The sequence below is a fragment of the Eutrigla gurnardus genome (genome assembly GCF_963514095.1).
Source record: "Eutrigla gurnardus genome assembly, chromosome: 15".
Classification (NCBI taxonomy): Eukaryota; Metazoa; Chordata; class Actinopteri; order Perciformes; family Triglidae; genus Eutrigla; species Eutrigla gurnardus.
Genome location: NC_139938.1, coordinates 23,355,620 through 23,499,798, shown reverse-complemented (window position 1 = coordinate 23,499,798; position 144,179 = coordinate 23,355,620). Strand labels below are relative to the sequence as shown.

The 144,179-nt window shown below is 41.6% G+C and overlaps 5 protein-coding genes across 13 annotated transcripts in view; 2 read left to right on the top strand and 3 right to left on the bottom strand.

Moving 5' to 3' along the window:
- Positions 1 to 19,456, bottom strand: part of ephb4a (eph receptor B4a) — a 31,453-nt gene extending 11,997 nt beyond the window's left edge. Inside the window, exons 1-3 of the mRNA XM_084028406.1 lie at positions 18,644 to 19,456; positions 3,408 to 3,478; positions 1,196 to 1,477 (exon numbers count right to left, since the gene is read on the bottom strand). Of these exons, the coding sequence (XP_083884532.1) occupies positions 1,196 to 1,477; positions 3,408 to 3,478; positions 18,644 to 18,722 (432 nt within the window). The 5' untranslated portion in view covers positions 18,723 to 19,456. The remainder of the gene's footprint in view (positions 1 to 1,195; positions 1,478 to 3,407; positions 3,479 to 18,643) is intronic.
- Positions 19,457 to 26,019: 6,563 nt separating this feature from the next.
- Positions 26,020 to 85,135, bottom strand: dlg4a (discs, large homolog 4a). Of its 8 annotated transcripts, none has more exons than XM_084029178.1 (22): positions 84,822 to 85,135; positions 57,292 to 57,453; positions 50,720 to 50,776; positions 42,249 to 42,302; positions 41,310 to 41,360; positions 41,035 to 41,159; positions 38,518 to 38,687; positions 38,219 to 38,355; positions 36,517 to 36,661; positions 36,067 to 36,202; positions 35,782 to 35,938; positions 34,940 to 35,042; positions 34,729 to 34,843; positions 32,317 to 32,493; positions 32,126 to 32,168; positions 32,003 to 32,033; positions 31,416 to 31,463; positions 31,203 to 31,304; positions 30,835 to 31,007; positions 30,550 to 30,662; positions 30,337 to 30,428; positions 26,020 to 29,435 (listed from the first exon to the last, which is right to left on the bottom strand). In XM_084029178.1, the coding sequence occupies exons 1-22, from the start codon at positions 84,849 to 84,851 to the stop codon at positions 29,329 to 29,331; spliced, it is 2,328 nt and encodes a 775-aa protein (XP_083885304.1). In that variant the 5' UTR covers positions 84,852 to 85,135; the 3' UTR covers positions 26,020 to 29,328. The 8 variants fall into 8 exon arrangements, with proteins under 8 accessions (XP_083885304.1, XP_083885300.1, XP_083885299.1 ...); XM_084029174.1 differs by lacking the exon at positions 84,822 to 85,135 and adding an exon at positions 75,694 to 75,968; XM_084029173.1 differs by lacking the exon at positions 84,822 to 85,135 and adding an exon at positions 75,694 to 75,967 and having other exon boundaries at positions 32,302 to 32,493.
- Positions 85,136 to 100,354: 15,219 nt separating this feature from the next.
- Positions 100,355 to 132,840, top strand: zbtb20 (zinc finger and BTB domain containing 20). The gene is made up of 4 exons (XM_084028920.1): positions 100,355 to 100,597; positions 116,074 to 116,218; positions 117,466 to 118,992; positions 120,737 to 132,840. Exons 3-4 carry the CDS (start codon positions 117,486 to 117,488, stop codon positions 121,270 to 121,272), a joined length of 2,043 nt encoding a protein of 680 aa, XP_083885046.1. The 5' UTR covers positions 100,355 to 100,597; positions 116,074 to 116,218; positions 117,466 to 117,485; the 3' UTR covers positions 121,273 to 132,840.
- A 2,431-nt stretch (positions 132,841 to 135,271) lies between these two features.
- LOC311025804 (ADP/ATP translocase 2) lies at positions 135,272 to 137,544 on the bottom strand. The gene is made up of 4 exons (XM_084028921.1): positions 137,334 to 137,544; positions 136,049 to 136,535; positions 135,821 to 135,961; positions 135,272 to 135,707 (listed from the first exon to the last, which is right to left on the bottom strand). The coding sequence occupies exons 1-4, from the start codon at positions 137,448 to 137,450 to the stop codon at positions 135,550 to 135,552; spliced, it is 903 nt and encodes a 300-aa protein (XP_083885047.1). The 5' UTR covers positions 137,451 to 137,544; the 3' UTR covers positions 135,272 to 135,549.
- Positions 137,545 to 140,137: 2,593 nt separating this feature from the next.
- Positions 140,138 to 144,179, top strand: part of LOC311025575 (GDNF family receptor alpha-4-like) — a 16,235-nt gene continuing 12,193 nt past the window's right edge. Inside the window, exon 1 of one of the 2 annotated variants that reach the window (XM_084028547.1) lies at positions 140,138 to 140,576. In XM_084028547.1, coding sequence (XP_083884673.1) covers positions 140,522 to 140,576 — 55 coding nt within the window. In that variant the 5' untranslated portion in view covers positions 140,138 to 140,521. The remainder of the gene's footprint in view (positions 140,577 to 144,179) is intronic. The other variant, XM_084028546.1, reaches the window with a different exon arrangement.

The following is a 144,179-nucleotide window of genomic DNA, read 5'->3' as shown; positions in this document are numbered from 1 at the left end:
GCACTGATACTGTCAAAGGGAAGACAGGAACGTTGATGATTAATATTGTCATTTTTTGAATAGTCATTTGTCAACATTTTTCATTGATTTGCAAATCATGCCTTGCTCTTTTTTCTGAATTAATTATGCATAAGGTGGCTGTGGCTCGGGAGGAAGAGCAGGCCATCCTATAAACACAAGGTTAGAAGTCAATCCCCAGGCCTCGCATGGCAGATTGTAAAATGCTATAAGGTGCTATATAAATGCATTCCATTTCCCATTTTCTTGAATGCATTAGATGAGACTTTAACAAAACTAATAATGCGCTTCCATAAAGTTGGGAGGGAACGATTTCTTTAAAATGGTCAAATTTGAGGCCCAAATCCACACTTTTAGTCTAGTTTGGGTAAAACTGGGTTTACACTTCCCATAATGCAATTCAATGACTTATTTCCATTGTTCCCTCGTCGCCTGGTAAACACTCATGTTTTTTAAACTCCACATCCCTCGTTTGTAACAAAGACCGCGGTTCATCTTTCTGTCATCCCGTCACGCCGGGACGCATTAACTGTCAAGTCTGTACGCGCCGAGATCGGATCTTGCTCGTGCTGGGATCCCATCAGCCCGACCGCATGCTGAGGAGGCCCGGCTCGCATCGAGTTTGCATTTCAGTGATGTGTGGACAGCATGTGGGCACAATCCAGACGATTTATCAAACGCAAGTCTCGCATCATCTTTCCCACACACTGGAGTTCATCTCCCGAGGAGCACAAAAGGGAAAAGAGGAGGGAAGCCGGGGCTGGAGCTGAGAGCCGCTGTCTGAGTCGTGTTATGTTACTGCTGATGAAAACCAAACATTTACCCATTCCAGAACAAAATAACGGGGATTTTATTGTAACTAATTTAGAAGGAAAATGTGTTTATCCACCGAATTAGCAGAGCATTGTGAGTGGCTACTCTTCAATAAAACAAATCTACTAATACTGCAGGGAGGAAGAGTAAGCAGCAAAAATAACACATCATTTATAGGAAATGAAACGTGTTTAACCACCGTTTTACAGCCACTCCTTCCTACTCTTTCATCACTTTCACAACCACAGAGAGATAAAGGTTCCTCTCTAATAAGACTGATGGGGCATCGCGATGAGCATCGCTGACTATCTGACATACGTGGGCGTGGGCGTGGGCGTGGGCGTGGGCGTGGACGGGGACGTACCTTGGTGTACGGGTTCTCCATCCAGGGCGGTTCGGAGGCGGTGGCCTCGTTGGAGTCTGCTTGGTAGTAGTACAAGTTGAAGGTCTCCTTACAGCTGCGGTGGTGGGTGCTCCTGGATGAACACTCCATCATGGTGAACCGCAGCTCCACGTACACCTGAGACGCTCCTCTTCGCTGGATGAAGCCGCTGCGCAGCCAATGGCTGAATGTGCTGTCAGTCTGACAGATCTGGTAGATCCTCACGCTGTTGTTCTCCTCATCTAAACCGCTGACTTCCTCCCACTGAGGGGCAAAGAGGAGCACAAAGGGTTATCAGAAAGTTTGCCAGTCAAAATGACATTTGACCCCAAAAAAAAGCATTTTTAATTCTCCTGGAAAGACTTTCAGAAGGGTCTTTTTTTTCAAAAAAATGGCCATATTAATAGCCCTATTCATCTTAATAACGATGTGACTCTTTGTTGGCCCTCTGCTCTACTGCACCTGTCAGAGGCCCGTGGGACAGAGCTGGCCTGCTATGGATTTAGATCCAGCCCAAATTTGAATCTGGGTTGTTAAATCATTTCTGCTGCCGAGCTGCAGCCCAGCAAGTGGGAATACAAGTCTCACTTGTCAAACAGAGCACACAGCTGCACACAGCATCCAAGACAGACACACATTTTCACCCTTCAAATACACTTTTAGACTGAAATACCAGAATTCTGACGAGGACGTCACAAATGCATGTATGAAGCGGAGCTCATCCCCAGAAAACTACATTAGGGAGCCAAATGCAACGAGAGAGAAAAAAGGCTTTAATGTTTGACTTCTGAGTCAACAGCAAACATGTTCACCATCACTACGTTCCCAAGAGCAGGCAACAAGCAAGACATTAACATACTCAGGGCAGGATTGAGCAGATTCGCTGAACTTGAGGCTCAAAAATTCAGTTATGTAAATATGTAAATCTTTCAAATCCATTTGCAGATGATGTGTTGAGTGAGGCAGAATTCTGGTCGGAATGAATTACAGTGCAGCGGAGCACTGAGAGCCAGGTTTGAATGACTCGGAGGGCAGAATTTCCCTGTTAATTCCAAAAAATAAATACTATGGACTTTGGCAGCGCATGTTTCTGTGAACAAAATGAGGGTTTTCTTTGTGATGAAAAACATCCCACAGGCTCATCTGGATTTGACAGAAATCGTTAAAGAAATTGTTAAAGGTGGATTTTTTAAAGCATAACGGAGAGAGAGAGAGAGAGAGAGAGAGAGTATACAGCTGAATAACAGCTCTGATATAGACGTCACATTCCTCTCAGTACAAAGCATACTGTAGCCCTGAGTGAGGTCTTTGAGTGCAGCTGAATCCAATACACATCATCACCGCTGTCACAAAATGATAGTGATGATTTCATAATATAGTTTACATTGGAGGTTTAACATGAATACTTCTCATTAAAAGTAACATTTAACGATGTAATGTGTAAGTATTTTTGCTACTGAGGAGACCTCATTTATATCTGAAGTTCCCACAAATATCTACTATGAGAGTATAATATTATAAATAACCATTTATTAACCACATTTATATCTGCAATTTGGAGGCAGACAGCTCACTGCATCTCCCCACTGCCGCCTGTCATAACTGACTAAATCACTTCCATACTCTTTAGTGTTATGAAACACAAAACGCGATGGAGCCGTCTTTTTTCAACAATGTGAAGCTTTTGATACACGGAGTCGACTGAATAATAGCTGTGCAAACTATTTAGAGACTGTCTGTTTTGCTTTGCATCTCAATCACAAGCGCAGACACATTTGTTGAGCATTTCTGGTTCCAGAAAATCTCCGTGCCAGGATCGCAGTAACCGTTCTCCTTCTGAGAAATCAGCGAGTTGAGCAGTTTGGGCCGATGACGCTGTTGGCAAAAAATACCCTAACAACCACTCCTGAGTTGATCAAATTACAAATATGTCTTTTTCTGGCAGCGATTTTCAAAATTGTGGGCAGCCAGAAACTATAACTCCAAGGTTGATGGGATATATCAAAGCATCTGCTTTCAATGTACTTTGAATCCCACATTCGCTCTGGCGTTTCCTTTATCCTGTCAGTTACCTGCCATATAAGGAGCTCTTTTATAGCCAAAGAAACAAAGGAACAGCTGGAAGCTAAAAATCCCCAGTCACCAAGGTCTGTGTTAGTAATACAGATAACATGGCGAAGCTGGGGTTACATACCGCGGGTTTGCCTTGGGAGAAGATGGTCCATTTCAGATCAGAAGTCTCTGTCTTAGTGTTCATCAGGACCTCTGTGGGAAAAGAAGAAAATATACCATCACTCAGCGTAGGCGATATATAAACATGACACATACAGGACTTATTTACATTCAGAGAACCACGCCAGTGGATTTAAAATCGAAGAGTGAACATATTTCAAGTCCCGAGCTCCCTGCCAAGTATCAGCCATGGCTTACAGTGGGATTACGGTGAGAAGATGGAGTTTCACCAGTCAACTACATCCACAGAAAACAGCCCCGCTGCCCTTAAAATTGTGTTTCTTCTCATGTTTGTTTTCATTCCCCCCACGTCTCTTGTGTTCCCGGCGACACACCACGCCTGTGGTCACGCTAAAACCCGCTGCGAAGAGTCCGCCTTCGTCCGCGGAGAGCAGTTGAAACGAGAGAGCAGACCAGACTTGCACAGATACTCACAGGAGGTACGACTATAGAGATTTAAGCCCTTCCAGTCACGATCTGTGATTACAATAGGATTGATTTTTTTTTTGTAATCTTTTGAGAGGCGCGATGCCAGCTCACAAACAATCAGAGGAGTTCTGCTTTGATTCAGTATCACAATAAAAACCCAGGACCTGAACGGCATGCAAGTCGGTGCAGAGATAGGTTAGGACTTCTTTCATGTTAGGACATCTTTCTCCCCCAGCTGCCTCGGCAGATTGTCTCTGCTGAATTGTGACTAGTATTCATGCTGATGGGGTGAGGTTCCTGTCACAGACTGGTTTTTAGAGCCCTACGTGTTCCCCACAGAAGCTCATCTCAAGGGTGAGGCAGTTTGGTTTTACCAATAAACAGGATTTAATGCGGCTCTCCTGTGTGCCGTGATCAAGGCGAGCACTCGCATGAAAATGGATGCGGGTGGAAATGGGGGTTTCAGTGCGAGCTTATCATCGGGGTTATTAAGATGTTTGGTCGAATTAGGCTCCCAATATAAGGCTCAACCGTAAAGTCTGGCATCCAATACCTCCACTAATACACACACACACACACACACACACACACACACACACACACACACACACACACACACACACACACACACACTGCATCTGACACAGCATTTAAAAAAAAAAACTCTTTTTCCAGTTTTCTTTTATGGGTTTATTTTCCCCCAATTTGAGTTCTGGAATGTTTATATAATTATGAGTATTTATTTTCCACCAAATTATTGGTTTTAGTCAAATATGCCCACAATTCACTGAAGCCATATTTTAAAATCAAACTGGGAAAAAAACATTCATTCTGAGAACACTCATTGAAAAATGTTCCCCTCTAAAAGGCTTAAGTTCTGCTTTTCTTGACTAACTGTTACCACCTTGTTGTCCAAGTCTGCTCCGTGGCTCATATAAGTAGAGTGTCTATATCAGATGCACTGTGGTTAGTACATCTATTTCTTCCTTTGGTTTAATAATGGTTTTACATTTCGAGTTATCGTCTTTGAAATGTGTATCTATAACGTTTCCCATTGTTTGGCAGTTTGCAGTGAAATGATTAGTACATGAATTAATTGATTAATTAATTAATTAACACAAAGCAAATCAGCAGCGATCTGGATAATCAACACACTGTCTGGTTTCTGTTTCTGGCACACATAAAAACAATCAGTCAACACACACACATAAAATAAAATGAAATAATAAAACACAAATAAGAATAATAGATTAGTTGCAGCCTTATAGAAAATACACCTACATCTAATATATTTTGTCCCCACATCTTTGATGACCACCAGTGTGAGAAATGATGCTGCCAGACTCATGAAAATGCATCCTCATCCTAATATCAGGGTCCAAGTTACGATCATTGTCTGTTGGAAAGATTACAGATTACACAGGAAACGGCTGTTTGTAAAAACCCTTTTACGGAGAACACTGTGGCTACATGAAGCTCGACACTCAATGAATACACTTTAACACCAACACTTGTAGTATTTTACAGAAATAACAGCAACGCCTACGCTTACTAATCCCTGTGATCCCGTGTAAAGTGAGAGGCAATCACATTTACCATTTAGCAACCCACATCCCAAAGAACTGCACACCAAGGCACAACAAACACTGAGCTAAAGCAGAGTCTGAGAGCTGCTCTCTGCGGAGACAAGCGTTGCAGCTGATGACATTGTTTAACACCGATAAACGTTAAACTGTCTGATCAGATACTGCTTGGTTTACTCAGGATGGACTGTTTGAACTGGCTCTCTGGTCCCTCCACACTTTAAACTGAGCATTTCACATATTCTGAAAAGGGATATTTTTAAAGTGTATATCGTACATCCCACAGTTTGCAAGGGAGTCAAGTATAAAATATACAGCTCCACTGCTATTCCCCCTTTAGTTAAACAAAAAAGCATGCTAAACTGCAGCACATGAACATTTGAATACAAATTAACAGTAAAAAAAACAAGTGGAAACCATCAAGTGTAACCTAGAAATACCCGACTCCTGGCTTTTTCACAATGATTTCAACCATCACTCGATCACGCCCACTGCTGCTCAAATCTGAGCTCCTGCTAATTTAATACACTTCCTCGGTGAACAGCCCACACACAGCAGCATTCGTCCCCTCTCTCACTGCTACACAGCCAGATTATTTAAATCTCTCTCATAGCATTGACATTGCCTCTCGCTCCCATCACCTGGGTGACCCGTTTCACGCACAGCACACGACATCGCCCATTATTACAGCCGCGTACGCAGCAGCTTCGCCACACCGGGAAGTAAATGTGACTTAAATCGGTTACTTATAGCCCCGTTACCCTTTTACAATCTACTAATTTCACGCTTTCTCTGTTTAAACTCCTCGTAAAGAAAGGCGTACATTCACACCTCTCTCCCGCGTCCACTTTAAAACCGCAGGAGCCCACCAGTTTTATAACAACAACCTGAGACGAGAGGAAGAAAGGAAAGTCTGCAGAGGGGAAGGAGGAGAGAGAGAGGTGGGTGAGGAGGATAATTGGATGACAAAGTTCAGGCCGATGCTTTCCCTGCGTCAAGTCTACCTCCAGTTCACTCCAGCTTAATTAAAAAAAAACACCTTCAGAAAACTCGGGCTGCCCCGTCTCCTCCCATCGCATGCACACCTGCTTCGGTTTCATATGCTGATCTCTTCTTTTGAAAAGCATGATAATCACTGTTTATCACTGCTCTACCGTTAAGGCTTATGAAACAGGATGTGTGAGCTTGAGTGTTTTCGATGAGATGATGAGTGTTTCTATTATGTGCATGCACGGCCTTGCCTTTCACTGGAGTAGGTTCAGACTCCAGCCCCGTCAGGAAGCTGCCGTTTCCCCTACATTCTTACAGCAGCGGCGGCCACCCACCGCCGGAAAATTGCCCCGAGTGTTAGAAAAATGTAGGGACAATGAAAATCCGTCATCCGGCCGTATTTAACACCCAAAACAAACAATTGTACAGTAATTACAGTACAATGATCCACATTAGGAGACAGAAGGGAGGTCTACACTGATACTGGTGCTGGCAAGAAGACTTGAACTGAGTCTTGGAATTACGATTATGGACATTTAAATACATATATTATCAATAGATAATATATTGACACAGTGAGGCAGATCTGAAGTAGCTGTGTGGAGATATAAGAAATAGCATGCCATCATTTTTATATTAACAAATAAACCATGTCAGAAAATACAAGCCACGGGTGAAAGGTATTGTGTTTTCTGGACGGAAGGCAGACAACAATAGAGGGTGTTTTCCTTTGAAATGTAAAACCTGACCCTGTATTTCTTTCAAAGCAGGACTGTATGGCAAATATTACACCCTCGTTTTCTATAGCGGCGTCTTCGGGCTTCAGACGACCGAGGCTCAAATTCATTTGCATTGAATCCCGTCATTCACTTTTGTGCTCATTGCTCTCCCTGCGAGCCCTTTCCCTCCCTATTTTACACATTCTCCATGGCTCTGGAAATTATAGGCCTGTGAACATTTACCCTGCTTCATCTACAATTAGACCACATTTTAATTAAAGAAACAGAGTGCCAATTACCCTCATACACCTAGAGAAATGGAGACAGAGGGGAAGAACAGGGATAATGAAAAGGGGGGAACGTGAGAAGGGGATGATGAGATGGTAGAAGGATTTACAGATGACAAAACGCTAGATATGCTTGATATGGGTATGTATCTATGTATGTGTGCCAATACTGCAGCTATGTCCGTCGAGCTCTCAACGTCGTCCTTCATCACAATCTCATTCCGTATGTTAGCTAACATGAAGCCGTGACGGGCTGATAACATCTGGGTTTCATTATAATTCATTTCTGTATCACATCACCCAACACACAAGGAAAGTATTGATATGAACCACATCTTAAGATTCATTATTTCAACATCAAACACTGACATTAAAAAATGAAATAGATCATGAATTGCTAGGCAAAGGAATCTCATCTGGTCTCATTGGTCTGGTGGTTTGGGGCTTAATAGCTGCTCCCTTCCATGCACCATATGACATTTCTTAATAGGAGAGTTAACTGTCCTCCAGGTATAACTCACAACCCCGTGTGTTTCAGGGGAAACTGCTAACACATGTTTTAAAAATGTCCAAAGGCTGAAATCAGACCTGCTTATGGGATGTTCTGCTGCCTCGGGCAATTTAATACATGTTTCGCATTTAAATGAAAGGAATAGTTCAACATGTTGGGAAATACGCTCATTCTCTTACTTGCCAAGAGTTGGATGAGAATATCAATACATCTCTCGTGCCTACACTGTTAGCTTATAGCGCAAAAGATAGGAAACAAGTCGCCTGTGTTTGCTCCAGTCTTTCTGCTAAGCTAAGCTAAGCAGCTGCTTCGTGGCTTCACAGATTTCAGAGTGGTTGTCTAACTTGGCAAGAAGCCTTAAGCCCTCCCCCAAACGTTGAACAATTCCTCCATTTTTCTTGCCAAAGAAATAATAACAGATCCTTCCGAGGCCTACATCCATAAAGTATTAGCTATAGGTGAAAATCAATGAGGTTGTCTGTATTAAAACCACTTTGATGGATTATAGCCGCTCCTTGAAGAGCCAGTGAAGTTAGTTTTGTTTGTTGGGGTATTGAGATCATTTCTTTGCAGAAGATGATCACGTTCATTATGCGTCGGGAGTGATTGTCCTCCAGGTATTATTGAGGATGTTACAAAGACAATGGTTGGTTAATCTTTAAAACATGCTAATGTTAGACGTCCTTGGCACTCAGGTTATCTAACAGAGTGCACATTAAGCATTTCAATGAAACATGATTTCCCTTCACAAGCTTGGTGTTCACGTGAACAAAACAACTTATGTGTGTGTGTGTGTGTGTGTGTGTGTGTGTGTGTGTGTGTGAGCTCTGTTTGTCTTTGAAAAAGTTGTGTCTACTGAGATTAGACCTCAGCTTCCTGTAGTTCCTTTCCTGTCTCCTGGTCTGGTTTGGGGGGGGCAACAAGCGCCAACAAGCACATCACTCACAGCATTCACTGTTTAACCCCTCGTCTACTGTGGAACAAAAGCCTCCTGCAGCACGTGCTGATGAGCTCAGCTACTTTAAAGTGTGTGTGTCACAGAAGTGAGATGAAGGGGGGGAGGAAAGGCGTTAATGTTTGACACGTTTTTCTGCCTTGTCTTTAAGGACGCATATCAATACGTGTCCCAGGACAGGATGTGACCCAGTTAGGGAGGGTGCTTCATGGACAGAAACCAAAGATGTGTATGAAACCGACTGACCCAAAGCACTGAGGATTAGAAGCAGATCACCCGGGAGAATCAATCCTCTGATAATTAAGCAACAAATACACAACACTGAAACTCTTCATTTACAGTTGGCTTTTTCCAGCCAAACATCCGTTCTAGACACCGAGCAGACGCCTCTTCTGGATGTAGTGTTAAATACACAAATAGCTTCTCTCTGGCGTTGGAGCACAAAAACAAATGTAAAATGGAGACGAGAACTATTGCATTATTCAAGTCGCACAAGTTCAAAGTGAATATTTACTTTAATCACAGTGGAATAAAACGTTTTGACCCTCACATAAAATGAGAGGTTAAGAGGATATGAGACATCAACTTGGTTCTGTGCCTTTTTACATCGCTGCCTGCGAGTAATGAGTCTCGACCCACGGTGTCAGCCGCTGAACAGCACTTGTGCATCTTTTCTCTCCCTCTCTCTAACGAAATCCACTTGGCTGTGAGGCCAGAGAACCTCCCAAAGAGACCACACCAGATGAGAAATGAACATTATCTACAGGGAGGTGACATCTATGACTGTTTGACAATTAGAGGACGGCGTTATTATAGAAAGTGCCTGCTGTTGGACATGTGTGCAACAGGAGCTGCCTTTTGTCATAATAAAGTGAAGGCAATAGATTTTTAACATTGAGTTGAACAACAGGAGGGAGGAGGGGAGGGAAGCACTTCTTATGTCTGGTTAAATTGCTAATCATTGGTAAACTCACTTGAGACATTAAGGGACTCAGATTTAAACACATAATTCTCTGAAGCATCACTCGTACAGTGTGATTGATTAAACCATCTTTCTTTACAGCATATTTCAGCTACTTTGGAATATTGATCTGCCACTGAGTGAATTCACCTCCTGCTACTACCAATTATGGGCACCGCTCTCTGAACCCCTCTTCAAAAATAACTCGACTCTGTGAAAAGCTGGAAGCCTTCTTGAGAACATTGTTGCAGGCTACACCAACTCCCCGGTGGATTCCTGATACAGAATCCTACAAGAGAAGGAATGACTTACACAGGCAAAGTTAAAAAGACTTTTTGATCAACTCAAGGGTATTTCTGGGAGGGTACGCTGCACTTTTTAAGACCTCTGCTTTTCCACAAGCCCTAACCCTAACCCTTTAAAAAAAGAATACTATATCAGGTAAAAAGAGACTCGAGATGATGCAGACCAATCCAAAGCTTTTCCATTTACTACGATGCATGAAAAAAGAAAAGCACAAAATCCTCACATATGAGGGTCTGGGACTGGAAGATTTTTGGCGTTTGGCTCAGAAAATGATTGGAATGATTATTCTATAGTCAAGACCGTTTCCGAGTAATTGTTGCAGATCTATCCACGACAATCCGTCCCATCCGAACCATCTCCCATATTTTTCATTCTTCTCCTATTGTTTGCTCATTGTTTGTTTAATTTTCTCCCACGTCATCCAATATTTCTTCAACCTTAAATTCCCTCTTTCAGACGACAAGTCTAAACTATATCAACTGAATGCCTAAAAACGCAAAACTACAGACATCCCCACCAATATTCAACACGTTATTGTATTTCTGTATCCTGTTTAATTTCCTACACTGAATCCCACCTGCCGCAGTAGAAAGGAGGAGGAATGCTCCTCGAAATGTAGGTCACACATGTATTGATTCGTGTGGCAGACACATTTATATTCATCCTCAAGTAACTCTGCTGGAAAACGTGGAAAAAAAGACGAGGCTTGACTTGTTTTTGTGAGCCTGTCCCACCTTTTAATCTTTGCAACTCATGCTGTAACTTCCTCTGAGCTTGAAAGATGTGTGCTGTTTCTTTTCAGGGACCTTGATTCTACAAGATTGAAAGCCATGTGCCTCAGTAGACAGATGTTATGTGCACAACACATTTTAGCACTTAAGTCTTCTAAAAAGACGATTTCTGTGATGGCGGTCTTTCTAGGCATGCTTGTTTTGATAAAAGGCTTTACATTGTTAGATGTTGTCAAAGGCTAAAGTCTTTGGTACCGCAGAGTAGGAGAGAAAATTAGCTAAACCGAGACTCAAAGCCGCACTCATCCACTTAGAAAAAGATGTTGCACTCCTTCAGTAATATAATTTAAAGATCATCTGTCATCCTGAAAAGAAAAGAAAATAGTACTAAGATGGAAAGCTGCCAGTATGTTTTACCACAGCACCAAGACCCTCACGAACCAAATCCAGCCTTATTCTACTGCAATACAGGCTGTTTATAAGACGTGGATGTAGTCACTGTGACATCACTGGTTTGTGGACTGCCGTCGTTGAGCCCTGAGCTTGGTGTTTGGGGTTAAAGTAAAGGTTATATGCTGAGCTGTGGCATCGTACCTGTAGCGCCATTAGAAAAGATGCCTGTTTACAAAGACTTTCTCCATCCTTCAAGAGGATATTCATGGCCTTGTCTTCTCCCGTGGTGTTGGAGGCCCGAGGTCAGGCTCAGTCACAGACAGGCACCCCTGCAGGGCGGACCCCTTGGAGACGAGCAGCACTACCTTCTGGAATGATCTACCTCAGCAGCAGGAGATTCTGGCATCTCTGTGTTTGCTGTGTCTTCCAATAATTGGACCATATAAATGAATTATTAGCATGTGTCTTGTGTCAGTCATGAAGAGGAAAGGCTGGGATCCATTCCAAAATGTTGTGACGTGGTGTTCACATACGGAGCTGGAATTACACATTATCCTATAGAGTTGCAACAGCAAAATAAACTGAAATGTGTTAGTGAACAAAAGGATGGAATTGTGAACTTTTCTAAACTAATGCATGGCAGGTGGTGACGGTCTGGTTTCCTATCTGGCTTAATGAAAAACCCACATAGCTCTATCTACCGCTGTGATGCATCCGCCGAACAACGAGGTCCAAAAATGTCTACTGCTGTACTTACAGCAGAGTTGTGTTATCAAAGCCTTTACTAAAGCAGAATCTACAATTCATTTTGGGAGGAAAAAATAAATCTTGCAGAAGAAAGCACACACGCACACACACACACACACACACAGCTTTCAGTGACTAATCTGCAGTGGGAGGTGGACAGCTTGAAGCTAACATTGCAGACACCAGCTAAATAAACCATCTAAGGATTGACACATCTAAGTAGAGATACAAGAAAACAGACTCGCTGCGAGAATTTTCTCTTGTATTTCGACACATTACGCTTTTTCATATTCAAACATCAACAGACACACTGAGCTAATTTCTCCTCCTTCAGTCCATGCATTCCTCCTCAGCAAAGCCTGAGGACTGGCTGTTTGTGTGGCGGTGACCGATATATCTCAAATAAAGATGGATTCATCTCTTAGGCTGTGAAGCCATTTGTTATAGTACAAAGGGAATAATGTTCCTTCATCAGCCAACCACGCCGCGTTTTTCAGCAAGGGGTGATTTCAGTAGTTTGAATTTCAAATCCACTTTCGCCCAATCTCTGAAAAATGAACAGAGTTTAATATTACAATGACTTCTTCTTCAAACGATTGGATAGAGTTGAGCGGAGAAAGCAATCAGTTATCACTGAAGCAATGGGGATATGTAGGAACATGAGGGAAAGAACATTTTGTGTGCAGTGCTCCTTAAAACGAAGTACCAGGCCATCAAAAAAAGGTGTTTAACGCTTATTTATTTCAACTGACCCACTCCTGTTTGGAGCATGACTCCCTCTTAAAGCTCTTAGCTGTGTGCAGGCTGTAGGAGGGCAGCTAGCCCACAGTAATGGCTCTGTTATGCCGTGTGCGGTTCAGTGCGGTAAATGGAAGCAGGCCCTGGGAGACGTGCTGAAGCCCGTGTACATGCATGAAGGTGGAGGCAGAAAAAAAAATACACGTGGGTCTCTAGGTTGATGTCGAACCAAGTCAATTGCATTTTAACTTAAAGTGGATATATCAAACACGAGATGTAGGTCAACCTATGACGCAGGGAGAAAAATATCCCAGACTCAAATTGAATGAAGCCTACTGATGGTGCATTGGTACAAGCTGAGACATTCTCCCATCAAGGTTGCTTTTTTTAATCAATTCTTGCACATCCAGCCTCAGACATCTCACAAAAACACCACAAGGCACAGGACAACAACGGCACGTAGAAAACACTTCACAAAAGGTATTTTGCTACACAATGCTCGGCGTGCCTCAAACAGCTGTGATTAGTGTGCATGCTAAATGAGAAAGATGGACCTGAGATAAATAGCTCATTCTCAGTTGTTGTCTCCTAATTAAAAGCCCCTTTTAATCTCCTTGTCATAATCACATATTCATCCCCATCGCATACATCTCACATATCTGGCCCTAGGTGTGTGTTACGGAATGCAAATAGGCAACAGACATACGTTGCAAATTACGCAGTGTGACGAGGTGCAAATACTTGCATCCTCCTTGCCCTCTCTGCACTTGCTCTTTCTATTTCGTTGACTCACGCCGGTCTCTCCATCTCCCCTTGACTCACTTCAAAGAGGAGCCCCATCCCTCTAAAAGTGCCATTCTCCTTGGTGCTTATGGCTGATAGGCTGTGGCCTCATTCCCTCGCTGCTGCAGCCTGTCCCCATTGTGTCCCACTCTCAGAGAGTAGCATGTGGGTGGAGGACAGACCGGCTCTCCAAAGTGAATGCCTGACATGGATGTATGGGCTGGGGGATGTATCCTCTCACCGAGCTAAAATATCATCCACCTGCAATTGCAGGCTGCCATATGCATCCTTCACAGCGAGAGGGGAAAGGGTGAGGGAGAAAGACACGGACTGAGAGTACTTCTGGCACTCGGATGGCTGTTTAACTCTTGAGGAAGCTAATCATCGGATTGAGGTACTGAGGATGATGGGCTACAGGCTTTCAGGGGGGGGGGGGGGGGTGCTTTAAATGCAAATCCCTTTCTTATAAAAATCGGTTCCGTTTAAAAGGATTTCTGGAAAACCATCCACATTTCCACGGCAGGGGAGACAGTCAGCAAGAGAAAACAGCATAGCACCAGTCAAACATCAAGGAGACAGAGGACGTGGAAGGAGTAGCAAAAGAAAAGGCTACATGTCTGTGAAAGAAGGGATTGAGGCTCAAGTAATGCCTCTTTGATAAAAAAAACATTGGAGCTTCAGACTGAGCAGTATTATGCTATTAATCATGCAAGTTATATCACAGAGGAGTTAGAAGGGGAAAGCATAAACAGAAGACAGTCTGTGTCGAAAATATGAGACAATTTTAGATTTGAGAGGGTTGTTGTCAATCTTTCCTTCCACTGAAAAGCAGTCTATCAGCGGATTACATAAATGTGAGCACTGAATGATTTAAATGTAAAGACACCTGTTGTCTTACTGAATACAAGCAACTGGTGAGTGTTTGTTAAAGAACAGATACAGATTGGCTTCCAGTCAACAGCGCTGCACAAAATCCTCACCGTGCCTGTGCTTGTGGGGAAATTAGAGCGTCTTTGTCAACCCACTCCCATTAGAGCATGGCCATATATCTTCTTTTTACCTCATCAAATATGCATGGAGATATTATTTTTAATTCACACTATGTTTTAAATCATGCAACCCTAATGGAAATGTGAATTTATTACTCAGTTGTCTCATTACTCCCACTTGGCCCCTGGTGCATCTACTAGTAGCCGTGTGAGCTCAGCGTTCACAATGGAAGGCAGCACGTGTCTTTGCAAGTGGAGAACAAAAGATGTCGATGTCAACTCTCTAGTGGAGGCCGGGTTGCTTTGGTTTGGGAGAGTGTGATAAGGAACAAACCGCCGCCATGCGTCGTTTTGTTGTTGCAAGAGACAGCATGACACTTAACCCCTCTTTCCATCAGCGGAGGCTAAAAAGTGCTGTTGGTGTTTTGTTTTTTAACCCAAAAACAAGTCACACCGGCAGCTGCACTCTCGTGTTGCATTATGTGAAAAGATGATTTGAAAAGGGAAGAAGGTAACAGCTGCGGTAACGAGAAGAAAAACGGTAAAAGAAGGATGTACAGCACTATAAACAACTATAAGCACTTAGTACAAGCCTCCTAGTCAAAAATAATCAATTTTGCTAAAGAGTAAACCTTTACATGACAACAAATGTTCAGCAGCCAATCACACGTCAGCTTCAGAATCATGGATGTATCTCCACAGCAACTCATCTCCAGTCAGGTTGCATGAACACATGTAATAAGAGCCTTGTAATGGTGCATTTCACCTGAGGTTTTGCACATTTGAAATTTGGACATTTAAAACCTGAGTGGAAATGTGGGAATTCTTTCTTCTTAAAGTGTAAATATCGCAAAAAGGGTTATACACTTGAGTTGAATAAAATAAATGTAACAAAAAGTGCAATTCAAACAGACGAGCAGGCAAGCAGGAAAACATCAGCTGTGTGTGGAGCAATAGGGAGGCTGTATCCCTCCTCAAATTTAAGTATGAAAGCAACATTAAAATAACATTTCCATCACAATATCCACTCCCTTTTTGTTCGAGTTTGACTGGCTTTTTATTCCGTCATCTCGTTGCATCCTCCTCTTCTGAAATGATTTAAGGCACTCAACTTGAGGCGTGCACGTTTAAATGATCATATAGGTAATCCAACAGCACTGGCTCTCTCAAAAATGTCTATTCAAACATTTGGAATGGGTGGAAAGTGGTCTTTCTAAGTTTAGATGACTGCCGACAAGTTTGCACAACTTTCTAAAAATTATGTTAATATAATCTTGCTGTGGACCAGAGCAGGTGGGAAAGACTGCAGTGTTTCTGTCACTGGCTGCATCTCTACTGGTAAGAGAGAGAAACTGTATGTGCAAGGAATAACGAGGGGCAGGGAGAGAAACAAAATGGGTACTTTACAGGTTGAGCGTGCGTGTGGGAGGATAAGGAACAGTTATAGCTTACATCTATAATGTCAAATCATTTTGAAAATTGCATCTGGGCTTCATTAGTGAGAATTATTAATCCTGCATAACAGGCTTTTGCCTTTAAATGTAAGGCGTGTACTTTTTTGTACATGATACATTAATTCCCATGGGTAGGAAGAGAATCGTTTTATTTCTGTGTGTGTGTGTGTGTGTGTGTGTGTGTGTGTGTGTGTGTGTGTGTGTAAGTGTGTGCATCCTCATTACAAATTCTCACCAAAAGCCTGTTATTAATTTCCAGCCAAAACAATTATCGGATCAAGGGGTCTGTGTTTTAATCTTCGTGAAGAGAGGTCCATGCGCTGAACGAGCAAGTGGTGTGTGTAAGTGAGTCATTTATCCTTTGGTTGGAAAAGGAGGAGAGATTTGGCAGCGTGAGCTTCATCTACCCTCCCATCAGTTCATTACAGAATTCCCTACTAGATAGCGAACAAGGGGGAGGATGATCCAGAGTGTGCTGGCAGAGGAGTGGACCATTACCCAAGACATGGAAACCAGACATCTTGTTCACACTCGGTAAGACACAGATGTTCTGGAGTCAATCGGTAAAGGCACTACAACCCGCCCTCCACATCCAGCCTGCGCTGCACCTGTTTGGAACCCACATCAACGTCAGCGAGGGTGTAAAATATAGCCAAGTCTGCTGAGAATGTTCTTGATTTTCTAAAGAAGGCGACATGCTTGATAATTATGTCAAACCCACTTAGCATCCCTTCCCATGTTGTCAGAGGACCAAATACTGAAGAATTGAGTCATAGAGGTGGGGCTCCAGCTGTGGACCTTTGCAACCGCCGCTGAGGAAGAAGCTACTGTTCCTCTAATGACCCCGATCCCTCGCTCCCACGAACCGCTGAGTAAATGTTAAATGTCTGGGGAAATCCCAAACTTCTCTCCTGAAAGACAAAGTCAACAACTTGCTTTTCCCGCAAGAATTCCAGACTCTCAGTAGCTGCGGTACCTTTACATCTTCTTTTGATGTGTGTGTGTGTGTGCAAGCTTCCAAATACCAGAAGACCAAGAGTAAGCTGCATCCATGTGTTTGTACAGTCTGTAGTAGAAGCAATACTGTCTAAGTCTACCCCCTTTCATGAAAGGGCATTCAGTGCCAGCGGATACGCGACCTCCAGACTCAGACCAGAAGCCGTTGACAGATCTTGTTCCTGCCACAGAGTATGTGAAGTCATGCACGTCCACGATGTTCCTGTTTACAGCAACTACTGGTTGGAATGAACACACTTGGGGGGAAAAGTTTCATTGTTAAAGAGCCCATTGTTTTCATGGCAAATTAATTATTTTTTTTTGTCACAAAACACCCAGTAAAGGTTGGGAAGGTTTGGGACAGGTGTGTCCATATTTTGTATTAATTATAAGCTTTCTTCACATTGTGATGCTAACTCGTAAAAATGAGAAAAACATGCTAGTTATACCACAATGTCAACCTTAGCAGCTGTAAGCTTGACACGGTATCAAGCAGAAATAGCATGATGGAGAATAAGTAGTAGTCTTCACAGGAGCACAGCAGCATGCAGCCTACACAGCAGTAAGGTACTTTTAAAAACCCTGCGGCCCAGCAGCTCTTAAAGAAACCCAGTTTTGATCCTTTGATCCTCAGTGAAACACAGGCCTATTATTTCCAAACACCCGTTTCTATCAAAGGTTTACAAAGAAGTTGTCTCTGCAGCATTCTTAAACGACTTAAATCAGTTTTCACTTCACTCCACGGTGCTGAAATGTCCCCAATAACATCACAAAAAGAAAGAGACATGGCAGGAGATTAAAAATAAATGGACACCCAGGCCTCCTAGTGGATTCTGATTTGTCAATGCGGCTCACCGAGGCTCAGTCTTCCACCCCTGCATTAAGCCAATTATCCAGACACTGGCCCTGTTGTTATGTTGATGATGCCGAGCTATACTCGCCCGGACAAAACCAGAGAATGTGAAAGCATCATTTTCTCTCAAATGATGACAGTTGATGTCTTATTTGGGGGGGATCACAAAGCCCGTGTGGACCTGTTAATGTTGGTGCCAGAAACTAATGTAAGTGACAATCATACACATGTGATGCAAAGATGTATTTCCTCTCAAGCTAAATGATGTGTCACCTAGATCTACATCAACCCACAGAAAATCAGCCCTGCATTAGTCTCAGAGCACTGATTTAAAGTGAGCGGTTTTAAGGGTCCCTAGGGTGCAGCCTGGGGACCTTTTGATGACCCTAAAGAAAAACTCTAGTGACTGTGGACTCTTCCTGAAAATCCCAGGAGAGGGAACCAATAATTGTGTTATTTATTTGGCAATTGTGTAATAAACTATCAAAATAAGATGAATACCCCACTGCTATAAGTATTATATGAACACATTGTGATTATTGCCTGTAACATAGAGTACCTTTAATCAGTGAGGCTGCAGCCACATCCTGCCTTGATATGATTATTCCCCTGAGATGTAGCTAATGTTCTTGGCTATCTTTGCATAGAATGCTCTTAAGACGTCTCGTGGTTTCCCTGGTCCCCCCTCTGGGTGAGGAGCAGGATGTAATACTATAGACATAAGGACATCTCACTCAGCCATGCAACCACAAAATAACAGACTCCAGACTCACCTTCCTCCGCAGAAGCCAGAAGAGCCCAGTCCAGGAAGATGGAGCCCAGAAGCACAATGCTCCTGTATGTCAGCTCCATGGTGTTGAAGCTGAACGGTGCAGAGCAATGGACCTGCTGCTCTGGGTCGCTCTCTTTCGCCTTGAATTAAAGATCAAGTGGCACTGACGGCTCGGCTGTGCACTCGCTGACCGCAAACCAGTCCGCATTTAAAGTGGACTCTGGTTCAGAGACTCACACGGTGGTCAAAACACTGCAGCACAAAAATGAATAATAAAAAGGAAAAAGACACTTTGACTGAAGTGGATAAAGAGCACGTTGAAGTGGTCGGACACGGCTCCGGACGCTGGAAACTTCTCCGAATCGTCCAACTTTTTGTTTGGCGGTGAACGAACGTGTCGTAAACAGCTGGTCTCCCGGCTCGGTCCTCCGGCAGCACGGTCCGAGACTTGTTGTATCCTCGGGGCTTTAAAACAGCTCTTTGTGCTCCACACGACTTCTCCCCAAATTCTGCCCCCAGCTCGATGGCCGAGCAGGCTGGATCCGCAAACAGAGCAACCTCACTGCATGTGTTAGTTGCGCTGATAATCCTCATTATCGGCCGACTCGTACATCGTCATGTTTCAGCCAACAATCCACCAAAGTGTGTGTTGTCCCCCTTAAAGCACTATTTGTCTGCGGGTGGGGAGAAAAGCCCTCGGAAGGTGGTGGGGATGTCTAGTCTAGCCTGGCCTGGATTAACAGGCAACACAAACGGACTGAAGCTGGAGGACAATGTCTACTTTTTCTCCCCGGGAAGTCAGCAGAGCGGACGGACGGACGGACGGCGGCTAATAAAAGTTGTAGCTCGCAGGGATGACTACTGTACGCCGGTCACAGTGGACTTCAGCACCGCGTCAAACCCGGAGTCGAATGGCAGCAGCAAGCTCCGCCTACAGGCTGTCGTTTCCATAGCAGCAGAGTCAAGGGCACGTGATAAGATGCAAGGTTTCCGGAGGGATCTTTCAAAATAAAATCCGTATTGAGAAACATCTGGATGGTAATGAATATCCTAAATTAAGCATTACAGATTTGATTATGGTTATTTCGTTGGCGAACGTTTAGGCTATACACACAGGTCTGACAGGGGAACTACTAGTATAGTTGCCACAGTTTGCAAAAAACATCCAACTCCAACACATAGAAATAGAAGCACAGTACAGAAACATGTCTGTAGATTTATCAGATCCCTTAATAATGTCATACATTAGCCTATATGCATGACAAAAAGCAATACAACTCTTACTTAGAGTTATATACACCATCCATTCTGTAACTACACCTTACTTGACACCATACAAACATTTCCAATGCAACCACACTTATTGGAACAATATACTATCTTCCAACAATAGCCATCTTGGCCCATATGTCTCCGTGTGTGTAGACTGATGGAGTTGAGTTAGCATTATTCATTCATCCACATAAACCCATTCATATGACTTCAAGGTGGCCTTCCATGCAAGCTCCGCTGTGTCACACCTACTTCTGAAATTCTTCGTGCTATGTACTTCTGTATAGCACTGTAAGTCACGTATCCAGTAACCTGTTCTCTCATAGAATGAGCAAGGTGTCTCTACATTGAGGTCAGCTTATTCCCCCGTTTGGTACATTTTCACTTTATTGTGGCAGCCCTCTGTATTCCTCTCACTGTTTCAAATCCACATGGTGTCCCTCACAAATGGGAGTTTCTTGTTTCTAAGTTAGTTGTAAGCTTTTATTTTGACAACGGATTGGCACTACTTTCTGAGTATTTTTGAGTGTCTTGACTGCTCCAAAACAACAATTAAGCTCCTAGTATCCACAAGCAGCCTAGTGGTATGCTGTAAACTGTCCTCTAGATGAAATCTGAAGGTAGTGGTGGTACCTAGACAGTCCTTGAGTCCAATTAACCATATTGATTCTAGCCTGAACTTGGCCCGAGCGAAGCCCAGCTGGAGGGAAAGCAATCAGATTGAGAACTCATTCCTGGTGCCAAAAATCAAGGAGCATCTTTAGTGAAATGCGTTCGCTGCAACATGTTAGGACTCTCCATTTAGGGCAACTCGTAGCCACAGAGCAGCACCGGTGAAGAGTGTGATACAGGACTTCAAGGACACCTCTGCAGGCCTGATAACTTTTGACACTGGGGATTTGAACACGTTGCATGGTCTCCAGTCGGGGTCAAATAAGCTGAAGTCTGCGAAATGCAGATAGACCAACTTAGTAGGAAACCTGCCTGTTTTCTTGCAGTCTAATGAAAATAGGCCTAAACTTAAATTTAGCATAATCAGCTCCGTTAGAATTAGAAATGAGCTACCACGCAGCTATTTGTGCCACCTCACTGACCATCTTTTAAAAAGTGTATGTTTAATGACATCTCTCTTTTCAATGTGCATGTTTTCAGAACACAGCATATTTTAATGACAGCCATAACATTACAGATTTATTACTAGTGTTGCAGCATAGCCTATTTTCTTATTTAATTCATGGGAGTTTTCCTCAAGGGGAACTCAATGGAATCAGTTTTTTGAAGACGGTCTGGTTGAGACAGCGGCATAAATGAGAGAAAATGCTAATTTAACTGTAAATTACAAAATGTAAATAAGACATTTGCAATTCAAGCTCTCTAACAAGGCCAGACCGATGTTTAATTTTGGCAAGGCCAGTATGTTTTTGGAGTAGACTTGTTTTGATACGTTATTTTCTAAGGGTTGTATTGGATGAAACACGTTCATTTTATCCATCCCATTCACATCAAAAGCTTACCAATGGTGTAATGCTGCATCTCCCAAAAGCTTACAAAAGCTTCTATATGACACATGAGAATGATTCTTGCATAATCAGCTGTACAGCAAATTCTAAATTCTAAGGAATTAATTAAATAAAAAAAAAGAGGTCTGAGATTCATCCTGACTCTGTAACAAAGCCTGTTGCTCACTTCTGGGGAAAAAAACAACTGCCTTTTCCTTTCTGTCCCTTTGTTAATATGTTTGTTTTATATAAATGGATAGAACCTCAAAGCAGCAAGCATAAGGATGACGCTTAGGGGTATTCCAGTCACCAAAGCTGTCACATTTGCTGTATGCAGTGCATGAAATTCTTCCGCTTTCACTTCCACTGGCAAGCTGCGGTGGGAGCTTCAGTGGGAAATAATTGTGAAACAAACAAGGCAGAAATGTCCCTGGGTGGTTACATTTTTGTTCTTCACACTTAGTCTATGATTTATAGAACCTCTTGAGTGTGAGACAGAAAAGGTTTGCAATCTGATTGACCCAAGACGGAAGAAAACGAGGCTATTTGTCAGCTTTTGTGCACAAAATACTAATTTCTTTGTTGTTGCAGAGGCTGAATGTCACTTGACAGCTGACGTAAGTTTTCACTTATCCAGTTAAATATCTCACAGTCTAGAATGACTGATACCACAGTTCAATCTCGCTGGTTTTTGGTTCCCCCGACTTTTCCTCTAGCGCCACCATGTGGTTGACATCTACTTGTTGTATTGCACTACATGTTTTTCGTCATTCATGCACCCCAAACACAGCGCCACCATCAGGTCAAAATCTGGTTGGTTATGGTTTGTGACAAAAACAAAAATATTCCCACAAACCTAAGTTTTTCTTTATGGGTTGAGCTAATTAGCAAATGTTAGCATGCTAACACATGAAAATAAGCATACCAGCTAAACATTAGCATGTTATGAAATGTCATTGATGTTAGCGTTTAGCTCAAAGCAACTGTAGCATACACACGTTTTGACATGTGGATAGAATGAGCCAGGGATTGAACCTCCAATGATCCTGCAAAGAATGACCTGACCCCCTCTGGCTGAGCTAAAGCCATGCATGGTTGCATCCGTGTTTGTCTCTGTATTCTTTCCACATCACATAGAACGGTGGCTCTTTCAAAGTAGCAACACAATGAGATGTGAACTGAATGCTTTTATGTTGGCCCTCGACAACTTATATGTCATAACAGCACGATGCATGCATAAGCAGCTAAAAACTATTTGACAGTGCCGCTTTGCACGCCATGGAACAGCTTGTTATCACACATGTTAATGAAGGAGCTCCTACCTTGACTCCTAACAGAGTCAGATAGGCACTATACAGAGACAGAACTGCACCATTTAAAAATTAAAAAAGATGGCATATGCCTATACTCATTTTGCTTCTACAAAATGAAAGTTTGGATTTGGCCTATAGGTGACATTATAAGCCTTCATGGGCTAAACTCTGCCCTTGCAGATGCAGCTTATAAAATGAGACCGTGGGTTGTGTTTTAAAATCGCTGTCATTGGTGAAACATCACTGTGCAAAAAAAACTAAACAAATATCTGTCAATTTCCATTAATTTCAAGGTAGTTGAATATTAAATGCAGAAGGTAATATTCATTTGAAACAAACATGACATGTTTTAATTAGTGGAACGGGCAGTTCAACAGATGGGAATTTTTCAACAGATGTAAAAATGCCAAAACACTCCTCACAATCCATTCCATTCTCACATTATTTCAGCACAGAAATTATCTTCTGCAGGTTTGGACACAGTGTGGGATTTTCCTCTTTTTTGCCAAATTATCATAATATGCCTTTGAGAGTCAGGAAAAGGCAGAAGAACACATTAGGTTTAATCCAACATCTGTCTGAGAGCTGTGACACAAAACCCGCAGGAGTCAGTATTATCTTAAACTTGAGGGAGCTCTTTTCAAACAGCATGAAGCAGCGTGTTGATGGAGAACTCTGCACTACACCCTGAGCACACCGATCTGAGGAAAGAATCATCTGATCTCCACACCGTCGGTGTGATACGTGAATGAAAAGCGCTGGAGTGACATCATCTGGAGCACAAGACATAAACAAAAGAGTTGAGCTGGAGTTGTCCTAAACAAACACGTTTGACGGGTGCCAGCTGAGACCTCACGGGTGGAGGAGCAAAAGAGAAAAAAGACAAAGTAGAGTCGAAGACAAAGCAAGCTGAAATGAATAATAAAATATGAACATGGAAAAGGATCTGTGTTTGATCTCCTCCACGCTGTCGCTGTCATGTTGTAATGAAGGTAACAAATGCTGCTGACAACCTCACGTGTATAGCAAAGTGTTTGGAAGACAGATTGAAATGTTTCTTTGTGTGAAGTTTGTGACTAACGGTTCTTGAAACTCCTTTATAGGAACACGCCTGCTGTATAATCATCCTGGACCTAATAGGATTACCTGACCAAAGAATTCCATGAGAGCTGAAGACGACAAGCACTCCCATCTGGAACTTGAAACGGGGACATTTTTATAAATGTGATGAATTGACATAATGTGCACCTCTTTACTGAAAGCTTGCCTGTGCACTCACACACACACACACACACACACACACACACACACACACACACACACACACACACACACATATATATCTATCCAGAAGACCTCAGCACTTATTGTGATAAACTTGAGGGTGTGCACTGCAAGTCAGGAAGTAAAGGTTCAGGTTCAGTTGGTGTGCCTTCATGCTGATAATACTGGCTTTGAGTTATGCGATAGCTTGTGTTGTACTGAAATGCTTTACTGCATTTGAGCAGTGAGGTCGCTCTGAATGCGTGACATGGACCTAATTCTTCTTTCCAGCACTCCCAAGACACACATGTCAACTGTTCTTTCATCCAAATCCGGCCCTGTCACTGCGGCTCTGGATCCCAGCAGCAGGCACAAAGAGGTGCTCCTCCATTACCAGCCTATTGTGAAACAGGCTGTCAGTAATTGTCGATGATACAGTAATAGGACCGACTTGCAACGTGTAATGACTATCACCTTGATCCCGCTTAGAATTGTGAGATTTAACAGTTTGACAATTATCCTGCTAATTTCACTCCGGCAAGCTTCCTCATTTTTTGCCGTGTTTGGACTGAAATTTGAATCACCGGCTTGATTTAATTATTCCATTTGGAAGCATTCATTTCTCATCCCTCCCTAGTTTGAAATGACCGTCCGCCCTGGCAGTGAAACAGGGAGTTGGAAGCGGACCATGCGTACATCTGTGACATGCAGGTTTTTTTTCGAGGTTTCCCAAAACACGAATCAGTTTAATGATTAAAAAGAGAGTTTATCCAGTGAGTCAGTTACTTAATTGGGAGGAAATTTCAGAGTTGTAAATTTGAAGTAACCACATTACTTTGGCCCGTTTTTCAATAATCCATCTGTGAGGCATCTGTCTTGCTGTGGGATCCAACCGTGCATTCCCCCACCAGCTTGTGGGGAAGATGCATTACGTGCCCTGTATGGAGCAGACACCTGTTAATGGCTGGTAGGAGGATAACAGAAACATGTGGATGGGAGTAACCTGGTGGCTGTAAAGCCTCAGATACATACCAATTTGCAGGTTTAAGTCCCTTTTTTATGGCCTTTGATGGATGTTCTCCCTCCCTCTGTCAAATCCTTTCTATCACACACACAGGTGTAATACAGCAGAGACCAGGCTGTGGTCAACAAGGTGATTGATGGTTGGAATTTCACGAGTCAAACCTCAGCCTCCCTCAACCCTCAATAAGTGGTTGAGAAAATGAATAAACAGATGAGTATTTTTTCAAGTTTTAAGTTTCAAGGTGAGAAAATAATCGTATTCCACACTGTCCGAGTTTATTCACGCTCTTTATCAAAGCTGTACACTGCGTGAGAAACTTGCTTATGCCTTCACCAGATATTCTGTGCATCATTTGATACACAAATGTGGGTTTTGACAATACTTTCCTGGGAAGAATGTGCTTCTAAAGACTGAAGTGGAATTGCACAGGTTTTTAACAGCTTGTGGTATTTCTTCTCATTTCTGGTTTTAAAATGGGAGCAATATGCAATTCTATGACTCCATTTAGCATTTGTCGCTTCCATAACCAATAACACTTCATTTGTTCGGTTTTCTTTACATTTGAATTACAGATTGGGCCTTTGAAACCTGTACAGGTGATAGAAATATGCTTTAAATCTGATGGCATAGGGATTATGATCATATAACACCCACAAACAGTGTGAATGTCTGCTTGTTGTCATGCAAACACACACACACACACACACACACACACACACACACACACACACACACACACACACACACACACATAGCATTACGTGCAGTCAAATGAAAGGATTTTCTTCCTCATGCTTTTCTAAAGAGAAAATGGTTCCCCTATGAGAGAAGGGGAGGTGGTGGAGCAAATGCAGCTGAGTAGAGCTCTCAGCAGCTGAAAATGGAGAATGAGTGCCCTCCCCTGGTCGTAATGTTGCTTTCATGTAGCCTTCACCTGTGGAACTGTGAGGACATCCAATCATCAACAGACAAATAAATAAAAATAAAAACAAGGCTGCAGAGTCCGTTTTCAGAAAGCATTTTTAAATTCATTTTATTATTTTATAGCTAATTTACAACAAGCGCTTCACTGAACTGGAACATTTTATTTTGCTTGATACTGTCATTGTTAAATATATTTTTCTGCATCAGTTGACTTTGTTGTAACTTTGTAATCAGTCTTTTCTGTAAAAATTCATATATTTTATAAGGAATATCACACTATGATACGGATGGCTGAGGAGATATTAAGAAATACATTGAACCCTCAAATAAAGAAATTGAAAAACATATTATTCCATTCATGGATGTGTTGTCATGTGTTGTTTCTGTGATTCTCTCAATGTGTCAATGTAAATGAATGTGCTGATATCTGTGTGTGTGTGTGTGTGTGTGTGTGTATGCAGATGTTGTTTCTGTGTTTGATCAGTTAAAGTGGGCTGTGGCTCTGATGGATCCTGAACGCAACGCATCAATTCAGTAGTGTGAACGGCTTAATCCAAAGCCACACAGCACTCCAACATCTCTATTATATTTACAGCATTTCTGGCCCTGAAGCTCTCTCGATGTGGAAAGAAAACAAAACAAAATACAAAAATATACAGACTTGAGAGGAACCTGTGACAGATCTAAATAAATAATGAATCATAAACAAAAAACGTAATACTTGTCATTCACAAGCTGTGAAGCAAGTGAACAAAAATAAACAAACAATAAATATGAATGGTCACTTCCATCAATACTTCCACCTTCACTCTTATAATTCAGAACAAATTATAAGTTAAATACAAACACATGCTCATAAAACCTCGGAGTCCATGTCGTTTTCTTTCCGGTACCTGTAGCATATAATGCCGTCAGTGCAAACTTTATAAATACTGTTTAAATCTTAAGACGCACACGTAAAACCATCTTCATTGCATAACATCATAGCAGTATTGCACTACATCTTCATGTGTGTGTCTCACTCTCTCGCTCTGGCACACACACACATACACACACCACCCATTAATGTATTATACATTATAACCACCAGTGGATGTTATAAAGGATAGATATTCTCATATAGCATCATCTATATTTTATTCACAACACATGTTTTCATGTCATCCCCACACACACACACACACACACAAGCAGCAAACACACATAGGCACACAGTCACACACATTCACACACACAAACACACGCACAGCTGCATTGTACATGTGTTTCAATAGAGTTTTCAACGTACACGAGAACATGTCAAAGATGTCAGTTCAAAGCTCGAGTGTGAGGTCTGCTTCATATTCAACGGTTCACTTCTTTCTGTGTCGCGTTTTTTCTGATGTTTTACAACAATAACATGGGAACTTGAGTAAATTCAACAACCAAACTGCAATATTACCAAAAGGAATCAATGGAATATTGTTTGGAGGTTTTTACAGACTTAGTCCCGTTAGAAATTGTCATAAAAAAGATATATATATATATATATATATATATATATATATATATATATAGGCCATTTATTTGTTAAACATGACTTATCTTTAATTTGTGTGGACACAAGAGGGAGAAAGAAGCAGAGAAAAAGTGGAAGAGAGAGAATAAAATAAGACCTATTCCTCCCACACAGAGGAATCTCCACACACGAATCACACACACACATATAGACCCACGCACACACGCACACACGCACACACACACACACACACACACACACACACACACACACACACACACACACACACACCATGGCTTTTACTGCGGCCACTGGAAACGGTGTGTGTACGTCTGCGGCTGAGGGATTGTTTTGGAAGAGTGATCAGTGAGTCGGCTGCGGTGTGATGAAGCTAACAGCTCTGCTGTTTGTGCCTAGAGAGATAACAATCATCCTGGATTCTGACCAGCAGGTCAGAACAGCCCGTTGCCCTATGGAGGAGTGTGCTAGGTTACAGCTGAGGTTACAACTCTACGTGTGTGTGTGTGTGTGTGTGTGTGTGTGTGTGTGTGTGTGGTTGTGAGAGTGTGTGTGTGCATTAGAGAGCAGAGGCTAAACATATGTCAGAGCATCTCCTGTACTCAGGTTTGGCCTCTCATGACCATTTGTCATGACCGTGTCTCTCTTCTTCCTTCAAGAGACATGCTAAAAAAAACTCCTCCACAATAAGGAGGTGGAGAAGGAGAACACACCCCACTTCCTTTCTTTCTTTTTTTAAAGCATTTTTTCTTCTTTTTTTTCTTTTTAAGTCTGATTTTTCCATTGTTTTTGTCTCCTGTCTCCATTGTCTTTGAGGATGCATGCACAAATTCAGCATATGAGTTTTTAATCATTATAATTATTTGAACTGCCTTTAAATAATGCCTCGCAATATTGAACATGGGTGATTGAGCAAATGTCAGTCTTGGTCACTGAGGTGTTATTCTGAGTTCGCCCCTCAGAGGAGATTCACAAGAAAAGGGACTCTTTGCCAAGAAAAGACTCCTCATCAAGAGGGACTCAGCAGGATCTCGGTGCCCCGTTCTCAGTCTCCCCCCTTTCCTGTGCTGAAACAAGGCAGAGCTGACAGGAGGAGGAGGAGGAGAGAAAGCCAGGAGGTGATATAAAAAGAGTCTTTTCGGGCACCTTCATCTCAAACATAGGTGCGTGGAGGTGTTCAACGGGGGACGTGAACTTGCTGGGTCACCCTCTACTCTATTTCAAGCCCTGTTCAAACTATGTCCAGATACATCCGGAGCGTATTGAGGTGCAGATGGACTGCAGTTCACACCTGGCATCAGAATGCATCTGCAATCTTTCAACTAATCACTAGTGATTGGATTTCGCTTCACATTTGCTTTTAATCTGTTGGGAAACCGCGACTGCATCTGAAAAAAGGGAGAACACACGTTACACACTAAATTGTCAACAGCGCTAAATCAACTGTGTTTAGGACGTTTGCGCCCCCCCAGTTTTCGGTGCAGTCACGGCTGTAATTAAAGTTGTCCACTTGTGGCCAAGATGCATTTTAATGCTGAGCATGAACAGGGCCTCCACACTCAGTTTTGCCTCATTAAGGTGGAATACTAGCTTAGTCGTTTTCTTTCAGTCTTCTTACACATCGCTGCGGTCACATCTGTCTCAGAGTCTCTTTTTTGGTTTCGTTCTTTACCTCGCTGTGTCACTTCCTGTGTTTGTCTCTGTCTCTGTGTTTGTCTTGGTATGCATTTGTCTCTCTGTATCATTCTCAGTGATTGCCTAAGCACTGACTTTTGCTGGAGGACAGACAGGCAGGCGAGGCTGGCTTGGCCGTGAGGGTGAAGGGTGGTGTCGGTTGGTGGTTGTGAGAAAGGGGTGGTTCGGACGGGTGCAGCATCACAGCCTCTCCCGAGTGGGGATCCAGATGTAAGGCCCCGATTGCTCCTCAATCACTGTCTTTACTTTGTGATAGACCTCTTCAAAGCTGTCCCCTTCCACGACAGCTGCAGCAGGACAAAGGATGTGTGAGGGAGGGAGGACAATGAGGGGTGAAGAAGACAAGAAACAAAGGCAAGCAATGAAAAAAGGGACAGTAGAAAGAAGGGAAATGGAGTCATTTGGGTGGAAAGAAAGAGGGAGACAAAAGGGGGAAAAACATGTTATCAGATTTGTTCACAAGACAATGAGAGGGATAACCAATTATAAATACAATTGCATGACAGTGTAAATATTGTGTGAAATCACAATGTTCATGTCCATTCTGCATGTCTCCCACATATTTATTCAGTCTCACGCACGTTCTAAAATGTCACGTATGACAGCTGTTCACGATTTGTTCTAAATTGTAGACAGGGGCGGATTTGTGAGGAAACCTCACATCCCCGTTCCAGCGTCCGCTGTGATTTGCCCTAAATGTGTCCCTTAAATGTTAAAATGCCCCGAGTCCTCCCAGGAGGCATTCCAAAGGCTCATTCAGCTCTGCCTTAAAATGGAAAAATGTCTTTAATCTTCGTGGTTTGTTTTATCATTGGCGTTTGTTGGCATTAAAAACAACTTTAAAAAAAGAGAAAAAAGTGATGCAGTGAAATGCACATAATTATCACCCTCTAAAGTGTGCACTTGAGTGGCAGCAATAAACTTAAAATATGGACAACCTATCGTTTCAAAAATCTGGTAATCATAAAATGGAGGATTTTTTTGGATCACCGCTCCACATCAAATAGATTAGCGTACAGCTGAGTGCCAACACGGGTGTCTTAGCTCACATTTACCATCTGATGCTGCTATAATCCAAACCAAAACCCTGTACATGATTCCAGATTGCTACTGAAATCCCATGCTCCGTGTGTGTACACATCATTCCTGTGTGCTCACGACAAATATACACAAACTTTCCACTCTTACCCGAGAAACACTCTAGAAAGTCTTGTTCCAGTTTTAGGGCTCGGTCCATTCCTTTCCTGGCCTGCTCCTCTGTCAGCCGAGTGTTGATCTCTCTGTGAAGTTCACACACAAAATCTTCATTCTAACGCATATTCTTCTGTGATGTGCAGCATATTCCATGTCTGCCAACCAAACATTTCAGAAAATGCATCGAGTGCTTTTTGAAGTACATACAGGACATTTTCCAGTGACTTGGGCCGGACAAAGATGGCGATGGGATGAAGCTGAGCTGCTTGTAGTCTACGCACAGCATTAGCAGATACATCCAAGATGCAGTGTTTCCCCTGCTGCTTGTGCACCATGCAGGCAAAGAAAGGATAAGGATTAATAAATACATTGTTACAGTGTTAATAATTTGTAAAAGTCTTTAAGCAAATTGTTTAAAATGATTGGAAATGTTTTTATTTTTCTATCATTGCCATTAATTCTTATTTCCTGGTAGCACAGGTTCCTGCGTACCTGCTCAGCCACCTCACGGACACTCTGGACACTAGTGCCATACAGGTGACTGTTGTACTGGCCCGCCTCGATGAACCGATGGCTCTGGATGTCCTTCTCCATCTGTTCCCGTGACGACACAAAGTGGTAGTCCCGCCCATCCACCTCATACTCCCTCTTGGGCCGTGTGGTGTCTGTCAGGGGAAGAAGGAAACAATAAAAGCAGCACGTACACTTTGAATCTCAAAATTAAAGCAATTACTTCGCTGGGGGGGATGAAGCCTTTTATGCAGACATCACCCTAAAATGGCTGCAGGTGGCAGCAGTGACATGAGAATAAAATACAGAATACCAGATCAGTCTCCGTGACTGACAGCATAATTACTTACGTGGGACACAAGATCCAAACTTATCAGGGAACTCAGACAACAGGTCATCATTTATCCTGTCTTTCACAGGACCCAGAATGATGATGGGCCTCGCATAATGAACTTAGCGTGAAGAGAAAGTAGAAAGAGAGTGGGAGCATTCAGAAAAGTGAAGTAAAACAAAAATGAAATGTGATATAAAGCCTGAATAGTGGGACTTCTGTATGGCCTTACCTTCCACTTGGGTGACAGTCTCATAACTTTGTGAGGTTTTATCTCTCCCTGGTGACAGGACACAACATTCAGCATTCAGGCAAATAACATTTCACCATTAGAAATTATATTTAGGTTTATGAGTCTGTGTTTATGTGTAGCGAATGGGTTTTTCTTTTCAGATGTCGCAGCTAGTATATCAGATGTTTGGTATTGACAAGAGTAGGAGGAATTAAGTTGTTCTTTGGACTACAGTCCAGAGGAAAATAATTTATATTTGTTTATATTTGGCAGCCTGGGAAATGTACACAAATTGGCGTTGATGCATTTGTAGATGACAGCAATGCCAAAGAGTAGGGCAAAGGAAGGGCCTGCTCTGTAATTGCAGTTATTGGCAGATGGCAGTCACCTCCAGTTGAGCTATCAATGTGGTCATGGATAGTACAGTGTGTGGCTGTATTCTTTGACTATTTACACATCAATGTGCTTGTAAATAAAAAAGAAATATACTGCTGTTGCTGTTGCTGCCCAGTGATCAGCTAGTATACATGTATAAATGGTAGCTTGCAGTTTCACTACACAGTACATTTGTGCTTCATGCTAATCACCTTGAGTGCTCAAGCTGTCTCGACCATGGTCCTGCAACAGAAACCACAGCAGCATAGATTTACCCACTGGGAGGCAGTTTGACAGACACAACTCATTCAAACAGCTCCGGTGTATGAACTTACCCTCTCTTTGGTGTTAACACGAGACCACTCTTTCCTCTCCACCCTGTAGAGATGAGGAGGAAGAACAAAGATATTTAACTTCGGAGACAGAGCAAGGAAGTGTAATATGAGTTTAACCCAGTTAGAAATTGTTGACGCACAATGAAAGAAAAATCAGACCTCGCACGCTCACTCACAGGGAAAAGTCTGACCTGTGCTTGCTAGGGATGAAGCCGACCTCTTCAGCTTCATTCTGGGGGCTGACCTTACGGGCCTGCCACCACTCCTCATCCCCACAGTCCAACACATGCAGCACATCCCCAAACCTGAAGCCCAGTGCCTGACTGAGGAAGCCACAGTCTGCAGTCTTGTCATAGTCAAAAAGAGCCCTAGGTGATGGAAGAATTCAAAATCAGTCACTAAATTTAAATTATTGAAATTATATACAACCACTTAAACACCAACATTCTGTGACCAAAACATAAGTTTAAGTTTTTCATAAAGACTAAAAAAACAAACAAACAAGCAATTAGATACTAGAAAAAGAAAGAAAAAGAGAGCACACGATTGCAATATTGTTTCCGGCCACTAGTGGCAGCACAAAGCGCTCGTGCTTGTATTCGTGACTCCGGTCGCTATGTAAAGAAGAAATCCTGCGCCATTTTGGATTCATACCGGTACTTGTCGTTTTTTAACGTGTGATTGATTGATTGCTCGTATCTGGCGCAAGTTCTACTGCCGAAGTGTTGATGAAAAGAGTCCTCTAACCTCTATTTTTTATTTATTTCTAGCCTCCATCTAAAAAGCTAAGCTACGTTTAGCACAGAAAGCCTTTGGTAGGTGCTTCTGTCATCTAGCCATTCAGTTCAATGATAGGTAAAGTAGTCTACGTCACGGTTAGATACTTTCCGCCTGTTAGTCCGAGAACAAACAAGAGCAAGACTTCTGGGCCCCGAAGAACAGCAGCAGGTACACTCACCTGGAGCCGAGCTAACGTTTCTCTTCAACGGGTTTAAGCTAGCTTCGCTAACAGGAGCCAGACAGGTGACGCTATTACGGATGCGTAGTAAGCCTATAATGAAGCATAAACTAGCTTTTATCGACAGAATACAAATGAGGCGGAACTCGGACCACGGGAGAAGCAGACTGCTGGAGGGTTTTTTGGAGGGAAACTACAATAAAATGGCAACGGGACAACGTGTCGATAACTCCACTCAAAAGAATAGTCTTGACATTCTGAGCTGTGGGTGGTTATCGGCGTCAATAGGTTGCTAAAACCCATATGATCATTGAGTTACACCTGGACCTGCTGAGGACTGAAGTAACAGTTTACACATCAAGTAAGACGTTCTCCTAAAGGTAAGACCCATATTCCTTTTACTTGTTGGTGAACTGTGACAGGGTTTTCGGTTTGTCGCCTGTTGCACAGCTTGTGATAATTATTAGGAACATAATTTATAGTTTGCATTAATCTGTTTATGTCATATCCGTGTGGCTGGTTGGTTGGTGTGCTGGTGACGCTGTTCATGGTGCTGAAACAGAGATGGGCATGGGATGATGACATTACAGTAAATATACAAGATACCTATAAAGCCAGTGTGAGTGGTACTGTGGTGTCTCCAGACTTTGTTGGACTGTGTTAGCAGCTTAGCTCAGACATATGCTTTGCATCTAAGTGTGTGTTATTTATTCCTGTACAGTTTGGAGCCTTTAATGTAGCCTGCACATTGTATGGATATTATGTTCACCCAGGACTGAACACTAACTTGAGTTTCTTAAAGATATGCCAATTGGGTCGGGTGGCCTTACAGCCTGTAATTGATCATTAATTGTTCCATTAATTTTGTCTGTGTACATTTCAGATAATCCTTTTTCTTAAAAGGTTTGAGCCATTAGTCAGACCTACATAAGCTATAAATCTTGGCCATTTAAAAAAAAACATGAAAAGGCCAAATTGTGTAAAATTGTTTTTTTTTAAAGGGGGAATGGACTCTGCTCATTAGACTTTTTGAATTAATTGAACTCCTATTCTACTCACACAGCCGACATTGGACAATATCCCAAATTACACACTGTACATTTCTCTTCCTGGTATGTAGTTTATTGGGATTTCTTGTACATAGTACCACTGCGTTGCCATTTTATCTCTCTGTTGTGGCTTACACTCACACAACTTCAGAGCCTCTCTGACTTGCCCCACTTAGTCTGCAGTGTCTACAGTTAATCATTTCTTTCTAATAATCACATTCCCTCCGGTGACTTATGACTCACATTCTCACTTTCAAAACGCAACATTTCAGCTATATAAAGGCTTTTGTAGTTACTCCATAATTTTTAAAACAACATTTGGCACCATAACAGCACTTTAGTGGATGACTCACTTTGCTCAAATTATGACTAAATATATGACGATGCCACAAAAGATTCTGTTTTGTAAATGCAGAGCAATCCATTCATTTCACACAAAAATGTCCTCTGTTCCTAAAAAGGCTGCGTTGATTGTAAGCTTATAAATGTCAGATTGCTGGTTACTTTAACAAAGCATATCATTTAAATTTGTTTTGGCTAAATGTGCTTAACACAGCGTTAGTGTGTGCAAATTTAGATGCATTTGTGTGTGAGACCTGATGTAGAAGCCTCTCTTTGGGTTACTCCTTAGCGTTGTGGTCCCAGAGCCCATACTGCTGTTCATCAGCTGTTCCCTCAAGTCATGGATCTTAGCCTCAAACCGGCTGTACTCTGAAACACAGAAATACAAACCCATAAAGACCTTTTAAAACTTGTGTTATAATAGAAAAGAGATGTCTTTGTTATGTATAACAGTTGTTGCTTTACCATCGGGTCTGTACTGAGCGATGATGGTTACTGTCTGCCCAGCGTTCTTCAATGCTGCAGCTGCCTGTTCGTGTGTGGCCATACGCAGGTCCACGCCGTTCACCTGATGTATTTACAATATGTTAACAACCACAGCTGAAAAATGACCTAGTGCTACTTACAATGCATTAAAGGTATAATATGTAGTCATTGTCGGTTGCTGTTTGTAATGAGAGCATTTAAAATGTGCCCCTCCTCTCCGGCGCAATAATATATATATATACAGTATATATATATATATATATATATATATAGAGAGAGAGAGAGAGAGAGAGAGAGAGAGAGAGAGAGAGAGAGAGAGAGAGAGAGAGAGGGGAACAGAGCACTGTGGTGTTCTCTCAAGCTATGAGTTATGTTCTAACACCTCCACACCTCCTCACAAACCTGTGGGAAGGTGCTGCATTTGGGATTTATGCAGCCCAAGCACGCTTCATCGTGCTGTGGCCTGTGAGGTCTTTGAGCCTCGGTAGGCCGAGGTGCAGAGGTAAAGCGGCAGTGTTTGACCTGGGAATTACAACGGGCTGCATGGCCTCCTTATTAGCTGGGGGTTTACCCACCCCCACCCCCCCAGAAGAGTCCCAAACACAGCAAAATAGGAAGAAAATGGAAAATACAGGCAGAGGGCAGGATCTCTGTGGATACAGACTCTGCCAAAGCACACTTCTAGTAGGTCATAAGGGATGATTGATAGGGATTATCGGTCTACACATTGTTTTTTTAAGAAGGTGTTGCATATTATACCTTCAATGTGTGTTTGTATGTGTGTGTGTGTGGGACAACTTTAGGAAGTTAAAAGTCTTTACACTGAGGATCTGATCGCCCTTGTGCAGCTCTCCGCTGAGGTCAGCGGGCCCCCCTGCTAGGATGAAAGAGATAAAGATTCCCTCCCCATCCTCTCCTCCAACAATGTTGAATCCCAGACCAGTGGAGCCTCGGTGGATCAAAACTCTGCGAGGCTCCCTGGAAGATGGAGGAGAGAGGAAAGTCATGTTATCAATGATATTATGCACATTGCAAACTGCTACTACTACTGCTAATAGTGCCAATAATAATACATTTACATGTTTAGCTGAAGGATCATTGCTCACCTGGGGATGTCATCGTCTCCCATCATGCCATGTAGAACAGGAGAAAACCGACTAGGTGAGGTTGGAGTGAGGGCTTGTGGGTAATCTGACCCAAGATAGTTGGGGTGGCTGAGTTCAGTGTCCATATGGGAATATGCTGGAAAAATACACACAACACCAAAAGAGACATAATAAATGGGATTTTCCACCAAATTCACTTGCGGAATGTGATATTTTCTTTATGTATGAAATCCTGTTGCACAAAGAGTGTTACCATGCTCAGATTATTTTACTACAAAGGCATAATTTAATTAAGTCACCCAAAATGTTTTTGTGTTTTTGTAAGGGGGGGAAATAAAAACCCTCAGCTTTTTCACATAACTCCCACAGCCATCTCTAGTGATTTTAGAAATAACAAGATATCCCATACTCTCATTTTGACTACTGTTTCAGGTCTGAAGAGTGGCTTACTGCTGGTGAGGTCCGGAGGGTTGTAGGAGTTTGTCAGGAACAGATTGTTGGGCTTGGCCACCCTGAGGTACACAACCTCGGCTGTGTTCTTTAGAGCGCCCACCGCATCCTCATGCATCACGTCCTCAAGACACACGTTGTTCACCTGATTGTTCACAACAAGCAGGGAAACAAATTCAGGACTGCACAGCACAAGGCTCAGTACGTTTTTAACGTATCGCCGCTCTGCAGAGAAAACACCAACGGATCAAATTGACATAGACTTGTAAAAGAAACCTCTCTATCTAAATTAATAATTCTAAATTGTATAATTTTAGTGATGAAAGTGAAAACAATAGGTGTAAACTGATTTGTTACAGCACGCTGACCTCAAATTAAATCTTACACAAGGTAGAATTAACTGCTCAATGTAAAATTAATGCTTTGCTCTGGAAATGATAAGAGACATTGCTAACTAAGCATTAATCAGATTAGATAGGTCAAGATCAGCTCAACCAAAAATAAAGCTTGGGGTCCCCTTTGGATTGGGAGCCTTTAAAGGAGTCATCACCTGGAAATCGCAATTTCTCTTGTTAAAACATGCATATCTGTGTTTGACCTCAGTTGAAACTTGCCTGAAAGGCTGGAGTTTGAAAGTGGCGCCGTTTTTTCGCTTCTGCTCTTTTTCCGAACAGGAATAGCACACAAGGGTGTGCATTCCTAAAGCACGAGATTTTGATTCTGCGCCTTCGGTGACGTCACCGTGGCGGCTACTTGCATAAGCCCACCCCTCTTTCACCACCCAACCCCGCCCCGTCCGCTACCTGAAATCGCCGAAGCGCCGCCATTATGTTTTGGAGTCTGCATGCAGGCAAGCCCCCCCGGCTCTGTCCTTCCTGCGGCGAATCAACGCGCGCCTCATTACATATTATACAATGCACATCCGGACCAGTCAAAACCTCGCGCGTAATCTCGCGTGATAAAATCGCGGTACGAAAAAGGGTCAGAACAAGCTCAATGTTTGATTAAATTTTTTTTTTTTTTTTCTAATAAGTTTTACGAATTGATCCAAAGCGATCCAAGGGGGGCTGGATACGTATAAAACCAGGTGATGACTCCTTTAAAGTAATAGTCTATGCTAATTTCCACTCTTAACTAGCTCTATGTGTTAATATTGCCAACATTATTACATATAATTTATAGTCACTGATGGTAAATGTAAATTTGACCACATTCATAATGAGCAGAAACATGTTGCCGTAGCACATTTAGGGGTGAAACACCAGCTCAGACACCATTCAATAGAGAAACAAAGCACCATTTTGAAGTTGCTGGTGTTGCCATCAGCTTGCTACCTTACAGTCTCTCTGCTCTCCAGCAGATGGCATGAATGCTGCTTGAGACACATTGTGGCAACACTCCAGTTAAACATTTAAATCCCATCCTACACAGCTAATAACATATTTTGAAAGTAATGAAAATTACAGCTGTAATTTACCTTGGCTCTTTATACATAAATGCTGCTCATACACACACACACACACACACACACACACACACACACACACACACACACACACACACACACACACACACACACACACGTGACTGTGCGTGTGTGTGTGTGCTTAAAAGGTGACACTGTGAGGCTATCACTGACATGTGTAATATGTGTTGGCATTTATCTCTCCATGCTGGTAGTTAGTCTATATGAATGACCCACCGCTAATATCTTGTCCCCGATCTGCAGGCGCCCATCTTTATGAGCTGCTCCGCCTTCAATGATCTTGGTGACATAGATACTGTTATCTCCTGGTATGTGCTGGTTACCCACCCCTCCAGCAATGCTGAAACCTAATCCTGGAAAAGGGGAGTGATGCGAAGAAGACAGAGAGTGAGTAAAGGACATATGGGTTAACACAGAGCAGACTAATTCCAGAGGGTACAGTTTAGCTTGCTGAAAGGAATCTTAATCCCACATAAAAGTGGTGGTGCTGTACACCAGTCCAGGCTTCAACATACCTTTAGGCCCTTTGATGAGTTTGATTTCCGTGACTTTCTCTGCTGCTGGTTTTCTGCGGAGAACATAGAGGCGGACGATAGCACCTGCCTCCTTTAGGGCCTCCACAGCTTGGCTGTGTGTCACCTCCCTCACATCAACATCATTCACGAATAGGATGCAGTCGTTCACACTGAGGGAGGGAGAGAGAAAGGAAATCTGGTGTAAGCCTCCACCAGATGAGGTCAGGAGCAGTCGATCTCCAACTGTCGCAGCATTGGGGATCCAGTTTCACCACAGACATCTGGCCCTTTCCCCAAATGTGCAGTGTCCGATATTAACAAGGGTATAAACTCCTCTGCTTGATCTAGCCCAAGGGTTAGCTGCGGTATAGCTGTCTATGCGTTAACCATTCCTGAAAATGAGGAGTTGATACTTGAAGTGCAAGTGACAGCCTGTGTGTAGAAGAGAAGCTGATTTTCAAGCAAAGAAGATTTTGATGAAATAGCTATTTTCAGATGCACACATTTCATCCTCCAAGGGCGTAAAACTCTACTTATCACTATTCCATTCAAGTGTTTAAAATTGATTTTCATGGCCATGAAAATTATAGGGTGTAAAATCTTGTAAGACTGAAATAATTCTTGAGGGCTGGAAAAGGTTTAACAAATGAAGCTTAGCAAAACTTCAATCAGGAAGACTATCTTCATGCTTGCTCAGTTAATTTACACTCTCTCTCTCTCTCTCTCTCTCTCTCTCTCTCTCTCCCTCACTCCCTCCTTCTCTGGGTTCAACTAAGTGATTCGCCAGTGAGATTTGCTGCGACCTCTGAGAGCCAATCATCTTGTTGTTGTCAAACTTTAAAACTCTTCCTTTCTCCGCTGCTGTCAGTTGTCATTTCAATGTCGAGTCGACGCAACCATCCTCCACACCATTCACTCACAGATTCCATCACAACCACCACGTCCACTGAGCTCATAAGAAGTCCTCCTCCACATCACATCCGCCCAGATTTTCAGCTACTCTTCTTCACCCCTTCATCAGTGTCTAGTCTCCATCAGGGGGAATGTTCGTGTACACTTCTCATGGCATCACCTCCCCCTTAAAATGATGATGCCAAGATGGAGTCTAATTGCCTACGACTCCTCACATAATTCTTCAACTTTTCCTAGTGTGCACACTGTATCAAATACATGAGTTTAATTACTCTTACGCCACACTTTCAATGACATCTCTCCTGATTGAAGTGTGACACATCACTAAAGCAACCTCCAAAGGGAACCAATGGCTACTGACATCTTTATACAAAGGAACTTACATGACAAAGTCTGAGCTGCATATTATTTATGAGGCTTTTTTTGTAATATATTTTTGCATATTTCTTTGGAGAGAAGAACACATTTTATCATACAGTCAACAAAAGTTAAGGCAATTGTAGTGCAACTCCACCATTGAGCATCCTTTAATGTTCCCTGTTGCTCTGTGCTCATAAGGACAACCTTTATGAAGCTATAAAGAACAATTTATGTACGTACTGCATAAAATATTCCAAATTAGCATTATTAAACCACACTTTCATTTTTGAATAAATCAAAGGATCCACTGAGTCACTGAATGTGAAAGTTGGAAAGAATCTTTTTGTGTTTGAATCATCAAGTCGAGACTAAAGAACATCTGCAACACAAATTATACACCTGTAAATTGTAGGTTTTGTAAGGTTTTCAAGGAATTCCATTTTTTAAAATGCTAGTAGTTGTAAGAATCAGTATTTACCTCGAGATAGTTAAGATATTGCTCATAGCAGAAAGAAAAGGCCAAGAAACCCCCCCCCCCCCCCCCACTGCCTTCAGGCAAATATAAGTATTCTCTCCAGGGCTGTTTTATACCCTGAAGTTGTTTCAGATGGACGTTTATAGGTCAACTGTACGCCAAGGACGAGAAGTATGCCTTATTCTTTGCAGTTTATTGCCGTGTCCTTACATATTCAATAGCATATCCTTAAAATAAGAAATATTTTACCATAAATGTTGTGTATCAGACTCGTTTAACCCTCACAGAAAAACCAAAAAGGTGATATTACAATAGCTACGTAGTTTACATTTTAGAACAAAATACAAACGGTGAAAGAAAAGAAACTAGTTGATAAACCTATAAAAGTAGTAGATTATTAGTTGGATATTGGGCTGAGGCATTAGATCTTGAATTTAACAAGCAGGTCTTCTCTGATGTAACTTTGATGCTGAAGGGCTGACAGTCAATAGGTTGCAGTGCTGTGGTACAATACTTCAGACTTCACATGAAGAGGTGAAGTTCTACTTTGGCTTTTTCTCTTAGTGTGTTTGCTGGTAGAAATAGTGACTGGCTGAATCAGTGAATTCAAAAGAGAAGGCAGGGTGAATGGAAGCAGCAGAGCAGCATTTCTTTTATCTGAAACCCGAGTCGGACTAATGGGCCCATGGGCTTTTTTGATGGTTGGATTTTATATTTGTTGAATGTGGGAAGATGAATGCCTGAAGGCTGGCTTTGTGTGGGGTTTTTACCTCAGCCTGCCATCCTGAGCCGCGGCTCCTCCAGGTATGATTTTAGTGATGAAGATGCTGGGGTCATCGCCCACATGAGGGTTGTCTGTTCCTCCTGCTATGCTGAAGCCAAGGCCTGAGTTACCCTGCAAATGCAAACAAAATCACATTATTATTATCCACACTAGGCATGTGGCATGTAAAGGTGACTTTAGAGATTGGAGACAGACATATTTCAAACTATAATTTTTCCTTGTCTGTTGCATACAGATGTTTAAAAGATTTCACAGACTCACTCTCTCCAGTGTGATCTCCTCGTATTCAATTTCCCCTTCTGTCCCGTTCACCTGTCAGAAAATGATGTTAGATTTATAGCGTAATTTGAAGACAAATAGATTTGACATTTATTTAAATAATTATACAAGCTTAACTGTTGGTTTATAAGCAAAAATAATGGTTTACATCCCATAGTCAGCTAATTCAACGTTTGCCCCCTGGTTTGATCATAATGTGTTGCTTCATCAAGTGACTCGGAAGTTCTGCTTGGGGGATTTCCCATCAGCTCCCGAACACAGCATTATCACACCAGTGTCTAATTATAGCATCTCTTAAACACAAGTTTCACACAAGTCTCTCCAGAATTGTTCTGCTCGTCTTTGCTGTATGTGTGGACCAATGCAGTACCTGGTTGAAAATAGCAGCAACGCTCTTTAGTTAGCCTTCCGGCTGAACAACTCCACTACACATCGGCTTTACCTCTGCAATTAAAGCAAGTCCCAGCGGAAGAGGGAATTTAAAGAACCTCAGACTTCACTGTTTTGGTGTCTGACCTAGAAAACAACTTTTCTTTGTGCTGTAGTGGTGCAGAAATACTGGTCTGTGGTGGGAGCATGGAGGCTTTTCTCTGAGAAGCCTTATTCTCTAATCCCTTACAATTCATGACAATATGTTCAAGACATTTCACCGCTTTCATTTGAGAAAAGGCATCATTAAAGAAATCAAATTCAAGCACTGTTTCTATTCAGTCTCATGTGTATCAAACAGAGAAACCTAGTTTTAATTAAAAAGTGGTACAATTAATTACTGCCGTTATTCAGATTAAAACAATGCACAAAGACCTACCTGGATGCTGGGAAAGGAATGGAATTACTGATAAAAACGGACTGAACACGAAGGCGGTTAAGTTGAGTCTAACGTAACAATACAATAAAGGGAAGATTAAACATAATCCTTACATATGGGGAGCCATCGAGTGTGTCGGTGTTCACCACCACTGGAGGAGTATTTCCCTGGAGGCAGAGAGAAGAGACACATTATTAAGGGCAGAACATCAGAGATGAAGATCCTGGATGAGCTCTCAGTATATCCCTGAACCTACAGTCACAGCCAGGACTGATGGCCATTTTACCTCTTAGCTGTGTTTTCACTATGGCTGTCACTCTAAAGGATAGACAGCACTGCTCGAATGCCATTTGTTATTATCCAACCATGATGGACACACACAAATAATTCATGCCCCACCTCTTGGTCTTTGGTTTAGCTTGGTTGAACTACAGTGTAGCTCAGGTAAGTGACACCAGTGAATACTATGTACACGGCCTTCTGCTTCCCACCCGCCAGTTGTTTTAAAATAGATCTCTCAAGACAACAAGCCAATGAGAGGAGAGTTTTTGGCCTTGATGTGGTTTGGGTTTACCTGCTGCCAGGGACTCTTCTCTGTCGGCTCATCTTAAGGTGACAGCTAACCTCTACACACTATTCTTATTCCTCTCCTTTTAATCTCTTTCTAATATATAAGCCCATCCTTTCATTGATTCACCATCATCATCAAGGTATCTGATGTTGAATGATGCTAATGCGCAGTACTCTTTGGGAGAACAAAGCTCCTGCGTTCATTTCTGTCATTGTTCTGTGCTACGCTGATTAGCATTGGAGAGGCGCTGTGCATCTGAAGTGCTTACAGAGTAGCAAACAGCAGCATAAAATCAGCATGCTGACCTTCACAGACATGACAGCTCAGACCCACACACACACACACACACACACACACACACACACACACACACACACACACACACACACACACACAAACAAACAACTGAACAGTCTCTGAGCTTTTAAGAAAAATCATGTACTCTCACCCAGCGTGGGTAATGGGTTATGTGATGTAATGAGAAGTTATTTCTTTCACTCAGTCTGTTGCTCTAGATTTAAGATGTCATGGGAACTCAAAGAATGAAAGCCAACTGTTTTTGCATGGATTATTACAGTGATATGTATTGCCACTTTATTAGGTACACCTAGATAAAACTAATGCAACAGTCCTGCAGTAATCCTTCATGAAGTGTATAATGAGTTTTTGTTGACACTCTTTTAGAGAGGGGGTGATTTAACTGCATGTTTGCAGTTTGTGGTGCTATTAAATTGTATTTCATCATTATACTGATCCGGATTTCTGTAATTCTGTCCTTTATTTTATATAAATGAGTGTATGGTGAATAACAACACCTTTCTTTTATTTTCCTGCAATATTTCATAATGTAGTGTAAAAACCCTGTTCTTTACCAAGACCACTCTCCTGTGCTCCAACCCCCTTTTCTCATTATTAATCAAGTTGAATGATGCTAAATATAGCTGCCATTATAAGGAAACACTCATCCACACGAGGAAAAGAAGAAAAATCATCGCCAGCCCTCCACAATACGCCACACTCGGCACACACTGTTCGATTATAACAGCGCCTGTGCTGAACTTCACCGTGTAGCTGTGGCCAACGGGCCGTGCTGCTGAACATTACGTCAAATTCATCCTTATCTAGAGACAGAAATAATGAGTATAGCCAGCAGAAATCTAAGCCCAGTGCAGGCAGTTTCCCTGCAGGGATTTTGACAGAGCCCTCTCTCCCTCGCCTTGCTCTGTCAAGTCGTTCAACGTCGCGGTTGTTAGGATTTACAGTGTTTGGCTGCTCTTGCCCACCTATATTTTAGCACCACCTATTCAGCTAACCCGTTCTCTGCCATGTTTGTACAGGCAGCTTCACCATCCATCCACACTCAGACCTTTACCTCTTGATGGATTTATACACAACGAGCAAGTGCCAGAATGTGCATATTCAAAGACAAATAAACCTGATTTATTTATTTCCAGATCATGCTATAGTGCTTTGTGATTTCATAATTTCATTTATAAAAGAATATATCTAATTATTTTCCCCCTAGCTAAGGCAAAAACAACAGAGCAGCAAAAAAGTGAATCAACGTGTTTACATGAATTTCCTTTTCTATTTAGAGTTAGACTCAGTAATGGTTATTTAGCGCTGCAAACCATGAGCTTCAGCCTCTGTTAAATATGTAACTACACACTGTACACGCTCCCTTCAGAATATGTGAATCACAAGACTTTCAGATAATCTGATCAATCTTTACTGCTCAGTGCATATGTGCCTGCATACATGCAGGATTCTCCGAGGCTCATTAAACATTCTGTGCACGCTCACACCTCTAGTCGCTTTCAGTCGAACACGACGTTTTCGTCAAATTAGGCAAAATAACGCAGATAAAAAATAACGCCGATAATAACAACATTCACCTGTTTAGTTAAGCCTAAGGGTATTTAAAACATCTAGTGCTGTCTTTGCCTTTCCTGTTGAGATTAACGTGCGAAGAATACTTCATTATCCTCAGAGGGGATGATGTCACGTGTGAGCTGGCACTGGATACAAACCAAAGGTTGCATTAGAGGGGCTTTAACGTTGCGTGTCCTGCACACCTTGCAGAAGCTGGAAAGCCTTTTACACGTAAAAGCCATCCGGTCAATAAGAAAGATAATGACCTCTATTGAAATACACGCAATGTCAAACTAGCAATTGGCAAGTGTTTGATATAGACAAGGTGATTTTGGGGTATTGCACTCTTTTAGTGTGTATCTAAAGTGCTCCTCTTCTGACAGATAACAGTACCAAATACTCCAGACTGAGTCTTACCGTAGGGCTGTGTAAGGTTGTTGAAGACATGTGAATAAGAAGACAAGGCTCAAGCATTTTTTAATGTGTCGCCATGTGACAGATTGGATGGCTGATGAATTAGCTGCCTCTGTGCTTGTGTGTGGGTTTTAGTGGACTGAGATTAATTTGGACATCACATGCACATTGCTCACTTATTGGCTTCTTATTGAACCCTACATATATCTATGGAGTGCAGGAAAAGTTCGGAATGTGTGCAGGTCATGGGATTGGTGGCTGTAGTTAGTGGGAGACTCACAGCACCTTGTCTGTTGGATTATTGAATAAAAGAAACTGCACCATCACATCATTAGAGGAGGACGCACAAACATCTGTTTACACACACACACACACACACACACACACACACACACACACACAGCCTGGGCAGTAGCAGGATTTGATTAGTATTACCAAATTTGATTACTCAGGCTCACTGTGATTTAAAATATCTATCATGCACCCTAAGTGCAGCCATAGCCTCTATAAACAAAACACATAACATAATCAAACATAAGCTTAAGCACCACCACCTCTGAGCCACAAAGCAAAATCGTATTTTCACTAAGCTTTCCCAAATATGTTGAGGTACAGCCATAGTGGAGAAAGAAAATTGAGTAAACATGTTAAAAACATGCCTACCATCTTATGATGTCGATGTTTCTTGGCCTTCCGTACATTGTTGAGGAACCGGCTGCCCATCTTTTTGGCGTACCACACGGACATGAACATTCTGCTTCAGTCCCAAAATGTAAATCGTGGTTGATATAGCCTACTGGGAGCAAACTCTGCTCACCTCCCAAAATGACATACACACCCACCAAGTGTGCGGCTAGAGTAGTTTGGATATGCTCTAGAAGTGTCTGCTTTCAACAATACCACAAAAGCATTATTGTAAAGCGAGCCATTAGGTCTAGGCCCTGCCATAACAGTTGATCAGAAACCACAGCGTCCAGATTGCAGATTGCTGTTATTAAATTATATCGATTTTAACCTAACCCGCCGTACTTTTAGCTTTTCTTTCCATTCAATCTAAATAAAACCAACGATAGCATGCCTCTCACACAGGATATGCCTTTTTTAAACAATTTCAAAATCCCAAATCACAGAAAAAGCACAGCCCAATTAGCCTCCTCCTCTTGCTGAGTCGATGCTGGAGACTTCATTTGAGGAAGCCCAATAACATCCTCCAACCCAATGCACGAGATATAAAAATTAATCTTCGCCGGTATGGCTTGTTATAGAGACACAACCGTCCTGTCTTCAGAAATCACCTTTCCAGAGTGAAAATGAGCATTTACAAACAGATCCTTCCCATTTTGTGATCCGTGGCAGTGGACTGCGATAGCGGTGCCTCCCTGCTTCTGGTCTGTGCTCCGCCAGAATGCAGTTCATATTTTCTGCTGCTACTGTACTGTACCCCTCCCATCCCCACTGCTCAGGGAAAGAGGAGCGAGCAGGAAAGTTTGATGGCAATTACTTAGCTGTCTCTCTGTATAATGTCGACGCTGGTGATGTGAGAGGGGGAGGAATTATTCTTTGGCTGAACTTAGAAGGACAAGCAGCTCAAACTGGCCTGTCCTAGGGAGCACTTGAAACTGAGAGGGGACTGGAGGCCTGTAAGCCCCGGTTCTACAGTCAGTCAGTCCAAACAGTGAAACCTAAGCACAGTGATGACAGCGAGGCTAGAAAAAATGTACTGTGACATCAGATCATTTTAGTTTGTATCCTGTCTTTTTCTCTTTCTCTTTCTGTTTTCAGTTTCAGTAAGGATCAGACATTTTTGGGAAATATTCTCCAGCAATGTGCCCCCCCCCCCCCCCCCCCCAAAAAAAAAATATTTTCTAAAATGCAAATGTATATAATAATTATAATAATAATAATAATAATAATAATAATAATAATAATATATTCCTATATTCTTCATCTCCTTTTCAAATTCCAAGGTTTTGAGGCAAAAATGAATCTAAGACCTTCATACGGACTGTCATTAGTCTCCTGCTCAAGCGTCGTAGCTTTTCTGCTGAGGGATGGCCACATACTGATACGGGGGCCGATACTAGCTCCAACAGCTGGATCGGATCTATTAAATTCTATTTATATACTATACACATTATAAAGTAGATTTTTAACAAATTTGTTTGTAAGATTTATTATTTTAATATGTAAAACTTGATTATATATTTATTACTACATTTTGCTTCACAGAGTTATAAAAGCAATGGTTGAGTCGAGCCTGATGTACAACTAACTAATTACACGCTGGTATCTGATTGGTTCTCAGTATTGAACGACACCCAAAGCTCAGGTATCTGGATTAGCTGGAGCACTGCATCCCGACTTCTCCTGCCAATGAATTCAGCACCATGGACAGCACACACTAGGACAGGATGTTCAAAAGAGAAACGACATGCATGCTTGTCATATTTTCATTCCTCAAATAAATGATTCAATAGGGGATGTAACCTTACAAAGGCACAAGACTTCTCACAATAAAAGTGTAAGATTCCCATTAAATCCACATCTTCTCTCTCTCTCACACACACACACACACACACACTGAACAGACTTATGTAAGGACATGCTGAAGGACAAGCTGTCAGCTGACGTTCTCATTTTGTTTAATAAAATTCCTCCGTCTACCTATCTAATTTTCTCACCCTTCCAATTGCAAGGACCTCTCTATCTGTCTTACTCTGCCATTCAGAATGAACAGCTCTCCCCTCCTCTTTTTGCATGCATATCCCCCCCTTTCTCTCTTCCCTCTCCTTCCCAAAGGACCTGAGCTGATGCTGCACTGTAATTACATCGAACCTGCAGGGACATATTTAAACATTTATTAAAGAAAGTAAGTAAGGAGGACGGAGAAATGAAGATAGAAACCAGATCCCAACCAGACAAGAGCACAGAGCAGAAAGGGAGGAGGGAGGGGGGGCAAACACTACAGAAAAACATAATCCTTTTTTAACAAAAAGTGTCAAACACGTTTGAGCGGTTAACTGTTTATCTGAAGAGGATCTGAGTGAAAATCATTGTGTAACGGAACAGTTCTATGTTTAGAGAAAGAAGAAATGTTGCCCATCCTTTTTCATTAGAAGACACAGTGAGTGTAACATAAACTGGGCGGTGGGTGTCTTCAGTAAGCACTTCATGCCTGCTGGTTGTCAGTCCCGGCTCGTCAGGTGAAGGATAAATGGCAAATGTCTTCAGCTCGAGTAAAAGCTTTTCCTTAAAGGGACAGTATGTAGGAAACCCGCGTTTAAGCCGCACTTATGTGAGTCAGACTGCGGCTGGTGTTACCATAGTTTTGCACCGTTACCACACTTAAACAAGGTCTCAGAACTATGGTGGCTCTCAGGTGATGTAAAAACAGGAATGGCTTGCTAAAACCAGTTTTTGGTTTGGGTCAACTTTATCTACTCGTACTATCTTTCTACTGTGTTCCATATTCATATCCATATTTCAGGTGATTACACACTAATGAAAACGTAGTTGTGAATAAAATATTACATTTTTGCTCATAGAGCCCCTGAAATACTACACACTGGGTCTTGAAGAATATTTTTGACACAGTTCTCTGTCAGTGAATGAAGCCAAAAGTAGAATGTTATGAAAAGAGACGGAAAGCAGCTAGAGAGTTGCCTCCAGGGTCGTTAATGTGTGAGTGAACCTCATCCAAAATATAGAGAATGAATGGAATCCTTCAGACTAAGATTGCTTTTGGGGCAATTGTGGTATTTTTCCCACTTCCTCAGAGTCCCACGCACTCAGAGATGCCTTCTTTTATGTCTATATAAGTGTGAGGGTATCTTGAATGCTGAATTCAGCAAGCTTAGTTCAATAACTAGATACCCCAGGGATTCACTGCAAAGGCAGGGAAATACCCTTTCTGCAACACTGAAGGTTGAAGACTGAGTGCTCATTAGCCTTAGTTAAAAAAAACCCTTTCTTAATATTTATTTAGGATAAGAGAGCAGTTAATGGATATTTTTATGCTTTATGTTGTCCACTATGTGGTGTATGAAATCATTTATTTGGGTCTTGTGTTGGATAGAACATAAACTTTCAATGTAATCACAGCAGCAAGAAAAACACCCATCACAACAAGTCATGTAGCCCCATAATAACGAGGGGACAGCAGACTTATAGAGTCATATAAAAGGTAGGAGGGACCATTAATATGAGCACAGATCGATATCAAAAGTTCTGTGCAATGTGAAAAAAAAAATCATTTCTAATTATATTATGCCCCAAGTTGGCGAAAAAAAAGGATGTCATTTGAAGCTAAAGCACCTCTTCGCTAAATCGTGTACATAACCCAAAGACCTCCTCTTACTTTGCCAAACCGTTGCAGTGCTTCCAGAGACAACCCTACCCATAAATCAATGGGGCCCGGAGTGGTACTGGCAAACCCCACACCATTAAAGCAATAAAGAGACAGACTGACGACACCAGCCACACATCAATGACAAGCGCACGGGCAGTACAGCAGCTGTACAGACATGCACACGCATAGGCATTACTGTAATGCATCCCATAACATATTTTACCTAACCGCCGTAAGAAATTGAATGCATGCATATGCAGGATGAAGTACATCTGTGTATGTGTGAGGGAATGTATGGACACGTTTTTCTTACTGATGACTTCATGTTGAAGGGTGTGCATATGCCCCATATGTTAATCAGTTTAACTACAAGCAGGCACCATTAGATGAGATGTGGTTGAGGTCAGGGCAAGCAGACAAAGACAAGATATGATGTATGGTTCCAAGAGTAACTACTTGTTCAACAGAGACTAAATGCCAGATTTTTATAGTCCTCTCCTTCCAACGATCCCGTCTTTTCCCTTATACAATTCATAATTCTATTTAAGTACACTTCCAACTAGCTTTTGCATTCAGATTTTCCATTTGACTCATGTTTATAAATGATCATGTGATTGTTGTTGTTAAGGGAGGCGAAAACAACTAATGGCACTTAAGTATGAATTCCTCTGACATTGTATAATCTTTTTTTTGCCTTGCAAGACAGACAAAGTCTTTTGAGCAATTCATGGTGCATGAGGCTAATGCAACCTGTCTGGTCATAAAACAGTTTTATTGAGAACGCAGCATAGGCATCTTTTCAAGGTTATGAAAGTCACTCTTCACAGTCTAACACTGACACCTACAGGTTTCAGTCTGTCCTGCAGACAAATTACATCTGTCTGTCTATCAAACCCTCACGCTGAATGACACTTTCCACATACCACTGAAGCTTTGAAACACGTTAAGGATTAGTTCAATCTACTCTATCTACTAGGAATTTACTAGGATATAGGTTTTGTGTCCTGAGATTCTGGAAAAATATGCTGTCAGAACCATTAAGACTTCCTTACACTGAAACAGGATCCACAATGAATAGGCTTTTTTTGATGTGTTCATAGGAGTAGTAATGTGATTGTAACAGGAGTTCAATATTATAATGTGATGGAAGCACATTTAAAAACTTCTGTCAGACAAAGGAGATTTGAATGACAATGAGTATGGATACACTGATATCAGAAAACTGGCAGTACAGATACAATGGCGTTTAACTAGGCAGCTGTTTGTTGAGTGATGTCAAATCCAGCAACGGCAGTAAACGCACAAATCAGACTGATGATGATGACCGATGATGATTCTGGTAACTTTCAGGGTGACGGAGAGGCTCGGGTCGCTCTTACCAGTGTGGATACAGCGGAGGTGTACATTGGAGTGTGTCCTGTAGACATCAACACAGGCTGCAAAACAAAAGAACGGAGAGGGTAATTGTGCAGGGCATGGGTACAGGGGAAGAACAGTGGGTACCGCCCACTACATAACTATATCATTAATAAAATCTATAATAAGCTTGTACTAGATGATTTGAGTATGATATCCACAAAGAAAAACAAGAACTTTCAGCAGTGATTCATATAGAAAACACACCGTAGTGTTGCATAAAATCTGTTTAAAAGGGCACACTGACTTAATGTATTAATCAGTGTTATAGATTTAGTACAGGAGTTGATATATTGGATCACTAAAACAATGATACACATGAGGCATTGCTTTTTTTAATTAGTCTGATATTATGCACTGATCGTAACATAGTAACCCAGAAATGTAAAAAAAGAGTCATTGATAGCATATTGATGGATGGTATATTATAGCGTATATATAGTGTATTCAGATCTGTTTGGGCCTGTTAAGGCAGAGTGGAGTTTAGAATAGAAGCTGCTACACAATGCACCCTGTGCCTTTTCCAACGGCAGCAGTGCAGCATTTTCACATGTCAGGAGACACTTTTCCTCCCACTGGAAAAGTTTTAAATTGCTGCAAAGCACGCCGTTAAAATATGAATGTTTGGACAGCTGTATTCGCTGATCCAAGTAGGGACTACCTGGGAGGTGGATTCATGCTGATCCTGATATTTGCACATACTATATGTGCTCCTCTCTTTCCCAATACGGACGTGGCTTTCTATTAACAGCTCCACTGGAGACATTTTGGACTTTAGTGCCTTGGCCAATGGCACATCAGCAATATATTTACACTAGCAAGGAGTATTTAACTAACAATCATTTATTCAGTCGCTTTAATCACTTTCCTTGCAGGTGAATAGCTTCTATCGGACAACCTTGTGCTTACAAGTGAGCTTTCTTAAACTTTGTACTGGCAGCAAACAGACAGAAGTAGGGAGAGGTGTGCAGGAGGGGCGTTGGGTAGTGTGGAAAAAGGGAAGGAGAATCATGCAACTCATAGCAGACGTGAAAGGAAACAGGGGAAATGAGATTGATTCTGGCCCGGGTATCCTTTGAAATGACTCATGATATCACAGAGTCACAAAACCAAAAAGTCAAGACTGAGCCACCATGAGGTCATCATGACACGGACTGTCAGGAAGTAATACAACGCGTAACACAAAGTGCAGAGAAACCAGCCTCTGCTTGTCATCATCACATTGTCAGCCTTGCTCGCAATCCTCATCGAACAACACAGCAAAAAAAAAACAACCCTAATATTTTATCCTCTGATATAATAACCTGTAACACCTTTGTCTTTATAACTCGTTAGTTGTAAAAGTCCATACTTTCACATCCCCTCATGACACATCAGAAGACACACTATGCACTGGCATGAGGCTCAGTGGGGGAAAAACAAAATGTCTCTAACTGTGTTTGTCCTAGGTCATCTTATCAGCCTGGGATTGAGTTACTGGTGTAAATCTATATTTTTATACCAGTTCAATGACGCAGGCCACAGGCACAAAATGATGTAAACAATTCACTTTGAACTAAGTGAGCCCAGACCTTTTATACTTCACTGTGCATTCACTTCTCCCTGAAGAGAAAAACAAGACTTCATAAATAATGACAGTGATCCAGAAATAGAAAGAGAGCCAATCCTGGTTCCCAAAACACTGTGAACAACATCAACATTCTGCCTTTCATGTGATTGGAAAAATATCCTCAAGATGGAATTTTCCTGCAGTGTAGGTGTCTTAATAACTGCTATCATTTTAGTTTCAGTTACTGTCCCCTACCTCTCCACATATTGTACGTTTGTGTTTAATAAAACAGATTGGTATCTCTCTCTAAAGTTTTGATTCACAATTATCTGCGGACATACTGAGCACCAGCATTACATGTTTGCAAATGGAGTAAATCTCCAAAGTATCTGTTAGGAGTGACTTTATGATGTATTCTTATAAAAAAACATTTTTACTCAAAAGTATTACCTCAAGTGGTTACATCAGGAGGGACAATAATACGAAGAAAACATTTTTTGCGGCCTAGTTTTAAACCACACATCCCTCCAAGTGGCTTTTTTTTTATGAAGACAACAAGGTAGCGCAGAAGCAACCCTGCTGGATTCTTATTGATCATATCTGTCACTGTCAAAGATGTTCAAGCCTAGTTTGCTCTTGGTGTTTCTCCTTGTCACATTAATCGTTTGTGCAGGAATGTCGTGCTTTGGACTCTAGCGCTCTACTTAAACAGTATGATTGCCAGGCGGCTCACATGACAGACGACAAAGGTCCCCAGCTGGGATCGAAATGGGGTCGTTTGTGAATAAAAGATAGAATAAAGAAGATGATGTAGTCAGTGTTATTGCTTGCAAAGCGCATGAACACTTCTGGTGCAAACATGTAAATTATATGTGTTGGAACAAAGGACTGACATTTTCTGGTGCATATTCAGGAAACCAGACAAGGACACATGAAACATTTTCAGCCCACACAACGCAGGAGCTTTAGTGATATGTAATTATTTCACATTAATTATTTAATTCATTGGTAATGTAAGCTTTTTCCTGATAGGTGGAAAACACAACACTTGAGAAAGCTCCTCCAAATGTAGAATACGGAGCTAATTATGGGCACAAAGTTAAGTTATACAAAACACCACTGACTGATGATGAGCAGTCAAAAGTCGCGTTGCAGCTTGGCTGCCTTTTAAGCGATGATTTGGCTCCTTCCTTTTATCACAGATGACTTATACAAAAGCACCCATCCAACAAAATTCACCTTGCCCCCTGATTTGAATGAAATGCAATATAGGAGTCAAGTTAGTGACGGTCAAGACTCTGAAGGACAACACCGACATGTTGTAGAGCCAGTGAAATGATTCGGCTGAGCAAAGATGTGACATTAACATCTTGGAGAACTTGCATCCAAAATCGTCTCTTTTTGACGAAGGTCCTTGACTAAAGTGTTTGCCTCCCACTAACAACTGTTCAACAACAACTGGTCAAACTTAATCTTACTGATTGCATTAAGAAACCATTTTACGATGATGTTGATATTCAATATTAAAATTACCCACCCTCTTTCTGCCTCTCGGCCACAAGCTCATGTTTTATTGTCTTTTGAAACAGGCCACAGATACATCATTTAATTAACAAAAAAAGTCTCAGTAATGTCTAAAAACAGCTGGGCACTGTAGATATTAGCCAGTGTTAATCAAACATGAGTACAATTGTTGGGGAGGGGACTTACTGCAGTTTAATACACATCATAGTTCTAATGAGTGCATATGGCAGCAGGACAGTTAATGTAGGCTTGATAGTAAATACAGAATATAACAAACCTTTTCTTTTAATGACCTTTATCTGGAGGTGTATTACACATAACCTTCTTACTTGCAATACAATATAGCTGCATGAAATGATATTTCCTGTATGTTAACTTATAGAAATCATAGTTTTTTGATAGCACAAGCCTCTAGGGAACAACTGAATGAGTTATGGATCTGAAACAGGGCACACATCATATTTAAAATGTCTGCTTTCTGATTTTAGGGTTAAGGAGTATGTCTCCCTCCCCGTCACTGTGATAAAAATGGTGCACCACATCAACCGTGAATAATTACTGATCCCTTGGCATGCACTGGATGGCAAACTCCACTGAGACAAAGGGAATTAATCAAACCAGCAAGAAGGGTCAGAGAAGGACAGCACGTGTCGTTTACCCTTTGCAAAAGCAAACAATTTGAGGTTTTTGCATTGTCTTAGTACTTAATACATTGTATGTAATACATACATACAATACATCACCCCTAAAATACCATGCAAAATCTGGTTGAACATAGACTGTGTCACCGTCCTGTTGTTGAGCACAACAGTGGCTGCTGGAATCGCATGTCGACAGTGTCAGACAGGCAGAGAATGGAAAACAAAAACAAATTATGGCGGGTTTTTTTTGTTACTTATCGTTCATTGTGCAATCCCCATTCAGTGAAACCCCCAGTAGTTAGGAGGTCATTCTATTTTCTTCAAATTACTGTTTTTTGGATGCAAACAAAAAGAGAGGAGTGGCTGAAGGGACACAGAATCAGAATGTGATACCCAAAACAAGTTTCGCTGATTGCGAATGTAGCGTTTCCCAAAGTTTCTACTGTAATTTTGTTTGACTGAGTGTGATAACTCGAAAGGACTCTCCAATGCCACCCATTTACAATATGACAGTATTCCTTCACTTAGCACCCTCTCAGCACAAGGAGAGGAAAAAAACAATCTCCATGGCTGAACAGGCTCTGTGCATTTTAGCTAGCAGTGGTAAAGCAGTACGTCAGCCTCCCCTCTACTGCTCATTAAAAAAGAGCATTTTAATGGACATATCTGCTCCTCTGGGTTTTCAGTGTACTCCCATGTGGGAAATGGAGAAACACTACCCCCCCCCCAGAGCAAATAAACACTGGAGCTCTTAAGCCTTAATAGCCAGTGAGGCTGTTAAATAACATGTGTGGGCATATGAGCTGGATCGTTATTAAGTGTGCATTACAGCTTACACGTGCTTGCGTTTGTAGCGACAGTATGTATTCATTAATGCACTCCAGGCAACATGACTCCGTTCATATTCCCACTGATGTCAGCTGTATCTTTTGACTGTGTGACCAGTAGTCCTGATGCTCTCAGAGATGTTACTTTCTCTGCATTAGATTTTTCATTTTACATGAACCTTAAATAAATCTGTAAGAGTAGTTCAGTGTCTTACTTGTACAAAGTGCTGGATTAGTCTCTCCTAGGGTTGTCACGATACCAGAATTTCAGTAGTCGATACCAATATCTGTGAATTTCCACGATTCTCGATACTAATTCGATACAACATTTAAAAAAAAACAACAACAGGACCCATGTACTTTTAAATTCACTAATTTATGGAAAACTGCTTCAAACTGTCAAGTATTTAACACCACTGTGCTTTAAGATCTTTTTGCACAGAATTTAAATTGCAGTACCAGCTGCCAACAGACCTATAGCCATCCAGTATAAAAACAAACAATACTGTGCTTATAAGGCACTTTTTGCATGTCGGCTTGTTTGAATCAAGAATTGCTCCGGATTCATCCGCCTCGAATGCAAAATATTTCCACACGCGACTCTTCGCACCTGTCTTGTCGACGAGCCGACGTGTTGTGCTTTCGCTCCCACCTGCTGAAGCCATTTTTTGCGAAGACGGCAAGTTTTCTTCTTCAGCGCCGCTTACTGCTCTGTGCTGCTCACACGCGTATACTGCCCCCGTCAGTTCCGCCAAGAATCGACACGGCTCGCCGAGTGAAAAGTTGTATATTCGGTTCTGACGTTACCAGAAAAAAGCAAGTATCGAATTATTTTTTTCGTGTCGGCATCAAATTGGTACCGAAGTATCGGTTCTTGTGACAACCCTAGTCTCTCCACTTCAAAATGTAAGTGTACCTTTCAGTCAGTGGACATTTATCAATCTTATTGGTTCCACAGACATTTCTTTTTAAAGAAATGTGTCAGTTCTTGTTTGTTTCTGTACCTTTATCTGCCAGTCAGGCTACTTTTGAGAGATTTTATTTAAATCTGAATCATTACAGCTGTTAAACGTTTATCTGTTCGATCAATCAGGGTAAATTGAGCTTTGACCACATCCGGAGATTGTTCAGGTGATCAGATTACTGAATGCATCTTGTGTCCACTTGCTCTTAGATTTCCATGCTCTTAAGCTCTGATATCAAATTGCCCAATATGCATGGTGTAATTGATCTTACACTTTAAGTCGCCAAGAGGCCGGCTTTCCTCTTTAATACATTATACATAATACTCATCAAAGTATTCAGTATGTTGCAGAATTAGAATTTCAAATCGGACAACACATCATTTTAAGTGCAGAGTCATAAAAGATAACCGCTTGTGTGTGAGCCAACTTAAACTCTTAATATACATTTAACAAGCTTGAGCATCCTATGTCTCTGAATGGAGCAAATTGGAATAAGGGAAACCACATTACCACGACTGTACATCTGTCTGGTGTTTGAAAATGGGATTTTGTGTGTATTAATAGCAAACTGGTAATGCAAAATAAGTCATTTGTGAATTATCATATTTTTGACACATTCTCATTTGAACCTTCATCAGCCTTTCTTATCAAATCAATACATTTGTGCACTTCTACCTTAGCTACATTTAATGACATTTTAGAAGTGTATTTAATCTGCAGTAAAAACGTGAAATACCTCTGGAATTAATCACATTGCAGAGTGGCTCACGTGAAATATGTCCCAATGTATTTCAATATGAGGTAAAAATGTCACAATTTCACAATAAATGTACAGAACTGTGGTAAAGACCTACTGGCCGAGTCATGAAAATCTGTGGTGCTTTCTGCAATATGTTACAATAGGTTCATCTTCAGAGGAAGCGTGTTTATTTTAATACAGTAACTGATCCGCTCCTAAGTGCTGAGTTTGTGTTGCGATAGAGCTACGTATTGATCGACAATGAGTGCCAGTGTGTTTGTGTGTCCTACCTTAACTGGAGAGATATGTGTGTGTGGTGTGTAGCCATGTATGGCCTCCATGGCAGCAAGGTTCTTGTCACTCATATGAAGCATCTCGGCACTTTTCCCTGGAGCCAGATGTGCTGGACTGTGCTCCAAGGGGGGCGTCTCCTCATCCTGGTACCTGTACTTCTGCAGACACAGAAACATATGAGGCCATTTAGTCCAAGCAGGTCTTGTGTAATTAGCAGCGTTAAAGGTTGATCATATTTAAATCATAAACAGAAACCACAGCCAGCATCATTGTTGCAACATTTCATGGATGTCCTTCTTTTAATTAATGGTGTAAATGTCAAAGTCCCAGAGCCGTATTTCCTTCACAAATGCCATCTCCAGTTAAATGTAGGCAACCTATATATATATATATGCAAATCTTGTATATCACATAACATGTGTGACGCCTACAAGTGATATCATCATAGAGGTCTCAAAATGTTTCCATTGTGCATTGAGCGACGCGATCATCCTCCACAACCACATGGAGTAAGATCCATGACTCACAGTGGCTCTACAGTAGCAGAGCATGCGGCTTCTTCCTCGTAGCCTTACTCTCCTACTGATAACCCACACCCGGGCAGCCTGCCAGCAGCCCACTGTTCGAGCCATACATGGTAGGTTTCATTCTAGGCGTGATCACACAAAATCTGCACACAGCGTTTTCCATCACAAACGCATCAGAAGGTGAGGAGCATCACAGTGGAGATCTGCCACACTATCCTGTGGGTTACCGCGTGAGTTTGTGCTACAAACCAGCCGCCTCCTGAAGGCCCCCAGGCCCACAATATGCTCTGCTGCACTGCAGATGTGAAGCAGCCCATTGTGAAAACAGAGAAATTTGGAGGGATCATCTGAATTGTGGCTGATGGCCTGATGGCCTGCTCTGGCACTCTCCCCTTTCTCTCTCTATCTCTCTTTTTTTTTTCTTTTTTGGAGGCAGACGGAGAGGGAGGTGCATCACCGAGTCCCGTCTCAGACAGGCTGCCTAGCAACCAGAGCAGAGCAGCGATTGCAGTGCCACAGCCGGGGCTGCCAGCATCGGCCCTGGATCACATTACACTGAGACAGCAAGAAAGGGAGGGAGTGAAACAGAGATGGAGATAAAGGAGAACGTGAGGGGGATGGGTAAAAGTGAAAAAAGTGAGACTGTCCATAAAGAGAAACAGGAAACACCAGCTTGGGGACAGGTCAGAGAAATGAATAGTTGTAGCACCATTGCATATTACAGGTTAATAAGCAGGAAATTATTGATTTTTCTTTATTAAGCACTGCAGAGGCAGGCATTACTTCATTAATGTAATCAGATAAAATATGTTACCAGATACCACCATCCACCTATACAATGTAATACAGAACTAAAAAACTGCTGGTTCATTAACTTATCTCCTTCCTCTCTATATCTCTAAACTCTACAAAGTAAGGTTTGCATTAAATAACAGAAAAAATTAACTTAAAACTCTAAAATATTCATAAATTACATGAAGCACAGTTCAAAGTAGCCCTGAGCCCTTTGGTCTCCGCTGCCTCCCCCTTTCCTGCATGACCAACGTTCGTGCTGCCATGTTGCCTTCTGTCCCACTGCTGGGGGAGGTGACGGTCGATGCTTATACATTACAAAGCGTCCTTCTGGAGAGGGCTTTAGGTGCATTTCCTCTCACCACTGAACTGTGATGATTGTTGCTCAGCGTAGCACAATAGCACAACAAGATAATTTTCTGAAATGCAAACAATTTCTCCAAGATTAATCTATTTGGAGGTTAATGAATGCCGCCTGATGAATCCTGTCTTGATAAAAAAAAAAAAAAATATGGATTCATGAGAAGTTACAGGAGTATTTTTCCAAACATGTATCACTAAGATTCTGGTTAGACAACGAAGGGAAGCTTAACTCCTGGATACTATCAAGGTTTGTGGTCGTTTCCAGCAAGTTAATTGTATTCATCACCTGGTGTTCCAGAAATCAATCGGCCCCTGATTAGATGGACAAAATGAAAATAGGCAACTCCTTTTCAACAAAGACAAAGACGGCGAACTTCACTTGTACACTTGTGCACACCTTACTATTTACCTTTCTGGTGAGTGTGTTCGCGGCTAGTAATTTTCTGGTCCATAAATCTTGAGACAGATCCATACCTGCAGCATTTCACATAAGCTACACTATTTCACACTAATGTACTCGCCATGAAATATCGTCTGATTGTTGTAGCTAATGGCCTTTGAAAGTGCAGCATTTCTTCAAAGTTAGACATTTAAATCTAGCACACATGCTAACATCAGCATTACTCTAAGTAATACAAAAGGCTTGGTTCCAAGGTAATATTGCACCGCAGGTAAAAAAAAAGTGAGGTCGTCGATACAGAATTCATGTGAATAAATGTTAAAAAAAATGAATACATATTAAACACTTGAAAGGATGAATTTTAAACAACTGTGAACCCTCATTTATATGAAATCTATTAGCGCTATGCACTTGATACGAGCATCGATACTCATCATCTTGGTCTACGTAAACGTTTTGTTTAATGATACTGTTTTATAATTGTTCTGTTAGTTCATAGAAATAATGTGCTGCTGTGCCTGCACACATTCTCTGTTTGTAGGATTCTAAGTTAACATCTTATATTGTCATAATTAAATCTATCCCACTTCGGTCCTATGAAACCCCAGACGTATTATATCATTGCAATTAAAGGCATTAAAAGTATTAATGTCTTACAAGTGGAAGAGTATTTCCTTGACTGTGTAATGAGAGCTGTGTATTTTATTAAAATACTGGTGAAAATATTAACAGGCAGTGATACTAACATATACTATTGTTTAATTAAATCTGTGCCTAGCTGTTATATGAAGATACGTTGTCCATGTATATAAATATAGGTATAGAATACATCTTTTACATGTTAAAATAAATATAATAAAATAAAATAAAAGAGCTGGATTAATACATACAAAACAAACAATATGATAGAATATCTTTTTTAATAAACATAATAGGACACTATGTCAATGGAATTTGTTTTTCTTAACAGCTTGGAGCAATTAAAATGCACTTCTACCTGTACAAACATCCTTCTAAATTACTGCTGGAACAAAATGTCTCTGGGTTTCCTCGGCTTATTGTATCAGTATATCATCATGAAAGGAAGCACAGTACATCCTGAAGGAATTTCTGTTTTAAAGGTTAATATGGGGAGAGTCTCCACAGTTTCCAGCTGCATTTGTTGGCCATCCTGTACTAAGAAATGCACACTAAGTGTCTGAATCAGATGTTCCTTTCATGGTTAAAGGAGTTTACTTGGTATAGAGCAAATGTCAGGTTCTATCTACCATCATCTCAATTTGTAACTCAAGGACCAAGCTCGAGCTTTTAAATTACTGTAATGGAATGAAGGCTAACCTCTCCTCTCACGCATATCATTTCCATGAACCTGCAAATGCATTTGACGTGCGAGGTGTTACAGGAACCGTGAGAAGCTCTCCGGGTGTAAATTAAAGGTGGCAACTCCCCACTGCGTCTTCACTGAATCTAAGCTTTTGTGAGTTAATCTATTTGCATTTTCTTAAATGAAGATTAATCCATCTTTTTCTATATTTAGATTAACTTTAACATTTACTGCTGCGATGAACCCGGAGGGATTTCATGGTGGGTGCTAAGTCTCTGTGACGCTTCACACCGCCGAACTATGCTGGAATTAAATTAATGCGGTACAATACGGACAGGTAAATGTGTTATATAAAGAGATGTTTCAATTCCACACATAAGCTTATTTGCATAATCATCCAGAATATACAAAAAGCAATGAATTATCCAAAATACACAATTGCAGTTTTCCATAAATACTAAATGTATCTGACTCTTCTTTTGGGGATTTTGACTGACTTGTATCTTACCTCCAATATTTAGTGTGAAACTATGCAGCCAGTTTTGTAACTTTTTGATTTAAACTTCAGTTTATACGTCATACATTCACATCTTTCAATAACACGCTCATCAGTCATTACTATGCTGCAGTCAGTAAACATTAAAAAAAGAACTAATTGAGACATATTTTAAATATATATCACCTGTTTACCACTGACTCAGGCTGTAGCTTTAGTTCATTCATCACTAGATATAGAAATTAATTTACCTCCCTATACACATATTTTATGTAGGCCAAACACCTGCTCGTTGTTAGGAGAGCAAACCCTCACACCCCACACTGGCACCTATAAAACAGCCACACTAACACTGAATACTTGAGCCTTTCCAGCATGTTTAAAAGCAGACTGCCGCTAAGAAAATGACACATTAGCTCCACCGACATCATGGCTCACTGTCACTTTGACAGAGCGGCGATAAGAGAACAATGTTGGTCTCTGATGGTCACCAATATCAGCCTTTTTTTGCCTTCTCAGTTGATTTTCACTCTCAAGTGTCTCATTAAGTGCCAAACCCCGAACACGGCTTTCATCTCATTTGCATTATCATACTTGCTGTTGCCAGCAAACACCTACCAGTACAACTGTTTTTTTTTCATGTACATGTTAGGCTCAGATGACAAAAATTCACTCATCTTCTGCCAATGCTAACTCCAGACTAGTCTCCAAGGTGCATCAGCAGCACAACACTGTGACAAGTGTTAGTATCCTGTAGCTGTGTATGCTGCAACAACAACCATAGAGGGGTAGAATGCTTACAGCGGCACTAGGAGGGATTTTAACGTAACACTCCCATCCGGCGTGAATCAAAAAGTGGGGCTGCAACAAAGAAGAACATTTTTATCCCCCCCATGGAGACGCTCTAGATTCACCCTAGTAAGTTTGCTATCTCTTTGTAATGCTGAGATTTACAGCAAAATACTTTAAACATGTCAACCACAGAATGATTCTTAGAATCCAGTTTGTAGAGTACATGCCAAAGGACACCAAGGCCAAGAAGGAAGACTGGATGTGTTTACTTATTCATTATTTAGAATGTATTGTAAATGTATTGTAATAAAGCGAGCCCAAAAACAGCAGCACAGGTACAATAACTTAGTGGAAGTGTTGAATGTAGAGCGGCACCTGAGCTTCAGAGTGAAGGTGTTTCATATTAAACATCACCTCCACTGCTCACAGTCCCCAAGCGAGATAACCCAGATTGCCCATCCTGCCCGATGGCACACTACTCAAATCATCCTTTGAACAAACATGTTAAAATAATTCCAGTGGTACATGTTTTTGAAGCATTACTGTCCTAACCAACTGAAGACTTTCTCTAAAAATAAAACAGAAAAGCCTAAAGTGCTGTTGGGCCTTCTTCACCATCAGAAGGCTTATGTTACTACAACGAAACAGGAAAAGTCATCAAAAATATATACAGAAATATGTTTTTTACTCCCTGGATGCTCAGCACTGCTTTTAGAAACTCACCATTCGGTCTTCCTTACATTTCAGTCTTTAATATATGCTTGTTAATTTATGCTCCTCTCACCCAAATTAATGAGATTCTAAATCGCATTTCAGTGGGATGACTCATAATTGATAAGTCCCACACTGATGTATCATCTTCAAATTTAATAATCAAATTAGAGTCATAGATACAGTGAATGGTGCCATAGTGGTTGCTTGGCTGCAGTGCTCCTGCTGAGGAAAGTGCGGGGGGAGAGGTTTCCATCTCGTCTGTCTGGAGCCTGTTTTCACAGGAACTTCATGTTTGTTTGTAAGATAAGAAATAAGCATTATTTTAATGACGTGTTGAATAAATTGCAGACCAGGTGAACTTAATCAAACTAAATGATATGGAGAATTCATTTCCCCAATCTTGCAAAATAATGTAGCTTAATTTAAATTCTGTAAAATTGATCCAAACTCAACATATTTGACAAAGTGTTTTGTGTGTTGAGATTTAAAAAATGGCCTCTGGGTTTTTTGAGGATACACTGCAGTGATAAATCAGGCAGAAACGGCAGTGCCAGAAACAACACAAATATTAGTCCAGTCTAACATGCAGCTACCTTGAATTATCTAAGAAGCATTAATTCAGATGCTGTGTCATTTTGCAGGTCAGGTGGAACCTATTCCCCACCATTCTCCTCACATCTCACAGCTCAGGAGTCTTGATAATTTCATCCCCTCCCCCGCTGCTCACAGAAGCATGCACACACCGTTTTTATGCTGAGTACATACATTTTAATGTATGTTGCACATGTAGCGGGGATTGTAGTGGTAGCCCTCCCCCAGCCCTCTGTTTTATACAGGCACACACACAAACAAGTGCAACTGGAGTCCATGTTGATGTACAGCACAGACTGGTTAATGGTAGAAAACTAGAAACAGACGCGCAGTCAAGGCAGCAGTAGGTATCACGTTCTATTATCGTCTGATTGTCGTATCTAAATTCAACATAGTAACTACACACACATAATCTACATTTCATGCCTTATTCTTGCTTCTTTTTAGCTGCTAGCTAACTAGCAACATATGCACTGATGTGTGTTTGGGGGAGTGTGTCTTTGTGATTTGCCAGAACTTTCTGTCACCTTCCCCCAAACTCTCTCCTTTATCCTCTCGTCTATGTTCGTTTATAAATCGTGTTATACATTACATTGTATTTGTTTAAGGTAGTCTGATTCTGTCTGCGTGCTACACAGATGCTGAATGGTGTTTCAAAGACTGATGATGATTATCTTTACCAGGCGAGTGAGTGAGGTGGGGCTTCATCATGTTCCTGTCAGATTCAATTCTGGTGTTTTGACACTTTTGTAAGGAATCATATTTTCAAGTTGGAATATTTAACCCATTCATCCTATTAGTTACTGGTACTGATACTGGTTTCTTTTATGAGGGATGTCTTGTTGGGTTGCTTATATGATTATTTGTTGCGTGGCGTTTACAGGTGGATGCAGTAAGGGCCATTTCTGTACAGTGTTAGTTTTTGTATACCACAAGTGCTACTTCCTACTACAACCTGCACATCCATTGCTCACTCAACAGCAGCTGCAGTACTTGATAACAGATAAGCTGGGAAGAGCAAGTTAGCAAAGCGGGGGCGACCCCGAATGCTTCGATCTGAGACCTTAACACAGCATTAGCAAATATCTGCTGCACATTGTTGTTGCCCACATGTCTGTGAGTGTACTGTCAGAGCTGGGGCTCGCGGCTCTTTTTAAGGATGACTCAAACAGCAGGATGAAATGGATTGAATCCATAGGAGGAAATGCGCGTTTTCAAAGCTTTAAAGTCAAGTACAGTACGGAGGTGAAATGTAAAACCAGCCACTTCACATACAGGAGCACAGTCCGCAGCGCAGCAAAGAGAACCATCTCTGCCTTGATATCACCTGCTGATATCTTCAACATCATTGCTCTTGGATCATTTGGTCGTGGGCTGGTAATGAGCGAGAGCAGATCGCTTTCCCGTCCATTTTCCAGTAAAGACGTCTGAGAATCGATTCTCAGGGTGAGGTGATCATCGATCTTGATAGCGAGATGAAGGCACACTGATCCCTGAGTCGTAAATCATTCATTACATTAATACTCCGTTTCCATTTAAATGCCGTCCTTTCGGCTGGTTCACATCGCGTGGCCTTCGATGTCAGCGCTGCACTGAATTGTAGCTCAAAGACAAACTTCAGCAAGGCTGTACTGTACGTCTTGATTAAATGTTGCGAGGCCATCAATGAGCACGAAGCATAAAAGAGGGCATTAAAGCACCGCTGAATGCTTCCAACCACATGAAGACCCTTTTTTAATTAAGATCCTGAATTATAGATGACGGAGAGGCTTTGTTTAAGAACAAAGGTTTTGCAAACAAATAACCTTGGAACATCACCTTGGGGAAAGACCAGCCATGTGATAGCTATTGTTTTCGTAGATGTTTAGCATTCCTCGAGAATGTTGGGGTATTAAAAAAGATGACGCTGGAAATGTGTAATAAAATAAACACATGATGGAGCAGTTAAAGCATATCCCTGCAATATACTGGCCATCCCAAAGGATCCGGCCAAATAAAATCCCACCGATAACAGCCCACCACGAGGCTGCAACAGACTGGATGCAAGCTGTTTGGCTACTGAACCTGCTGGAAATATGGACAAATAAGGTATTGGGGCATGTTTAAGGGGGATGCTGTGACACTGATACATTCTCTGTGTGTTGATATGCTGATAAAAGAACAAAGTAGGCTAATCTTGAATCCTGGGATGATTCGTTTTTACCGTAGTAAGACGCAGCATTAAAGAATAAAGTTTTGCATTCATTAATTTAACATAAAATGCTTTTAGCTTTTGTTTTAGATTAGCTGAACCCCCGTATTATAAGCCAGATCTGTTACAACCTGCAAACCAATCCATTTTTATTTAGTAGTTAATCCCATTTTTTGAGGGGTGGATGTAACAAAATCAAGTTCACATCTAATGCTATAATCAGATTCAACGAGACGGAACACAAACCAAAATGTCAGAACTGAATCAACAAACAAATGATCAGAGCTCTGTACACGGGTACACATCCCTTTGACAAGCTGAGGGACAACGCCTGGACAGAGCGGGACCAGTGGAGTCGGTTTTGGCTTCAAAATGCAAACAGGCTGGGCCATGTGGAGGGAGGCTGAGCTGGCTGCCTCACTGAAACACCTGAAGTTCTGTAGGAGGGGCATATGGGAGGGGATGGACAATCAGGCCATGAACAAATTAATTGTTTTTTTAGATAAAAAGACAGCATCTCCCACTCCAAATTAAGACAAAACCACACTGAACACACATTTGTCAGAATAAGCAGCCCGGCTTTGATTCATCAGTCGGTTATAGAAAACAGTAGGACCTCTGATACCGGATTTCACGTGTCTCTTGTGGTGTTATCTGATGATCAATGAGCAATAAAATGCGTTTCCCAAGGTCAAAAGCGTACCATGCAGTTTGCTTAGCTGGGATGCAAATCTCAGTGTGAAGCAATCAGCAGGTTAGCTGTAGGTTACAGCCCCCCATGTGACTCGCCCTGCAGATAGTGGACATCTGGTAACGAGTGCTCTTTCATTCATTAAATATCGGCAAAAAAAAGAAAATGTTGAAAACGAAGAAGAAACACCAAACACAACCATGAATGTCAAGAGATGCTGCTCTGTGTAAATTGGCCATCTATGAGAAAAGGCGAGCAGGCGGTGATGAGGTAAAGGTGCGGTGAATACGGTGCTACCTGAAAGCAGACGGACAAGAGGAACCGGAGGTGAGTTTGATCGCTGGACTAATTTATCTGCGATGAGAAGAGCGCGCTTCAAACTGGCACAAAACCAAACCCGCAATTCCTCACCAGGCCTTCCCCCGCTTTTTCTTCTTCTTTTTCTGACATATCTACATAAACTAACGGTCCGCTTGCAACCGTCGGCTTGCTCGCACCTCAGGCTTACCTTGCACCCGAACATGAGAGACAGGGTCCGGTTGCTGCAGATGACCTTACACTGGCACATGACCGGCGAGAGACACTTTAAATTCCTGACAGGCAGAGACATCAGTCCGAAGCCTCGCAGCAGACGGACAGCGCAGACCAGAGCTCGTCGGTCCGCCGCCACTCACTCGGAGCCACGATACAGTTAGACGAGCGCCGAGGAGGCAGAGCGGGGAGGAGGGAGGAGGGGAGGGGGGGTCGCCCGGATAACAGGCAGGCTTCCCGGTCGAAATGTGACTGTGGCGGCGGTTACTGGTTACGATGTTTTTATGTAACTTCATGATCGTACACGTTAGACACGTTTAAAGCGCCGGTCTGTCGCTTGATGCTGCCATGTTGTCTGTACAATGTCTACTAGTCTCTCTCCCTCTCTCTCTCTCTCTTTTTTTTTTTTTTTTTTTTTTGATTGACCGTAAAGTTTCTACCGAATGCGCAGCTGGAATCATAAGGAAAAGCATTGAAGGAACTGATTACAGCAACGCTATATCTGTTTTGCCCAGTGGCAGCATGTAAATAATATTAGTAGTACACACACACACACACACACACACACACACACACACACACACACACACACATCTCAAGGCAGTGGATGCTGGGAAATATTAAAATGCCACATCAAACAGCATGCTTCACCACCACATGCCACAGTGCAATTACTGCGCCCCCTGTTGGACCTTTGGAAAAGTGCTCGAAGAGCTGTCCAAGGTGCTGAAATGTTTCAAGTCATTGGACAGCACGCGATGGTTACAAAATGTATTTGCTCGCATTCATCAATACACTCACACAAGACTATTGCCAGTGTTTTGTCATCTTGCAGCAAGTTGGACCTTGGCCCCCATTCATCATAAATACGGTAAATTCTTCCACAACAAACAAATAGGCATGCTGTGTGATCTGCATGTAAACAAACACGCGCTCACAAACAATTAAATTAAGTGAAGTGAAATAAAGTAACCTTATTGTTTGTTGTACCGGTATTACCATTTTAATATTTTTATTTGTTCACCAGGCCAAAAAACTCCCCACATCATTGCATTGTTTTACCCCAACAGATCAAGCAGTTCAGATAAAAGCAGGACCACTTATCATGTAGGAGCTGATAACAGTTTATATTTAGACAGAAAGTTTAAAAGTAGACATGCACATGATGTGTTTTTCTGAAAGCACACAATTACATTTCCAATGACGCTTTTTTAATGATTCTACTGATTAAAGGTGTAGGAACGGTTATTTGGAATGGACAAGTGTTCTGTGGAAAGTTTCTTTTCACTCACAGAGCTGGAAGCCATTTAAGATAACCAACAACATCGATAGCAGGCAACTTCCTTTCATTCATTATGTCTTAATAGGCTTTATGCCCTTCACAAGATGAATTCTACATTTAGTTTTAGATTTAGTTTTGTTTTCTCTCCACTCCTGTGTGTGGTTGTGCTGGCTTTGTGAGCCCACAGGGTGGAGTGAGAGAACCAGGTAGGCTAGATTTAAATATTGTACATTCATCTCAGGACCGACTGCGGCGCAGGGCTCAACACTGCCGGGTGACGTCACCGTTAAATCGAACACACAGACCTTTCCAAATATAACAGAGAGGTGCTGATAGTTTAAAAAAAAACACTTTCCCAGAGAGTTGGGGATATCCTGGGAAATCAGCAATGCCTAACGCATCAGCAGGGTTATCACAGACCTACACAGGGAGGTCATGACTTGAGCACAATGTGAAGGAGAATAGTGTCACTTTCTCCCAAAAATATTATTTACAGTTAACTCAAAGACAGGAGAAAACGGTCTATAAAGCTTTGACTTGAAGTAAACGTAGGCAGAAAAAACATGAACAGAAACCTTTGCATTTCTCAGTCCACTGAGCTCTGACATGTATAAGAACAGCAGGAGGGAAATCCAGTCATGTTCGCTGCCTCTTCGTAATTTCACAGAAATATCATTTAAATAATTATTTTTGTCTTATTATTATCATTATTATTATTATTATTGTTATTATTATTAGTATAACCTATTAACTAGTACTGTATACATGTGTCTTTACACATTTCAGTGGATTTCTATTGATTCAATAGCATTTTCAGGGAGACTATGTATAACAGTGGATGTAATACTATCTTTAATCACCATAGATACAGCATCGTTTCCGTGGTGATCATATACTGTAAATGGCTTCCCCCTTCCACTACAGCATTATGTAACTGTGGGAGTCACATGGAAACCTGAACTGTGATGTTCCGGTGTTGAGTGTAGTAATAACATCCTAATGCTGCAGTGTGTGAGAGAGAGAGAGAGAGAGAGAGAGAGAGAGAGAGCGCGAAGCCCAAAAGAGCCAGAGTGTTTCCATGACAACATCTGCAGGGGGTGGCAGATCCCTAACAAATCGTCCACTTCCCAGCAGCGTTGTGGTCACCGTATCTATAAGATGACTGCTGCCGTCACAGCTGATTGTGTACATGAAGGCAGCAGCCTCATGCTACTACCACATGCGTCACATGCCATGACACATGCCAGTGTTTTCTCAAATTCACAAAGCATATAAAGAAGCACTGTGACAAGAACAGCGAGCTGCTAGTGCTGGCAGTATTCACCATGGCTGTTATAGCAGTGAGCCTGTGAGTTCCAGAAAATGGTTCGAAGCCTAATGCACTGTAGGTTGAGCCAGATGTGCCACACGTAACATTTTCTCCTCTTTTCTGCAAGCCTCGGTAGCCATCTTTGATTCTGAGCGGTTGAGGAAAAACACACTGTCAGTGATTTACCTTTACAAAAGAGAAAAAGAAATTCAAGCCTGACTGTATGCAATCTGAAGTATATGTCTATCAAAATCTTCACAATTACAAGAGAACTGGACCCACCTTTCCCCCCAAATATGCATATTCATGTTGATACATTGTGACTGATCAACAATGTGTATTACAACATAGTTTTGTCAGACTAGCATTATCCTTAATAGTTTGCGTCAAACTTTGTGCTACATTTCTAACGTTATAGACCACAAATGTAATATTTTTCCACATCCTCTAATGTCTCTTAAAAATGACCTACAAATTCATCTCAATTCTGACAGGGAAAATAAAGGAACAAGCAAAGCAGACTACGTCATTTGAGTGCTGTATTTTTAGCTGTCTGGACTCTCTGCGATGTAGAAATGATGTATTTCCGCCAAATAGTCAGTTTTCAGTGCAGCACATTCAAGCTTCCCTCATAATAGGCTTCTTTATTTCCAGTTTGCAAGTAATTTCGCTACATTCAGGTAAGCCGAAATTAGGGATGAATACATTTAAAAAGCTTATTTTTGCGATTGTATTTTTTAAATCCAGCTCTATTTTTTTTTTACTTCTCTACAATGATCTTTTTCAAGCCACTCTTGGCGTTATTACAATTATCCCCTATGGAAATTCACCACGATCGATTATTGTGATCGATCTTGTGTATCTAATATTTAAGGTGTGGGTTACCTACCTAAATTGGGTTGGGGAAAGATGTGGACCACTCTTATACAGCACAGCCAGACTTAATCCTTCTATAACCTCCAGCACTCAGCAGCTTTGACGCTGAAATAGTCTCACTAAAGTGCAAACACAACTGGGAATCTCCCAAGGCTCTGAGACGGCCTCAACTCTGCTGACGAGGAAAACACCCAAGGTGAGAATTATAGTATTCACACCTACACAAAACTGGCTGTATCTGATTTCTCTTGGCTAGAATATCTGATTTCACCTGTTCTTACTAGAAAACAGTTCATACAAGACGGCCAAAAGATTAGCAAGAAGTAAAACAGAGAGGACTGTTTTATTTCTTGATAAATGAAATCACTCTTTACAATGTCAGGGAAAGTTCGACTTCATGGTTAAAACACTTCCACATTCCCCGTAAATCGCACAGGGATTCATTCTTACAAGTGAAATAAACAAAACAAGGTTACGCCCACAATCTGGACACCCTGTGGCAGATTTCTGCACTCAGGTTGCTGAAGAGGCACACTGAGATGTTTCACATCTGATATTCCTGCTTCTGTCTGCTTCTGTCTCCCAGCTGTGTACAAGTAACATGTCAGAATGGAGTCGTCATCAACAGTGATGACTTGGAGCAATGTTTTATGCATGATGTATGGCGTGCATGTTACACATCAACATACTTCAAAAGCCCCCCAAAAATTGATAAGCCTGGGAACGGATTTGTTTTTCTTTTTGGGAGCTGTAGAGATGCTTCGAGTAAGTTATTAAATAGTTAGATTGAGCTCTCGGGGATAATTATCTGCACCACCCTCGACTGGGATGAGAACATCTACACTATAATCATGAAAGCCAAACAGATGATCTTCTTCCTGTGACAAGTGAAGTCTGTCTCAGATCAACTACTAATTTTATACAGCCATCACCTCACTTCCTCCATCACAGTCTGGTTCTGATGGGCCTCCTCCCACACTAAAGACAACAGCAGTGTGCTGTCCACAGCACTGAGACGTTCCTCTGCCAGCTGTCCTCCATCTGAGACGTATACATGTATGAAAATGTGGAAGAGCGAGCACTACGGACTGTCAGCTCAAATCTGTCTATTGAAAACCAGAACCACCCACAAACTTAAAAGCGTTCCCTCAGCTAACAACACCCCCATAGGCCTCTCCATCCTTCCTAACATTGGAACATGCTACCACAATGGTTGGCTTTATATGCAATAATATAATGTATAGTGACTGAATAACACAAGACTGGTCTTCAGAGTAACTCTTATCTCATTTGTATCGGGTTCAGCTATATTTTTGAAAAGCTATTTGTACGTTTACTCTTTTAAACAACTTGGAAAAGGTTAAGCCATAGCACTACCGTATTTAGTCATATTTTCTGTAGCAATTTCTATCACCCACTGTGCTATTTTGATAGCGGTAGATGGTGGTCAGACTATTAGTAACATTTTTTGGCTTGGAGCATCCCTACAGCTCGGCCTATAATTAGACTTGGAAATTAGCATTGTGGGATTGTGTAAGTTTTGTAGCGTGAACACAGCCAGGACTCAGGTCACTTAGTGGGCAGTAAATTGCCGATCATTACATAATATTTGCCTATGGGTGCTCGCCCCCAACTTTAGGTTTTAATATACAATCATGAGGTGCTTCCAATTCTTTCTGAACCAGGTAGCAAAAAGTGCCATTTTGATTTTGAACACTTAACCCAATAGATCAATGTAATACAATACAAAAAGGAGTGCCTTTTTGTTCATGTTGTTTCTCAAGTAATCTTAAATATGACTGCTCCCGTGCTCTAGTGTTATGTAAAGAACAACTTTAAAGAAATACTATGCATTTATCTGGTTTTCGTCATTAACAAAGGCAAGACGGCCAAAAATATTTCGCACTGTGCTGGAGAAGAGTTGTATGACCCATTTTAATTACGATAGACTTCCACTGAAGCTCCTACGGATCTGCAGATTGCCGTATGTGGCTTCTCAAATTTTAGAAACACCCTTTTAACAGAGTAAAGTATATTTCTTTGGAGCCAGCTCTGATGAAATGCAACAAAGAGATTCAGACCACCACTGATTTGGCTCAGCGTTTAGCGAGCGCAGCAGGGTGCCAGTTTGGTCAGCTACTGCTTCCAGCCAAGATAATAATAATAATAATATAAAAAAAAAACCAAGGCACCAGGGGCAAACAGGTAGAGCTGACTGCCAGTGACTATGCTGCATTTGTTCACCACTTCCATCTGAAAGGGAGTAATGTTACCATTAGTTTACACACATTGACTGTTGCTAGCAAAATTGACTCTTGGCTAAGCCCCACCTCCTGCTGCTATGCCATCACAAGCTGTCACAGCTAACAAGAAGCCCACACCGCACTCTCTTTTTGGAAAAACAAAAAAGTAGTTTCAGAGATAAATGGACAGAAGCATCTACAACATGCATTTGAAGGATGTATCCAGGATGCCAAACTCATTCAGCGGTGAAAACGGGTTGAAAAGTGTTCATGGTGATGTGAAAGTGAATCGCCACATCACTATAGGGATCAGGACAGATGGCAATAACATGAAGGAACAGAGCCGGTCTGTATCCATTGTTACAATCATCTAAAAAGCAAAGACAGGATGTTAATACATTCGGTATACCTTCATTAGCTGGCTTAGAATAGAAGCACTAATGTACTCGTTTTAGGATTGTACTGCATCTGTTTCCAACCTCTCCGGGTATCGAGCATCACTATTAGGCAATGCCCAAGGCATAATTTTAACCATGACTAACTCAAAATCTACAAAACCAGCCTAAAAGTGAAGAAAATCACAGCTGATCAGAACTGGCCGATGCTACCCTATGATTGGCTGCATTGGAGGGCTGGACTTTGCAAAGTGTAGAGTACTACTGTGTGTGACCTTAAAGGTTTTGAAATTGTAGGGAACCCCGCTGACAAAAGGAAGAAGAGAACTGCATGTACTGAGTTGACCCACCTCGCAGTTACTTCAGAGCGCATAGTAATTAACAACTTAGTATAATTACCCAGTGTGCTAACTAGTAAGGAAGGTTTGGTAGAATGTCGGCTCTTACCACAGAAAAGAGGATGAGAAACAAACAATAACAGACATTGCTTCTTTTTACACGGGTAACTAATTGTCTGCTTTTGAAATTCGCATCCAATAATTCAACACACCATTGACCCTACAACTCTATATATACTGTGCCATCGTTATGACTACACCGCAGACACCATCCTATTGGTAGACTTGATAGCACATGGCCTATCAAACTGACTCTGAAGCTTTTCATGGCAAAAGAATAGCAATATGTTGAAACATCACTTACAGTGATGAGAGAGAGGACCTACAGAAGACAATGGGTGCATACATTGTTTATCTAGTGTTGTGACACCATTCTGACTTGTCTAGCAAGAATATTGGAGGATCATGTTGTCTTGAAGTCAGTATGAGTTTAAACTGGCAACTCTCAGCTATGAAATCAGGTCATTTACAAACACATCAGATGAGCTGTGTAAGAAATTTAGTTACTGTCTTCCAAATATAGGTGATCAAATGAATTTGTCCCACTGCCGCCGACAGAAGAGAAATCATCAATGGACTTGAGTGATATGACTCCACTGGCACTCGGACCATGGTGTCACCTCCAATATGTTTGACAAATGAGGTGGCATGCCTTGGATTATGAGCTGTTTCGATGTTGTCCACCCCTTGATCTTTCTTTTTCTCTGGCACATGTCTAGTCTTATCTGTCCGTAACGCTTTGATCCAGAACTCTACGGGTTTTCCTGGTGCCCTTACTGCTGTAACTGTAACCCGGCCTCTCTTCACAGTTGATGTTACAGGGGAACTCTTGTCTTGATGGCTGTCACTGACACATCCTTGAGAGTCTTCTGTTTCACAGCTGTTAAGGTTTCTCATTCATCCACAATACGAGTCTTTCCTTATCCAGCAGGTTGTTCACAGTTGCTTTAGTCAAAGTGCATCCTGCTCCTTGAAGGTTCCCAGTGCAGTTTTAGACCTCCAGTTGCACTATAGGTGATAGAGCGGACCTCCATTGAACCAATGGTGTCACACTATTCCACTGATCTACAAGTGACATTAATGTGGCAACACATGCAGGATGTAAACAATGGAAGGTTTGAACAAACTTTAAAGATTGGCTTTGCAAATGTTATATGTGGAAGTAATTGCATTGGTACACACAACACATTTTTCAAGAGTTGCACTCAACATGAATATAACTTGTTGTTTACAGGAAAACTCCACAGGGCACTGTTTTTGACATCCAAATATTTCCTACAACACTGATTTATTCTGGGGGGTATTTCAGTCGCATGAAAAACCTGCCGTTGTTTCATTTTAAAATCCAACATGCTGGTGCACAGAGGGAAAAACAACACATTTGTGTCAATGTCCTGTAATTTATTGATCGCATTGTATACTCCAATCACCAAGTCAATAAGAAAAAAAATGATTCTCCTTCATCAGAGCCACTAACAATAGAAATCTGTTGAACAATGAACTGCGATTCATGCTGCTGAAACCTAAAGCTTCTATTTGTGTCACATTTGCAATAACAGCACTAACATAGATAACTGGTTCAAAGCTCTGTTAGTCCACACGCACACACGCACACGCACGCACACACACGCACACACACACAGTCACAGACACACACACACACACAGTCACACACACACACACACACACACACACACACACACACACACACACACACACACACACACACACAGTCACAGACACAGTGGTTTCTTGTTGTGAAAATGCATTAATCTCTGAGCCAAAATCAGCCCAGTACAAGCTCGCCATTCCTACTCTGCTAATTAAGGAGCTCTGGACTATATATTTATATAAATGTGTATGACGTCTGACGAAAAAGCCATTTTCTCACCTCCAACCCTAATCTCTGTTCCCAACCCTGATATTGAAAAATGACCTCTTTCTAAGTGACGTCAATTCTGTCAATTGGAGGATTGTCTTCATCTTAGATCACTGTGCTTGTGTCCTTGTGTCCTCACAAGCATAGAGGTGCAGAAAAATATAATTTTGCATTCAAATATACATGGACAAAATCTGTCCGAGAGAGAATGCTGGTGCATACATGAATATCTATAAGGCTTTAATCAACAAGTCTGCGAGAGTTTTACTCCTACTGCGTGTCTAAACATGCTCACACATACACACCCACATGCATCAGGCCACGTTCATACGTAATACCCAAAGTGTATGAATAGACCTACCCGGAGCACACGTACCAGGAACGCGGAAAAATAAAAGATCCTCAAACACACTCTTGGGATTAATCTATGACAGAGGAGGAGATTGCGAACATGTTCGAAGCAATATGCACAGATGTAGAAGCAGACCTCCCCAAACGCCTGCCAGAACGACTAGCAGACTTTCAAGCTAACATGCAAAACAGAGGCAGCAACAGAGAGATGGAAGGCGAAGAACGACACGAACGGAGAGGTGAATTTACCTACCACACACGGGCAGAGGGAAGGGAGCTTAGTGCGGCCCTTCATGAGCGAGAGACAGAGGAAAAACAGCCTCCCAGACACCCGCAGTAGAGGAGGAGAGGGATGGGGAGAAAGAGAGAGAGAGATGGGAGGCAGGGAAGGGGAAGGGGAAATAAAAAAGAGGGAGGGGAAGAGAGGGAAGGGGAAGGGGGGATGTCGTAGCAGACGAGGAGGGAGAGTTTTCCTGAAAGCCAGAGTTGTTGGTTTTGGATATATCTTGATGTTAAAGGCAAGGGTCTGAATAGAGAGGACTGGCAGCCTGCTCCAGCCGTGACTCATAAAATATGTTTGTCACTGCTAGTGAGTGAGGGAGGGGAGAGAAGGAGACGTAGAAATGGAGAGTAAACCTTTTTATATTCTGTTTTTTCTCTCTTTTTATGAAACAAACACGACAGAAGGCTTCCATTCACGCTCCCTTTAGCTCCCTCGTTGACACGCCACGTCACCAAACGTAAAAGCAGAGGCTGATTGTCATGATGATGATTTTAAAATGGGGACAATTTTGACACAGATATGTTATGCAACCGTTATATAATTACATATTAATCCCATAGACTGTACAAAAAGTGGACGTGGTCTCAGTAACGTCACCCCTGGGATTCTGAAGAGTCGGGGTGAAGCTCAAAGTGGGCGGCTCTGGCCGTTGCCATCTTGGTAGTGCTGACACTGTAATCCAGTTTCTGGATGGCTAATCCAAAAATAAGCAAAGAAGGTGGAGCAAGGATGGAGCCAAGGTAGTTCAAATGAAGCCTGATTGCTGAAACATGCCCACATAGTTCGAAGCTACCAAGCTAGCTAAGGCTAAGAAGCTCGGCGAGTCACGTTTCATTGACAGTTCAGTTCCTGATATAACGCTCGCACGTTGTCCAGCAGTTGCTTGGCGTGCAAATTGACTGCACACCTGTAAACATTTTCATTTCGAACATGGAGGTCTATGGGGATTGACTCAGTTGTGTAGCCAGCCTCAAGTGGCCATTTGAAGAACTGCAGTCTTTGGCACTTCTACATTTCCGTAATTTCTGAGCTTGATTTATCTCTTTGCGGCTAGTGTTTTAACTATAGCCTATTTGTTCATTTCTAGGGTGCAAATTCCTGTCATTGCTATTATGCCTGGCTTGATTTGCAAATTCTACTGCTCACACTTGAAGTCTGAATACAAATTATCAGCCATTGTTATGAAGGATGCTCCGTAATGACGATGTGGAGATTCCAAAAACTTCTGTATGCATCAAACATTAATTGGTTGATAAGCCAACAGCAATTTTGATGATGAATGTATCACTTGTCGTCTATTCAAGCAATTACATGTTGCAAGGTGTTGCTTCTTCTTTGGTTTTGTATTCTAAATTGAATGCTTTGGTTGGGCAAAACTGGTAATTTCATAGCTTCAGGGGCGGCTGAGGCTCAGAGACAGAGCTGCAGTCCACATGGACGGCTCCTCCATTCCACATGTCAAAGTGTCCTTGGGCAAGATACTGAACCCCAAATTGCTACAGAACCCATCGGCATGTGAATGTTGGTGAACGTGTTTAGATTAGATCCTGATGGGCAGGTGTCACCTCGCATGGCAGCCTCTGCTGTCATTGGATGGATTTGTGTGTGAATGGGTGAATGTTGACAGGCCCCCTATTTCATGACGTATAAATATACATCAGATGTAGGATACTAACATTTGTATACTAATATCTGTATTTAAGTAACATTTCACATTCTAATGGTTGACAAAGCAAAGCTTCTCTTAAAGTACACGTGTTGTTATGGTAGTACTTTTTCACTATTCGGCTAGTGGGCTAGTCAGCTTCAAGACACGATCTTTACATTAATAACATGTCATTTGTCCACGCCTCTAATTTAATCAATGTTGTCAGTATTTTGACACTATATATATATATATATATATATATATCTGCGTCCACTCTGACTCACACAGTATCTAAATTGGCATCATAATGGGTGTATATGTGTGTAGTTCCTGCTCTTGCCCTCTCAGAACTCGGTTCTTTCTGCTACATGGCTGTTTTAATGGTGAGGCAGCGCTGAGTGAGGGAATAAACAGAGTAAATGCACCATGACCCCATTGGGCTGTTTTACAGTGGACCGCTGTCGGGTGATGGATGGGTTATGACACCTGCGGACGTAAGGCCCCAAAGCCCTCTGGACCTCGGCGACACACTGAGCTGTGGCTTCTGCATCAGCTTCACTGTCTGTGACTAAAGACAACTGGAGCACATCGTGACATTTCCATCTGGGATGAAGCCTGTGCTGTTAGAACGGTGTCAAACACAGCGCAACCCGCGGATCCAGCCGCATAAGACCAAACATTAATTTTCTATTCGCCGCATTCATGAGCATTCTCTGCTGCCGCCTACACAGAGGTCATCCTCCTACCTGCACACTGTGGGCTTCACATTATCAGCACCCTTCAATGGCAGGGCTCTCTCTCTCTCTCTGTCTCTCTCTCTCTCTCTCTCTCTCTCTCCGTCTCTCTCTCTCTCTGTCTCTCTCTCTCTCTCTCTCTCTCTCTCTCCGTCTCTCTCTCTCTCTCCCTATCTCTTTTCCTCTCTCTCTCTCTCTCTCTCTCTCTCTCTCTCTCCCTATCTCTTTTCCTCTCTCTCTCTCTCTCTCTCTCTCTCTCTCTCTCCCTTCCTCCTTTCATCTCTATTCTCTCCATGATGATACCCCTGCCATGTTGTCATGGCAACAATCGGGCCCTGATTGCTTGGTTGCTAGGCAACTGACATCACCTATAAGAGGAACATGAAGATACAAAAAAGCAATAGACAAACAAATCACAGGAAATAATGTGCGCTTTGTACATTTCTGTGTGGAGTGTGAGCGCTTTGTGTGTTTAAACTCTCACGGTGTCGTTGGCTCAGGTTGTGGTTTTCATTCAAATGTTCACTTTTTTTTTTCCTTTTTTTTTTTCCAAGGCTGAAGCCGCATGTAGGTGGCAAGGTGTATCATTAGAGTAAGAAAGCATATAATTCAAATATGACTGGTACTCTGGGCACCTCTGAGTCCATGACCTTAATTTCACATGAGAACATTGCGGCGGTCTTTGACGACGGGACTGCTCATGAATAACTGATACAGGTTCTAGCAATTTCCTATTAATTATGAGGTAAAATTGCAAGGCCTTGACCTCAGCGAATGCAGACCAGGCATGTTCTCTTAAGGCTCGGGCTGATGTTGCATAATGTAGTGTCTGAGGATCCAGCTGCTTGCGTTAACACAAGCGAGCTCACATTTGACGGTATCTCTGAACCAGATTGTCATGGACTCCTGCGCTGTAGTTTAACAACGTGCCACCAGGTGTCATTGTGTGCTGTATTGAAAACTATGATCACAGCACTGTAAAAGAAAAAAAACAAAACTGATCCCATTTGCAAGGCTAATGCGAGAGCTATTCATATCGATGATATCATCACTATCATCCTTGTCATTCTTGTTTCCATAATTTTCCTTCTACCTTCCTCTTATCTGCATTCCCGCACATCACGGTCCCACCCCAGCAGGACAGATTGACAAACACACTGGAATTACATAACATGCGCTAGTAAGTTGACTCTTTTAACAAACATGCCTAGTGTGGTCATGCAGTTTTATTATAGAGTCCTCCGTGAAATTGACCCCCCTTGACCTTGGCTCCCCCCATCGTTAAAAATTCATTATCATCGCTATCGATTTTGTTATTTCAGAGTCATATTTAAAGAATTACCACAACAATTTGTTAGAGCAGAGTGGCAGAGTCGTCAGCCACACTCCTCCTCCTGGTCCTCCTCATGTTTCGCCATTAGCCTTCTCAGTCAATGTGAGACGACAAAGTCCCCAGCCCAAACAGGCCATGATGGATCTAATCTGTCACCTGTCATATGGTCAATTTCAGGACAGACAGCGATGCTGACAGCCAAAACACTGAAATTAAGTAGCAGAGCCTGTAAGCTGGGTCTCCGAGTGGACTGCGAGTGGACAGCGAGTGGGCTGTTATTTATATATATATATATATATATGAAAACGAGAGATTTGTGGATTTTTTTCCCTTGTATTTTTATTCGAAAGGCTGAAGGCCCTTTGATGTTAACAAGGTAGATGCATCACGTTACATTCCCTTAATGTTAAATCAACAAAATGATCATCGATCAGGAGGCACCAAAGATGTTGGGTGTTTAAGCGCCCACACGACAAGAAACATTTGCCGTTTCATTTCATAGATGGTAAGATAAAAGATTTCATGAAAACACTAAAAAGCAATAAAGGTACAGACTGAGCCTGTGGCCTCGCCACACTGTGGCATACTGAAACACCCATTAATAGTATCTAAGCATTCAAGGTGAGATTCAAAAGAAATGATTAAGCATTGCTCATCCTCTCACTGGATGAGACTGAGCCGGGGGAAGCAAAGAAACAGCACAGATTGTGTTGTGTGCATTTGACAAAAAGAAGCTCTTAACAGCCTCTTCTCTGGCTGAGGCCTTGGTGGGGCTGGTGGGCATTATAAGGTAACTGAGAGCTGTGAGGTTAGCATTGCATTGGCAACATATTTAGAAAGCGACTGATGAGCTCAAATATGAAGTCCTCTCTACAAGCTAAAGAAGCTGAAACAAGGTGATTAATGAGCATTTAGAACTAATGATTTGATGTTCCCAGTCAAGACCACTTATATAAAAGTTTTAAATGATCCTCTGTTTCTGCAACAACACCATTCCGAGGTGAAGCTGCTTGAAATCAGCAGCTGCAGTAAGAGCTAGCATCGTACAGCAAGCCTCTACCTCCTGTTTAATTAAACCTGACAAGTTTTTCGAAGATGTGCAGTTGCACCAAGCTCTTAGCTCGGGCAAGGCTGCAATTCACAGTGCAGAAGCCACTTGTGCTGGAGCAGGATGGGCTGCAGCTTGTGCGAGTTCTGTCTGATCATGTAGGTGTGTGGCTTTCTCAAATGTGTGGGTGAGCGGTGCAATGTGTGTACTTTGAAGACAAAAAAAAACTGTGGCTGACCACAGAGATTTGCGATATTTCCTTCATCTATCTCTGTATAAATACATCTCACTATCCCCTGATTTCTGCCGTGTTTTTTGGTCCGGACACTAGAGAAGCTCTGCGCTGTGCAGTCGTGGCATCAGACTTGCACTGGGGCAAGCCCTGCTCCGCTCACTGTGCCCTGGGAGCAACTTGGCAGGATCACTGTCTCTGTGGCTGCATACAAAGGGCCTCGTGGACGCCTGTGCCCTTGAGCAGAGATCATATGCGTTCTCCACTGGATCACTAATCCCAACCCACAGCATACTGTACTGCATGTCGCACACTCATGCAGAACGCACATCACACGGTACGGCGAATGGACACTTGTCAAGACGGGCAGAATCGTGGACGAGCTGAATGGATGCTGAGTGGAGGGTTTAGCTTAACTCCATTTTGGAGACTGTTAGGACTAGAGCAAAATGCAGCAGCCATAAGCTTCTCATCCTCGTATGCACGCACACATCCACGAGATATAAATATTCATATATATTGAACCATAAGAACAGCTGGCAGCACAAAATAACTACAAATGTGAGTGCTCAAACCCATTCAGGGAAGGAGATGTCCATGTAGGCCATACATGATGCCAATAATATGCACAAGAAGCTGCTGACTTTGACTACATCTTGTCAAATGTATAATTTATTTGAAGGAGCACTAACTAGGGAAGCCTTGAAATGCTGAAGAGGAGGGCAGGAGGTAAGCTAGAGAGTAGAGAGCAGGAAAGAGGAGAGTAAGCAGAAGGGGGGGAAGGAGGTAAAATGAGATAGAGGGAAGAGGAAGCTGGAAGAGAGGACTGAGTGAGGGATTACAGAAGTGAAGGAGGCAGAGAGGACAAAAAATGTGGAATTGGAAATGTGAGAGCAGAGAAGTGGAACAGGGATGACAACGGAGAGAGGAGTGATAATCAAAGGAGTGTAAGACAAGCAAAGCAGGAGGAAGGCAGTAAGAGTGAGCAGAAACATACTGTGTGTCCTCCTTTCCATGCAGGAGATATATTTTCTTTATTGCCATCATATTCTATCAGACATCATGACAGCTTTGAGGGAAGTTGCTTTTAGAGCTTAAATCTCTTTTAGCTCTACGCCATGTTTGTTTTCGCCTCTCAAACATCAAACCGTCCTTTTCTGACTCAGTGCCATACAGGGAGGGAGTCAAAGGTATCGTCAGACTCACAACCAAATATAAATCCTGTGACGTCTCCTCAAGCTCATGTGCCCTAATATTACAGCTCTTAATGTTATGTAATGAAACTTTTGCATGATGTATTGCCATCTTGCTATCTGATAGTTTCTTTTAGGCCTGCCACTTACTCTTATATTCATTGTAGATTAATCTGTTCATTGTTTGGTCTATAAAATGACAAAAAACGACAAATCAGTGTTCCCCAACGCCCAAGATGACATCCCTCAAATGTCTTGTTTGATCCATAACTGAATATATATCTAGTTTACTGTCACAGAGGAGTAAATACACCAGAAACTGTTCGTGTATATATTTAAGAAGCTGGAATCAGAGAATTTTGACTCAAACCAATTGAGCGATTCTAAAAATCGATTTTTGTAAAGGATGGGGTTGAAATGTACAAGTCCAATTCAAAACTCGAAGGAGGCAAACTAGGCATCTGTATTACCTGCTATGAAATTAAAGTTTGAGTTTGTGTCACTTTTATCAATGATGAAAATACAAGATGTTCAAGGCAATCTTACTACAAGTTGGAAATTGTCAGGGTAGACACGTGTTTAAGGACAGTACCAGTATAGCAGTGTGAAGGGCTTTGAGTAGCTACTAAGCTAGAAAAGTGCTACATAAATGCAGGTCCATTTAGCATTTACCATATAATAAATGGAAAGTAATTACTTTCTAATTCTACCTTAATCGCCTCAAGTACAAAACAATCTTATTCAAATGAACTTTCTCCACAGGACGGCCTGACCTTCATTAAGTTGTCTTTATTTTTCCTCACAGAACTGCACAAATCCGGCCTCTATTGCTATCAAAATAGGTCAATTTATTACTGCCTCATTGGAAACTCAATGTTGAGGTGAATCACAATACAGTGGCTCACTGGGGAAAGGATTCAAGTCTCTGGAGAAGCTTGTATGTCGTTGCATGGCATTGCTCAAGCTTAAAGCTGCATGGAGCCTAGTGGTGCTTTAACTCGGGGTGCTCCGTTCACTCTTATCAGATATTTGTCACTCACTGGCTTACTCCGGCTTCACCCACACAGCAAAACTTTGTTGCACAGGCATGCTCAGGGAGGCAACGTTGTTCACATAATCTGTTCTAGTATGTGGGTGTCATGAAACAGCTCACCCAGGGAGCCACTCACCCATCGTCTACTACATGATGGCAAGCCACGCTCCTCACCTGCAATGCAGCCAGCCTCCAGTAAAGTTTCATTTAAAGGAATACGCCGAGTTTTTTTGGCAAGTCCGACCCATGATCGGGTTGAATTTGCACACCGGTAAGGCGAGGCAGATCTCCAATTCTCTTGTGAAACGGCAACGCAGCCAAAAGTGACATTGGTCGATCGAAGACGCACATGACCAATCAGTCACTGTGTGCTAACTTTCTCTTTTATAAACTGACCAGCTGTCTCACAATCGCTTGGCACTAGTCAGGCTTTCTTTGCCAGCTTTACAGTAAGTCCTTTCTCACTTCGATAGCGATGCAGGATTCTGGAACTGGTTTGGTGAAATATCCACCGTTACCAACTTTTACTTGGTGTTTTCCCCCCCAGCTAACTCAATGAGTCATACTCAAGGTGAATAAGATGCACAAGGGACTGATGTTCCCGGCTCACAGAGAGATACCTTGACATTTTCACGTTTTTTTCTTCTTCTTCTCACAAAACATTTGTCACGCTGCATCCTGTTAGGTAACTAAAATAGGCTCGTTACAACAACGGTAGCTTGTCAGCTCGTAAGTTAGCTCAATAGATGAAGATGTGAGATTGAGTTTTAGCTTTCCTTCTATCAAATCAAGAGATACGTATTTAACGTTCTTTAATGTAAACCTCCAGTGTGGAATTCTGTCTCGCTGCTCATGTGACTGCGCCTACCTATGTTTAACTGACCAATAATCTCTGTTGCCAAGGAAACTGAGAGGTTGATAAGCAAATGAATGTAATGTGCCACCGTTAAGCACATATTTACGTAATACATCTGAAAGGGCCAGCTGCACTCACACACTTGGTCCAAGTTAAAATGTCCATTGATCCCACCCCCCTCACACAGCTGTAAGAGTGTGTGTTTATTTCCCTTTCCCACTTTTTGTCATCACTTCCTGTCAGGAGCTGCATTCAGGTGCAGCTGCTACAGTTTATTGTTCACCTGGTTTTCTGAATCGGTACGTCCAGCAGCGTTTTTGAAGGTCTAAAGCAGATTGCAGCCATCTGAACACTAGAAATACAACATTGAAGTCATTTTTCTTTACATGACCAGGACTGCCTCCATGGAGCGGCGTGCTGCCGCTGAGCACATGTGTGTGATAGAATGCATCGCTCATGTCTTGTGTGTGAGAGGTAGATGTGTGTAGATGCACAGTGGCTAGCTCCAACCTATACGGTCGAGGTTAAGACGAAGCGGCTGAAAAAAATGAGCATATTAGCATGCAGGATGCCCTCCCATGATCTCTCCCTGACATTTTCTGCAGCTCCGGCATGACACAAAGCCCCGCACAAGCAACCCGAGTGCCGGTTCTCTCCCGCTTTTTTTTACTACATCCAAGCAGGTCAGCCAGCCCCTGTTTGTACACTCGCCAAGCATGACACGGAGTCGGAGATGCAGAGAGAGTGGGAGAGAGTTATCCAGAGAGGAGAAAATCAAAGAGTATTCCGACTACACGACATTCAGGTAGCCCGGCTTGCCCTGACGTTTTTCCTGACAAATACAAAGCTCCCCAAAAATATCACAAAGACAGAAACATTTATACATCTTACAGAAGAAGAACACTTTTTATAATTGAGAGATGAAAGATGAGCTCCCTCTTACATGTTCACATACAGTTGTGGCTCCTTTCACTCTTTCTTACACACACTAGCTAAAGTGAGGAACAACAGATAGGCTTACCTTTGTAGTCACAATGCAGAGGCAGTCCATGGTACTTAGCACTAAATATTGGGGTGTATCTCAACCCCCCCAACCCCCCACGACAGAGGGCTGAGACCCCACACCCCTCTCCCCAGCCTGCCCCGCTCCTGCGCTCTCACTCTCGTCCTGCCTTTCCCCCCTTTTCTCTCCTTCCGTGAATCTGTTCTTTGACTAACTGAACCAGTGAGGGAAAGAGAGGATGGAGGGAGGGGGAAACATGAAAAGGGAGGGGGAGGGCCACAGGGAAATAGAGAGAGTGAGCAAAGAAAGAGTGGAAAGAAGAGAGGGTGGTCTCAGAATTTAGTATGAGAAAGGGAGAGCGAGAGAGAGGAGAAAAGGGAAGGTGAGAGTATGTCCGCTGGTTTTTTTTTCCAAGGCGAGAAAAGAAGCGGCTGAAAAGAAAGAGAAAAGATGGGGTGAATATGAAAAGAGATGGAGGAAGGGGAAGATGGAGATGGAAAGCAGAGGTGGCGGGGATTAAAAAAAGGGGGGGAGGGAGGTTCACACTGTGGAAAGCAAGGGAAAAGAGAAACAGAGAATAAGAGAGCGAAACAGCAGAGGATGGAGAGGAAGAACTGAGGGAGGGGACAGTGAAGGAGAGAGAAAAGGAGAGGGAGAGTGGGTGAGTGTGTGTGTGTGCGCGTGTGTGTGCGCGTGTGCGTGCATGCATGCGTGTGTGTGTGCGCGTGTGTGTGAAGACAGAAAGAATTAGACCGAAAGAAGATGTGTTGAGGAGGAGAGTGTGAATTACATGCATCACAGAAAAAGAAATCATGAAGCACAGTGAGAGTGCGAGTAAGACCGAATCAAAAAGTATTAACCGGAAGATATCAGATTGAAAATGCACAAAGGTTTTTCTGCTAGTTGTAGCTCTCTGCAGCTGTTGCCTTAGCAATGGTGCAGTTGTTGCCATGGCAATAGGGAGGCTTGTTGTCATGTGGTCACCGTTGTAGTGCCGGGGACTGAGTGAGGAAGTCTGCATTGGATTTACACACCTGAACACATCATGTATGCCTATGTGTTTAGGTGTGTGTCCACTAATTTTACATCATTAGTAATCTAGGGCAGAAAACCATGAAGGACAGCCTTATTTAGACGGATAATCTCCAGAAATGACATAGTAATCATTTGAACATAATTATTGACATAGAATTATTATGTGATATCTAGTATGCTTCATCACTGTGTTATCTATTGTCTTTGGCTTGAATTACATGGTGTAAAAATGTATGCCGTCTTCTCAGTTGTGCACTCTGCCTTTAAGACGGCGGACCATACCAATTCAGGGTTGTGTAAGGGGGGGTGAATGTGTGCTTTAGTGTCTTTGCATCATCAGTTCTATAATTGCACACCCCTCACCCCACCTCATCCCCACGTTCCAGCTCGCCACAATGCCGGAGCAATGGTGCAGCAATAAAGCAATTCTAAATGATGAACCGTCATTTATTCCCCGGGTGAAGAGAACAGGCTTTTTTTAACTTGTCTTTTTGGCCTTTTTTTTTATTGATTGGACAGCTTGAGCATGAAACAGGGAGAGAGATGGGGAGGACATGCAGAGATGGCCGGGGCGGATTCGAACCCGGAGCTGCTGCAGCGAGGACTATGGCCTCAGTACGTGGGACGCCCACTCTACCGACTGAGCTAACTGGCACCCTGAAGTGTACAGGCTTTGATCGAAATGTACAGCACAATACAACAAACACATCCTACAGATGGCATCGGTTAAAAATACACTCACATTGATGCTTTCAGTGTCGAGCTCTGTAATTAAAGGGAGGGCTACCTTAATTACTCCGCTTCCACTCAATTACATACCTGTTAATCTGCGCTCAAATTTGTTTTGTTTTTTTCTTCTATTTCTCTGGCATCATGTTTTAACTTTCAACCGCTTAACAAACTCATCTTGGTAGAAGCTAGACAGCAGCTTAATGTAACAGTAATTTAGTGTGCGATCCAGCAGAGATTAGAGCAGATTCATGCAATACTTCTCTATTGTCATGTAACTTTAAATACATCCAACTAGCCCTTAAAACCTTCTGAAAACTATTCATACTCCATTTAAAAACTAAAGGACTAGTGCGTTTTTTCCTGAGAGAATTGATCTTATAAAAGAGTGTCTGTCACTCAATTATGAATGGAGATAAAATAACACCAATGACACCATTTGACATGTCAATGTTTCATACATGAAAAGAACTATAGAAACTGTTTAAGAACTGCACTTGTGTCTTGAGTGAGTTTCTCTAGAACTTCTACAGTGAATTATATTTTAGTGGCAATCATGAGCCTTGGACTTGTTAGTTTAATGTTCCTTCAAGTGAGGGTGCCTCAATGTACTATACAACGGAAAACTAAATACGCCTTTTAGAGTGTGTTTAAATGGTAGATGGTAGATGGCCTCATTTATATAGCGCTTTTGTCCAAAGCGGTTTACAGCAATGACTGACATTCACCCATTCATTCACACATCCACACACCGACGGTGGAGTCAACCACGCAGGGCGACAGCCAGCTCAGCGGGAGCAATTAGGGTGAGGTATCTTGCTCAGGGACACCAGGCACTCAGGAGGAGCCGGGGATCGAACCGGCAATCTTGCAGTTGCCAGCCAACCCGCTGTACCTGCCATGCAGACTCTTTGAATTGAATCCAATAAATGTACACGGACCATGTGCCTTCAACCTCATTGACAGCTCTACTTCTTTGTCCTCACATGTTGGACTGAGGGCAAACTGGACGCTATGACTCACTATCGCCTCTAGAGTCACAATTGGTATTACAAGACAGGACAGGCTGGGCTAGCTGGTTAGCATTCTTATTTATGTAGATATCTCTGCAACACAATACATAATGTCAACACTATAACCTCTTCACATTCTGCTGATAATGTTAGTTCATGGTTTTGAATGTTGGCCGCATCTTTATACCCTGCACCTTTTGTGAATCTATGCTTTAAAACAGCTGTCAATCAATCAATTGACAAACACTTCAGAATGCTTATAAAATCAATTAACTCTACTGTAATCAGTGCTTCCCTCTTATTATTGTGTAGCAGGCTCCTGTCCTCGCTCGTCTCGACTAATTGCCATCACAAATGGGTTTACAAAATCACCTGGCCATGTCACAGATAATGAAGTATATCCACTTATCACATCTGATGGTGTGAGATTACCATCTCGTTCAGTTGTACAGCAGCAGTTGATGTGCCCTCAGCCTTCATAGCTGACTTATTTTGACAGTGTTGCCAGCCTCCTCTTCCACTACTAAACTCTTATCCACTAGAACGGAAATATCTCTCACATACACAAGCAAATCAATGTGTAAGACTAAAACAAAATCCTGTGAGAAAAAGAAAGAAATAGTAAATATTTTTAGTGAGAAACTGGAAGCAAATCATAATTATGTGAATGCTTTAGTATTTCATGTAAGTGTGCCAGCATGTGTGCGTGAGGTAATCGGGTTTCTATGACAGCTGTTTATGTACATTTTAGAGCATGTGAGTGGTAAATGTGACTTTTTAGGCATATGAAAGGGAATGGTTGGTTTTATTTATGGCCCCTGTACTGTTCATGGCATGTTTTCTCTTAGAAGAAGATTCTAACATGGCTGACCTGTATACAGGATTATATAATTCTGCTCTCAAGTGCACAACGAGCTCTGCGCTCACATTTCCTTTGCCAAAGCTTGAGTATTCTTCTCACTTTCTCAAAGTTGTGATCATTCAGGTGCACGCTATGAGCTGTGACTGTCAGAAAAATTAGTTGCAGGGAAACAGCATAGTATTGATGATGAAAATATCTGGGAAAACACAAACCTTCCATCGCTCCTACAACACCCACACACGGCCACGCACACATACACATGCTGATACAAATATATCTATGCCAGAAGTAACAGAGGAAAAACCTCTCCCCCCGTGGACGAGCTGCAACACTGAGAGCGTTTCCATTAATGTACGTTTACAAACCTCCATTATGATAATTCTTGCTACGATTTGAAGAGCACTCACCCATAAATATGCTGCCTCCATCCTCCTGTGCTGCTTTGCTTAAACACTATAGTGTTTTGGCTCTATGGTATGCCTCTGAAGAAAAAGTAGGCCAAGGACAGAGGCTGGTCATCTAAACAGGCTGAACCTAAGCAGAACAACCAGATCATCAGGCTGCTGACTGAAAAGTGGCCAGATTTATCTCTAGCCTTTCTTTTGCCTTATTGAAATCATCTTTTTCTGTTGTTGTTATTATTATTGTTATTATTGTTGTTATTTATGGCATAATAGCTTCTCAGTCATGAAATAATACATACTGAAAGAGGTGTCGACTCAAAATATCAAACGTTTTAATCAAGAATACTTGGACCTTCTATAAAAACGTTTGCCTTTAGTATTATTCATATAATCAAACTATAATTGGTCTTGTTGGCGTCTACTGAGCAGAATCTCCCTCTCCTTGGTCCAAAAATATATTCAGCTGGCATAAAAACTGAGAGACTGTTTCTGAGTTGTCGAGGCCAAGAGCCACCCACAGGTGTAAAGAAGTGTCACTTTTTGGGTGTGTTGTTTTAGGGGAGTCGCTGTGAGGAAGATTTCACTAGCCGGGTCTGCCTGCTTGTTGTGCAGCGTCGATGTCACTGCAGCTTCCCTGAAGTAAACTATTCTTAGTGCAGGTGATGAGTGAGATGTGTGAGCTCCTCAGGAAACAGGCTGCAGTGTGCATTCTGGGATTTTGTGTGTCTCGAGGCAGATGTACACTGATTCGTCTGATAGCTCACCAGATTGCTTTCGCATGCTGTACATATGTGGAAGCTGGCTTTTGGGTTTGCTGTACACCTGCTTTACCTCAACAAGAGGTGACTCAAGAGCATGGGTATATAACCATGACTCATGGGAACCATAGAGCTGTGGATCTTTATCTGATTATACTATCTTACTCGCACGTTTTTAAAAAACATGGTGCACCCTCATTTTTTTGTCTGCTGCTTTCAACATTTTGAAAAAGGCAAAATGATGTATGGAAGATGAATCACACCCCGACTCTGGAGCTTTGGTTAAAGCCCCTGAAAACATGGTTTCAAACCTTAAGTATTTCTGACAAACATGCATTAGTACATTTGCAAATAGGTTATAGTTGGTCATGTGTTTATTTTGGTAACTTTTCAAAAAGAAATCTTCATCATCAATCATTCATCAGGAATGTGTGGGTTAGGTGAGCAGATATTACTTGTGGCTTGGCAGCAGACAACACCCTCAACTGTCATCACATTTTGATTTAAATAGGCTAGAGCCTGATTGGTGCATAGAGATGCACCACATCACCGGTTCCCAACAGAGCCCCGCCCACTCAAATAATAGAGAAGACAAACAACAAAAATAAAGAAATGAAATTGAAAGGCATTTTGGTACTACTAGAGGAAAAAGACAGCTGAGTGACGTGTGTGTGCCCAATCATCACCCGGTCAGTCGTTGAGCTGGGATCGTGAGAAGCCATTCATCGTCATCTTGTTTGAATTGGTGAGACTTTAATTAAGGATTCGTGTTCGTCATTGTGGCTAGTCTAGCACTGCTTCTGCTGCCAGGTGGGCATGAGTGGCAGCCTCACCTCCTTCATCTGCATTTCCTCTGCTTTAACTCTGCTGGCAACATGTTCGACAATGGAAATGACCCACAGTGTCCTCGGACAAAATGAAGAGTATCTGACCATCACAACTGCTCGTCTGAAGTCAGACTGCCCTGTGATAGCACCAGGTGGAGAGAGAATCAGACTCCTCCTCTAGTCCTTGATACGTCAGCAGACAGTGAAAGCAAAGCAGGCTGCTACAGAGAACACTGTAAAAGTGTTGTGGGTGTTATACAAATGCCAGCACCATGACTAATACATGCTGGAAATCATTCAAAGGAGGATTTAAGTTTCAACCTCCTTGCTGATTACATCTAGGTGTCAAATCCATCAAATACAACCAGAAAATAAGACAAAAACAATAATGTACCATTTTCAACCAGATAGACAGCTCAGTAAACAGACATCAGTGTGTTTGCTCACTACTGCACACTGTATGATTAGCCACCTCAGTTCCACTTGTCAGCGCATGCTGAGAGCCTGGTGAAAAGGCGACGCTGGACTCTGGGTGGTCCCCGGCGAAGAGGCCCATCCAGGCCAGTTGTACATGAACGTGTATCTGTATGATAATGTATGACAGTCGCAGTGACATGTGCCTGGTTTCCAAGGACCTATAAATGTACAAGACGTCCTTCAAATTTGGCACTGGTGCCAGACTTTGGTGCCAGTTCTCTTGAAGTTAATGGGTTGGGCAAGAATACACTCATAACCAGAACAATTTATTAATGGCTGTGATTAGAACTGGCTGGACTTAATGACATGGTCCGTCACAGTTAGGTAAATATAGCTAAAACATTCTTGCTCATCCAGCCTGTATTATCAGCTAGCCCACGCATAAGTCATGACAGCGATTAACTAAGAACAGCTTTCACATTCTTCAACACTGCTCCCTGTCCTGTTTCTTTTACACCTTCGCTAAAATTATTTGGCACCAATTTAAAATTCTTATATATCGGTTCCTTGGTTTGCTTCTCCTACTCCTACCCTGCTGATTATTCCCACCAACCCAAAGCTTGCTAATTAATAAGCATCTGGGAATTCCAAGTCTAGTTAATCCATTCACTTGTCCACTGTGTAATGATAAAGCTCACATTCATCCTCCTGGCATTTAAATCAGAGTAACAGAGCTGGTGAAGGAGTTAGAGCTGTCAAAATGGGCCAAAAATGACATTTGAATATTGGTTCTTAAAAAAACACATGTTGAAACTCTTCGGATATCTGTGTTTGTTAAGCCTGGGATGGAAGAGAAACGGCTCTGCTTTCTGTTTAAAACGCTAAAACATCAGAAGATGGCAAGTACCACTTGCCCATCTTTTAAGTGGTAATGTCTCCAGTCTCATCTTGAACACATTACTGATAAGTACGTGCTTTGTTCACATGACGTAGCGTAGCGCTTGCTGTAGGGACACGGTGTCCCTTCAGCACAGCGTCTGTTTTCTGCCTTCATTACGGTTGTTGTTGGCCTATTCCATGTTCAGGTTGACCTACAGTTACATTTCACTTACAGTGAAAGTGACGTGACTCAGTGTGAGTCAGACAGCCGCAGTATTGGTGCCGTTTTCTTTCACAATCCTAATAATCATTTTCATATTCAAATTTAGTTTGTTTTTCAAATTGAGAATATTCATTGACAGCCTAATATGAGCATGTATATGTATATATATATTTTTTTTCTAATTCTTAAGCCATGATGTTTGCATGATAGTACATGAAAATACAGTACATCTGGCAACAGAAATCTTAATTGGATTATTTACCCTTGTATAAGAATGTTAGCATTTAAATTGGTGTGGAAATATGTGCTGGAAAGCTTTAATTGCACCCACATAGGTGGGATTAGGGTTGGAATAACAATTTAAAGTTGGTCAGAAATTGGATTATTACTATTAAACATACATTTATTCAGATTATGGCAATTCAGATTATGTTTCCTGAGGACATTTGCCAGGAAGTGGGGGGCTTTTACTCCCTGAGTGTTGACTGGAAGGCAGCCACCTCCTCCTTCAAGGCTGCCAACAGTAGGCTAACAAGATTCACCTAGCCAGCTGCACGCCACGTGGCAGTGTGCCTTTCTCATCTTCTCAGCCAAAGATAAAACATTACGCTCCAGACTTGGTTAATGAGTTGTAAATCCTATATTTAATATATAAGGAAAAAGGCTCAAATGTAAAATATAAGATTTTTAAATTGGATAGGATATTTACTCTTCAGTTTTATCCAGTTTGATTGAATGAAAACATTGAATTAGTGTTGTTAGTATATCCTTTCTTTGTCTGATCTGATCTCTATTGACTCTAGTTAAATCTGGGATTCATTCTTATCCTTTAACTAATATGATGATTGTAGTTCTAAACATATTCTTGATTACACTTTTAACTTCATTAAAATGTTCAACTGTGGTACTCAAAACAACAGTGAAAAAATAAAAGAAGAAAGACTTTAAGAGGTTCCCTATCATTGTGCTGTGGTAGATTTAAAAAGAAAGTCTGATGTTTTATTATATGGAGTTGATCACCATCTCCTGGTAAAAGACTGTACTGCAAGGAATCAGCCTGAATTTTACTATAGCACATATTGACAAGACAACCCGGCATGTATGGACATCATTACTGTAAGCATGAAGTGGCATTTCATCATGGTAAATTTGAATATCGTTTACCTTCACTTGAAGCCGTCTTTTCAGCTATATGGTATTTTGGGGGGGTATGTACACCACTTACATGCTGATGTATGTCAAATGATTCATTTTGAATCTTTTACCTTTCTTTAAAAAGGCGGCTGCTAACAGGTGGCTAAATGAGACAACAGAGGTTGTCGGGGACATTAAACGTGATCATGCCAACTAGTACACTGCCTTGACTTGTGCTCTTGAAACTATTCTACTTGTAGATTTAAGCAAGATGTCATGCTAAGAGAAAAGGCTTTTGTCAAAGAGCGAAGCATGCAAAATCAATTTGCAAATTGGCAGCTGGGAGTGAAAGTAACACGACGTTCGCTTTTATTACTTTTCACGAATGCATGCTTCAAACGTCATAAATGACACAATTATCATGCATTTGTACATCGTGATTGTGTTTCTGCAACAATCCAAAAGCCAATGGAAAAATCCCATTGTGTGTGTTTTTTTTGTTTTTTGGGCGGGGACCAGAGCAATGGTACATTCTGGGTTGGCCTACAAAAATTCATCCTCCCTGCATCACTCTATTAAAAGTAGGCTTGTGGCTGCAGTGTCTGGAACTCATAACAAAGATATTCAGTGAGAAAGAAAGAACAATGAAACTGAACATGCACTGCAGAGAAGACATGTTTTTTTTTTTTTAACCGCGTGTCTGTTTGTCATCTGTTTGTCGCAGATGCCAGTGTTACTCAGCTGCAGGCTATTGGTGCCTTTTCAAGGTATTCAACTCTTAAAATAACTGACAAGGATCAGGGTGTGAACTGTTATAACTGAAGTGGAGATGGGTGGGTCTAACAAAGCACTTAATGCCTTAAAGGAAAATCTTCATTTTCCGTTGAATACCATCAACACTAGAGCATGACACTGGGGTTAGCTAGTGTGTAAATAGTTAAAAACAGTGGTGAAAGATGTATTATATTTACACTCCATCATCCTAGAGGCATCTGCCTTGTACTCAATGAATAAGGCCATTGATTAAGATGCTAATGGAGAGTTTAACCTTCTATTTATGCCCATATAAAACACTTGCAGTCATGTTTTGTAGCAGGGGCTGTTATGTGCAGAAATGGGAAAAAAGGCAGTCCACTCAAATCCTCCAGCTGTTGACATCAGGACAAATGGGAGGATGTCAAAGTCCAGGTTTTAATTGCTCTGAGGTTCCTTCTCGAGCCCGCTGCCAACAGCCACGGTTCCGGCCGCCAACCGGTCACCTGTACAGTCATCCAAGGTCTTGGCCAAACTTCTGATACACAGTCATTGAAGGATGAATGTCAGGGCCTCCTAGGGAGAATCAAAATTCACCTGGACTTAACTCCCCTGTAGAACAGCCATGTCCAGCTGATGGGCTTCCCTGCAGCGCTGCACTGTGGCATTTATCATCATCAGTTCATCCATGAAAGCTCTATGGGGGCATGGGCAGGGATGCTTATGGCTTTCCACTTACTGCCAAGGAATAAATAACATTAAACATGACACAAGAGGAACATTCATTCATTTATTAGATTTAAACAAAATTGATTAGCCTCCTTTAAAGCCAAACATTAGGGCATATTGTTTCAGGTAAAAAGGACTGAAGGGGAAGTGTCCTCCAATTTTAAGAAAAACCCCTGATTCTAATCAGTTGTGAAAAATCCTTTTCAACATAAGGGTTAAAGTGTTCCCCAATCGAATCCCTATTCCTATGCAGTATTTTGGTGCTTGTGGCAAACGGGTGTGATAAATGATGAACCGCAAGAGTTGAGGGAGGATTTGTGACACGTTATATCTCAGCTACAAGGCTGACACAGAGGGGGGCCCCTGTGAGCTGAAAGACAAGTGGAGAAGCGTATTAATCATTTATACCTCTTGGACAGTATTGTGATAACCCATTTATGCTACCTTGGTTGTCTTTGGAAAAAAAAGAAAAGGGCAGGGCGGAGGTTTCGTTGGAACTCTGGTCTTCAGCGTCCTTTGTTTGAGATCACCGCAGGCTCAGTCTCAAGATTGCACTTGCAATTCATTTACGGCGTTCCCTCCATATGATTCAGATATATGCAAATATGACACACAATTTGATATATGTTGATAACATTGTCTTTTAGTGTAACTGCAGATACGTGAATCTGATTTGTTTGTTTCATGAGCGCCCTGCAAGGATTGCCTGTTTTGGATAACTATGATATTTTGGTTATTGAGGCTCTGTGCTACCTCACTTATTGCTTAATTTCTATCCAAATATATGCTAATTTTGTTGTCATACAGCATTGTGTAGTACAGCACCCTGTGTGTGTGTGTGTGTGTGTGTGTGTGTGTGTGTGTGTGTGTGTGTGTGTGCGCCTCACTTTACTTGTTTCTGTGACAGAAAATTGAAGTACAAGCAGCACTCGAATTTGAAGGAAAATCAAGCAAGCGATGAGTTAAACTTGTCAAACAACTTTACAGATTCTCCTTGTTCTTTGTTTATTCTTTCTTTCTTCCACTGAAATCCTTAACCTCAGATGGTGCATGACTCACGGAACAGTTGGTGCGATTCTGTAAAGTGCAAAAGCTACACTTATTCGTCTCATCTTGTGCATCTAACACGACCTGGAGGAAGCAAGTACAGTTTTTACGTTTTTTTGGCAGAAACACAGAGGAGTCCCGAAAAACAGGAACAAAAACACATTTGTCAGTACGTGAAGAGGCCTATTTTCTGTCACGCCTGGCTCATCTGTGATCATTTTTTGCGAGTTTCAATGAAACATGTAATACTAATGTTGTCACTGACATACCGCACAGCCACAAATAAAAGTTATTTTAGGCCCAATAATTGACAAATTAAGACCAAAGACCAAATACCCTAAAAAAAGAATGAGACGAATAGCTCACAAAGCCTGTACTTGTCAACTATCTGCCTGCAGCCGGTTTTGAAGATGAGACGGCGCTAGCTCTCCGCATTGCAAACTTACTGTGCATTACAAAATGTTGTAAAACTGTTAACAATTTCAATTATAATGGCCATTCATTTTAATCTCTCACAAGCATAAAACGTTACAAGGGACAAGACAACGATGTCGTGTTTGCCGCCGTTTGTTTATCACTGAAAATATGTGAAACGTGAGGTATGAGGAAGTGGAGCGATGGCACTACCAGACCACACGCAAGCAAACTTTATATACGCTCCCACACACAATGTATGTAAGTGCATATGGGAATGAAGATTACTTATCACATAGCAACAGTAACAAGGAACTATGAACATATAGTTACGTGCATGCACACATGTATGTTCAGCCTCGAGCCTCTGAGTCATCGTTCAAGCCATGGATGGGTGAGCAAGTATCAAGGTGTGTCTCGGTTGATTCATGCATGGAGGGTACACTGGAATTCACAGATGGGTTGTGCCTCTCTGGTGACATTGTGGGAAGATGGTGGTGGTGGAGTGTGGCAAGATCAGGCTGACCGGTTTAACAGGCATGGAGGCCCGTTTAGGTAAAGCATGTGTGACACTGAGGAGGATCAGCGTGACCATACCATGCTGCCACACGTGTATCTCAGAGCTTAACATGTGACCGACTAGAGAGTGCCACCTCGGTAAACTGGTGGACTGTGTGCACACCAAGTTTGATTTGGATTTGGTTTTATTATTCCACAACACCTCTGTGTTATTGCTAGCTGTATGTATCTACAGTAAACAGAAACGAAGCCTGCACCCAAACTGTCTTTTGGAGTGACAACGAGAAGGAATAAATTGAGCATTCTTGAGAAAAACCCTATTCCTTCGCACTCATTTACATGTTTTTAGGTTTTTAAAACAACGCGGGCTCAGAAAGATATGTTCTGGACGGAAATACAATTTTAATTGCGCTGCAAATTGAATGAAAACTAATTCCACTCACCCTAATCCAGTTTGCACGTTGTCGGTTGCCATCCAACCAGTAATGAGTTGTCTAGTAAAATGAATAGGCTGTGGGCCAGTCACTTATTGGAATATATTAAAAACAGAACAACATACGCAAGGACAAGACCTGCGAGTGGATTTATACAATAATATTTTAGCTAATACACAAGCCGTAATGATTTATTTCCAAGTAGGGGTTAATAAATTGTCTACTTTTAGCCCTAAATGGTAGCCTGCAAACTTCCTTCCGAGTAAAACCTTTGTGTGTGTGTGTGTGTGTGTGTGTGTGTGTGTGTGTGTACACGTGTGTTAATAGATTTTTAATGTTAACACTGACAATAACATCTAACTCCATATTACTATGAAATAACTAGATGCCCCCGAACCACCAGAGATTATTCACAAATGAGGGAAAATGTTAGTATTTGAATAGGGTGAGGACACCTTAGAGGCAGAATGAATGAATGGATAAATAAATAAATAAATAAATGCCCATAAAGATAAGTCATATTGCTGCCCTCTGTTGGTTACATTTGCAGCTGAGTGAGGCATGACCTGACCTGCCAATGTGAAATTACAGTCTGTTCCTGTTTTGCCACACAGAAGATTTTAGCTGTGGCAAGAATGCTGTTTTCATCTGGGTTGCAAAAGGTAGAGTTAGGTCTAATCAAATCCAAATAAAATAATAAAAAAATTAAAACAGCTATGCACCTTTGTTTCCCATCTGTTTTTACCTTTGTATTTATAATTGGGAAAAAATGCATCAGTATTGAATAAAGACCATTAATCTTAATAGGTGTATTTACCTCAGTCTTTGTCGGTCTGGAGTTTTAATCAAACCAAAGACACAAAGCTGCCATTGGATTTAAAATATATATATTATTTTCTACGGAGAAAGATTTTAAGCATCATATAATTTTATTTTCTTGACTTTTGATGTTGATGGGGAATTTTGTGATTTCAAAAACAGAAAGAAAACAGTATTTGGTTAAAGGATGAGTGCTGTCCAGGTTTATGGATTTGATTATCCTTTACAGGTGTTTCAAGCCAGAATCCACGTTTGATTCATACTTGCACTTGAGTAAGTCTTTCACTGCTATATATTTATATATATATATATATATATATATATATATAACATATATATATAACATATATATAATGTTTTTTTTATTGATCTTGTATGCTACATGAGAAACGTTTGGATTAATGAATAACTTTCATACATAAAATCTATTTTTGTGTTGTATATTTCAAAGGCATTGGTTTTTAATATGGTACAAGATGGAGAAACGATTTTAGTTGTAGTGTAATTCGTATTTTATTTTTTATTTTTTACTGCACATCTTTAAAAAAAATTAAAACAAGATTATACAAAAAAAAAAATATATATATATACCTTTGTCAGTAAATTCAGAGAAGGTTTTCTTGTATTTGTTCTATGAAAATAAAACAATATATTTCCTCATTGTGTAAACCACACGCTGTCTAAAAGGCCAAGTCCAGTCAAACGTGTAAATCCCTTAGCAGCACCACTAAAACAAAATGTTCTCTGCGTTGAATCCTCCCCGCACGTGCTGCCGGCTCAGCCATGTTAATCGAGCGGAATATCTAAAACAGTGTTCCGGGAGGGCGCGCGCCACGCGGATCCGGACGTACAATGCACGGTCCTTAAAAAAGGCCTAATCTGACGTTAAATGACTATTAAAAGCATTCTCTCGCATTGTGCCTGTTTGTCGGGTGGCAAAGCGGCGCATTAAGGCCGGCGGTGTTGTTCCTACGGTGTTCCTGGTTAATGTAGGTCAAAGCAGTGACGGAAGGGTGTCCTCCGTTGAACCCGCGGTGTTAATCCACATCGCAGTCCTGCAGATGGCGCGCACAGTCAACCGAGTGCCCCGGGTGCTCACCACGGCGTTCACACAACATTATCCGCGGAGCCTGCTCGGCTCTGAGAGATGGCGGTTGTCTGAAGCGACACCTCTGTCTGCCCCGTGAAGCCGGAGAGCTGCGAAAGTTCAAGAGTGCAGTTTTTCCTTTTTTGAAAAGAGAGAGAGAGAGAGAGGGACGGGGAAAAAAAGGGAGCTCTCCGCCGAGTTTACGCGCAGCGGCTCAGGAGGCAGCAGGGTTTACGAGACGGGCTGGTCCAACGTAACCTTAGTTGACCTCTTTGTCACTAAAAGCGTGTCTTTACGGACGCAGAGCCGCTAACACCGAACATCCTCCAGCCCGTATACACCAGAATCACACACATGAATAATATATTAAAGTATCTATGATACATTACCCCAAGCTCGGTTCATTATTCTGATCTGAACTACAGACAAGCGTGTGCGCACACACGCACACCTGTCACTGTCTAGACAGGGAGGGGGCATTAAGGCGGTGGGTGCGGGGGGTTGGGGGGGGGGGGATCCCTCATGACCCATTAGGCTACTGCTTTATTCTATGCCAACCAGAATATATCTCAAGGCGCTGGATAAGGACAAAAAAATCAACAACAATAAGAGAAAAAAGCAATCGCTGTACCTAATCTGATTGGCCGGCTGAACCGACACGAATTTTTTCCCCCGCTCGCAAACTCGAGGTCAGCTCGGGACGTTAAAAAATAAATAAATGAGAAAATAGAAATGCGTAGAAAGTAGAAGACACGGCAGACAATCTAGCTTGTTGGCGGCGGAAGTGATTGACTGCGCCGCCGTCCAATGGGAGGCCGCGGCGCAGCTGGCTCGCTGTACTGGCGGAGGCGGCGTCCAATGCAAAGTTCAGACGCATGACGGACACACAACTGACAGTTCCGCTGTCCTCCCGATCCACACTGGGGAGAGATGCGAGTTCATTCACAAGTGTGAACGCCGACGAACAGAAAGCGTTGAGAGGCTGCACAATAAAACAATTATAATGATAATAACAATCATAGACGCAGGCTGTAAATGCGATGTGAATAAATACTGGTGGGGTTGGTGGGTAATATGGGTGCAGCACCACTGCGAGCCGGTTTTAAACCTCATCCTTCACAGGATTCATTACGCGCCGTGACCTCCACTTATTAGACAACACATAAACAAATAGCTGCTTCCTGCTCGGGCACGAGCAAACTCAAAAGACCTCGAGTAGGAGGAACGTTACTACTACAACTACTATTACTATAACTCCCACCACTTCCAGAGAGCCATCATGGAGCCGCTTTCACCGTCCCACTTTGCTCCCTGCGATTGGGGCACAATAATGTTGACGGATTCCTGATCCAACCCAAGACAGTGCGCCGTTCTTCCAATAGCAGCTTTAAGTGAAAAGGCGTGCCTGCCTGTCTGCCCCCCTCCTCCTCTTCCTCCTCCTCCTCCTCCTCCTCCTCCACCACCCCTCAAAGTACTCGATGTATAGTTAAAAAATGGGAGGGCACACTTGAACCGAGCTGCTCTATGAAGGTAGGCTGCAGCGTGTGTTTATTGATGAGATGAAAAGAAGATGGAAGTGAGAAATGAAACAAAGTAAAGGAACATATTAAAAAAAACACAACAACAACTATACGCGCTTCGTCGGGGAAAAACGAGGGGAGCCGTGGAAACGCTGTCGCCACTTTTTTTTGGAAAGAGCTTCGAAGTGCAGGTAAGAAATTGAGAAAAGTCGGAAAAGGGATGGGTCTTTACAATATCTATAACGCGATTATTACACGGAGAGAAATGAGAGGAATCCCCCCGGTACAAGAGGGGGAAACATGCTCGTTGACTTTAGGCTGATGTGCATGAAATACCGCTGACTTCCATGTAGTTGTTGCTGGCTTTACCAACCAAATATCGAGCTCTACATAATCGGAAACTTCATTCTTTGGACATTGAATAAACGTGACGCCAGCTTGCTCCAAATGAAATTAAACGAGTCCCTCGTGTTAGGGGAGCTCAGTTTTTTTTTTTTTGGCTGCCAGTGGTTTTGTTGTCCGTTTCTGTTCGGCTACAAAAACGCGCTGCCCTGGCATGACGCAAGTTTCCCCATCTGTCATTATTCTCAACATGCCCCTTTACCTTTAGCCCTTTACTTTCGGATTTGCCCCGTGAGCCGGGCAAAAGGGGGGGGACACACTCGAGAACAATACTCGGGGAGGGGGGGCAAACTGTGCTCACAGGTCTGTTTCTCTCAATCAGCGATGCTTGTTCACATTTTACACACTGAGCCCGGAACAACTGTGGCAGCCGACGTGCGCATTGGGCTTTTAGGTCAGTTGAATCGGGAGGAAAGAAACGCGTTTCCTTGTTTCAGCGACACACCGAAAACGCACTCTCGCTACAGACATCGTCCTAAAAACGCATCTCAGTTTGTTGAACTTGCCGGAGAGGTGGTTTCGATGTGTGAAATGCATCGTTGTAGCAGCGGCTTGTACTCAGACAGATGTCTAGCCTATTTTTTTTATGAATTAATATCAATACGGCGTGGCATTTATGAGATGGGCTTACATTAAGATGTGCTCAGCAGGCGGTGGGGGAGGCTGGCTAATATTGTTGGTTGAAGGTAAAACAATACTGCAGGTTCCAGTTGAGATAAATCACATCTAGATCCGGTGGGACTCTTGTCTGGATTTTTTTTTTTGGGGCCATGTTTTATATTAAATGAATGGTGCCTTTAATTGTCGCAATCCGCTTTTATCCGGAGCCTACAGTTTGTGAAAATGTTTGCGATTTGAGGATGCTTTTTGGCAGAGGGTGGCCTAGATATTGGGGCCACGCTCTGGTGTGATTAAAGTTGCAAGAGACGCTTCCTGCGTGCCTTTTTGAGACATTTTGTTGCAAAATATTCATGGGCAACTCGTGATTCCTTCTTCGCGTTTGCTTAACAGACGGGAGCGTTAGAGGCACTTCACCTTTTTTTATAAAGTTACAGAAATACGTGCGTGTGTGTTCAGCGCTAGCGCGATAATAAATAAATAAACAAACGGGGCAATGACTGACCAAAATTCGCGGAAAGGACCATGGGGGAGTTGAGCCGGAGGAGCATGTCAGTCTTGTTCTTCTGGGCTCCATCTATCTGTGCGCGACCGCGCGCGTGCGTCCGCGAAACGAGCAGAGCGTGCGTGCGTGCGCGTGTGGCCAACAGATGTTGTCCCAAAGCGCTTGGCTTTGTCAGATAAAGAGAGTAATACAGCGTGTTCCTGTGTCTATTATAAGCGGCACTGATGCTGTCTACGACACAACGCGTTCCGTGTCCGATTCCCGGGCACCGGGCTCGCCTGGAGCCCCAGAAGTTGTGCGCAGGTATGGAGCTTTGCGTCAACGCATTAGTCATGTCAGAGGTTGATTCTGGTGTGGCCACCGCCGCCGTGTGCAGGGAGACAGCACGCACACGAAGGCCGGTCTCGGGTTTGACATATAGGGGGAGGCTGCGTGAGAGAGCAGCGCTGTGTCCAGCTCCGGTCTGTGCATGTGCACCTGTACGTGTCTGCGCGCGCGTGTGTAGGTTTTTCTTCTTTTTTTTTTAAACCACGTAACTGTGCGTTCACCCCATCTCACTTTTGTTGTGATCACTTTCTCTCCCCGCCTTCATTCAGAATACGTCTCCACAAGGTAAACGGGCTGCCTTCCTATAGGCTCGGTTACGTAATTCATGGCTGCACTGAGTCGTTTGTTTTCTGAATGGATACATTCGGAGAGCACAGAGCAGCGTGCAGCTACAACGTTTCACTCTGATGTAAGATATTGCAGCTGAGCGTGATTATAAATCTGGCCTATGAATTGGAGCATATTGATCGAAAGGTCTGCATGTTGGTGAGTGAAGTAGAAATGATGTTGTCACAAAGCCTATGTTAGATGGAATACCCTTCTTCTGAGAAGGAACCCCACATGAACTTAATACCTGTAATCTCTGGACATTTTATCGTTTTGAATGAATTGGAGGGTGCTTGTCTTGTGTATAAGTGCAGCTCTCACCACTGCTTGATGTCCAAAAAAACCCTCCTGTTTTATCAGCTCAGAGGTGTACAGTAGCGGCTGAAAGAGAGACAGCCATTATGTGCGTTGGGAGTGTTTGTAGTCTGGAGTATCAGGTGCAGTTTCATCTGAGTTAAGTCACTAATGAGTATATATATGTATATATTCCACATGTACATTAATATTCACAGTGTCTGAGCCCTCGCCATTTGCCAGCTTTCTGTGTCACGGCTAAAACCCACCCATGACTAATGAATATTTAAGAGCATGTCTGCAGACCAAGGAAACTCATTATTATATGAAGGAGACCCAGCAGATAAACTGTAGACCTCCTCAGATGAATGCAAAGGGGGGGAGGGGGGGTCAGTTAATCCACACTCAGCAATCAATCCCAATTTTCTTTTGGCTTCACCATCCTTCACTCGTCCTCTGCAGCTCTCTCTCTCTCTCCCCCTTTCTCTCTCTCTCTCTCTCTCTCCCCTCTCTCTCTCCCTCTTCACATTCAGCCATTTATTATTGACCAACAAACTCACACAATGTGGCCACAGCGTTCAATTTTGAAATCATCTCGGGCTGATTTGGTCACTCTCGCATTTCTCCCACCTGATCATCTGGGTTTACTCAAGTGAAAATGTGTAAGGAAACCATGCTGTACTAATAAAATGAGTCCATCTTGGACTGTACACGCACACGGATTGGCAGGTCAGCATCCCAAATAATTTGGAAGCGCAGCAGAGGCACTGATGCCCAAATAGGCAAGAAAAGAGACATCTCTCTGGGGCCTCCGCAATGCCACATTTCTGGTTATTCCTTCAGCGGGCTTTTACCAGATTATCCTGGTGGCCTGCTGCATACCTTCTGTGCATAATGGCATTTATAAATATATGTCCATTATGTTCTTTCAATGCAACTCTCTTGAAAAGATTTTTTGGCGCTGCTGGTTTTTTGGACAGTCGTGGGAAAGGATTGGAGGGGAGAGAGCATTGTAATATTGGACATGAGTGGAATTCACCCGAATCCACTGTTTATTTCGCCGCGGGTGTTGTCAAGGAATATTGTGGCTTATTTGAACAAATACGTGAAATTTAGAAAATATAAATTTAACTGCAAATTTAAGCATGCACCAGCAATAAGAATAATAATAAAATAATATAAAGTCTAGCATGCAGCAGGGGCGGACCTTTACAGATAAAGTAAAATGAATATTGTAATCCAGAATTCTAAATAGTGTATTTTACCACAGTAAAACAAAAGACATTAAACAAAAAAAAGAAAAAAAAGAAATATGCACTTGAGTCCATCTTGGCACTTTGTCTACCCCAGTTGAACATATTTGGCAGCCATTTTGGGAATGCAATAGAGATCCATCGATATAACGAGCCACTTTGTGGATTGCATCCAGAATGTCACAGTGCTTGTTAACTGCTTGGCCTTTTTGTCTCAGACGGTGTTTATCCGTTTTCCCCTCCTTTTCTGTTCCTGTATCATTCTCATTAGAAGAATATTCCCCCATGGAGCAAAACTAATCTTTGATGTGATTGCCAACTGAGACTGTTTTCAGGTGCACATCTTAAAATTATTGTTAAGTCTGGTAATGAACTACAGTATAGCCTTTAAGCCTTTAATGCGTTTAAAGGTTAAAGGTTTGGTTTTGTGTAAGAAGAATGTCTCATGTTTCTCACCTCCTGTTAATTGCAAAGACTGATGTTTTACAGCAACTGCAGCTTTAATGCTGCATTTGAGTCCCCAGTTACCCTGGCAACCCTAAAAAAACCCCTCTTAAGCTTCAGAGTCTTATTTTATATTAAATGTTATGCGTATTAATTTCCCTACTGTCTCTTGATCATAGTAATATATAATCAAATTAGTCAATACTAGCTAACTCCACCTTGTTAGCATACAGGATTTTTGCAAACTCGAAATTTGCATTGGCAGGCTAGCTGCCTCCTGGCTAACTGGCTTGGATCCATTTACCCACAAATCACCCTTTTCCCTCCTTTATATTTATACTAATATTTTTTTTACACAAAACAAGCTTATCCTCATATATATATATATATATATATATAATATATTTCCAAAATACTACTAACACATTTGCAAAACCCACGGAAAGTCCGTCCAAGTTGCCATTGTAATTAAGGAGAGAATTTCCCCTTCAGCTGCATTATGCAATGCAGAAATGCTGTTATGATGAGTTATGGTTACTTCCTTCCTGGAAAATAATATGCCTTGTTTAAGTGGAGGGAAAATGCATCTTGTTTATTGATGATCATTTTGCTTGGATAGAAATATCTTGGAATATATTACAGGTTCTTATTTTGGCAACCAGTCAGTTGTGCGTCTATAATGTTTAAAACAGCTATATGTAACATTGGTGTAGATTGACATTATTTGTCAATTCATTGAGCCAGGATTTTCAAAATACTCTCACTTAATTGGCACTTAGAATTACATTTAAGAAACTGGATTTCACTCAAAACCCAATGAGTTCCAGAGCATGCAGGATGCATAAAAACCAACAAACCAAAAAGTTTAAAATCATGTGTTTTTATTTCATTTTTTCCCCTGTTTTTCAAAGGACTTTTGTTTTGGAATCTCCCCTCCCTGCAAGTATCAAAGGGATGCGTAATGAAAGCGCACATTGAGACTAAATATGTATTTGCCAATGTGCCATGTCGTTGTCAGGAAGCTTTTGTTCAGTTCTAAAACTTTATAAAGTCTTTTGAAACGCACTCATTATCTTCCCTTTGACATTGTTTTAGGATTGACTGTTTCATATTTCCAAAATATCTATAAATATAAAGTGACATCCCACATGGAACAGTTCAGCACACACTTGCCCCAGGAAGCATGCCCCTGTTGTGTCTTTCTTTAATGTTAACACATACATTTAGTGCAGCACAAGAATTTATAGACTCTTATTCTATAATTCTTATAAAATTCTGTCCTGTAAATTACAGTACATACGGTTCAAACACAATCCAGTTGTGGGTGTGACCATGTCTTTCCATTACCTTTTCTAAAATTGCTAACAGACTCTTGATTCTTTATATTTTCAGTACTGGTTTAAAGCTTTTCATTAAACGTCATCTGTTTGAGGGAACTAAGACTAAACTCATCATGCAACAACTTGAACCAGAAGGCGTTTTACAAGAAGTACTGCTTTTTGTTGTTGTTGCTGTTGTTTTTAGAGCTAACAACTTGTTATATGTGAATCATATATCTATATCTATATCTATATAGATATATATATATATATCTATATATATATCCTGTATGTATATTTATACATACACAGCCTTTTTTGCATGACAGAAGCAAGTATTTAAACTTAATTCATACTCCTTCACGTTTAACACACACACACACACACACACACACACACACACACACACACACACACACACACACACACACACACACACACACACACACACACACGCAGGCCCAGGCATTCGACTGATGTGAAAAATGTATCCTGGATTCTAATAGCGAAGTTGTATGTTTGCCAAGGTGCATGTGTGTCCTCAGTTCACCCTGCTACCCATATGGTTTTCTACAAGTCATGGTGAGATCACTGCTCAGTTGAAAGGGAAAAGTATCTCAAGAGGGTTTAAGTTTTTTTTATGTGTGTGTGTGAAAGTAACAAAGTCTTCAGCAACTTTCTTTACTTATTTTACAGAGAATAAGTGATGGGTATTCTCTTCTTCTATCTTGGCTTCGGCAAGACTTTTTTCAAGCCTTGTGCCAGTAAACAGTACTCACCGCAGCCAGACGGTTAAGATTGTAGTCTCACTCAAGGTACATCGGTATGCACTGTGCACTGGGTAATTATTTACACAATAGTATTTGGGTTTGGGTTTTTTATCACAATATGAAGATTGTGGAAAGTATTTATGCAGAATCTAAAATTTTCTTTTTTCTTTTTTTATTGACAAAATCCTTTTTTTAATACAGCTGTGGGAAATTACTGTCAGACATTTTGTCATTTGGAAGAAACTCTTTAACAAAGAATTGTCTTTTTAAACATTTGTTTTTATCATAAAATCAAAGGAGGATCGGCTCTACGTTGTTAATTGCTCTGAAAATGACCTTGATAAATACATATTTAAAAAAGTCCTTCACAAAGCTGGAAATCATTTTTCATTTGAGATGGATTATTATGGAGACTGTTGTGGTTGGATTATGACACTTGGTTCACATGATGGAGCAACATAGACTATATAAATATGGATGTAGTCTTTGCGACGTCACCCGTAGCTTTCTGGTAGTAGGCGCCTCCAGCTGTCACCATCTTGGCAGCGATGACACAGCCTAACTCCCAGCTAATCCAAAAATGGGCAAAGAGGTGTTTTTGAGGTGGAGATGAAGCAGAGGCCACAGCTAGCAGCCTGAGACGGCACCCACCTGTTAGGCTTTTCAACATTATGGCGTCTATTGGCGATTGACTCGCTTTCCGATCCAGCCTCAAGTGGTCATTTGAAGTACTGAATTTTTCCACGTTGCCTTCATTTCTCATTGCCGACGTTTGAGCAGGAAGAGCGTGTGTAACCTGTTCAACAACAAACAAACAAAGTGGCAAAAACAAATTTACAGTTTTACCAAAGTTGCTGGGCTTGTTTCATAATAAGTTTGAGTTGAGAAATAATTCAGATCCTTCGGGTAACATCAGCTCTCGTTCATAACACCTGGGTTACATTTTCAGTTCAGATTCACTCCATGTGTCAGGCTTCATAAAATGTTGAAGTGGTTAGTAATGGCAATTAGAGTAAAACTTGAGATTGAATACCTTGTGCAGTTGCTATGTAAACTCAGCTTATTCCTCTTTCTCAATTTCCAATAGTCCTTAAATGTTCGTGAATGCATGTTAGATATTTTGTGTTGTAATGTTTGACTCCAGTAGGCTCCGCTTCTTGCTAATATCTCAAGGTCCAATCATTCACTCAAAATTATTTCATTTTCAGTCCCATTCATGGTCTTTTCAACATATCTCAACATGCATTGAGAAGAAGGATGGGCACCACCCTAGGCAGCTTACTGGGCTAACAAACAGGCTCACAGAAGCAACAGGATGTAGTCCTTAAAGGTGTACTGCTAAATTTGCTTCACATAAATCCTCTGTTGCACAAAGTAGAGCTGTCCTTGCCTGAATCAATTCTGAGTTGACTAACGCTGATGATTTTGTCCACTGATTGACTAATTGAATGAATCGAGAGATCTGAATTCTCTGCAAAGAATCACACAAAAGCACCACTTTAAATTTTACATTTAATAGAGATATGTTTCTAAATGTCCCCAAATAAGTAGTTCAATATGAAAAAAGTAAAAAAAAAAAACATACTAATCGATTAAAGAAATTACCCCAAAAAATCACCATTGGTCGACTAACTGATTGTCATTTGTGAAAAATGAAAATCCTCCTCCACCTCTGAGTCTAACAATGATACCATTAATTACTTAGAAGTCAACCAGACATTATTTTTTTTTTTATATAGTCATATTTCCGGAAACGATGATCTTAGTTTACACTCTGGGGCTTATGGGCTGTAGATTGTTACCACCAAAGAGAATCATTCTGCTAGATTCAGAGAGCCCACGCTGACCAGCAATTCATGTGCATTAGCGAGGCCAAAGGGCCAGATGATTATCATAAACGGAGGTGATGGGTGGTCATGGTATCACTCCACGTAGTGCTGCGAGTTGACTCTGTCTTAACCGTGCTTTCTGTTCAGGGAAGAAAACCTGAACTACACAAACGTTTAATCACAATAGGAAGTGTAGAGACTGAAAACAAGACAAACGCCGGAGCCATCACCAAACACAGTGTCTTTCCAGAGAAAGAGACGGTTATATCTGATCAGAGATAACTTGTGGTTATGTGTATTTGCTATAAAACTAGTATAACCTCAATCCAATGTATCTTCCTCTGCAGTCATTCCTGGGCTTGGTGAGGAATAAAAAGATGTTGTGTGCACGCATGAAAACCTGCCTGCAAAACAATTTTTACAACACAATTTAACATAACAAAGCACAGCCTTAAAATATTTTTTTAACCGCAGAATGTAGTTGAAAATATTGCTCAAAACCTTGACACATCATTTACAGTTTTCTTTTTTAATGCATAATGAACCCTGACTGATTTAGTAGTGATAAATGTGGCTCATATGAAGCTCATGAGCAGTGTTATATGTTTGCATGCATTATTAAGACTTAAATGTGTCACTTGCCATCGGTTTTCAGGGCTGGTGTTGGTGAGGTAGTAGTACTATAAAAATACAGTTGCTGAGTAACAGTGTGTCTTACTTACAGTATGATTTGGATGTTGTTCGTATGACTCTACCTGTTATAAATGCCCTACTTTTGAAACTCTTTGTTCCTGGGGGTGTACAGTGTGTAGCACTTTATATCAGCTCAAATGTCTAGATCATATCTAGTCTTCTTTGTAAGGGGTGAAATCTTGATATTTTTTTGGCCTTTCATTCGTTTCTTGTGAAATTCTGCAGTTGGTCTTGCTCAGTAAGTTTGTCTTGCGACACAGAATTGTATGGATAAAGTTTCCTCATGTGGTTAGATTGCACCCAACCCCCCCATTGGATTAACAGAAAACCTTACCTTTTGTGCCAACTTTTATGAATTTCAAACCACACTGCTGTATGTTTAAGTCAGTATATGTGACTTGTGTTGCTCGGCCAGCCTGCAGACTGGATCGGACCAGAGGTGCTAACACTTGGTGAAAGTGTGTATAGGGCACTTGTGCGGTCGACTGTGTTTCAGTGTGTCAGCATTACACTTTTAGAAATGTCAAATGACCTGATGAGACATATATAATCTGTATTTACAACACAACAGCTTGCCAAACTATAAATACACGATAAAGTGCTAAAGTCCATAAGGCTCAAAATAAGCACAGAATATTTTGTCATCTGGATTTTATATCTTGCCCACATAATGAGCAAAAGATGTAGTTAAAGATGTAAGTATGTTGCAGGTGTCATTAGTTTACCTGCATAATGACTCACTTTTATCTCAGCCTGATGGCATGTGTATTGTTGTTGCCGTAGCTACAGGCCGACAAAGTATGTTGCATCATTAAACCATAAAATCCATTCTCGCCCCTTTCCTTTGCCTGTGCGTCGTTCACAAGCAGCACGTTAACAGTTTTGCAGCACGTCATGTTGCTTCGTGGCCGGTGACCCTGTTTAAAAGGCAAGTAGTGAGCTTGCCAGATTCTGGGAGAGAGGCTAGCTTGCTGACCCTTGAAGCACGGACCGGCTAACAAATAGTCCGGGGTTGTGTTGAACTGCTTAAATCCCCCTTGTACATTTGTGAAAGTTTAGCGGAGTGCTGGACCACCTCGCTGGCTGCTGGTCATACTCTCGGTGCAGAAGTTCTGATTCACAAATGTGGAAATAACGAAGCAGTTGGCGGTTTATTCCGATCAATCACAAGCCATCTTATAAAAGTGTGTAAAAAAAATATATATATAATTTTGATTCCAATTAGCATCGCCTACATAAAACGTTACATCACAGTTAATGTCACAATCACCTTGACATAATTCATTTATTTTCTGACACATTGGAAAGACACACACGCACAACACTGAATAACCAGTTTGTTCCAAAAGCCTCCATGATTCTCCTTTGTTGTGTGTTTCTGTATATGTGAGAGGGTCTTCTAGGGACAACCCTTAACCTAAACATATCCAGAGGTCTTTGCTGTATACACTGCACTCTACACAGTATGAACTGCATGCTTGTTAGCAGAGATCCCAAATTATTCTCTCATAATTCAGCACAAAGCATCTTTGTCCTGATTTATCTCCCAAGGACATAAAGTCAGGAGAAACGTTGTATTCTCTTAGAGATATAAACGTGCTACAGCCCCCTCTGCACTACACGGATCTCACTCACTAATGTACCGTCCAGCCGTAAATAGAGACAGATGAACACATGCATATGAGTTGATATCTCTCGCCAAACAGATTTAATTAAGTGCCCTTTCTCATGATACACTACTAATAGACAGAGTAGTCCTGTATGAGCATCTTTTTAAGTTCATGAAGATCTCTCGACTGCCCCGTAAGGTCCTTTTTTTTTTTTTTGGAGAGGCAAAATGTGCTTGACGTGTGTAGTAGCTGTAGAGAGGCAGTTGCTGTGGACACTTGTGCCTAAATGATAACTCTTGAATTTAGCATTATCTGCTTCGGGGGTTAGAGGTGTTTTGGAGCGATCATATGAGTAGTCAGATGGTTCTTTTTGGTCAAATGCTCATAAACAAAAGCACAACCATTTTCCAGTTCTGAGAGATTTCTTAAAAGCGTCCTTTCCAAAAAAAACCGAAGTGATTATAATTTTAATGGCCGTGAGCCAACAGTAGCTGTTTGTTTTTTGCCCTCTGTGCTCTTTTTTGGAAACTTCCTAAAAAATCCAGTTTGGAACATTTACAGATAGCAATAATTCATGAATGTTTGTGTTCCCGAAAAAAGTATATTAGATGTAGATTATCCTCCCATCTGTAAATAGACAAAGGATCTGCTATGGATAACGGGTGGCGGTGGCGGGTGTGTTTTTGACAGAAAATGACGAAGTTGAACAAGCTGTCCTGTCAAAAAATATTTAAACTGTCCTTTACTTTGTGTAGTGGCATTGTGTGTTGTTTGTTTGTTGTTTGTTTGCCTGAGGAATTTATTTGAAAGCCGCACATCCTGTCACATTGAGATTCAGTTGGACTGAATGTGTTATCACATTGATCTGCTGTGCTATTTGAGATATTTTAGTGGCGGGTGAACTAAACACGAACAGTTAGATTAAATAAATTGGGGACTATAAAGACTTAACAGTCCCCGTTAGTGTATGATGCACAGAAATGTCTGAACATAATAAGGTTATTCATGCAGGCTCTATTGACCATTGGCCATAACATTACACTGGCACTATGTAATTACTTCACAATGCTTCGACAGAGTAAGAGAGCTTTCGCAAACCGAAAGAAAAAAATAGTGGTGAATTAATGGAATGCTATTTTACAGTGTTTGCATATTTTTAAACTGTCTCCCGGGGGTTGAGCTTGAAATTGAAACTGTATTTTGCAGGAAGAATCACTGGTCTGTGATGTAGGTGAGGAGCCAGTTCAAAGTACAGGAACAGGACGTTTCACGTCCAAATTGTTAGGACACCTGGTTCAAATGTAATTCATACATGTTATAATTATCGACAGACATTCAGACGCGTTTAAATAAAAATATTCAATTGGCGACTTTACACCATACAAATTCAGGGAGAAGGAAGGCAAAGCGAGAAAAGAAAATGTTGTGTAAAAAAATTCTTGGCTCAACTTGTCAAACAGCCTACGTGCTTGTTGAGGATTTTCAGTGACTGCCATAAAGGCAAATCAATTACATTGTGAGACTGTGAGGTGTTTTCTGCTGGATTTCCTGGTGTGTGTGTGTGTGTGTGTGTGTGTGTGTGGTGTGTGATTTAGGTGCATACCTTACCTGTTAATTGCTTCACGGCGTTATAGACAAACACCCGAATGTAATAAGAGATGTGGTGCTCTAAATTACCAGTTTCAATCAGCCAACACAACATCGTTGGGCGGAGATGAATATTCACTTACCTAAAATAATAATTTTGAATTATGTTGATCACGGGGAACTAAGACACAATAGCACTAGCTGGGGATTAATTTCCATGTTATTTTATTTTTTTCAGAAAAGTTTTGAGATGTTGACTGATTACAGTGAGATGTAGCTGTAAATTGTTTTGTCAGAGGAGTGAAATGAATGTTGAACACACCTTGAATTATCACTTGTCAGAACACTTCATCACGCGGATGCTGCTGAAAATCTTCCGCCGTGCTCGCTACACAATTTACATTGTGTACTAAATTACATCGGATCACATATCCAAACCATACTATTAAAGCATGATTTCTGGTAGTTTATATGCTAATGCACTTGGGCTAAATGGATCAGTGAAATTAATAATTACAATGTTGGAACAGCGATGGTTAAGCAGCAGAGATTTCAAACAAACTCATAAATTACTATTAATTAGATGTAACACAAAACACTCTTGATAAGTGCAAAGCTGCAGCACATTCATGGAGGTGCTGCATGCACATGTATGGACATGAGCTTTTCACAATGGCCCGTGGCCCTTTTGTCTCCAGATTTAAATGCATCAAGAGCCTTGAATCTATGCTTGTAGTGTGTGTTGTAAGCACTATTTGCATATTCAGGATGTATATTATTCACATGGCTGATACCGCTCCTTTCATAAGCATGCCGCTTATGTCTGTTCTGAACCCCATCCCCCATCTTCACCATTTTATCCCCCCCCCCCCCCCCTGATTAACTAATGTCCAATTCGATGTACCGTATTCCATGAGCTTGTCACCTAATACAGGCAGCTGATTAACCTGGAGTCTGGATGGTGAAGTTGCAACCCTCCTCTCCCTGTCTTGTTTTTTTTCCCTTTCCCCCCGCCCCCCTCCCTCTTCCCCCTCCCTCCCCCCCTCCCTCTTCCCCCTCCACCCCTCCTCAGTCTTTGTTGTGGCGGCAGCAGCAGAGCATGCATTGCATTGGCGGTCTGAAGCATTGTGTCTGATTTCCAGCAGACAAACTGACCTCTGGGGATTTATTGACAGCAAACTCCACAGAGGCAGACACAGAGCTGGGAGCATGGAGAGGCAGCCAGAGAGGGGTGGAGGGTGTTGGGGAAGGTTTGTAGGGAGGGAGGGAGGGGTGGGGGGCGGGGGGTGAGACACAGACGGAGACACAGACAGATGGAAGAAAAGACGGCGAGAGAGTTTCAACGTGATCAAACAGGAAACAGGTAGAGGCACACTGAGATAGAGATCAATACGAGGAGGGAAAATACACGCCCCGATTTTTAGTTTAATTCAAAAATTAGTTTTTTGGAGGAGCGTTAGGAAGTGAAAGAAAATGGCTGCCTCCTACAAGGATCTAATTAATTTTGAAGGATCATCAGCCCCTTTAGTCCAAGGCAGGGTACAGGAGGGAGGGAGGGAGACAGACCCCTGGGCTGATTAGAATTCACTGCAGGTAGGCGCTGGCTGCTGCTCACCCACTGTGTCACGGCTAAAATGGAATCACTGTTGTGAGTGGCAGTCTGGGCAACTGAAGCCTGCTTCCCTTGGCCTGCTCCTTTGTTGCCAGCATTCACCTCACTTTACCCCTCAGGCAGGTGGATTTACATGTCTGGATGGCGAGGATAGCCAAGAAGGGTACATACATGTTTGCATTGTCTAACAGTAGTCATGGTGAAAAAAAAGGGCCCGTGGCATCAGAATACAGTAACGTCTGAAACTAACCGTTGCTGAAAAAGAAAAAAGGTCAAATATTTGCCACTGTTATGGATTCAAGCATTTTGGCTCATGTTTGTGTGCAGCACTTTAAAGGCAAGGCTTTAACATGATATTTTTGTTGGCTTTCACTTCGACTAAGTCAATTTATTTCAGTGTCAGTGGTTAGGTAGGGCAAGGGTTACACCTACAGAAGGGGTTTATGGCTTGGGTTGGATCTAGTTTTTAAGTTAGGTGTTGGAACAAAGCTCATGCTTGGGGTTCAGGCTTGTATTGAGGTCCATAATGAAAGGGCTAGAGGAAATGGTTCCAATTTAATTTTAGATTTAGGAGTATCACTGTAAAATATATTTTCTGCCCTGACCGAAACGGAAGGACTAACCATTGTGCGTGTGTCTGTGTGTATTTTCGTAGTCGGCACGAGTGATCACCTCCCTGCTAAACACGCTATTACTTGTCAACGTCTAATCAGCACATTTGTTAGTTGACAAAGACATTTCAAGGAACCAAGCACACGTTTCGCTGCCCACAGTTGTTCTCAAAGTGGGGCCTGTGGACACAAAGCAGGCTGTGAATGCAGCTATTTCAGGTTTCTTACACCTTAAGCCTTCTTTCCCCCCAGATATCCTGCTTGTCCCTAAACTGTAGATACAATCATTTTATTTGACCATTTCGGAGGTACACTATCTGTTTACTTGTCACCTCTGTGTGGGACGGGGAAAATATCATATTTTCATGTACTTTTCATCTGTAGATTTCACCTCCGTTTTCTCAAAGCGGGAGGTGTGTCCTCGGGAAGTACTCTGGGTTTGTTAAAGAATAATACGTGTCAAGATTAACACACAGGTCTGGTCACAAAGAAGAAGCCTCGTTCTGTTCATCAGCAACGCGCTGCTGTTATTGGCATTCCACAGAGAGCACTTGATCTTCATGTTGTAGCCAGCGTGACAGCTAGGAAACATTTTTCACTTTGTTTAAAAAAATTAAATAATGTGTCGGATAACACTTGTAATTACTATCCAAACTCAGTGAATGATAAATATCCACATCCCAACACGCCGAGTAATTTCCACATACTTTTAAAGCTTTGAAATATTTGAAGGTGGTGTGGGACTACGGAGAGAGAGAGGAAATGTAAGGACATTTTTTTCTCCAGCGTGCTCGACCTTAAATGACACCATAATATGGTTGGGTTTGTTTCCACTTTTGAGGTCAATCCATTGCATAATAATGTGTGTGTATGATAAAACGGCAATTGTGTGAGGCTTTTTAATCATCACCAAAGCAGCTCATCACATGCTTAATGTTGTTGAATGCCTGTCTTGTGTTTCTCAATGAATGCCTCGTGTGTTTAACAATTTTTTTCTTCTATTATTACAACTTCTAATGTCTGCTCTGTGTCTGTAGTGGACATTGTCTCGTTTAATTTGTGGATATGAAAATCCATATATGTACACACACACACACACATGCACACACGAGTGTCAGCGAGTCCTTTTCTGAAATATTTCATCCGAGTAAATTCACATGGAATTTCTCTGTAAGGGTGTGGTTATTTTGCCCAGCGGCACAGATAACGACAGAGAGAAGAAGTGGCTCTAATACCAATATTATATTAGACCTTGATTTGTAATTCCCGATCATGTGCACACAGAGACGTCCACCCGTCTCGCTTTGAAAACTCTTCACACATCTGTTGCAGCGTGTCGGCAGAAGATATTTGTGTTACTGTGGCTCCCGGTTCATTAAGGGAGTGGCAATATCGACGAGGCAGTATGTGGCATTAAGATTTGTCTTTGTCTTTTGTCTCCCCCCCCCCTCCAAACACTGTGGCAGAGCAACACATGATTTGGACAGAGAGGACTGACAGCCTTGCCTAGCGCCCGGCCTCTGATCAGCCATCTCCACCAGCAAACTGAAGCTTGACCCGCACTTCATCACCAGCTACACAAGCATCTTCGGAACAAAACGTCATCTAACTGTGAGTACCCGTCTTCTTCAGTTGGATTTTTTGGTCTTTTTTCTTTGAAACGTGCAAGTTAGAAAAAACTTGAAACTGAAACGGTGCTGGAAACGAGCACTAATACTTTTAACACTATAGTGCTGCACATTTATGCTCAATTATATTTCATTTGGACACAGAAATCTGTTAACATGGTTTTATTGTTAGTACGGCTTCAAATTATTTCTGTACAGTTTATAACTGCACTCCAAATTATAAAGCATTTCTTCACATGTTCTAGGTTTTCCTCCCGTATGATAGTTCAGTTATATGTTGATTCTGACATTTCATCATCACGTTTATATATATATATATATATATATATATATATATATATATATATATATAAAATCGTATTCATTAACAGACACAGTGTAGATGAATTATTGACATTGGATGGACATGGTTTTGTAGTTTCCAAGATCAAAATGAAGACCTTTACCTTGTTTCAAGGAAAGATTCGCGTCAAACAACTGCTATTATTAAATTATACTCAGGCATGTTTATGTGCAAACAAAATACATTTTACAGCAATTATGAAAACCTAAAATCTGCATTTTTCTAACACTTACTTCCTCTGCAAATTCGATTTAGATTAACATTTCTTTTCACCGGTAACTGAGAAGGAAAGCATCTTAAGTTATCTTGCACACTTATCAGCCGGGTCACATCTAGTCTATTCCTAGGATAGTTAGGAAGCGCCATCACAGTGAACACATGGCTAACAAAAGAGGCCTGTTGTCGGGTAAGCCCAGTGCGCCACCTAATGGCGGTTGGAGGGATTTCAGGAATGCACGTAGAGAAGGAAACTTGTAACATTTAGACAGGAAACCATCTTAATTGTATTCACCTTGTCAATGTAGACTTTTTAAACCACCATTCAAGAGACACATTTACCTCATCCTGATATTATGAGAATGTATTGTATATTACATATTGTAGTTTTAACTCTTATGACTGAATCAAGTATTGATATTACTGATCACATATTTAATTGATTGTAGTCCTGTGACCTGGTCGTGTGTTCTAACATTCAGCCAAAATGTGTTTGCATGCAAGAGAGATCTATACCGTTTTTTTAAAACTCCTCATAGTACTCCTCATCAAGTATTTCTTTATAAAATCCTTCATTCCATGTGTATAGGTGTGTTCAGTCTACTCTGAATCAATGTGGTGCTTGAGTGGGTCAGAGTTTTTAAGTTAGGTGTGTTACTTCCTGCCTGCAGGTGACATCAGTTGCAAGGGGATGACCGAGCGCATTCATAACATCAATCTCCACAACTTCAGCAATTCTGTACTTGAGACCCTCAATGAGCAGCGCAACCGTGGGCACTTCTGTGACGTGACTGTTCGGATCCATGGAAGTATGCTGCGAGCTCACCGCTGCGTGCTGGCCGCTGGAAGCCCTTTCTTTCAGGACAAGCTGCTCTTGGGCTACAGCGACATTGAGATCCCTTCTGTGGTCTCAGTGCAATCCATCCAAAAGCTGATTGACTTTATGTACAGTGGGATTCTGCGGGTATCTCAGTCAGAGGCCCTGCAAATCCTTACTGCTGCCAGCATCCTACAGATCAAGACCGTCATCGATGAGTGTACCCGCATCGTGTCCCAGAATGTGGGCCTGGCTGGGCCGGGGGGGTTCCCTGTTATACCAGGAGACTCTGGTCAGGAAACCCCCCGTGGCACGCCAGAGTCTGGCACCTCTGGGCCCAGCAGCGACGCAGAGTCAGGCTATATGCAAGCAACATCACAAAGCATGGACCGTGCATACACATCACTGTACTCCTACACTGGCCTCACTCTGCAGAACGGCACCCGCGAGCGATCCCTGTACATTAACCCTATGTCGACAAATTACGATCCGACTCTAAGCACTCAGAAGGACCAGCAATCTCAAGATCCGCCCTGGATGAACCGCATCCAGGAGAGATCTCAGCAGGTCGACCGCTTCATCTCCACAGCAGAGTCCACCCACTGCCGCAAGCAACCCCGACCGGTACGCATACAAACAGGAGGGATGCACATAAAGCAGGAGGCCGAAGACGAGTATAGCTGCTACGATCATTTGGGGGACTGCCAAGATGACACTGACCATACTGAGGGTGTGGAGAGTGAATCCAAGGTTGAAAGTTTTGACTCAGGGGTGAGCTCCTCCATCAGTACTGAGCCAGATGCTATGGAGCAGCAGCCGTACCTGATGGGCTTTAGCCGAGAGGGGGGCGGCGACAGTCAGCAAGGTGAAGGAGGTCCAGTGCATATAGAGGTCAATGACTCGTCCCCAGAGCAAGTCCAAGACGAGGATGGGGACACATCCCACAGCACTAGTGACAGTAGCATGATGCAGCCCCTGCCAAACTCAGTCATGTCCCAGTCCCTGCAAAGTACCCCGCACTACATGCGCCATGCAGAATCACACACCAGCAATCTGAGGATGCCGCTCACCGTGACCAGCAATTCCCAAGTGATGGGCACTGCTGGAAACAACTTCCTGCCCACACTCTTTCCTACACAGCCGTCTAGAGACATCAAGCCTTTCCTTTACCTTCCTGGGCAGCAACCCCAGTTTGTGACCGGGCCGCCCCCTGCAATGCCATCATTCCCGAACCCCATGTCGGTACAGCCAGCGCCAGCTCAGCAGCAACAGGTCGTAGGAGGACTTGGTCCCGGGGAAAAGAAGCCCTATGAATGCACTCTCTGCAGTAAAACCTTTACTGCGAAACAGAACTACGTCAAACACATGTTTGTCCATACTGGTACGTCAAAACGTCTTATTTGTACTTGTTTTTATCTTAGTTAAATGGAGTTAAATACTTGTATTATCCACAGTTAATGCAGGTAGCAGTTGTAGTAGCAGAAATACTAAAATAAATATTTTTTGGTTAGTGGATGACTTCTTAACACCAGAGAGGCCTTAAGCATTAATGTAATGTGTATACTCACAACATAAAACATGTAGTGTGTTAAATTAGTGTATTAGCTGTGTGTTTATACTGCAAAAGTATAAAGCCTAAATAGATAGACATGCTTTTAGGTCACAGTTGACGAGTGTCTTTGTTATCATTCACATTGGACTCACAGTGCTTAGATTGCTCATGCAGCACATCATCACAGCGTGCTCTTCTTACCTCTAGCATCGGCAGCCTTATTAATCATAAACTGCAGAAATCAAAAATAGAAGAAATTAGATATAATATAATTAGAAGTTTGCCTCCTCAAATAGCCGTTATTATTTATTAGCATCCATTGCTTGTCCAGAACCACCTATGACGGCTATTTCCATGTGAATAACGACGCGGTGACATATTGAGAAGGAGAGTCACTGATTGATCAGTCCTGTGAGATGAGATCTGAATGTCTCGTGGCGATCAATGATGGATCATCTTTACTCAGTCTGGCAAAAAATTATTATTCAAACACAAACAGGATGTCAGTATGATTTAGCATAATATTGTATCGCTGTCCCTGTGAGATTACCATACATCTGTTATATACACAACATAAATTGTTTTTATTTCAGTAAAAAAAAAAATCAAGAGCTACTTTGGCAAATGTAATATCTTTCATCTTCACCTTCAATGCAAGATGAGAAAAACCTCAGTCATTACAAAAGAATAATTCTTAAAAATCTGGATTTGAACAATACACACCCGAAACAGCTAGTGGACACACCGATACGTAATATACACGTGCAGCAGAAGTAATGTGTCTGGCTGCAATAAACAAAAAAAATAGACAAAAGACAGCTTCTCAAATGTGTGAGTCATTGTATTGCAAATATAAAAGCATAAATAACAAAGAGCAGAAATATACACCTGTTATATATGTGCTAGGTCTGTGGAGCTCATGTGTAAATGATCCGTACGCTGTAAGCAAAAGAAGAAAAAAATAATAAAGCAAAAGTATAAATTATTGGCTTCTATAAATCAAAACCGGTAGCTGCACATTAATTCAGTCAGTGCAGCAGCAGACAGTAGATACACAGGACTTCATTAACTTGCATGATATAAATTGCCTATTCACAGTTTTGACAGTCTCTTCCTCTACCTTTTAGTTTTACGTTATTATTAATGTTAATATTTCAAAGCCAAGAATGTCACAATTATGTAAAATGAGCTTACATCTGAACGCACAAAATATAAGCATAAATGATTTGCTTAATAATCGTATGGCAATTAATATTATTTTGTGGTCTTTCTGTGTCTGCAAAGTCATTACAGCATTTTTTACTTTTCATAAAACATCTAAATGCAAGCATACATTTAGCAATAGCTGCATCTGAGCTACAGTATAGAAAATCTTTTCTCACAAAGCATACAGCACATAGTGGGCCCATAACAGAGTTAATACAGAGTTATATAAATAATACCTGTACTGTAACACGAGTGGATTAATGTGTCAAATATTGCTGCACAAGTTCCACCAGTTTGTGAACCCAATCCTCAAAATGTGTCTCTTCTCTTTTTCCCCTTAATGCTTTTGTCTTGCATGTACATCCAGGTGAGAAGCCTCATCAGTGCAGCATCTGCTGGCGCTCATTCTCCCTGAAGGATTACTTAATCAAACACATGGTGACACACACAGGGGTGCGGGCCTACCAGTGCAGCATCTGCAACAAGCGTTTCACCCAGAAGAGCTCTCTTAATGTCCACATGCGGCTGCACCGTGGAGAGAAGTCCTATGAGTGCTACATCTGCAAGAAGAAGTTCTCACACAAGACCCTGCTGGAGAGGCACATGGCCCTGCACAGCACAGGCAGCGCCATCATGGGGCTGTCGGGGAGCGCAGGTACCCCGGGCCCGGTCTCCATTCCCATGCCTATGGTTGTCCCTGAGCCTGGAGCCGGAGTGGTGGCCCTCGCCATGCCGGCGAGCGGCGGTGCTGGAGTAGGGGCTGGGGTTGGAACAGGAGTGGGTGTAGCCGCAGAAGCGAGCTGCCAAGAAGGGACCACCTACGTGTGCTCCGTCTGCCCTGCCAAGTTCGACCAAATGGAGCACTTCAATGACCACATGCGAATGCATGTCTCCGATGGATAAGTACTATTAGATAAACTTCTTTCAAAAAGAATGACAAAATAAAATGGCACTAGATTTTCCTTTTCTTATTTTGAGGTATGAAGAGTAATGAGTATAGACACTGGCACATTAAGTTTCCCAAAAAAAAATTATTATTTTTTTTTCTGTTATTCTAAAAGAAAAAAAAGATGGTGGCCTTAAGGCTTAGTAGTTTGATATTGATCTACTGGATGGATCCTAACTACAGGCCTCTAAATGTATGCTTTCCTAAAATATTGATTTATGTGTTGAACACTACCGAAAGGCCTACGAAAGAAACACATACACACAAACACACCTTAGGTGTAGACACGTCTGAATGAATATACTTGTGCAAATGTGTTTGAGCGTTTGTGTATTTGCATGTGTGTGTCTGTCTGTTCGTCCGTGTGTGTGTGTGTGTGTGTGTGTGTGTGTGTGTGTGTGTGTGTGTGTGTGTGTGTGTGTGTGTGTGTGTGTGTACATTGCCATGAAACATAAATCATGGTAGTTGTGAACCCATACTGACCAGTTTGGAAACTATAGATGTCCAAGCTTACTGTGGTATAATTTACAACAACAATAACAAAACAATCGTCTGGGGTTGGGCTACATATTCCCTCTAAAAAAAAAACTGATGGTCACAAGATTGCCTTCTTATGTAAAATAAAAAAGGAGAGTAATTTGACACTGGGTTTTATTTATTCCTATGGTATTAAGGGATTATAATGCAGCTGTTGTCAAGGTACCTATTTCAATCATTTTACTGAAATGTAACTTCCTGTCCGTGGTGACGGGGAGAAATATTTCTCATATGTTTTGTAATTGTTGTCCATGCATTTTGATGGTTAAGATTACGTTTACTAAATTGGGGTGTGTTGATGAGACAGTATTTGAGCAAAAATATGTTTCTTTTTTTCTGAAGTTCGGAGTTTAACTCATTTGCATACACTGCCACTAATATCCTAAAAGACTGTTAAGGCTAGTAGACCTCTTCCATTTCAAAACATGAGAAAAAAAGAAAGATTCTTTTGCTGATGGTGTCTTTAGCCTTTCACATTCACAGTTATGGCAGGCTGGCATATGTGACTAAACTCTCTCCTTCATGATTGCTGCTCCTCAACTTGCACCTGACTGTTATGTCAGATCTGATGATGTAGATCAAAATTGTCACTTTAACTATTGTTATTGATCAGCCTACATGGTTGAAATTTGATAATCTAATTATAATAGGGAGGGGGGGGGGGGGGGGAGGGGGGCTCGTTGTTGATTGGAACAGTGTTAAAGATCAATCGTAACTAAATGCCATCCTGATCCTAGAATTCCTGTACAACCTATTCATCACTATTGCAAAGCTATTTCAGCAAGTGAGAGCTAAATGCATTACTCTTTATGTGTTGGCTCTTCCTCGACAGCTCAAATGGCATGCAACGTTATGAAAGGAAATGCAGTCCCAAAGCAAAACAAGTAGCTCCATTGAAATCTCACAGTTTCGCGATATACCACAAGTTACAGATGGACTTTCTAGACAATAGTATACATTCCTGATTTTTCTAAAAACCAAGACACAGCATGTACAGAATAGATTTGGAAGCTAGTGTGCACAAGTTGTCATCCATGCATCACATTACGTAAGGCTCATTTCTGATATTTCAATTGTTTTTGTATTGCTTTTTAATGGAAATAGGACACACACACACACGCGCACACACACACACACACATACACACACACACGCGCGCACACACACGCAACTGCCTGCAACTACAATCTGAAGGATTTGTTCATTTATGTGAGCAAACACTTCGTAGTTGTATAGTTAAAAAGAATAACTAACAGCATGCAGCAGTCTTAAAAAGACACGCTGTAGATTAAAAAAACAAAAAAAAACAAAGTGCTACTTTGCACACTTTCTTAAAATGCCTGTGCTTAATATTTAATCATTTTCCTTAAATGAACTTCTATGATTTTCTTTTATTCAATTTCAAAGGAAAAAAAAACTTTTTTTTAAATCTTGATAAGTGGACTGCATTATTTTCTTGCATATATGTTGCACTGCTTAAACCAATAAGTGCACTACTGTTAACAGAGATATTATAGTTTTAGAAAAGAGGATTTTTTTTTTTAAATCTAACATTTGGTTGTAGAGTTCACATGTAATAGAATAGCTTTGTTTCAATTTATTCATTAAGTAATTCAGCGGTTCTTGGCTTTCGTTATCGCTTGCAGTTACCTACAGTATATTCTTGTGCCGTGTTAATGCAAGCATTTATTTTTTTTATTTAAATATGTACCATTACGTGTGCTCATCTATGTTTTAACCTTTTTGAATCCATTCTTTTACGGAGTCAGCTCCCTATAACAGTTCATCAATCAATTGCATTTCTTTAGAAACAGACAGAATTTCCCTATGAGAACATCCAAGCCAAACAACATTAACAGTGAAACAGTAATAACAAACACAACTCCCGTCCAACTCCGTTGGCGGAGGTAATGATAATAATAACTATCATTATATTATGAATAATAATAATAATAATACATTTATAATGTGTGTGTGTAACATAAATGAAATGTGTGTCCTAGAACAACTTTCTGTGGGTTTAAAGGTGTGGGGAGGTGATGGAATGCAGCTTCTTTGATATCTGTCTGTCAGTTGTACACAGTCGTGTCCCTTCCTTAGTGTTTGTATGTCTGTGAGTGTCTGTGTGGTATATAGCCTAATCAAACTGTTAATAAGTGGAATATCTGAACTGTAGGGCTTCCTTTGCAATATGCAGCGCAGGTACTGTGAGAAGCAGCTCTCCAAACCGTTTGGGCTAATAAGGCACCGGCAACATTTGATCTGAGATTTGAAAAAAAAAAAGCCGAGGTCAAGTACTGTTGTACTTCATCGTGCCCACTTGGAGAAGTTCTATCCAGGGGTTTTGGAAATTTTATATAATTGCTACTAGATTTCTGATCCCTGTGGAGTTAGCTGAAGTGAAGTCAAGTGATGAGACCTGGAATGATTCTGTATTCTGGTTTCGCCTCAGCTAAAAAAAAAGAAAAAGCGTGAGCTTGGTCCTCAGTGATAGTAGCACGTTGTTTAACATTTGATTGGGCCCCCGTCTCCGATGGTGTGCATATGCGCCTAAATCGTATGGTTCCTGTTTGTAGCTGTTGTTGCCAGGATGGCAATATTGCTGCATGCTAGTGCTATATTTGTCTCTACACAGCACGTGGAGGGTAATCTCATGCCTTAACAGACAATGCACTAAATAGAATATGTTAGCAACTGCCGAGATCTCTTTCCAACAGTACTGCCACATGTTTGGCACACAGCTCATGATGTTGGTGTCGTCGTCTGTTCAGTACCAAGTTAAACACTGCCAAACTAACATCGTCGTCACTTCTTTGAAAGCAGAGGCAGAGATATGAATTGAATTGTTTCCGTGTAATGTATGTATTCAGTAATCTAGCATTCCTTCATGGCACCTAAATTTTTTACATATTTTGTGTAAACACATATATCAAATGCACTATTGCCTGTAGCTAGATAAGTACAACCAGCTTTGTGGTATCATTGGTCTAAATAGTAGGTTAAGTAGCTCGATGTTGGTTTTTGAACTATTTGATTTCAGAAATACACTTTCGATTGTTTCTCTATCTTCTTCTTTTTTTTTCTTCTTCTTCTTCTTTTTTTTGGAATTGCAAAAGTAGCCAATCTCAACGTTATCCGGATGAGGGCTAATAACTCGTCCCTTCGTCAGTTGACTTCTTGTATCATAAGGTGTTTGATAGCAGACCAGGCGTGGAAGGGGAAGAACCTTCTCTCCAGTGTGTCATAACGTGCTATAGCATATCCAGGCTCCCCCTCCTCCCCTGTTGCATTAGCATCACACGCTCGTCACTGTCCATAGTTATATATTCCTTATACTGCTTCAGCTACTCGTGGTGGTGCTTAATTCTCTTTTCTCAGTGTTGCTAAAAAAAAAGTTGGTTGAAAGTTGTTGAGAAGCTGCAGCATTATCCAGAAAATAAGTCCTTATCTCTCAATCGTGCTTCTTCTAGTTGTTAGTTTGAAAAAAAGAAAAAAAAAGTCTAGACTTTTTTATGTTTGCAAAGTGTTCGCATATTTTCCAGAACAAAACATATTGAAAAGTAGATACTAGCCTTGAGCCTGCAGCTGTTTGTATTGTGTTTCAAATATATTACTGTTCATGTTTTGTTTATCTAGCGTAGAGACACAGGGTCTACAGTACATCGTTGTCCTTCTTGCAGTATGTTTAATTCATCGTTATACTTCTTAATTTCAGACTTCCTCCTGCCTCTCCTTTTTTATGGTGATCATAGTGGTGTTGTTTATATACATGCATAGCTTCACGCAACTGGATTTAAGGATAGTCAGTTAATGAGTCATATTTCACAGTGTACAATATATATACGCTTATAAGCTTTGCGTTGAGATGAAAACAAGGAAATGGAAGATAGTGATGGTGAGGGGTCGCGTTGAGTAAGGAACGGGTTAGTTTTATTCTGATAAGCATGCGTCTGTCTTCCTGTTCGTCTTTCAGTCCGTCTCCATGCATTTTTCAGTCGGAATGTTTTTTTTAAGGTTGAATAAAGTCACAAAGTGAAGAGTAGATTACAGAAAAACACACGAAAGCATCCAGATAATACATAACTGCATAACTTTTCTTTTGGGCCTTCTACAATACACATAAGAGTGAAATAGATAACTTCTTACAAATATACTATATATATTTAAGTATCACCATCTCCACACAGATGAAGAGTACATTTTCAGATAGTTTGATAAAGACATACTTGCAGCTAGAGTATACAGTACCTTGTGGGATATAGGAGATATGCCTATCAAGTGCCTATCAGTACATACAGCAACTATACAGAATATTCATAGTTTTTCTCTCCTACATTGCACAGATACAGTATATACACAATGGTCTATAAAAAATACTATTTATACTATTACTGCTAAGACCTGGTGGTTGTGAGTACATCCTAAGAGAACCCTTTAAAATACCTGAAATGCTCTATTCATATACAGTAAAAAGCTACATCTGCAAGTTTTATTTTTTATCATACATTTATACAGTTTGGAGGATTCAAAGATATAAAAATGCAATCACGTTTTCGTGTTTTAAATGAAATATACAAGTAGGTTTAGTGCGTTCAGATGGTACCCGACACATATATATGTAATTGTAGAATTGAATGACTTTTTTTTTTTTTTTTTTTCACGTTGCTCGCTCTCTAATTGCTGTTTGGCATTTTACGCTGTTTTAGTTTCAGTTTTTGCCATTTGCAAACAAGCCATATACTGTACTGTATGTTTGTGGAGGGGGGGGAAGGGCAGTGGCACTTTGTGAACAGCAGAGGGAGCCACACAGACTGGGTGAGGTGAAGTTAACACTGCCTGCAACAGTGAACAAAAATCCAAGTGGAATGTTTGGATTTTTGTTTTATTCTTGCGATTTTTCAGATTATAATAGCATCCATAAGTATGGCAGTAGTTCCCTCCACTGGCACGTTGTGCCCTTTGACCCCAATAACAGGCTCTTCCGCATGCAAGCCGATGCCCGGTTTCTCCACAACGATTGTTAAAGTTTTATCTTATGTGACAGCCTTGTTGTTTACGTGCAGCTTGAAATCTGTAAAGGGCGAGCAACGAGCAGCGTGAAAAAAAAGGAAAAAAGAACCCGGTCGTTTAGATATTTATAACCACTACAGTACTTGGAGGCAAAATGAGATTACAAATTGAAAGTTTTGGCAACAGAGTACACACACGCGCGGTTGGTTTAACAACAATGGGAAAAACTAAAAGAAAATATCGTCGAATAAAAGGCCTAAATCAAGTTTCAGGACTGAGTGGCTGCGAGATAAAAGGTGTTGGGATGGCTTATTATTCGGTCCCCTGTGGACTAATTAGTTTTCTCTGTAACCTTCTCCAGCCTACTTACTGTGCCAAATTCAGGAGAGGGAAGGAAAACAATCATACCACTATTGTCAAATCTGATGTGAGAACAGACAAAAATGAAAAATTTCAATCTTGATCACTTTTTAACATAAATGTAATATATTCTAACAAAACACGCATCAAACCAAAAGCAAGTGATTGCCTTTATTTTGAATCTTTAAATCCTCCGCAATGCATAGTTTTCAAGGTAAAAGGAGAAAACAGCTATGAGTAACAAATGCAAACTTTGATGGCTTAGCATCGCAGACATGTAATGTCAAAACGAAGCATTAATAACGATGACAATATAGGTGATACAGCTAGTCCCTGACATCCAGCCGTCACACTATGACGCACACAGACAGCATCTGTTCACATTTTACCGTCAAATCATCCGGATTTGTTTTTTTGAGCTTTACACACAAACGGTGCAGCAGCTGTTCTGATTTTTAAAGTACGCCACAGCTGAGCTAAGCTATAACCACATCTACATTAAAATCGCTATGACGCTCTCTTCGAACATGCAGTTATTACACTACCCTGGTGAGGTCATCATCAGGTAACTACATCCGTCAGTCCAAATGAAGCATGCAGTCCTGTCTACACAGCTTCTTCTTTCTGTTTTTGGCCTGTAGGGAGTACATTGTTTTTGACGGAGCACAAGCTATATTTTGAGTGTCCCTCGTTAACAGGCTTTCTGTATCTTTTTTTTTTTTTTTTTTAATCAAAATGATGAGGAGACTTTGGGCATGATTTAGCCTCTGAAGTCTAAACATCGAGCCTCTTTGTGTTCTCACTTGCTGCAGTCTTTGTTGGCTTCGTCCTCCGGCTCGACGAGACGATTCGTGTTTTTTTAAGTGTTTTAACTAAAGAAAACATGCATTCCTATTCAAGTCCAGAACATTCCAACTCCTAGTCTGGCATTCATTTACCACACTAAACCCAACCTAACATTGAGGAGGATTTCCAGCACTTCATGTTTTTTTAGATCTGTCGGCTATTGGGTCAGGTAGTAGCAAACATTGCCCATTACATCAACGTTTAGTCAAATGTATATTTCCCTCAAGTAAAAAAAAAAAAAAAAAAATCTCTTCTCACTATTAATTCAAGTTTCTTAAGCTCATAAGCTCCGAGCACAGCTTATGCCTGTGTGGCCGGTTCTATAGACAACATGCACTATGCTATCGCTCTCTTCCTCTGTGTACGTCTCTCGTTCAAAGCGCAGAGACATAAAACACACAGAGATTTTTGTCACTGTCTCAGCCAGCAAGTAGTCTGCCGTAATGGACGTGCAGACTTGCATGAAAACATTTGAGCACTGTAATGTACCTAAAGGAGGCCGCTGGTGGTCATTTGTAAAGCGGGGCCATGCTAATCATTAAGTCAAATGAAAGAAGAAAAAAAAAACTGTACTAGACAATGTTTGTTTTCAAAAACCAAAGAAGGGTTAAGATAATTTAAGTTGTGTGGAGAAACTAACATTTCTTTCTGTGTGTGTGGGGTTCCTATACCATCGGGTTAGATCGTCTTTGTTCGTGTTTCTTCTCATCGCCGGGTGTGAAAACGCATCTGTGTGTGTTTTTGTCACTTGATTGGTTGTTTATAGTTTTGTGGTTGTGTTTATTTGCCTATTGTAGACCAAACTAGATTTGTTTTTCTTTTTTTATAAGTAATGCAACAAAACATAAAAATGAATCTGACACAGTAGCTGTGATGTAAAGTATCGCATGTTAAAACATGTATAAGATTGTAAGTGTTGCATCGTTCCTCAGACAAAACATAGTAATCATCGGTTCTGTCTTCTATACACACATTTAGCACATCAGCGTAGACCTGTTCACCTTCACATTGGACTTTATCAAAATAGTTTTGTGATAGCAGTTTTAATTCATGTCTAATATGTCATGGCTGTCCCGAAAATACTAATCTGACATCGTGACTTTGAGTACTTTTAGCCATTTATACTTGAGATGGACCAAGATGTTAAGTTTGCACATATTTGTAGGTTGTTTATTAAGCCAAATAAAGAAAAGGAAAGGAAAGAGAATAATGACGCCATCAGTTTCAGCAATTCAAGTAAAATCAAGCTGAGGTGTTCGTGATCTCTGAGCAATTATTACTTTTATGTTCACTGGAGGGAAAAAAGCATCAGAGCCAGCCATCAATACAGGATGAAAATAAATTAAACAAAAACAACAAACTAACACAAATTTAAATACACAACGTGGTCCAAATATTTATGAAAGTGATTACATATATTTTTGTAAGGACAACACATCATCTGTGAGCAGAATGTAAACCATTTGGCTAAATTTGAGGATATTTTATTACTGTAAGGTCTATTTCAAGGTGAATCTGCTGTACATTTTTCAGCCTGTGTGTTCAATATAGGAAATGTAATAACTGTAATTCGGGCGATGTTTTTTTTTTTTTTTTTTTAACACCTGGGGCAAAGACAGAATTTTTCAAACATTGGCATTACAAATCAGAAACAACAAAGCAGCTTAGGTTATTTAAATGTTTTTTTCATCTGGCTTTCAGGCTTTTTGCTGCCATATCTTGTATGTAGTTGCTTTTTGTAAACATGCACTTGAGTTGAACTATGAGATGTGCTTATAAATATGTGTATATTTTGTTAGGCTTTCTTTTGCCTAAGTTAGCTTGATATTTTATTATTTCCCTAAAAAAACAAAAAATACTTCTCCTTTATAGTTATGAACTTGGCAGAAGTGGAGCTGTTGTAGTAAAGGTAGTTAACATCACAACTAAGCAACCCTGAAATATATGCTGCAGTTATGTGTTTTCAGTTTGTTTGTTTTTTTGATAATTTATGCTCCAAGTTGGTTTGTATTTTATTATTATTGTTATGAAACAAGCTTGTTTGAAATGTATTGACTGCTGTTTTGAAAGAGGGGATAAAGTTTGTTTGTTTTTTAATGTATGTGCAAGGACGTTTTTATAATATGATTTGTCAAACACTGGACTGGAGTGAGTTTTCCAACATTTCCAAGTTGAGAGATGTATTTGACAGACATAACTGCACAGACAACACCCGTTAGCACAGACGTGAGCTGACAGACAAGCACATCCTCCCAGCTGTACAGGGGAGGGTGACTAATAATGGCCGCCATCCTCCCGTTCAAAATAGGAGTCGTTTAGATGTAAGAAGTTATGACATTTCCTTTGTGCTGGTTAATTGCATTCATTGGGTGATGGGTTATATATTATAGGAAATATTTATTAGGTTTTCCTTCCAAATTGCTGCATGGCATCTACTGGTGACAGATTTTTTTTTTCTTTCTGAAAAATAAAAGAGAGTGCTCTCTTCTATTACCTAATAATATTCATAAAAATCATAAAGGGATACCACTTGACAGCTTTGTAATTATCAGAATCACCTGGTATGTTCTTGCAGATATGAGTCTCATTAACCCGACCGCCACTTCTCAAACCAGAAAAGAGATTTGCACTAGACTTATTTTGGTCTTCTTCTATCAAAAGCAATATAATTCACTCAACACACATTGAACCATAGTTGTCGCCCATGCTGAGTAAATGCTAGTATTTGACTACGTTTTTGTTGTTTTGTTTTTATTCAGAGGTACAGAAATCAGTGTCTTTTTAAAATGCACTTCCACATATTGTTGTTCGTAGAAGTTTTTCTTCTTTTTTTTTTAAACCTGGCAGTACCCCCCCGAGTATTATTGTCCAGATTTGAGGGGCATTAAAACTTGTTGTTTCCTCCTGTGATTGTTTTGGACAAATCAAGCAGCTTTGAAAGTGAGAGACGGCGTGTGTGAGGGAAGGAATCATTTCCCGTGAGTCAAACTTCCATTGTTTCATTCACACAGATCCATTTGAAGCTAAACACGAAATACCAAAAGTTAAACCCAGCTGTAAACTCTCGTGCACACCATTCTCTTAAACGAAGAAAAAAACAAAACGCTCATCTTCTCCGCATATTTGGTCACTTTGAGTGTTTTCTTTTATACTGGGATGATACAAAAAATGCTTTAAAGTGAAATAATCATACTTATTAGAGGGGGGGGGGGGGATTCCAAATGCACCTTTTTTATCGTATAAACACAGCGTCATTGGCTACGTACCTAGAGAATCTGTGTCCACCAAAATGTACCATACGTCATCTTTGTTCTGACGAGGTCACTCGACGGCGGTAAATTATCGACCTTCACGTCATTTATTCCGTTGGTGGATAAGTGTAAGATTTTTTGAAATTATTCGCAAACAGCAAAACTTCACCATTTTTATCTGGATGTAGTAGCTTTTCCTGTTTTTCACCGCTTTGTGGCGTTGTTGAAAGATGTTGCGGTTTGTCTAAATATGTTGCGTGTTAGAGGAAGCATAAGTATGTGCCTTCTTGTAATCTCCTTGGTGAGCTTGTTATTATTGAGAAAGCTGAAGCCAGCCAATTGTGTTTGCACTAAAACCAAATTGCTTTTGTGATGTAGACTATTTAAGCAAGCTTGTTGCGTCACTTTAACCGTACAGTATGCATGAGGGTGAAATTGGTAAGTCTAGGGCTAGAGCTCTCATCTGTTGACCTGTAAACCAGTGCAGCTTAGAGGATCTTGTGAATATATCTTGGCTTAGTTTTGCATTCAGTTTTCAATTCCATCTCCTTACTCATCAAGTTTGTCACAGTTTCAATATTTAAAAAAAAAATGTTTCAAAAAAAAATTGCAAATAACACATACCATGAATACAATACAGCTTTTACTTTCACATGCCACAGTTAGAGAGTTACACAACTGCAGTAGAGATATGAATTTCTCTGAATCCATGGGAATGCATGAGTATACGAGGTCGCCTCAAGACTATTGGTCAAATTAATTTAGGTTGTTTTTGAAAACTTGTATTTATTACATATTTTGTCGACATCTAAGAAAGACCTACATGCTTTGAGTCTTACAAATGCACCTTATTCATGTCGGTCCATGTGGGGGGAAAAAAGAAAAAAAAGGCTGGCAATGTAATATCTCTGATTTAGCACCTTACTACACAGCATGTTTTCACGTTATGCCAGTTTAGCTATTCTTCCATATGTATGATTTGAAAAATAAATCTCATATTTTGTGAAATTGTTTCATGGGATGTGCCAAAGTTTGGAGGCGATCTCCCAAGTGTTTATGCTTATCATTTTATTTTCCTCCTCCTTCAGTTATAGCAATGGTATGTCAAAACTTTCCTATAACAGTGTGTGGAATCAATTTATCTCAGCAAACAGTATCATTACTTGCCATTTTACAATAAGCCCTGTATTTCACATATATTTACCAGTGATGTGTATTTGTTATTATAAAGAAAATAGCCGTAAAAGCTTCATTATGTTACATAATATTGTGACTTTTTTCGAAAAACTGTGAAGACTTATCTTGCATATACTTTATACAGAAGTATTAAGCCTTAATACAAAAGACTAAAAAAAGTGTGGAAGAATAAACTGATTGTTGCTAAGTAAGGATGATTTTTGTAAATGTTACCAGCACTTTTTTTGTAATTTTCACTCTCTGAGGTATTGTACAAGTTCAAGCTGTTTGTGAAGTTTGATTATGAAGGAATAAAAACTAGTACTTTCCTGTACTTCACAGAAAGTCTTGTTGCCGTTTTATTTTTCTGTCGTTTTTCCCGGCTGTTGTAAACAAAGGTTTCGTCTCTAACGGGGAAAAAGTTTCATTGATTGGCGGACGGATGGATGTTATTCTTGAAGTCAGTACAGTCAAATAAAAGAGCTCCATTAGCACATAAAAAAGGAGGCCCACAGATAATATTAGCCTGCTGGTGTGTTGATTCCAAATACAGTTGGAAGTGACAACAACAGGCTGGATCTTATCCCAGAATGCATTGGGCAGAAGGCGGGAAACACCCTGGACAAGCTGCCAGTCCCATTACAAACCTAACAATGACTAATAAACAATCACAGTCACACTTCACTTCACACCTACGGGTAATCCAATAGTGCGGTCCGCTTCCATCTCCAGTGTTTGGAGTGTGGGAGGAAACCGATGCGGTCGACTTGCAAACGCTGCACAGGAAAGATTGTGAGTGGCCTGCGTGACCCTCCGAGCTGCTGCAGCACACTCAGCAACAGCCCATTCATGGTTTTCACACTCTGCATGTGGACCGGCTCTTATCGCCCAGAAAGCAGTCAACATAGCGTTCACTGATATGCAGATTGGGAGTGTGCTGCGAGATTCAATCAACCACCGAGTGTTTTACTACTGTTCTGACCACCAATGTGACAAAAAAAGATAAAAGAGAATGCTCTTAAATTCATTATGTTTAAAGTGAATTTCTGATAATAACCACCTTAAACAGTGGTTTCTGATTAAGGATCATAAATATCCTTCAGTGTTGGTAAGACTGAATGCTCACTATAGTACATTTTTAACATTAAATTGTTTGATGTCACAAACAGCTCCTCATACTAAGTTATCTGGTAAAACCTTCAGAACAAAGAGCGGGGACAGGAAACGGATAAAGATGTATTGTATTCTAGTACGAGATTCCAATTGTGTTGAAATATTTATTTGGTGTAATAAATTATACATGTTTATGAATTCAGAATTGGCTTGTCTGAGGAAAAAATATGGATTTTTTATTTGTACTGCGTACTATTTTTCTTAGCTTCCTACTATGGTTAAAACCACGCTGTCAACATCAATGAAAAATAGAGCGGCAGCCTAATTAACAATGGTCTGTGAGTCAAATATAATAGCTATTAATAACACATATTTTGTTGTAAATTAAACTTAATCATAGTGTTTGTACCTGGTAATTAATTTGGGCCATACTGGTATAAAAAAAGGACTTGGACTATTGCCTGAAACATTAATCAGCAGGTTTAATGTTTGAGGTTATTAGCTGCTTTGTGCCTACATTAATAATCACTGTGTATAATATTAACTAACGCAATACACCAAAATCACCCTGAAATATGTCAAAATAGTACTTGCAGTATTACGTGTACTGTGTGTACTACTACGTCCACCCTCTTACATTTGAGACACGCTGCCGCCTAATACTTTCACAATGTGCTGATAATCGATTAATCAGCTGCAGGCACTCCTTGAGAAACACGAGGAGCTGCAGGAAGTACGGAAAGGCGGGAGGTTCAATTGTGGGCCACCAGCGCCCCCTGCCGTCGGTGTGGAATGTCTTCAGGCATGTGTTGCACCTCGACACTTCCGCCTGTGTGGCGTCGCCCTAAAAAGGTTTCAGCATCGGTGAGTCCCCTTCCCTTCGAAGGTGCAAGTTTGCTTTTATTTAGTAGTTTTCTGTCATTGGGTTATAAACGCAGCAGCAGGGAGTCGGCCTCGTTAAACAGTCACTGTAATCAGTGCTATCTCACCCACGCAGTGTAATCAGATTTGTACCGACACGTCTGAAGTCAGCTGAGGACACAGCTGAAGCTCATTCAAGCAAGATGTTTGCATAATGCAGCAATTTATTTCCATCAGTGGCTTCTGTCGGTAGAGATCATCACAGCATCTCGACGCATTGTAGATATTCTGCACTACAGGTGCATTTTAATAGTTTAGGCCCACCTTTAACCTACGCGTCGCTGGGCAATATTCAGTCACATTCAGATGTGTAATCAGTATGATGCACAAGCTTTTATAGGTTGTTCCTACATGCCATTAAAATATAAATCTAATAAGTCTCAAGGTGAGTCTACGCTGGAACTGCCCTCGTGAAAGTAATCAAGATGTTACGGGAAAGGCATCATCAAAACACCGAAATCTCATTAGGTCTGTAACTTTTATCACCACCAAATTAACGAGCATAAAATGCACTGTCTGGTGATGACTATCAAGAGCCCGTTGAGCCCTTTTCAAACAGAGGCAGTGCTTATGTGCTCCACGCTACAATCCCAGTAGTGACCACGGTCAGACCAGGAAGGCTCAGGAAGAGATAAGCGCGAGTAAATATAGCAGTTGGGTGTAATCCACTTCGTGCATTTCATTATCCAGTGAGTGCTCGTCTCATGCAGTAGACAGTGGAGGAGACAGTCGACATCAAAAGTTTAGTTTGTTCCCAAGAATACATTTATTCAAGTTGGGACCATACAAACCTAGTGAATGACGGGAGGAGGAGGTATCAGATTTCTTTAACAGGAATGACATTGGTAAAGAGGATGTGGAACGTTTAAAATCAAAGAGATGCACAACGTACAGCCATCGCCCACAGCTAAGGGTGAGACACTATAGTTTGTTCCCATAAATAAGGCAGAATGCAGAGTCCATAAAAATGGAGAGTTATTACATTTAGCCAAATTGGACAGTGATGTGACAATGACTAATTTACATGACTTTCTTCAGCTCATCGTACAACACCAGCACGAAGGCGCCGCCCATGCCTCTGAGCACGTTGGACCAGGCTCCCTTGAAGAAAGCCTTGCCACCCTCATCCCGGGCGATCTTACGCCAGCAGTCAATGGTCCCGGTGTACATGATGTCAGCTGAGGAAGGCAAGAAAAGAGCAGCAGTTAAAACAATGCAGGTAATAGTAAACATAAAGGCAAGGCATTAAAAAAAATGATGCAAGGGCATCAATTAATACAAATAAACTCACCTCCTTTGCGACCGGACTGCATCATCATACGTCTACGGACAGTGTCGAAGGGGTATGAAGTCAGCCCAGCAACAGCGGTCACACTCTGTGCAATCATCCAGCTCACCAATATACTGGCGTTCTTTGAGTCGGGAAGCATACCTGTAAACAAAGAGGGGTAAAGATTACAGCTCTAGAAGATTAACCACTAAGCAGGGCTGAAAAGATACCAATGTAATATCGACGTACCCTTAGCTGTGTCATAGATGCCGAAATATGCAGCCCTGTAGATGATGATGCCCTGCACAGACACATTGAAGCCCTGGTACAGACCCTTCAGGCCATCAGACTTAAAGATTTTAGCCAGGCAGTCGCCCAGACCACTGAACTCTCTTCCGGCTCCAGGCTTTCCCACATCAGCAGCCAGACGGGTACGGGCGAAGTCGAGGGGGTACACGAAGCAGAGGGACGTGGCTCCGGCAGCACCACCAGAGGCCAGGTTACCGGCGAAGTACCTCCAGAACTGGGTGCGCTTGTCAACGCCATCAAGGAAGATCTTCTTGTACTTGTCCTTGAAGGCGAAGTTGAGGGCCTGGGTGGGGAAATATCTGATGACATTGGCAAGGTTACCTCTCCAGAAGGAAAGGAATCCCTGCTCCTTGGGGATACGGGTTACGCAGTCCATGATGCCCTTGTACTGCATATCCGCGGTGATCTGCTTACTGGCATGCTGGACCTGCAATAATTAAAAAGAAACGACAGTTAGACTTACATGGGTCAATCACAAGGCCTCCTCATTGTGACCTTGGTGCATGTTAAACCTGTGAACAGGTGCTTCAAAGTCTGCAAAGTGACAGCAGTGCTGATTAGCAATCGAGTTACAGCTGTAATATAGTAGCACTACTATGCGCTTTTACTACTAAACCTAATTGTTTAATTAGATAGGATAAAAAAACACATATTTTTGGGAGGTAGAGGATCAGTAAAAGGGAGGTTTGGGAACAATGTCGCAGTGCAGGTTAGACAGAAAAGGATGTAATACTCGTTGACCCGGCTGTGAATGACTGCCGCCGGGGCCTTGGTGCAGCCGTGCCGCTAAACGCTAGCTAACGTCAGCGGTACGTTAGCCTCCGGAAACATCCCGTTGTCAATTAAAAGCTAAAATATAATCCACAAGCTGCCCAGTATTACATATTGGTGTTGTAATCAAATAAGAGGTGCTGGCGTGTGTTTGTACAAAATGTCCCGATATCAGTACAAGCGTTTGTCCTTTGTTAGCTAGCGTTGTGCCGGCTAAGGTTAACGGAAGAAGCTAACGCTAGCAGCCAGGCTCGTGTAGGTCATTTCCCCATCCAATGATGACCTTAAATCCTTTAACCCACCACTACCGGTAAAACTTTAATTAAGTCTGCGTTATTACATGCTAGTAAGCTATGCACGACTGCTAGCCTGCGGATACGTTATAACGGGAGTTACGTGCCTAACTTCTAGCAAGATCACACAAGCTAGCCGGCTAACGTTGGAAAACGGTTACCTGAAGGAGAAGCTTCACTCTCTCGATCGGGGCAACGGCTGTTTTAGAGATGGCTGCCGAGATGCCGCCGGCCAGGAAGTCCTTGGCGAACGACATCGCTGTCTCGTTCATAGACATGGTTGGATGTTCTTGAGTTGCCTTTCAGATAAACCAGTAAACTCGATATACCCCCACTGCCCTCTACTGCTGATGGCCTACACCGACGAAATGGCCGATTGTGTAGCGCCGTCGCGGATTTATATAACACGATGGGTCGCGAGATAACGCGAGATAACGCGAGAACTGTGATTTTTCAGGCTATTGGCCAAACGTTCGGCGTCACGCGCCTCCCCGCCAATTACACTGCGCGGAGACGGCGGTGACGTCACCCTGCGTATCTTTCTGTGCACCAGGCGAGTAAATCCCAATATCGCAAAATGCACGTGAAGTAACTAAATTTAGACGGAAACCGAACGAGTTACCGTGTGTACTCTTGGCATGAGTTCTTATTTGGCTTCTTGCGCAGCGTCACGCCCACAGACCAATGACGACAGCGGCTCGTGACATATTTGTGCTCCTAATGCGGAAGCAAAGTCACAGGGTCGCAGGCCCTAGGAGCTCTCAAGGACTTCCCAGAGGCGTTTATTCGCCACAGTTACTATAACAACCTCACTAATATCACACAACTCTCAGCTAATGTGACCCACGTTAGAAACTATGTAACACGGTTGCTTTTCAGCGAGGTGCATTAGTATTTATTACATAACCCAGCCTGTTACATATTAGAATAACATTAACGTGACCTGTAAACGTTGTTCGAGTGGGTTTAAATGGGAGGCGACGGTGTGCCGTTTGCAAAAACCCTGCATGTTATTCAGTGTCGTTTTATTTTCAGGAATGTTCTCGAGCAACTTACTGTCACGTGTCTCTGCGCCTATATTATACAATCTATGGCCTGCACCTGCTCTGCAACAAGAGCTCATCTGTTGACATGCTATATATATATATATATATATATATATATATATGCAATTTGTGTTAATGTGTTCTCAATGGTGGCGACAAGTGCTACATTAGATTGGAAATTCCAAAATAAAAGTCTCATTCATTCAATTCAAGATCAAGGCCTGTCTTGATCAACGTTGTCCACTAGGGGGCGGCATGAGACTTATTCACCCTCTGAGCTGAGCCATCTATTTATCTAGTCAGCTTGGATAGTTGTCTTTGGGGACTCATTTATAGCCGATTATACCAACCTATGATTAGTGTCAGATAGCACTGCTCTGATTAAACCCCTGGCTGTTCAGTTAACTTTGATCTCACTATAGTAAGCCAGTGCTCACATTACTGGCGTCCGTATAATTTACAAGAACCTGCACGTCTTAAACCATCTTATGCACAGGATTGACCACATGGAGGAGCTGCCGTGATGCCGTGCAGTCCAACCTCCTCTGAGGAAATCTTGCCATAAACCAACTTCTGAATCCAGCAGGAGACCAACATAACAACACACCGTGGAAACAAGTTGTTAAAGATAATTCACTCGCTCATTCTGAGATATTTTGTTTTTACTAATAGCAGGTTGTTTAGTTCGGATGCAGTGAAAGGTTTTTCTCGGCTGCCATGGTTACGGTTGAAAACAGCGCCTGTTAAACACCTTGCTTTGTTGGATGCATGTTTTAATGACAGCCACTGTTCACTTTTATTTATTACTGCCACTTAAGCATCCAGCTGATCAGGAGGGGTGAATTAATTCACTAATACCTGTCTTTTAATTACAGTGAGGACAGCAGGTGCATGGCATGCACTTTTTACACGTTGCTGTTGTTTTCCTTTAGAGAGAGGCACTAATTAAGTTTATTTAATCATATTTGGGTGGAGTGTGTTTCCCCCTGTAACTGTGGTTCTGCATTGACATGTTTCAAACAAAAATCTATGAATCCCGAAAGTGAAAAATCAGTGTTGACTGACATAGATCGAATCTGCAATCAATCTCGACTAAAGGTGCGGGAGTCAGTAGCACTGTTAGCTGTTAGCTGCCGGCTCAGCTTTCTCCATGTTGAGAGCCTTGTGGAGGCTGTTTGAATTATATATTAAGAACCTCCAAAACCTTCAGAATGTGTGATCAAACTCCCAAATCTAGATTTGTGATTACGTTCTAGAAGAGAATAATCCAAGTCTTTGCCGTGTGTGTGTGGACACAAACTGCACGTCTGTTTGTTTGGCTCAACAAAAACAGGATACCTCAGTGTTACAGGCTTCAGCCTTTTAATGCTTCTCCCTGCATGTCATCCCCGTTCCCGTTCCCACAGGTCGGCTTCAGCCTGGGAACAAGTAAAGATCACAGTGCCAGTCCTCTTCTAGGCTCATATGAACGGCAAAGACTCCGGGAATCCAATCTAAGACGTTCCAAGGGAGACAGAAGACAGTCTTCAGCTCAACATGCAGCGTGATTTGGGTAAGACATTAACATACGTTCAGTGTGAAGGTCAAAGCCATTAGCCTACTGGTCACTCACTGGAGATTTGAACACAGTCAGCCTTTAACATTCAAACACAATAAAAAAACAGTTCTGTTAGTTTAGTGGCTCAGTGAGCGATATATATATATATATATATATATATATATATATATATATATATATATATATAAAGCTTGTGTTGTCCATCATGTTGATGGCTGAACTAATGGCTGAAGCAGCCCAGCTGTTCTCCTGCTGGGAACCTTCTACCGCCCCGTGGACATGTTCAGTCTCTTCAGGGTCCAATCACGTCGCGCCGTTGAGATGCGCCGCGCCGTGGAGGCGCACTGATCTCAACTCTGCTGCTGGACAACTGTGGAGCTGCGATCATGCAACCGCTCGCAAGTCCAGAATGCGACACACGAGTCTGACCGACGCGGACCGGAGATCAGATGCAGAGAAACTTTTGGATAAATGTGGTTTGTTTTTGTTTTTTTAATCTGGATCAATTGCCTATAAATTGTATCCGGGGGGGAAATTAATGGGACAACAAAAATCGCGAGAACTTGGATCGCTCCAGTTGCGTGCAGGGTTCAGTTTAGCCAACTTTGTGCAGTAGCCCATCCGATCTGCCTCAGTCCGAGCGGGCAGCAGCAGAGGAGGAGGCTGGATGTGGCAGCAGGAGGCGGGTCACTGAGCTGCAGCGAGCCGCGGGTGCGAGTCCCCCCCAGTCCCCCCCAACTCTCCAATGTCACCGGGCAGGATGATGATCATCGGACTTCTGCTCAATGTCTTCTCACATGGTAAGCGTTTCTCATTCTAACAGCTGCGCTCTTTACATGGAACATATCAGCTCCAGTCTGCTGAATCTGATATCCTTTGTCTTCCACTACACAGAACTTACACATTAATGCGCGCAATTACACCCCCCCCCCCCCCCCCCCCTTCCATATGCAAATGTCTGATTAATTTAGCAACATTTGGCTACGCAGACTGCACCCTGAATCTGGGTTTCACTTTATATCGCTGATGATGATGTTTTCTTATCATTTCGAGTATCCAGACTCTGATAACCTAATCATGAAGTGGTAACTTTTTTTTTACAATATATATAGTTGTAAAAAATTAAGACATATTGACAAGGATAGCCTAGCTGGCTTGTTATTTAAATAATAATAGAAAAAGAAGAAGGAGAATAAAAAAGGATAGAGATAGGTGTTTGTGTATATGAGGTTTACTACTCCGGGTTTGAGTGGAACTTTTGAGATGCACCTCAAAAAACATTAAGGCATCCATAAAATCAGTTTGACTGTAGTAAGAGCCTCACACGTTTTACATCTGGATGACATCATGGGTTCAGGTCTGTTATTTCTGCCTTGGACTCCTTCCAAAAGAGCTGTTCATCTTCCCAAATATTGATTGGTCTGTCTCAGATCATAGAAATATCACACGTGAATAGTTAAACTAAAGGATGTTCTCCTTTACATGAAAGCATTTGGGCTTCCACGTCTGTAAATCATCGACATTTTTACACAAGTTGTGCATTAGAAGTTGAGAGGATGAAGGGTTAAATGTGAAAAAAATAAAAAAGCATAACTTCATGGCAGCAGCTTAATGGACCCGGTCGGAGTGTCACTGATTCATAGGTCTTTGTTTTTGCTGGTCATAAAAAGTAATATTTGACATTATAAGATGCATTTGGATTCCTCTGCAACCACCACACGTGAACAAGCTCCTGCAAAAATGAGTTATAATCATTCAAATCAATAATGTGTGACCGTGGCTGGATAAGAAATCCCCCACTGGAGCATAAAGCATGTTGATCTGTGGTTATTGATATTGATTTGTGCCGTTTTGGACCATAAGTGGTGTTCTTCAGTGCTTTTCATGATGTGGTTGCCTGCAGGAAGTATCCTGATCTATTGGTTAAAAAACAAAGACCATATGAACCCCCCCCCCCCTCCCCCACCCATCTTTTATTTTATTATTAATTTTAGTAGTGCGAGTGGTGCGGGCTTCACTGCATGCAGGGAAATCCAGAGGCTGCCTATTAGAGATAAGTATCGTGAAATGATGAATGCTATCTTGTGAATGTCAAATCTCTCAGGCACGCAGTTTATCATCCAGTGTGTCAAACCCACCTGCAGGCACTTTGGTGGGATCACACCAAGAAGAGCAGTTATCTCCAAGCGCTGTTTAATCGAGAGCTGAGTCATTACCGACGCAAATTAGACATACTCTCATGCTGTTGAATTCTATCATTATACCTGCAACATAAATGATTGCATTTATGTTTTTGATGATTATCATTATGAAGGAAATCTGGTTAGAACTCCCCTTGCCTTCACACATCTGCCGTAGAGCCGCTTTGCTTCTGGCAGTCTGCCGGACCGTCTAGATCTATATTGTATAAATAAACATGCAAGTACTTCATTTCATACAATGTTATTTTTACCTGGTAATATATCGGGCCTTGTGCAACTCTGTGACCTCAACAATGGCACTGTTCCACAGAGTTCAGGTTTAAACTATCGTTCATGTCTCTTCTCAAGAATGAAACATGAAAGAGGAGAACTGCAGCTGCTTGTTCAGATTGTCTAACTCCCACAGAGTCCCACATCTGCTTCATGACTTCATACTTTGCGACTAAGAAAACACAAGAAGGATCCCATGCATATAAAACACATTTTTATAGTTCATACATTGTTTCTCCCCCCCCGTTCTGCGTCACCGATTTGACCCAATACTCTAATGACATTATCACTTACTCTCTCTCTTATGTTTATTGTTTGCACGTATTGTTGCATTCATCCGTGTCTTTTTCCCAAATCAATAACAGTGGAATAGCGTCTCGCATAGTGCATGACATCACTTTGAGCGTGGCCGTATGGCACCTTCTGTCGGGTAAATCAATGGTAAGCCGACTATAGTTGAATGACATTAAACCTGACTTTGACCCTTTGCTGCCAGCCCTCTGTGGATTATTGCTAGAGTACAGTCTGCAACTGGTGATTGAGTGCTGCTATTTTTGGGACTTCATTTAGTGGACGCGATTGAGCCATAACACGGCTGTCATAACTTTATTAGAGCCCATTTTCGGCTGTGTAAAGTAACACAGCTCTGTGGCTAATGTCAACATGCTCCAGTCGTCTCTGTTCGGGGTTTGACTATGTGATGTACACACTGTGTGTGTGTGTGTGTGTGTGTGTGTGTGTGTGTGTGTGTGTGTGTGTGTGTGTGTGTGTGTCATTTCACTCAGGTTTATCCAAACCGTGGCTCCTTTATCTCTCTCTCTGTGCCGTAGACTCTCCTTTTTCTCTCTCTGTGCCGAGGCGTTGTCTTTATGCACTCTGTGTCTGTAACTCAGTTTCGTTTAGGATGGCAGCACACAGAGATTACATTGGCAACACGCCAATTTAACAGATAAAAAAGTAATAAAATACACCTGATATATGAAATTATTTCACATATTTGATGTTTTATTCTAAAGATATCATTTTAATTACTATTAAGGATAACGTTAACGTCAAAATGTGGGGTTCTGAATGACACCTGATTTCACCGTCACATTCTCGGGAATGTTAATTTTTTTATCATTTATGCTTCATTGCCTTTATATTTAATTTATTTGTGTGTGCTCTGCATCTTAATTCTGCACAAACTTGACAGTGGCACGGATACAGCCGTGTAGCTGTGTGTGTGTGTGTGTGTGTGTGTGTGTGTGTGTGTGTGTGTGTGTGTGTGTGTGTGTGTGTGTGTGTCTGTCACTCTCTGGCCAAGAAATAATTTGGCACATCCCAACGTAGGACTGCATCAGGTAGCAGGAGGAGGCAGAGGCCCTGAAATATTCACACAGCTCCACACCCTGACTGGCTGATGTAAGTGTGTATTTTACCTGGAGTTCAGAGGAGGGATGTTGCCTGCGTGATGTTGCCTGCGTGATGTTGCCTGCGTGATGTTGCCTGCGTGATGTGGCTGCACAATCCAACAGAGCAGCTCATTAAACGAGGCTTCATCCATGCACTGGAGACGCCGGGCGACAGTCGATTCAGTACATGGAACGCTGATTCTTGTATGCACTAGACGAGTTGTCACCTTTGGATGCTTGAACCGCGTCCTGTCAGAACACCTAGATCACACTGAACCGCCACTGTCAAGTCATTTTATCATCTTCCTGTGTTTGTTTTGCAGCTCTCATTCATCGCACCCCCCTCTGCTATGACTAACTAACCTTTGGTTGGAATTATTCCCTTTTTATTTGTTGAGCTATGCCATAATAATGAGAGCTATCGTGGTGCAGGGATTGGACCCATATTCAGGTGCAGGAGGAGGCAGCGGGATGATTTCAGTGATTTATTGTTGGGATATGCTTACAGATTTTAAATTACCGGTAACCGGCAACAAAA

Excerpts from the sequence above, each read along its gene's own strand:
- LOC311025804 (XM_084028921.1), bottom strand. The coding sequence starts at position 137,450 with ATGTCTATGAACGAGACAGCGATGTCGTTCGCCAAGGACTTCCTGGCC. Across the intron at positions 135,962-136,048 it reads CATCTATGACACAGCTAAGG|GTATGCTTCCCGACTCAAAG; the intron begins GTACGTCGATAT and ends CTTTGTTTACAG. Across the intron at positions 135,708-135,820 it reads GCAGTCCGGTCGCAAAGGAG|CTGACATCATGTACACCGGG; the intron begins GTGAGTTTATTT and ends TGCCTTCCTCAG.
- zbtb20 (XM_084028920.1), top strand. The coding sequence starts at position 117,486 with ATGACCGAGCGCATTCATAACATCAATCTCCACAACTTCAGCAATTCT. Across the intron at positions 118,993-120,736 it reads ACACATGTTTGTCCATACTG|GTGAGAAGCCTCATCAGTGC; the intron begins GTACGTCAAAAC and ends ATGTACATCCAG.
- dlg4a (XM_084029176.1), bottom strand. The coding sequence starts at position 66,786 with ATGTCTCTGCCTGTCAGGAATTTAAAGTGTCTCTCGCCGGTCATGTGC. Across the intron at positions 35,939-36,066 it reads GGAGACGATGACATCCCCAG|GGAGCCTCGCAGAGTTTTGA; the intron begins GTGAGCAATGAT and ends TCCATCTTCCAG. Across the intron at positions 30,429-30,549 it reads AAGTCACTGGAAAATGTCCT|AGAGATCAACACTCGGCTGA; the intron begins GTATGTACTTCA and ends TGAACTTCACAG.